The sequence below is a fragment of the Eschrichtius robustus genome, chromosome 2, assembly GCF_028021215.1.
Source record: "Eschrichtius robustus isolate mEscRob2 chromosome 2, mEscRob2.pri, whole genome shotgun sequence".
Classification (NCBI taxonomy): domain Eukaryota; kingdom Metazoa; phylum Chordata; class Mammalia; order Artiodactyla; family Eschrichtiidae; genus Eschrichtius; species Eschrichtius robustus.
Window position 1 is genome coordinate 171,263,294 of NC_090825.1, and position 136,286 is coordinate 171,399,579.

General features: G+C 53.1%; 9 protein-coding genes, 1 long non-coding RNA gene and 1 other non-coding gene across 24 annotated transcripts in view; 8 read left to right on the forward strand and 3 right to left on the reverse strand.

Moving 5' to 3' along the window:
• The first annotated feature begins 19,643 nt into the window (after nt 1–19,643).
• ACP5 (acid phosphatase 5, tartrate resistant) lies at nt 19,644–23,047 on the forward strand. The gene is made up of 6 exons (XM_068534840.1): nt 19,644–19,709; nt 20,617–20,704; nt 20,935–21,231; nt 21,440–21,567; nt 21,696–22,041; nt 22,435–23,047. Exons 3-6 carry the CDS (start codon nt 20,935–20,937, stop codon nt 22,711–22,713), a joined length of 1,050 nt encoding a protein of 349 aa, XP_068390941.1. The 5' UTR covers nt 19,644–19,709; nt 20,617–20,704; the 3' UTR covers nt 22,714–23,047.
• Nucleotides 23,048–29,084: 6,037 nt separating this feature from the next.
• On the forward strand, nt 29,085–34,049 carry ELOF1 (elongation factor 1). 3 transcript variants are annotated; one of them, XM_068536920.1, is made up of 5 exons: nt 29,085–29,141; nt 31,623–31,756; nt 31,943–32,013; nt 32,276–32,381; nt 33,310–34,049. In XM_068536920.1, exons 2-4 carry the CDS (start codon nt 31,641–31,643, stop codon nt 32,338–32,340), a joined length of 252 nt encoding a protein of 83 aa, XP_068393021.1. In that variant the 5' UTR covers nt 29,085–29,141; nt 31,623–31,640; the 3' UTR covers nt 32,341–32,381; nt 33,310–34,049. The 3 variants fall into 3 exon arrangements, with proteins under 3 accessions (XP_068393021.1, XP_068393020.1, XP_068393022.1); XM_068536919.1 differs by lacking the exon at nt 33,310–34,049 and having other exon boundaries at nt 32,276–32,929; XM_068536921.1 differs by lacking the exon at nt 33,310–34,049 and having other exon boundaries at nt 29,093–29,151; nt 32,276–32,929.
• A 2,033-nt stretch (nt 34,050–36,082) lies between these two features.
• On the reverse strand, nt 36,083–45,069 carry CNN1 (calponin 1). 2 transcript variants are annotated; one of them, XM_068534843.1, is made up of 8 exons: nt 44,980–45,069; nt 43,019–43,114; nt 40,909–41,030; nt 38,066–38,132; nt 37,818–37,955; nt 37,512–37,622; nt 36,882–37,028; nt 36,083–36,801 (listed from the first exon to the last, which is right to left on the reverse strand). In XM_068534843.1, exons 2-8 carry the CDS (start codon nt 43,079–43,081, stop codon nt 36,556–36,558), a joined length of 894 nt encoding a protein of 297 aa, XP_068390944.1. In that variant the 5' UTR covers nt 43,082–43,114; nt 44,980–45,069; the 3' UTR covers nt 36,083–36,555. The 2 variants fall into 2 exon arrangements, with proteins under 2 accessions (XP_068390944.1, XP_068390943.1); XM_068534842.1 differs by lacking the exon at nt 44,980–45,069 and having other exon boundaries at nt 43,019–43,157.
• A 10,630-nt stretch (nt 45,070–55,699) lies between these two features.
• ECSIT (ECSIT signaling integrator) lies at nt 55,700–74,960 on the forward strand. 2 transcript variants are annotated; one of them, XM_068536925.1, is made up of 8 exons: nt 55,700–55,783; nt 61,139–61,257; nt 65,188–65,605; nt 65,821–66,044; nt 73,471–73,528; nt 73,657–73,805; nt 73,988–74,093; nt 74,615–74,960. In XM_068536925.1, exons 2-8 carry the CDS (start codon nt 61,162–61,164, stop codon nt 74,863–74,865), a joined length of 1,302 nt encoding a protein of 433 aa, XP_068393026.1. In that variant the 5' UTR covers nt 55,700–55,783; nt 61,139–61,161; the 3' UTR covers nt 74,866–74,960. The 2 variants fall into 2 exon arrangements, with proteins under 2 accessions (XP_068393026.1, XP_068393028.1); XM_068536927.1 differs by lacking the exons at nt 65,188–65,605; nt 65,821–66,044.
• Nucleotides 62,471–62,543, forward strand: TRNAG-CCC (transfer RNA glycine (anticodon CCC)). Its single transcript has one exon. It is a non-coding gene; the product is annotated as a tRNA-Gly (tRNA).
• Nucleotides 64,914–75,370, reverse strand: LOC137760043 (uncharacterized). Of its 2 annotated transcripts, none has more exons than XR_011073228.1 (4): nt 74,921–75,370; nt 74,265–74,418; nt 73,306–73,536; nt 64,914–65,583 (listed from the first exon to the last, which is right to left on the reverse strand). It is a non-coding gene; the product is annotated as an uncharacterized lncRNA (long non-coding RNA). The 2 variants fall into 2 exon arrangements; XR_011073229.1 differs by lacking the exon at nt 64,914–65,583 and adding an exon at nt 67,720–67,914.
• An 81-nt stretch (nt 75,371–75,451) lies between these two features.
• Nucleotides 75,452–90,353, forward strand: ZNF653 (zinc finger protein 653). Of its 3 annotated transcripts, none has more exons than XM_068536922.1 (9): nt 75,452–75,750; nt 79,062–79,105; nt 81,042–81,257; nt 86,269–86,880; nt 87,020–87,200; nt 87,305–87,416; nt 88,550–88,664; nt 89,544–89,643; nt 89,927–90,353. In XM_068536922.1, the coding sequence occupies exons 1-9, from the start codon at nt 75,452–75,454 to the stop codon at nt 90,102–90,104; spliced, it is 1,857 nt and encodes a 618-aa protein (XP_068393023.1). In that variant the 3' UTR covers nt 90,105–90,353. The 3 variants fall into 3 exon arrangements, with proteins under 3 accessions (XP_068393023.1, XP_068393024.1, XP_068393025.1); XM_068536923.1 differs by having other exon boundaries at nt 89,527–89,643; nt 89,927–90,100; XM_068536924.1 differs by lacking the exon at nt 88,550–88,664 and having other exon boundaries at nt 89,927–90,100.
• A 9,943-nt stretch (nt 90,354–100,296) lies between these two features.
• On the forward strand, nt 100,297–107,850 carry ELAVL3 (ELAV like RNA binding protein 3). Of its 2 annotated transcripts, none has more exons than XM_068534846.1 (6): nt 100,297–100,510; nt 100,796–100,899; nt 104,412–104,565; nt 104,723–104,948; nt 105,704–105,742; nt 107,499–107,850. In XM_068534846.1, the coding sequence occupies exons 1-6, from the start codon at nt 100,306–100,308 to the stop codon at nt 107,848–107,850; spliced, it is 1,080 nt and encodes a 359-aa protein (XP_068390947.1). In that variant the 5' UTR covers nt 100,297–100,305. The 2 variants fall into 2 exon arrangements, with proteins under 2 accessions (XP_068390947.1, XP_068390948.1); XM_068534847.1 differs by having other exon boundaries at nt 107,520–107,850.
• A 3,724-nt stretch (nt 107,851–111,574) lies between these two features.
• PRKCSH (PRKCSH beta subunit of glucosidase II) lies at nt 111,575–125,280 on the reverse strand. 3 transcript variants are annotated; one of them, XM_068536930.1, is made up of 18 exons: nt 125,174–125,280; nt 124,693–124,848; nt 124,380–124,496; nt 123,863–123,958; nt 123,709–123,766; nt 122,674–122,791; nt 121,038–121,167; nt 116,092–116,176; nt 115,110–115,188; nt 114,298–114,384; nt 113,861–114,022; nt 113,667–113,763; nt 113,118–113,187; nt 112,754–112,843; nt 112,484–112,558; nt 112,296–112,395; nt 112,027–112,210; nt 111,575–111,901 (listed from the first exon to the last, which is right to left on the reverse strand). In XM_068536930.1, the coding sequence occupies exons 2-17, from the start codon at nt 124,769–124,771 to the stop codon at nt 112,064–112,066; spliced, it is 1,590 nt and encodes a 529-aa protein (XP_068393031.1). In that variant the 5' UTR covers nt 124,772–124,848; nt 125,174–125,280; the 3' UTR covers nt 111,575–111,901; nt 112,027–112,063. The 3 variants fall into 3 exon arrangements, with proteins under 3 accessions (XP_068393031.1, XP_068393029.1, XP_068393030.1); XM_068536928.1 differs by having other exon boundaries at nt 113,840–114,022; XM_068536929.1 differs by having other exon boundaries at nt 112,015–112,210; nt 113,840–114,022.
• A 434-nt stretch (nt 125,281–125,714) lies between these two features.
• On the forward strand, nt 125,715–133,855 carry ODAD3 (outer dynein arm docking complex subunit 3). Of its 3 annotated transcripts, none has more exons than XM_068534848.1 (13): nt 125,715–126,086; nt 127,063–127,184; nt 127,295–127,372; nt 129,055–129,225; nt 129,313–129,414; nt 129,513–129,638; nt 129,866–129,988; nt 130,507–130,662; nt 131,576–131,736; nt 131,819–132,032; nt 132,641–132,796; nt 133,256–133,340; nt 133,505–133,855. In XM_068534848.1, the coding sequence occupies exons 1-13, from the start codon at nt 125,846–125,848 to the stop codon at nt 133,621–133,623; spliced, it is 1,854 nt and encodes a 617-aa protein (XP_068390949.1). In that variant the 5' UTR covers nt 125,715–125,845; the 3' UTR covers nt 133,624–133,855. The 3 variants fall into 3 exon arrangements, with proteins under 3 accessions (XP_068390949.1, XP_068390950.1, XP_068390951.1); XM_068534849.1 differs by having other exon boundaries at nt 130,510–130,662; XM_068534850.1 differs by having other exon boundaries at nt 126,005–126,086; nt 127,010–127,184.
• A 562-nt stretch (nt 133,856–134,417) lies between these two features.
• Nucleotides 134,418–136,286, forward strand: part of RGL3 (ral guanine nucleotide dissociation stimulator like 3) — a 13,029-nt gene continuing 11,160 nt past the window's right edge. For both annotated transcript variants that reach the window (XM_068534852.1, XM_068534851.1), the window contains exons 1-5: nt 134,418–134,450; nt 134,932–135,045; nt 135,663–135,886; nt 136,061–136,114; nt 136,232–136,286. The exon at nt 136,232–136,286 is cut by the window's right edge and continues 160 nt beyond it. In XM_068534852.1, coding sequence (XP_068390953.1) covers nt 134,418–134,450; nt 134,932–135,045; nt 135,663–135,886; nt 136,061–136,114; nt 136,232–136,286 — 480 coding nt within the window. The remainder of the gene's footprint in view (nt 134,451–134,931; nt 135,046–135,662; nt 135,887–136,060; nt 136,115–136,231) is intronic.

Sequence of the window (136,286 nt, forward strand, 5' to 3'; positions counted from 1 at the left end):
ATGCACCCCAAGGTTCATAGCAGCATTATTTACAATTGCCAAGATATGGAAGCAACCTAAATGTGTCCATCAACAGATGAATGGATGAAGAGGATAAAGAAGGTGTGATATATATATCACATGGATGGACTTGGAGGGTATTATGCTAAGTTAAATAAGTCAGACAGAGAAAGACAAATACAGTATAATATCACTTATATGTGGAATCTAAAAAATAAAACTAAGTAGTGAATATAACAAAAAAGAAACAGAATCACAGATATACAGAACAAGTTAATGGTTACCAGTGGGGAGAGGGAAATGGGGAGGGACAACATAGGGGTAGGGGATTAAGAGGTACAAACTATTCTGTATAAAATAAGCTACAAGAATATATTGAACAACACAGGGAATATAGCCAATATTTTATAATAACTATAAATGGAATATAGTCTTAAAAATTGTAAGTCACTATACTGTATACTTGTTAACTAATATAATATTGTATATCAACCATACTTCAATTTAAAAAAAGAAAAAAAAGAAATTCTGATTACAATTTTCATTTGTCAGTTATACCTTCATTTGTCAATGAAGATGGGAAAAAATAAACCTAGGGGGAAAAAAGAAATTCTCGAGCTGAAAAGTACAAAAACTGCAATAGAGATTTTCTGAGAGAGATCCAAAGGCATAATTGAACAGACGGAAGAGAGAATCAGCAAACTTGAAGGTAGAAAAATGAAAATTACTGAATCTGAAGAACAGAAAAAAATAAAATTGAATTAAAGTGAACAGAGACTGGACTTCCCTGGTGGTGCAGTGGTTAAGAATCCGCCTGCCAATGCAGGAGACACAGGTTCGATCCCTGGTCCTGGAAGATCTCACATGTTGCGGAGCAACTAAGCCATTGCGCCACAACCACTGAGCCTGTGCTCTAGAGCCCGCAAGCCACAACTACTGAGCCCAAATGGCACAACTACTGAAGCCCACGTGCCTAGAGCCCGTGCTCCGTAACAAGAGAAGCCACCACAATGAGAAGCCTGTGCACCGCAACGAGGAGTAGCCCCCACTCGCAGCAACGAAGACCCAAGATAGCCAAAAATTAATTAATTAATTTTTAAAAAGTGAACAAAGCCTAAGGAACCTGTGGGACACCATCAAATGGACAAATATACACATTGTGGGAGACCCATAAGGAGAAGAGAAAAAAGGGGAAGGAAGACTATTTGAAGAAATAATGACTGAAAACTTCCCAAATGCAATAAAAGACATGAATATGAACATCAAGAAACTTCAAGTAAGATGAACTCAAAGAGACTCACACCATGACACATTATAATCAAACTGTCAAAAACCAAAGACAGAGAATTTGGAAAGCAGCAAGTGAGAAGTGATTCATCACCTACAAGGGATCCTCAGTAAGATTATCAGCAGATTTTTCATCAGAAACTTTGGAGGCCAGAAGGCAGAGGACTGATACATTCAAAATACTAAAACAAAAAAACTGTTCACCAAGAATTCTTTATCCAGCAAAACTGTCCTTCAAAAGTGAGCAAGAAATTAAGACATTCTCAGATAAACAAAAACTGAGGGAGTTCATTACCACTAGTCCAGCCTTGCAAGAAATTCTAAGGAGAGTCCTGTAGGGTGAAATGAAAGGATACCAGATAGTAATTTGAAGCTGCATGAAGAGATAAAGATCTCAGTAAAAGTAAATACATGGGTGATTATAAATGCTAGCTTTATTGTTAACATTGGCTTGTAACTCCACTTTTTGTTTTCTACATGATTTGCAGAACCGACACAAAAAGACAACATGTGTTGGCAAGGGTGTAGAGAAACTGGAACACTTGCATGCTGTTGGTGGGAACACAGAATGGTGTCGCCACTATGGAAAATAGTATGGGAGTTCCTCAAAAATTAAAAGTAGAACTACCACGTATAGCACAGGGAATATAGCCAATATTTTATAATAACTTTAAATGGAGTATAATCTATAAAATTTTTGAATCACTATGTTGTACACCTGAAGCTAATACAATATAGTAGATCAACTACACGTCAAATTTTAAAAATGATTGGGAAATAAATAAATAATAAGAGCTGGAGCAAAGGGGAAAAACCACAAGGAAGACACAAACCTAATATAGTAGTACTACTTAGGGCAAAATGTGTTGGTAATTACTGGTCAATGAAAACAACAATAATAATATCTAACATTCACTATGTGCTTCCTACTTACCAGGCATTAAGTTAACTAAGTACTTAGCACAGTCATTAATCCTTCAACAGCCCTGTGAAATACATACTGCTATTAGGATAGAATAAAAAGCAGTCCCGAGGAGGCTGAGGAACGTGCCAAGTTCACATAGCTTGTAAATGGCATTCCTGAAATTTGGGCTTTAAATTCGTATCTGTCAGATTTCAAAAGCCTAGCCATTTTCTTACATTTTATTCTGCCTCCTATCAACATAGCACTTTATGCAAGGGCTATGGTCCTATCTCTCCAGCTGCTTCCCCATCCAGCCCTATCTTTAATAAAACAAATACACATTTTTCCATAATAAAACACCATAAATAAGTAAAATGTATCCTACAAATGCATTAATGTCTCAACATTAGGAAACCCAATAATATACAATTTTATTACTTGTGCTTAAAATCTATTTAAAAGAAACCATGTAACCATTTTTTTTTCTTTTCTTGTGTATTAAGAGCTTTTCAGTTCCAGCCACTACAGCTTACTTCAAGAATGAAAATGAAAGTCCTGAGATTTGAGAAAATACTAAGCTCTTTTGCATGTTTATGAAACGGCTTCCTGAATATTATGTTGCAATGTAACTTTACTAAGACAGCTTTCCCTCTATGTTTGTTTGTTTGTTTATTGAAGCATAGTTGATTTACAATGCTATGCTGATTTCTGCTGTACAGCAAAGTGACTCAGTTATACACATATACACATTCTTTTTTTTATATTCTTTTCCATTATGGTTTATCCTCTATGTTTCATAAAATAGATCTATGAGTGCCTATGTTTAGATAAATTGAAGGAAAACAGAAGTTTCTGAAAATAAAGAAAAATTTTGTTCAGATATTTCAACACACTTTTCTTATATAAAAATTATATGAGTGTGATAATAAAATTTTTTAAAAATAAAACTACAAGCTCACTTCTGGGTATTTATCCAAAAGTATTGAAATCAGGATCTCAAGGAGATAGAGCTCCCATGTTCACTGTGGCACTATTCACAATAACCAAGATGTCAAAACAAACTAAATGCCCATCAACAGGTGAATGGATAAAAACACTGTGGCATATACATAAAATGCAACATTGCTTAGCCATAAAAAAGAAAGAAATCCTGCAATATACAGCAATATGGCTGAACCTTGAGGACGTTAGGCTAAGAGAAATAAGCCAGTCACAGAAGGACAAATACTGCAAGATTCCACTTATATGAGATATTTAAAATAGTCAAACATGGGCTTCCCTGGTGGCGCAGTGGTTGAGAATCTGCCTGCCAATGCAGGGGACATGGGTTCGAGCCCTGGTCTGGGAAGATCCCACATGCCGCGGAGCAACTGGGTCCGTGAGCCACAACTACTGAGCCTGCGTGTCTGGAGCCTGTGCTCCGCAACAACAGAGGCCGCGATAGTGAGAGGCCCGTGCACCATGATGAAGAGTGGCCCCAGCTCGCCTCAACTAGAGAAAGCCCTCGCACAGAAACGAAGACCCAACACAGCAAAAATAAACAAATAAATAAATTTTAAAAAATAAAAAATAAAATAAAATAGTCAAACATATAGAAACAAGGAATAGAATAGTGGCTGCTGGGGGCTGGAGGGGAGGGGGGAAGGGGGTTGCTAATCAAAGGGTTTAAAATTTCAGTTATGCAAGATGAATGAGTTCTAGAGATCTGTAGTACAACATTGTGCCTACCAATAAGAAGACTGTATCATAACTTAAAAACCTGTTAAGAGGGTAGATCTCATGGTAAGTGTTTTACCACAATAAAATAAAATTTTAAAAATATTTATAAGATGAGACAATGGTAAATAATGTGAAGGTAATTCTAAAACAACAACAAAAAACAAAAACTGAGGTTTGGGACTTCCCTGGTGGCGCAGTGATTAAGGCTCTGCACTCTCAATGCAGGGGGCCCGGTCAGGGAACTAAATCCCACGTGCATGCCGCAACTACAAGTTCACACGACGCAGCTAAGGAGCCCACCTGCTGCAACTAAGACCCAGCACAACCAAATAAATAAATTTTTTTTTTTAAACCTGAGGTTTGAGAAATGCTGCCCTAAATAAAGAAAATGCAAAAGTTGACCATCCTTTATCAAGGACATGTCTTTCTCCACACATCAATAGTTAAAGAGAATCAAGTTTATTTTTTCAAAATTAAAAAAACACAGACAAAAGAAACTAATACATTTTACAAAGTGAGTATTAGTCTAAAAGCTACTGTTATTGTAACATTAGTTTGTAACTCTGCATTTTGTTTTTTACATAATTTAAGAGGCTAATGCATTTTTTTATATAAATTTATTTATTTATTTTTGGCTGCGTTGGGTCTTCGTTGCTGCACGGGCTTTCTCTAGTTGCGGAGAGCAGGGGCTACTCTTCGTTGCGGTGCATGGGCTTCTCACTGCAGTGGCTTATTTTGTTGCGGAGCAGGGGCTCTAGGCACGTGGGCTTCAGTAGTTGTGGCAGGCGGGTTCAGTAGTTGTGGCTCCCGGGCTCTAGAGCGCAGGCTCAGTAGTTGTGGTGCACGGGCTTTGTTGCTCCGTGGCACATGCAATCTTCCCGGACCAGGGCTCGAACCCGTGTCCCCTGCATTGGCAGGCGGATTCTTAACCACTGCACCACCAAGGAAGTCCAAAGGGGTTAACGCATTTTTTAATTATTAATTTATATTTTTGACATACAATGTATAAAGATGTAATTTTGTGACATCTACAACTGAAAGGGGTGGGGAATGAAGCTGTAAAAAAGCAGAGTTTTGTATGTTATTGAAATCAAGCTGGCATAAATTCAGATTGGAGTGTTATAACTTCAGGATGATAAATGTAACCCCCATGGTAACCAAAAAGAAAATAGCTATAAAATATGCACAAAAGGGAATAAGAAAGAAACTTAAACATTATATTACGAAAAAAATCAACTAAACACCAAGAATACAGTAAGGCAGGAAATGAGGGATAAAAAACAATGATAAGGCATATAGAGGACAAATAGCAATGTGACAGAAGTTAAGTCCCTCCTTATTTAAAGTAAAATGTTTACTTTAAATGTTCATAGATTCAATGCTCCAATCAAAAGACAGATTTTGGACTTTGAACTGTGAAAATATTAGGGTTTCCCTACCATTTATTAATTAAAGTACCAGACATTAAACCATCATGAGCTGGATGCTGAAACCCACGGTTAAAATAAAGGAGTCAAAACATCAGACGGTCATTAATTAAAACACCTTTAATCCACTCGTAAAAGCTGTAGCATTTTCCATCAGAGAAAATGGACATGTTTGGAAAATAAGACAAGATGAATGAGTATAACAAATGAGTAAATGATCCTGTTTCTTTTGAAAATTAAACACACACACACTCACACACAATAATATCAGAGGACACTTCGCCATACCCAAAGGATAAAATACCACACTGTAAGATGCACTTCTCCTCACTCCTCACATTAACTGCCCCAGGAATAATGTTGTGTTTATTTGTTCCCAGAGAGGTATTTAGAGAAAAGACAGTGTATCCAACTATGTCGAGGGAGGATGTTTATTTACGGCTTTTGTATATGTCTACAGATTGCAGCAATTAAATAGTTGACTATTGTGTTGATTTAAATGTTTATAAAAGATTTCATACAAAAATAAATGTTCATATTACCATGATGGGAAAAAAAGTCAGGAATGATCATTTCTGTAAGAAATTATCAAACAAATCCAGGGAAGAGGTAAGAAACCTGTAGGTGTAGAGCTGGAGGTAAGATCTGAGGAACCACATTTTGGTGGGGAATTTGGGGACTGCAAAAGGCACATGCACCAAAATTTGTGTGTAGCAGTTCAAACACATGGTAGAGAACATATGGGTTGGGTTCTTCACAGTGGCTCTATGACAGCATCAGGGGGTTTTGCATTAGGATGTTTCTTTTTCATCTTTAAACACACACACACACACACACACACAAATTCCTTCTCCACCCCTCAGTCACAAAGATATTCTCCTACGTCTGCTACTAAATTTATATTTTTACTTTTCAACATTTCAGCATGAGTTAATTTTAATGTATGGTGTGAGGTAGGGAGTCTCAGTTCATCTTTTTACCAGTCCATATACAACTGTCCCCAGCACCATGTGGAATAGACTTCCTTTCTTTTTTTTTTTTAATATTTATTTATTTATTTTTGGCTGCATCAGGTCTTAGTTGCAGCACACGGGATCTTTCATTGCAGCCTGTAGGCTCTTCATTGCCATTCACAGGCTTCTCTCTAGTTGTGGTACATGGGCTTAGCTGGCATGTGGGATCTTAGTTCCCCGACCAGGGATCAAACGCATGTCCCCTGCATTGGAAGGCAGATTCTCAACCACTGGGCCACCAGGGAAGTCCCTCCCCATGGAATTTTCTTGGGCCATTTGTTGAAAATCAATTGACCGTAAATGTAGGGGATTATTTCTAGACTCTCAATTCTGTCCCATTGATCCATATGTCTAAACTTATGCCAGTACCACACTGTCCTGGTTATTGTAGCTTTGTACTACTTTTAAAAACGTACTACAGTTAACTTGTTCCTGTTCTAGATCCCATTCATCTTCTCTGAAACCCAGTGGCTCTCCTCTTCCCTACTACTCTATCCAATTGGGACCCTGCTCTTCCACCCTACATAACTCCTCCCACTCTGGTCTTCCAGCCCCCACACCACAGGACCCAGCTATTCCTCCTTCTGGAGCCCTAGCCTTTGTCTCTCTGGAAACCTACTCTCTGCTTCAACATTCTGCCTCCTCACTCTTATTTCCAGGATCTCCTTTACCCCCAGGATGCTTGGACTCCTCTTCCTGAAACGATTCCTCTTCTGTGGGCAGAACTCTACCCTAGTTTCATCTCCTTGCAGTGTTCCTTATTTTCACAGAGCCCTCACTGGGATGGGCATGACAAGCACTGGCCCCAGGTGTGCATGGCTCACAAACATCTCTGGGGAGATCTTGGCCTCAACTCCTACTTCCTTTCTCTTACCTGTCATCTGGTATCCTGGGGCTAACTCAGGGATAGCCATGAGAGTTTAGGAGAGGGGACCTTTTACCAGGGAAAGGAAAGGGGCTAAAAAGATCAGATGGATGCCCCTCTTAAAAAAACAGTACACATACGAGTTTTTACTGAATTGAGCAGGTCATTTGTAACACAAATTTTCAGCAGCACCTGAAAATCTGTGCTTTACCACCTCCTCGGGGGGTTGTATCCTTCAAGCAGAGTGGGAATCACTTATTAAGCTACTGTCTCTCAGCTTCAATCTCATCCCTACAGATTTTTGTGTGTGTTGCTGGAACTGGGTCTCAGCAAACCATGTTTCTGCCTTGGTGCAGGCTCCCTTTTAGAGGCTACCAATAGAGGGTGATAGAGAGCCTGAAATGCTGTAGGCGGGAGAAGGGACTTGATTCTTCCAGTTTCTGGTCAAACCAGCTTCTTCACCCTGGCAGAGGCACGTCCTCCTAGCATCAGCTGCTAACTCCAGCTGGTAGTTTTCTCATCACTCGCAGAACCAGCCTCGTTGAGGCTCCTCAGAGAAACAAGCACCAGTCAAGCTGCACCCCTCTCTCCCTCTCTCAGGATTCTGTGTTCCAACCCCACAGGACCCATCTTCCACGTTTCTAAAATTGAAACTATATATAGATAGACAGATATAAGATACTACTACTATACTATACATAAGATTGGTAACCAACAAGGACCTACTGTATAGCGCAGGGAACTCTACTCAATATTTTGTGATAGCCTATATGAGAAAAGAATCTAAAAAAGAATGGATATATGTATATGTATAACTGAATAACTTTGCTGTACACCTGAAACTAACACAACATTGTAAATCAACTATACTCCAATAAAACTAAAATTTTTTTTAAAACTGGCCAATAATTTTTTTTTAAAATTTTACTTATTTATTTATGGCTGTGTTGGGTCTTCGTTTCTGTGCGAGGGCTTTCTCTAGTTGCGGCAAGCGGGGGCCACTCTTCATCGCGGTGCGCGGGCCTCTCACTATCGCAGCCTCTCTTGTTGCGGAGCACAGGCTCCAGACGCGCAGGCTCAGTAGTTGTGGCTCACGGGCCCAGTTGCTCCGCGGCATGTGGGATCCTCCCAGACCAGGGCTCGAACCCATGTCCCCTGCACTGGCAGGCGGATTCTCAACCACTGCACCACCAGGGAAGTCCCTGGCCAATAATTTTTATATCAAATCCCTTTTTTTTTTTTTTTTTTGGCTGCATTGGGTCTTCGTTGCAGTGCATGGGCTTCTCATTACGGTTGCTTCTCTTGTTGCAGAGCATAGGCTCTAGGCCCATGGGCTTCAGTAGGTGCAGCACTCAGGCTCAGTAGTTGTGGTGCACGGGCTTAGTTGCTCCATGGCATATGGGATCTTCCCAGACCAGGGATCAAACCCGTGTCCCCTGCATTGGCAGGAAGATTCTTAACCACTGCGCCACCAGGGAAGTCTAAATCCTCCTCATTAATATAACAAAGATGGCTTGTCTCTTCTGACTGGACTGCTATATGCTATAACACCATCCTCAGATAAACAACAAGGTCCTACTATATAGCACAGGGAACTATATTCAATATCCTGTGATAAACCACAATGGAAGAGAATATGAAAAAGAATGTGTGTGTGTGTGTGTGTGTGTGTGTATATATATATATATAGCTGAATCACTTTGCTGTACACCAGAAATTAACACAACATTGTAAATGAACTATATTTGAACAAAATAATTTTTTTTTACAAAGCCCATCCTCCAACTCCCTTAAGTCTAGACATTTTTTGCCAGTCTTAGGTGCCAAGGGAGTTTGAATTCAGACAGACCTCACCTCTACTGGACCAGTCTCTTGATGGGGTCTTTGATCCCTTGTGTTGGCCAGTTCTGTCTCTGAGAGACATCTTCCCTCTCTACTGTGGTCTCTGCCTCTCTTCCCTTTGGGCTGTGACAGTAGCCCATTGCCCAGTTTTAGGAACCTGGCCCTTGAACTGTAGGGAGCAAAGCAGACCTTACCCACTAATTGTTGTGTAAGTCTGTTCTAACCTGTTTGGGAGATGCTTGGAGGACAGGTGCAAGGCGCTGGTCTCTCTTGAGCCTAACTCAGCTCTCAGGTAGGAAAAGCAGCAGGCACTGCTCGTAAAGCTGCACAGCAGACTAGAGACCCACAAATATCTGGGGCAAGAGGTTATGGAGTTTAGACATACCATAGACTGCCCAAATTCTGGAGGAGACGCTGGAGTGGAGATTCTTTGAGATATTGAGACATTCAAAGCAGCTGTGTAGGGAATTCCTTGGCCGTCCAGTAGTTAGGACTCCCGTGCTTCCACGGCAGGGGGCCCGGGTTCGATCCCTGGTCCTGGTCGTGGAACTAAGATCCCGAAAGCCGAGTGGCAGGCCAAAGGAAAAGAAAAAGCAGCTGTGTAGAAAATGATGTCAGGGATGATGGTGGAGAAGGAAGCACCAGGTACCTGATTCCCCACGTAGACAACAACTGTACTGCCACAAACTCTCTGAAGTTAACTCTTTTGAAACGATGGAGTCTTATTTGAATTCGTGGCTTCCATGGGAAATCTTGGCTACTCCACTGCAGCAATTTCAGTCAATTTCAGCCTTTAGTGCAAGAGTGACTACCCATCCCCCACCACTCAGTCCATGGCAGACAGCTTTGGAGACAGTGGCACCTATGCCAGGTGTGGCTTCTAGACCCAGGGTGGGACAAAAAGACCTTGTCCTCCAATTATCTGAGTTCTATGTTCTGATGGCTGATTACTGCTTTTGATCACTGAGGTGCAGATACTGAGGCTGGCTAGCATTGTTTCAACCCCTACCAGCCGAAGTGGCTTCCAGGAGATTTTAAGGAACAGTATCTGTGTTTTTTGTTTGTTTCTTTCTTTTTCCCTTTTTCACCTTTTTGATTTAAGGATTACAATACTCACAGGCAACCAGATATATGACGGAATTTAGAAAGTGACTGCAGATGCCCAAGGAAAAATTAAGAGATACAAACTATTATGTATAAAATATACTACAAGGTGGGAGTTTCCTGGTGGCCTAGTGGTTAGGATTCTGGGCTTTCACTGCTATGGCCCAGGTTCAATCCCTGGTTGGGGAACTGAGATCCCGCAAGCCACGCAGCACAGCCAAAAAATAATAATAAATAAATAAAATAAAATATACTACAAAGACACATCGTACAACAGAGGGGACATAGCCAATATTTTATAATAACTATAAATGGAATATAACCTTTAAAAAATGTGAATCACTATGCTGTACACCTGTAACTTACATAATGTTGTACATCAACTATACTTCAATTTTAAAATATTTTTTTAAATTTAAGTGAGCCAATGGAATCCAAAATTTAAAACAGAATACCATTAACAATTGCAACAAAGAAGATTAAATACTTAGGTGTAAATCTAACAAAACATGTACAGGATATGTATCCTGAAAATTGCAAAATGCTGACGAAATCAAAGATCTAAATAAATGAAGAGACATACCATGTCCATGGATTAGAAGACTCAACATAGTAAACATGACAATTCTCCCCTTGATAGATAAGTTTAAAGTAATTTCTGTCAAAATTCCAGCAAGATTTTGCATAGACATAGACAAACTTGTTCTAAGATTTATATGGAATGGCACAGGTCACAGAATAGCTGAAAACAATTTCGGAAAAAGTATAAAATGGAAGGGATCACTCTGCCCAATGTTGAGGCTTACTGTACAGCTACAGAAATCAAGATATGGTGGTACTGGTAAAAGGATAGATACCTAAAACAATGGAGTAGAATAGGGAACCCAGAAATAGACCCACAAAAATATGCCCAACTGATTTTTTTTTAAGACGCAATAACAGTCAATGGAGAAAGGATAGACTTTTCCCATTTCTGAGACGCAGGCTGCTCATCAGATTATCCTGCAAACATCTGAATCCCCGTGTAGCTCACTCATCCCTCCCCCTGGGAGCTTCTGCGGGGGCGAGGGGGGGCAGACCTCGGCTGGATCCATTGCCCGACCCTCCACACCCCGCACAAGTGGGCCTTTGCGCACCAAAAATAAAGACGGTTTGCAGGACGTTGCTGCAGTTCAGGATTTGCCCACGCGGAAGCAGCAGTGGACAGGTCAAGAGTCTGAGAAAGGCGCCCGGCATTCTGGCCCCTGCTGGGGATCCCGGGGAGCTTCTGAGGTCAAGATTTTAAGACTTTGTTTACCGGGTTTGGGGGAAACCAACAGGATCCGGTTTTTCCCACCGGCAGCACCCACCAAGTAGCTGTGGTCCACAGCCCAACAGCTGGTGGAAATTATGCAAAACCTGTTGATTAGTCCCACCTCTGCTCAGAATTCTCCGCGGCGCCCACCTCCCTGGGGATAAAAACCCTCTTCCCTGCAGCCCCCAAAGCACTCGCACGCACCCCTTACCTCCCTGCCTTCGTTTCCTCCCACTTTTCCCCTCCCTCCCTCTGCTCCAGCCACACTGGTCTTTGCGTTCCTCTAATCAAACTCACGACGGTGTCTGTATTTGGGGCAGCTTTGGTGCCTAGAAAAATCCATCTTTGTGATTACTTTGCAAGTACACAGTCAATTTAAATTATACCTTGAAAAACAGAGTTTCTCTTAAATCTTCGGTTCCAATTACAGCTATTATGTTACTTACACACCTGGCAAAGTGGACCATCACTTTCAGAGAGGTCATTGGATACATATTTGGGTCCATTTAGAAATGTAGTGGGTTGAAATCTCTTAAATATTGCAGATGGCATTTATAGAAGTGTTATATTTGATTCTTTACTCTTAAATCCCTCCACCAAGCAAATGCTTCTGAAGTCCTTAGCGTTGTTACAAATCTAAAAATTAAACGTATAAATAGGAGTTTGAAATATGTTCTTTTAAACATTCTGATACTGCTTCTTAATTCAGCCAAATTATCATATGACTTTTCAACTTAAAGTTAGCAGCCCAGGGCTTCCCTGGTGGCGCAGTGGTTAAGAATCTGCCTGCTAACGCAGGGGACACGGGTTCGAGCCCTGGTCCCAGAAGATCCCACATGCCGCTGAGCAACTAAGTCCCTACGCCGCAACTACTGGGCCTGCGCTCTAGAGCCCGCGAGCCACGTTACTGAGCCCGCACGCCTAGAGCCTGTGCTCCGCAACAAAGAGAAGCCACCGCAACAAAGAGAAGCCACCGCAATGAGAAGCCCGCGTACCTCAATGAAGAGTAGCCCCCGCTCGCGGCAACTAGAGAAAGCCTGCGCGCAGCAACAAAGACCCAACGCAGGCAAAAATTAAAAGTAAATAAATTAAGAAAGAAAAAAAAAGTTACCATCCTGAAATCAATTAACCAGCTCTGGAAAGGAGACACAAAAATCTGGTAACTTTTGTTCCCTCCAAAGCAGAGGACCAGAATGGGAAGGAGACTTATTTAGGATTTTTTGAATTGAAATTACAAGCGGGAAAGGACTTCAACTTTATCTCTACTGGGTTTTTTGTTCTTTCATAAAAAGGAAAATGTATATCTGAAGCAATTACACCATTTGCTTTTTCATGTGATGGTACAGGGGTGTTTTAGGATTATCTTCTGTGCTTTTCTGGGGTTTTTTTCAACTTTGGTAAAATACAAATAACATAAAATTTACCATCGTCACCATTTTTCAGTGTACAGTTCAGTGGCATTAAATACATTCACATTGTTGTGTAACCATCACCACCATCCATCTCCAGAACTCTTTTCATCTTGCAAAACTGAAACTGTCTTCATTAAACACCACCCCATTCCCCCTCCCCCAGCCCCAGGCACCCACCATCCTACTTTCTGTCCCTATGAATCTGACCACCCTAGGGACCTTGTAGAAGTGGAATCATACAGACCTTTGCTGGCTGGCTTATTTCACTGAGTATAATAATGTCTTCAAGGTTCATCCATTTGGAGCAGGTGTCAGAATCCTGTCTATGTTTTTCAAATTACAGTTAAATTAAAATACAAAAGCACGTTAAAAAAAATACAAAAGCACATGCACATGATTAAAACAAATGAGACCTTTTGCAGGGCATGAATTCTTAGCTTTCTCTCTGGGCATCTCCACGATTCTGAATACTGAATACACTCCTCTCCCTCTAATCACCCACAGGTGAAGGGAGCTCTCATCTGCTGATTTTCTGCAGCAGTGGATCAGGATTTAGCTCACAGCCGCCCTTTCCTTCCACCTGCCTTCCACACCAGTGTAGATCCCATGCTTAGGTTCCTCTGTTGGCCATCTTTGAAATTTTTCAGCAATATACTTACCTCTTTATTTCTTCTTCCACCAAGAGTAATTCTTTTCACTGTTCCAACTGGGTAATATTATAAGTGAGTGTTTTCAAGGCACTTTTTAAATTTCTTTTTAATATTTATTTATTCATTTATTTTGGCTGCGTCGGGTCTTAGTTGCGGCACACAGGATCTTCGCTGAGGCATGCAGGATCTTTAGTTGCAGCATGTATACTCTTAGTTGCAGCATGCAGACTTCTTAGTTGTGGCACACCTGCGGGATCTAGTTCCCCGACCAGGGATCAAACCCGGGCTCCCTGCATTGGGAGCATGGGAGTCTTACCCACTGGGCCACCAGGGAAGTCCCTCAAGGCACTCCTTACATGCCAGGCACTCCTCAGTATTTCTACACGAATTCACGTGTTCAGTAACCACGACAACCACAATCAGATCTCAGACAGGCACCCTTACTCTTCCCATTTTAGAGATGAGAAGCTGAAGCCCAAAAAGGTTAAGACACTCACTCCAGGTCACAGAGCTTTGCAAGTAGCAGAACCAGAGCTGCCTCCATTTACTTCTATTTTTTGTTTTGAATCTCATGGGGGTTGAGTAAGTCATTTCTTTCATGACTGTAGCTGAGGTTTATCAGAACTTGCCCAGTGTACACTTAAGGCCTGTACATATCATTGTATGTAAATTTCACATCAGAGAAAAGAACTGTAAACAAATATCGAATTCTAGTTAATGGTATAAGCACTGAAGCCTTGGCAGGGAAGTGTGCAGATGTCCACAACATATTAATATAGGTAAAGAGTAAGATGGATGAGTGAACGGATGGATAGATATTAAAGCAAATATATGCAAATCTTAATTGCAGTATCTAGGAGCAAGTGTGTGGGTGTTCGCTGGACAATTCTTTCAACTTCGCCATGTGTTCGAAATATTTCAGAATAAGATACTGGGACCTCTGTCCCGTGATCCCCACAGGGAAACCCATCTTCTCCCACCCAGACAAGCAAGAGGCCCCTCAAATTCAATGTACCCACACTCAGGTTTGTCCACTTCCCCAAAAATGGTTCATCTCCCTGAGTTTCTTCCTTGGGTCTAGGTTCTCATTCTCCAGACCTGAAAGCTGGAAGTTGCCAGAGATTCCTCCCTCTAACCACTGGGTCCCAAGATTTATCTTAGGGTGACCAACTATCCTTCTGGTTTACCCAAGACTGAGAGGGTTCCTGGGATGTGGGACTTCCTATGCTAAAATCAGGAAAGTCCCAAGCAAACTGGAATGAGTTGGTCCCCCAACTTCCTATTTCTGCCTCTTAAACATGTTCAGTTTATCCAAATTGCCACTGCCCTAGTCTATAATAATAATACACATAATAGTGATGTAATAATAACAAGCAGTGGCAGCTAGCTTATAGGGGGTGCTGGCTATGAACAAGGTCCTCTTCTGCACGTTCCATCTGTGGCAGGACTTTTGGTGCACACGACACTCTGTACTGAATAACTGTAACATCACCCATGTTAAAGATGAAGAAATAAGGCACAGAGAGGTAAAGCTCCTAGCCCACAGTCACACAGCTAAATAACAACAGAGGAGCTGGAATTTGAACTCAGGCAGATGGCTGCAGAGCCCCCTGGCTCAACCACCTTTAAACAGCCATCCTGGAGGGCTGACCCGACCATACCAGCCACTGGGGGGGGGGGGGGGCGGTGTCCCCCTCAATGTAGGCTAACCCTCCATCAACAATCATCCATGCCTTCATCAGAATGGTTATTTAGGTAAATACTGTTTTCCTGATTACAAACTCTTTACTAGCTTTTAATTTTTAAAGATGAATTCAGTAAAGTAGAAGTTAATAATTTCCCAGGGCAACCATCCCCGGAAGATACCATTCTTAAGTTTGTTCCTGTGGGTGCCAGAATTATTTCTTCTTGGTGAGTAGCAACCAAAAGCACTTGTAGTTTTGTATCAAGATATAGTGTGATAGATAGATTGATTGATAAAAATTAATGGATGGATAGAGATACAGATAGATGGATACATAGAGATAAATGGATAGATATACAGATAGGTAGATAGACAGATAGATAAAAATAAATGAATAGCTAGAGATACAGATAAATAGATGGATAGATGTAGTTAAATGGATATACAGATAGATAGATATAAATAGATATAGAAATGAGACTTCCCTGGCGGTCCAATGGTTAAGACTCTGCACTTCCACTGCAGGTGGCGTGGGGTCGATCCCTGGTCTGGAAACTAAGATTCCCACATGCCGTGCAGCCAAAATAATAATAATAATAATAGATATAGAGAGACAGACAATATAGATCTGTCTGTGACTTGCTTTTTTCCAGAGTGATCTTGTAAAAACACAGCTTGGACCCTATCCTCCAAACCTGTCAACCTCCAGATCGAGTCCACACTCCATAGCTCCAGGCCATTAGCTCCTGATCCCCACCTCCTGATGCCTCCCACCTCAGGCTCTCCTCACGGCATGTACCAATCTGCTGCACACCTCCCTTCACTGACCGTGCTTGTCAGAAGTAATGCTAACCGCCTGCCCCCCTCCTGACCCCATCGAGTGGACATTTGTTGTCCACCCAGACCTGTTTTCGTGGGAATTCCTTGGCGGGTAGGGCAGGGACTTGACAACAGTAGAGACAGGGGAGTAGGTGTTGGGTGTGTGTGCTAACTGAGTCAGGGTGTCAGGATAGTCTGAGGAAGTGGCATTGAAGCCAAGTGCTCAAGGATAAGAAGGTGGGGGAGAGTGGGCCAGTGGAGGGCACAGCAAATGCAAAGGCCCTGAGGTCAGAATACACTGTCCTTAGTGTGACTTGTGTGCAGTGGCCCCAACACAAAGGAGATGCAGACATTGACATATCTCCAAGAGTCCTGGACAGATTATCAAAAACAACAACAACATTTGGGACTTCCCTGGTGGTCCAGTGGTTAAGACTCCCTGCTTCCAATGCAGGGGGCACAGGTTCAATCCCTGGTGGGGGCACTAAGATCCCACATGCCACGCAGCTTGGCCAAAAAACAAACAAAGAAAACAACAACAACAAAACAACAACATTTAGATCTGAAGCAAGCTGTAAAGGAGTTAGTGGTATCCACTCAAGGGATGAAGCCGAGAGGGTGGGGGGAAGCTGCACATTCAGAGTGGAGGGAAGAGTGTGTCGTGCAAGGGAGCCCCTTCATTCCATCCTTCCCCAGATAATTCTTGAGCAGCTGCCTTTGTGGGCCCCAAATTCTAAATGCCAGAGGAACAGCAGCAAACACCACCGACTGCAGACACTTCTTGTTGCCTCAGACCTCATTCGGGTGGGGAGACAGACTGAAAACAAGATAAGCAGAGTTTGGTTCATCAGGCAGTGATAAGGGCTACTGAGAAAACTACAGCAAGTTAAGAGGGAGTCAGGATGGGGGTGGGAGGGATGCTTTTTAGATAAGTTAAAGGAACTGAAATACAGTGGGAGGGAGCCACGGGGGTAGCTGGAGAAGGAAGAGCCTTCTAGGAAAATGGAACAGCAAGTGCCAAGGCCCTGAAGTCAGAGCAAGGGCTCCAATTCCAGGAAGGGTGAGAAGGCCAGAGGAGTGGTGAGAGCTGGGGCAGAGAGGGGAGGGGAGGGCAGGGAGGAACTCAGCCATGGGATTGACGTTGGTGTTGGGAAGCAAGGCAGGAGTGGAGGGGGAGGGAGGCTCAGAGCCAAATCCAGATCCACCTCCACAGAAAATCAGCAGAAGCAGGCTCCCCTGGGTGAATGGAGGGAAAAGAGTTTACTCAGAACCCCAGAGGTGACCAGAGAGATATAGCCAAGGAGTCACAAGTTTCATTACCCACTCCGCAAGAAGTCTGATTTCTTTTCACGTGCATGTGCTTTTGTACTTTTTAATTTAAAAGATATAGAAAATGTTAACATTGGACAAACTTAAAAAATGGTATCAGTAGGGAATTCCCTGGTGGTCTAGTGGTTAAGACTCCACGCTTCCACTGCAGCGGGCTATGGGTTTGATCCCTGGTCGGGGAACTAAGATCCCTGCGTGATGCACGGCATGGCCAAAAAAAAAAAAAAAAAAAAAAAAATGGTGTCAATAGCATCCCATTCTTCAGAAGACACATGTAGGCATAGAAAAATTAATGGAAAAAATTACTGAATAGTCACTCTCTAGGCAGACGAGTGTAATCATTTTCCTTGTGCTTTTCAGTATTTTCCAACGTTTCTTTAAAGACCAGGTAATACGATATGACAGTAAATATTATAATTTTGTGTGATCTCAAAAAAATACAGAAAGCGTAGAAGATAATCCCTCAAACACCCCCAGACCTGCCACATGAAGAAGCAAATGTTAACATTTGGTCCTAATTGCTTCAGATAATTTTTTTTTTTTCCTTTTCTGTGAAAGGAAACAGTAGGGATAAAGTTGAAGCTCCCTTCCTGACACTCCCTTGTCCCTGAGCCCCAATTCCATTCCTCTTCCTGTCTCCCCAGAAAACAATCACTGCCCTGGATCTGTGATGAGGCATTTGTTTCCCATGTTTACATTCAGACCACAGATATGTTAGGAGGAAGTGTGCATTTATTCTGCTGGCAAAATAACAGTGCTTTTCAAGCAAAAATCCAAACAATACATAAAGTATAAAATGGAAAGAGAATGCCCCACCCCACCCCCAAAGAATGGAAAGTAATTAACAGCTAGAATACAAATTTCGCCAGCACGTGGGGCCCCAGCAGAGCAGGTGTTTCCTATCTGTCTTGTTCCCTGCTGGGTCTGCCAGTACTGGGCATACAGCAGGTGCTCAGTGCATGTCGAATCCATGTTTAAGTTTCTTGGATCATGCCTATTTTCAAAGTAAACTGTTTTATTTTGGAGTAATTTAGATTTACAGGAAAATTGCAACAAAAAAAAAAATGCGAAGAGTTCCAACATACACCTCACTGTTGGCCTCTATGGCCAGCATCATCTGGAACCATGATATACCTGGAACCTACCTATACGTGATTCTGTTTCTTAGTTGTGTTACTATTCACAGAACTCCAGGCTTTGTTTGGATGTCACCAGTTTTTCCACAAGTGCCCCTTTTCTGTGACAGCCCCTCAAAAGTTGCTTTTTCATGACTGGGCCATTTTTGCAGAGTTCTAGGCAGGTATTCTGTAGAATATCCCTGGATTTGGGTGTATCTGGTATTTTTCGCATCATAAGCCTGTGGTTACAGGTGACTGGGGAGAAACCCAGGAGGTGAGGGGCCCTTCTCATGACATTATGTCAGGGCCACGTGATATCAATAAGACATCACTATGCTGTTCACCTGGATCATCTGTTAGGGCGGTGTCTGCCAGGTGTCTCCACCAGAAAGTTCTCATCTTTTGCTTTCCCATACTTTACTCTTCAGATGAGACTAACTCTTTTGCCTCCCGCCCACCTTCAAAAGGAAGCGGGAAGGGTTGCAGCCCCAGCTCCTGGAGGGGTGTTTCAACTTAATTATTTGCAATTCTAAGTAAGCTTGGACTCTTCGGCCTCACACCTAAAGACCAGGAAACTGAGGTTGAAGATGACAGACTTCCTCACTAGAGGGTGGCGCAGCCCGAGGCTGAGGCCCCACCCAGCGCTGCGATGGTCGGGGCCGTGGGCGCCCCAAGTGCGCAGGCAGGTGGAGACTCTGCCTGCGTGGGGACAGGGGGAGGAAATCGGGTCCCCGAGCCACCTTGCCCGGCCGAGCTGCAGCCCAATCGGCAGGTCTGGGCCGCCCTCCAGGGAGCGTTACCTCCTGTTACAGAAGTGCGCCCCGCAGGCGTGGTGGCGCGCGCAGTGGCCCAGCAGCATCCCAGGGCGCGCCGGCCTGGCCAGGAGGCCCAGAAGCCCGCGTTTGCCGCCGGGGATCACCTGGGCCGCCCCCTGCCCGCCGGCAGGGCTGGCTAGCTGCCGCCTCCTTAAAGCCGGGGCAGCCCCGACGGCTATCACCCCGCACTCCTGCAGGTCGGCAGGCGCGGCAGCGCCTGGCCTTGACCCCTAGCCCAGCCTTTGCCAGGTGAGACCGCCCGGCGGCTGGAGGTCTCCACCCGGAGGAGGGGTCTCCGCCGGCCCTCGTGACCCACTTCCTGTTTGTCGGGGCTGCGGGGGCGGGAGGAGCGAACAGCCAGCCTGTGTCTTCAAGCCGTGAATGAGGGGCCCCCATCCACTCTCGCAAGAGACTATAGGGAACCAGCGTGAGTGTGCAGGGGGCAATCAGGGCCGGGAGGAGGGAGACAGGGAGGGGAGGGGCAGGTCAGACCGGCCTCAAGTGCAGGGGCCCCGCTGCCCCATAGCCTGCCCCCCTGCCCTCGGGGTCTGAGGGTGTGAGGGTCAAAAGTCTGTGGTCACACGGCTTGTCACCAGCTGCCTCCTGCCTGGGTTCCTCCTGCAGGAATGGGGGGTGGGGCAGAGAGGAAGGTGTGGGCAGGACTTCCTGGAAAAGGGAGCCCCTGCTGTTTGGGGGAGGGGGGGGTGACCCTGGGACTCGCGCGCAGATGTTGTCAAACACACCTCACACACTGGACCTACAACTCAGCTGAGAGACACGACACATAGACACACAACTCGGCTTGGGCACAAGACAGGGACACACAAGTCCTCGTCCCACACACACAGTTCCACTTGAGGACGCAGGCGCGCGTCACAGGCTTGCCACACAGGCCTTGCCAGCTCAGTGTCCACAGCCACGGGGACATGGGACTCCCAGGCACACAGCAGACATGTGACCGAGGCAGGCACGCTTGGCTACACGCAGAAAACAGCTCAGACACACCCAGGCACTGGCAGACAAACACGTCCGCGGAGGACACGGACACACACACGGGAGGTGCCTGGCTGGGGCGCACAGATAGAGCTGCGCACACAGCACACACGAGGCCCACGACACAAATGTGCTCCCGTGGGCAGACGCAGAGCCTGTGGGGCAGGCGCGGCTGCACTCATAGGCCAGACCCCCCCCCCCCCCCCCCCCCCCCGCCTTGAATCCCGTGTCGGGCCTCCGGGGAACTAACTCCAAGGCTCACATGACCCAAGGGGAGGGCTTCTGGAACAGTTGGCGGAGAAACTGCATCATCCTCTCTAATGATCCATTTCCGCCCCCAGGGAATAAAGGCTCAGTGACGGCCAGTTCTGCTCTGGAGCTCACCTGCCTCTCTGAGCCCCCAGCCGACTGGCTTGTGCCTCCCCCAGGGTGAGTGCTGGGCCCCGCATACCTACCCTTCCCCGCCCCACTGGCTGGACCCTGCTCGCCCCCTGACCCTCCCAGCCTGTTCTTGCACTCAAGTCCCGGGAACTAGGGAGCCAGGCCATCCCTGCAGGGAGCCGTCTCCTCCTTTCTCAGAACAGGGCAAGTGGGGATCTCGGGGCGGGGTCGGGGGGGCATGCGGCCCATGCCCCAGACGCTTGTCTCTCCCCTCCCAGATGGACACGTGGACGGTGCTGCTCGTCCTGCAAGCCTCGCTGGTGCTCCCCCTGGTGCTCCCCTGGGCTGCCGGCATCAGTACCAACACCCGCACCGCCCCCGCCCCTGTCCTGCGCTTTGTTGCCGTGGGTGACTGGGGAGGGGTCCCCAATGCCCCATTCTACACAGCCCGGGAAATGGCCAATGCCAAGGAGATTGCCAGGACCGTGCAGATCCTGGGCGCAGACTTCATCCTGTCCCTGGGGGACAATTTCTACTTCACTGGCGTGCACGATGCCAACGACAAGAGGTTCCAGGTGTGCGCCACTGGAGTAGGTGTGGAGGCGGGGGGACGCGTGGAGAAGCCAGTCGACCTTTTGACTCTGGAGAGGGCAGAGGGAAGCTGACACTTGTAGACACCTAGCACACTCATTATCTCCCTTGTACATAGCGCCTGACTTGGTGGGAGCATCCGATGGCTGCTTGAACCTGGGGGGGCGGGGCTCCCTTCTCTGTCTGCTGCAGGAGACCTTTGAGGACGTGTTCTCTGCCTCCTCACTCCGCAACGTGCCCTGGTACGTGCTGGCTGGCAACCACGACCATCTGGGGAACGTCTCGGCACAGATAGCCTACTCCAGGATCTCTAAGCGCTGGTGAGTCTGCCCCTCCTTCTATCCCTCCGCCAGCCTCGCTCAGGTGGGCAAAGAGATCCATCAGCCAGAGCTGAGCCTGGGGCTTCTCTGCCCAAGACGGGCGCCCACCACCTCCATCCCATCCACAGGAACTTCCCCAGCCCTTACTACCGCCTGCGCTTCAAGATCCCACGGTCCAACGTGTCCGTGGCCATCTTCATGCTGGACACAGTGACACTGTGTGGCAACTCAGACGACTTTGCCAGCCAGCAGCCCGAGAGGCCCCGCAACCTGGCGATGGCCCGCACGCAGCTGGCCTGGATCAAGAAGCAGCTGGCGGCGGCCAAGGAGGACTACGTGCTGGTGGCCGGCCACTACCCCGTGTGGTCCATCGCCGAGCACGGGCCCACCCACTGCCTGGTCAAGCAACTGCTGCCGCTGCTGACCACACACAAGGTCACCGCCTACCTGTGCGGCCACGATCACAACCTACAGGTGAGGAAACTGAGGGTGGAGCGAGAGCCTGGTAAGGGATCCCCAGCCCAGCCACTGTGCCACATGGCATATTGGGGTCCTCCTCCTGTTTGGGAGCCCCCTGAATGTCACTCTCTCTCAAACTCTATGCTCGCTCACCAGAAAACAGCCCAAAGTTCCCTAAAAGCCGTCTCACGGGTCCCAGTTGACTATTGGTTGCTCAGATCAATACACTCTCACAGGTGGGAAAACTGAGGCCCAGGACAAGAGGGGGTGGGGTATGTCCCTTGCTCAAGGTGACCCTGTGGTCCATCACAGGCCTGACCCTGGACTCAAGACAGGTAGACACCAAGCCCATGGTCAACCTCACTGAGGGGCTGGGGGCTCCACTGACCCTGCTTCCTCTGTCCACAGTACCTTCAGGATGAGAATGGCGTGGGCTTCGTGCTGAGCGGGGCCGGGAACTTCATGGACCCCTCGAAGAAGCACCTGCGCAAGGTCCCCAACGGCTACCTGCGCTTCCACTACGGGGCCGAGAACTCACTGGGTGGCTTCGCCTACGTTGAGATCAGCCCCAAAGAGATGAGCGTCACTTACATCGAGGCCTCGGGCAAGTCCCTCTTCAAGACCAAGTTGCCAAGGCAAGCCAGGTCTGAGCACCAGCACCGACGGGGGCTCCATGCTGGGGCCTGAGTTAGGGGCGCCTCCCTGCTGGTGGGTGAGTGGGCCCCGCTGGGACCCCCTGCCCATGGGCAGGCTTTCTCAAGGGCCGGTGGTGCTACGGCAGAGCAGGAAGGAGAAGGACAGATGAGAAACTGTGGTGCCACATGGCCTTTGTGACAAGGATGCCCACATACATGAAAGAAGTATGGACACGTGTTCCGGCCAGAGTGCCAGGCCCCTTGGCCAGGCTCGCCCAGCCTGAGTTCTGGGCATTGGGGGACAGGGAGGGAAAGCCCTCCCCTGGATCAGACATCCTTCTGTCACTGCCAAATAGTCAATAAAAAAAATAGTTGCAAAGGCTGAACGTGTATCACGAGCGTCCCTTTCCTCACCTCACTGGCGAGATGCATCACCTGGGTTTGAAAGGGTCGGGGCTCCCCCACTTGCTGTTCTGCATCTCCATCTCTAAGTCTCATCCATAACCAACTGGCCTCATACATGGATGCGATTTTAAGTAAAGACCAAACAGAAAGAAGCGTCCATCGTGAAGCAAGCCTTCCTCCCCCATGCTCACCTCCCTAAGGACAAACATCATCATGTTCTTTCCTTCCATAATAAAAGCATCCTCCTTTTTTCACACAAAGCATCACAATGTATACGCAGTTCTGCATGTGTTTTTTCTTTTTTTCTTTTTTTTTTTTTGGCGGGATCTTAGTGCCCAGGGATCGAACCCATGCCCCTCACAGTGGAAGCACGGAGTCTCAACCACCGGACTGACAGGGAGGTTCTTTTTTTTCTTCTGGGGTGGGGGGGGTTCTATTTAACCACAAGTGAACTGATCATATCAGAACATTCATTTTTGTACATTTCACTGTGGCATCGGTGCTATTCATATGGTTCGAAAATCTAAACTGTAGAAAGGTAAAATATCTCACCCCCTTCCCATCTGTCCCTCCACCTTTCCGGAAAGGAAATAGCTTTTTGTAAATGCCTTGGGCTTCCTTTCAGGATTTCTGTGCGCAAATGAAAGCAAACCTGAACGGTTTTTTCCTCCCCTTTCCCACTGATCTGCACCTTGCTGTTTTGGTTTTGGTTTTGTTTTCTTTTTCAAACCAACTTCATTGTGGTCTAATGGACACATTTTGAAAGTCTGCTGTTCAGTTAAGTTTTGACAAAGGCACACACCCACAAACCCACCACCACAATCAAGATACAAGCATTTCCTGCACCCCCAAAGGTTCTCTTCTGCAATTTGCTGTTTCTGCCTGTTGTACCTGGAGATCTGCCCATCAGCCCTCTGGGGGAGCTTCTTTCTGCAGCTACAGAGGCCCCACTGTGTGCCAGTCCCCAACTGTCTATCTAAACAGCCATCTACTGAGGGTCGCCTGGATTGCTTCCAATAATTTTGCTATCCCCAAGCAATGCTGCCATAAATGACCCACACATTCATTTCCTACATATGCAGATATGCTTGTAGGATAAACCAGATACATTCCCAAGAGCAGGATTGCCCTGCTTTGTGACAGCCATGGAGTTTCTGCCTTATGTCACCAGCTCCTTGCTGGGGCCTGCGGAAATCTTTTCCAATCATTCCCTCTTACCAACATAGTTGCAGTGGACACGCCTGGACCCATGCTTTTGCACATCTGTGCAAGTACGTACAGAGGAAAACTTCCAGAAGCAGAATTATTTCAGGGCCTGTTGCTGCCAAGGAACGCTGAAAGCAGCATGCTCACCCTGAACTGAAAGCTGCAGAGAAACCCAGTTCCCCTCGGGGCTTGAGTTGACTAACACCCACCACAAACAGCCTGAGCCAGCCAGTCACAGGAACTGCTCTCTTGGCCTGCCCTCAACGGCCACTTCAGCTGCTACGGGGCCAGGGACCCAATTGTTTGGGTCCAGCTGCCTGCCCACCTAAATAGAATGAAATAGCACCCTGGGTAAAATAAGTGAGGTTACTGAGTTCTGGGCAATGGGGGTGCAGCTGTCTCCTGAATCAAGCATCCTTTGGTCACTGCCAAATAGTCAATAAAAGAATACCTGCAAAGCCTGAAGGTGTGTCACGAGCATCCCTCGCCTCACCTCTCTGGGGAAAGGGACTTGATGGAAGTGGCACCTTCTGTTTGCTACTTTGTAGCAGTCAACACTGCTGAATTTGTTACAAGGTAACATGTGTTACTATTAAAGTTAAGCAAAGCTGTCTTACCAGAATGCCAGCCCTGAGTTCCTTCCAGCTGACATTACCACCCACCAAGCTCTATGCCAAAAACACCCGCCATCCCTTCTAATCCTGACCCCGGAGGAAAGGGCCAGTGTCATCCTGGCTTCTCAGAGGACAGAAACTCGACAGATTAAGTCAGGTGCCCAAGGTCATATCCAGGAAGCGTCAGACCCTCAATCTTAACCACGACAGTCAAGGCAGCTCACGGCCACCCTGCCTCTTCCCACTGACTCAGAGGCTCCAGGCAGGCAGGGGTCTGAATCAGAAGTCAGCCCAGTGTCCCTGTTTGCAGGGCCCAGAGTGTGGAATTAGCCCAACATCCCAGTTCACAGGGCCCAGAGGGTGGAAAGGAGAAGTGACACATCCAAGCTGACACAGGGAACTAGTGGCAGGGAGGGGGATTGGTCCCCCCTCCTCCACAATGGTCAAGCACGTCTACCAAGCACCAAGGACCAAGTCCTGTGCCAACTCAAGGAGCACCCAAAGGAATAAGGCAGGGTAGACACATGCCCTCCTAGAGGGCTTCCTTCCAGCTCAGGGGACAATGTCAGCCAGCACACAGCTATGGGTAGAAAGATGCCTTGTAGGAAGCAACCTAAGTGTCCATCGACAGGTGAATGGATAAAGAAGATGTGGCACATATATACAATGGAATATTACTCATCCATAAAAAGAAATGAAATTGAGTTAATTGTAATGAGGTGGATGGACCTAGAGTCTGTCATACAGAGTGAAGTAAGTCAGAAAGAGAACGTAGGGAATGGACTTGAGGACATGGGGAGGGGGAAGGGTAAGCTGGGACGAAGTGAGAGAGTAGCATTGACATATATACACTACCAAGTGTAAAACAGATAGCTAGTGGGAAGCAGCCGCATAGCACAGGGAGATCAGCTCAGTGCTTTGTGACCACCTAGAGGGGTGGGATAGGGAGGGTGGGAGGGAGTCGCAAGAGGGAGGGGATATTTGGATATATGTATGCATATAGCTGATTCACTTTGTTATACCGCAGAAACTAACACAACACTGTAAAGCAATTACACTCCAATAAAGATGTTTTTTAAAAAAAAGATGCCTTGTAAATTACAGGAAATAAGATGGCAGAATTCCTGAAGACCAGTCACAGAGTCTCATCTCTTCCCGCTTTTCCCGAGCAACTGCATCTGATTCAACCGTCATGGATATTAACATCTCCCGACTCCCCTCCTCACACCAGGTGCTGGGCCTGACACCGGCACCGTCACTCAGCCAGGAGGTTGTCACTGGAGAGTCAGGCCACATCCACCCCCTCAACAGCCTCCAAGGCCAAGACTCATGAATAGCAAGGTGAGAAAGCTGCCTTGCCAAACAGCAAAACGCACTGTCATCAAAACAGCATGACCCTGGCTCCGGGAAAACATCCAGAGGGAATCCAGAAACAAATTCAAGAACACATGAGAACGTGATGTAGGTTAAGGTGGCATTACAACTTCCCAGGAGAGATGTTATCTGCCTTGTCGGTTAGCCCAGAACAAAACACAACCTGAACCCTACTTCAGACCGTATGCAAAAATGAATTCCAGAGGAATCACATGTTTTAGTGTAGAAATAAAATACAGTAGAGTCAATCAACTACCCTCCAAAATAAAATAAAAATTAAATTTAAAAAAATACAGTAGAAAACGAACATCCACACAAAGATCTGAATGAGACAGTACATAGTAGCTTTATTCATAATTGTCCCAAAATGGAAACAACCCAAATGTCCATCAGTAGGTGAAAGGATAAACAAACTGTATCCATCCATACAACGGAATACAACTCAATGATAAAAAGGAGCAACTACTGATAAACACAACATGGACATAGGGAATTCCTTGGCGGTCCAGTGGTTAGGATTCCACGCTTTCCGAGGACATGGGTTCAATCCCTGATGGGGAACTAAGATCCCACAAGCAGTGTGGCCAAAAAAAAAAAAAAAAAAGGACACATCACAAACGTACTGAGCTGAGTAGAAGAAGCCAAATTCAAAAGGCTACATTTTGTATGATTCTGTTTATGTGACTTCCTCAAAAACACAAAGCTATAGGAACTGAAAACAGATTAGTTGGTGTCAAGGGCTGGGGGTGGGGTAGGGATTGACTACAAAGAGACATAAGGAAACTTCTTGGGGGGATGGAAACAGTCACTATCATGATTGTGGTGATGGTTTCACAGGTGTATGTATATGTCAAAACGTGCAGTTTATTGTCTGTCAATTATATCTCAATAAAGATGTGAAGGAAGGGAGGGAGCGAGGAAGGAAGGGAGGGAGGGAAGGAGAGACAGAGAAAGAAAGAGAGGAGAGAAAGGAAGGAAGGAAGGAAGGAAAGGGAGAGAGAGAGAAGAAAGGAAAAGGGAAAGAAAAGACACAAAAAACCTATGAACCTGGCAATCATGAGTGAATATAGGATTGTCCATATATACTACGGCAGAGTCACACAATAATTATCTGTATGTGTATTGACCATTAAGCGGAAATAGCAAGGTGCAAGTAACATGTATGGTATGATCCCATCCTGTGTGTATCCAGGTTTGTACAAGCACAGAGAAGGGGTCTTCCAGAGAGGCACTGCCAAGGGTTAAGCTTGGCAGTTCCGAGAGTAACACTGCCCTCTAGAGGACTTCTTGGAGATAGGTCTATTGGAAATACATCGATAGCTCTCTTGACAAGTTACTTTCCTAAACACTCCAATGAAAGAGCTCTTATCAAGATTGCCAGGGACCAAACACTTGCCATAGTCAACGGCCAATTCTCTTTCCTCATCTTACTCAACCTCGCAGCCACATGTGACACAGCTGATCACTCTCCTCGTCTTGAAATACCTGCCTCTGGAGGCTTCTGGGAGAGGGCAACCCACGTCTTTCTCCTCCTACCTCACTGTTCTGCCCAGTCTCTTGCTGGCTCCTCCTCCTCCTAACCTCTAAGGCTGGGGAGCCCTGGTGTCCTTCTTAGCCCTCTTCTTTTGCTACACTTTGCCCCTTACCCCTGAAACCATGTGACCTCCTCTGGCCCCAAGACTTTAAATAACCTCCATATGCAAATGACTCTCAAAATCACATCCAGATCCTTCTCCTGAGCTCCTGGCTTCCCTACCAAAGGCCCCTTCCAGAGCCCCTCTTGCTTGTCTCAGATTAATCACAGCCAAACACAACCCCTGACCACTCCTCCAAATCATCTCTCTTGAGCCTTCCTCATCTGAGTAAGAGGCAGTGCCCAGGGTCTCCACCCTTGACACTCCTCTCTCCTTCACTCCCTCTTAAGTTCTATAGGTGCTACTTCTGTCTGTGTGACTTCCACTCAGGCTTTGGGTTCCATCCTGAGCATCGGCCTCCCAGGGAAGCCTTCTCTAACCTCTCGTACTAGTTTGGCAGCCCCCTCCACCATCACATGCTCTGAGATCCACACACTCCCCTCTGCTGCGCTGAACAGTGTAGCAACTGATCCTTTATATTTCTGTCCAGCCTCTTCACTACATCGTGGGAATTGTGGAGCTTGGTTTTCCCCTCCCCCAGCCCCTACCTGCCTGTCCAATCTCATGTATTATAACTTCGGCACTCAAAGTGTGGTACCGCAGACCAACAGCACGTATGGCACTGGGGAGCTAGTTAGAAAGTCAGACTTCCAGGCCCCACTCCTGACCTAATGAACCAGAACCTGAATTATAGTAAGATCCACAGGTTCTTGTTAAAGTTTGAGAAGAGCTTCTTACAAGCTTCCCCCGTTAACTCTGATTCAGCCATACTGGTATCTGCCGTTTCTTAGCACTGAGATATTTGAATGTGCCCGACATCGGGGAGACCCAGGTGAGCTGCGAGGAGCTGGGGCTTGAAGTGGGAGAGAAGGCACGTGAAGATGCTGCAGCCAAGGGAGAGGCTGCCTTTCCAGTGCTGCTATGGCCCGGTCCACCGCTCCTGAAACGCGGGAACTGCCACCGCGGAAGCTCACTACAAGTAGCGGCCACTTGCACACCAACTGTGAAATGCGGTCCAGCCCTCGCGCACGCGCACCGCTATCCCGCCTCCGGGCCCGGAATGAGAGTACAGATAAGACTTACTTTCTGTGCGTGCGCACAAAAACGCTAGAGGAGGCGGGGCTTACTCGCTGGGAGGTCCCGGCCTCGGGTGGGTGAGACTGAAGGGAAGGGGAGGGATTTCCGCTTCCGCCGGGAGCCGGAAGTCACTGTCTCCCGGGTGAACGAGGCAGTCGCAAAGAGCGTCGGTGAGTGCAGGTGAAGGTTCGCGCGGGCGGGCTATGGGGCCGGGTGGGACTGGGCGCTCTGCGACTCCGGGGCGCTGACGGGGTCCTGGAGGAGGCACCGAGGGCCCAGGGCTTGGGGGGCGGCCCATCGGGGGACTTGACTCCCCCGGGTCCCAGCGGGTCCCAGCCCGCTGCTCGGAGGCCTGGCTTCTACCGGCGGCCGGCGGGAGGCGACGCTGAAGCCTCGGTGAGCCTGGAGGGACGGCCCACCCGCCTCCTCTTGAGTCCCGGCAGGGTCGGTGGCTGAGCCCTTTTCCAGCCCCCACCTTGGCGCGCTTTGGACTTAGATCGCCACAGAAGTACAGTCCGAGGTCCCTGGAGATTCATGTGCAGGCCAGACTCCCTTTTCTGGAGTGTGGTTGGCGGGTGCTGTAGTCACCGGGGAAAATGAGATTCTGGGGTCCACCTGTAGCTTCTGATTCAGGAGACTTGTTTATATTCAACAGTTATTGAGCTCTTAATGCATACCAGGTACTGTGGGTGCTGGGGATTCAGCAGTGGGCAAATCATGCTCCCACCCGAACCCGCAGAACTGACATTCTAGTGCGGGGAGATCTGGGGTTAGGTTCAGAAATCTGCATTTTTTGAGCACCCCCAGGTGATTCTGGTGCAGGTGGTAACCAGGGCCAGGCTTTGGGGAAAAAAATTCAACAGAACACTACTGCTGTACGCCCGAAGGTGAGAGCCTGGGCTGCAGAACTGGCTATGCCTTACTAAAGCCTACTGGGTCTTGTAGGGTCTGGCTGCTTCTCTTCTGTTGCATCTCACACCCATCTCCCCATTGCTCGCTGGGCTTCAGCTGTACCAGTCTTCTTTCTCTTTCTCAAGAAAAGCTTCTTCTGCCTTGGAGCCTTTGCGGTTGTTATTCCCTCTGCCTGGGCTACCATGCATGGTCACCTTCTCTTATTCAGGCCTCAGCTTAAATGACTCTTACCCAAGGATTCTTCCAGCTCCACCCTTAAGTAGCCCCGTCCCAGAAGTGTTCACTTAGCCCTGTTTCATTAACCTCATAGCACTTACCAATATTGGAAATTATCTCCCTTATTAGTTAGCTGAAGGGTCTGTCTTCCTCCGCTACAATATCAGTTGCACAAGAGCAGATACCTTGCCTGCCTTGATTGCAGCAGTGGTGTGGTTTACTGTAGGCCTGGCATTGGTCATTCATTCATTCAGTAAATCTTTGTTGAGAGCCACCTCTGTGCCACGAGCTGTCGTAGGCGCTGGGGATACAAAGAAAAGACAGAAATCCCTGCCCTCGAGGAATTCACATTTGGAGGGTGCTGGGCAGAGTTAGAGATGCAGGGAGACCAGTGAGGATGCTGTTGTGATAATACAGGCCAGAGATGACTGGGACTCAAGACTCAGACCACGGAGCTGGCCCTGGGAGTGGTGATAAGTGGCCAGATGCTGGATGTCTTTTAAAGGTAGAACAGTAGGATCAGGATGGGACAAGGGGTGTGAGAGAGGGCAAAAGGAACTGAGGCTGAGTCTAAGGTTTTTGGAAAGATGGACTTTGCTGCCTGTGGGACAACACATTGAGGTGTTCGGAGCTCGGTTGTGGACAGGTTCTGTTTAAACGTTTGGTAGCACCGGGTAGGAGTGTGGCTGAGGCAGGTGGCCAGGGGAGCCTGCAGTTCAGAGAAGACATCGGTGTAGAGGGGGCATTTGAAGCCCTGACGCTGGGTGAGATCTCCATGGAAATGAATGGCGATGGAGAGGGGAGGGGTCCAAAGACTGAGCTTATGGACTCACCATCATTAGCGAATTGACAGGGTAAGGATGGGGTTGCAGCAGCAGCAGAGACTGCAGGAAGCTGCCACTGAGGAGGGTGGGAGAGCCCTGTGAGAACGGTGGCAGGAGGAACCGGTGTGTCCAGTACCCTGAGGAGTGAGGACTGCCCCTTGGGGTGGACAGCATGGAAGGGGCTGGGGAGAGAGGGTAAGAGGGAATGCAGACAGCTGTACTAGGAAAGCTCACAGAGAACAAAGAGGTGATTTTTAATGATGGGAGAGGTCATAACAAGTGTGTTTGTTAATGATCCAGTAGAGAGAGAAAATGTGATGTTGGGATCCAAGGCACAAGGTAACAAATTGTTTTTGTGGGGAGCGTGGACGTTCTTCCATAGCAAAGGAGAGAAGGTCGAGGGGGTGGTCCTGGGGACTTGTGGATTGTGGATGTTGTCTGACTGCTTCTGTTTACTCAGTGAATTGGAAGCACCCTTAGTTAAGAACAAGGATGTTGCATAGAGAGTGGTGTTAAGTATAAATGAAACTCTGGTCCTTATCTGGCAGGCTGCTGACCTCCTCTGCCACGGAAGAATGATGCCAGAATCAGGGTGGGGCAGGGTTGGGGGGAGGACCACTTGACCGCTTCCTAGAGCGTCGAGCCGGAGGGACGCGTGGGTCCCACGAGTCGCTGACTTCTGCCCCCATCCTCCCACAGGTTTGCCCTCCTGCAGACATGGGGCGCAGAAAATCAAAACGGAAGCCACCCCCCAAGAAGAAGATGACAGGCACCCTAGAGACCCAGTTCACCTGCCCCTTCTGCAACCACGAGAAGTCTTGTGACGTGAAAATGTGAGCGGGGCCCGGGATCCTGCCTCACGGGTCCTGCCCTCTCCTTCCTCAGTCGGGAGGTGGCTTCCCCCCACCCCCACCCCCACTGTCCTCCATTCTGTCCCCAGCCTTCCTGGTTAGGGGGATCGTCACCCACAGACACAGGCCCCTTCGTGCACTAAGTCCCTGCATCTCCTCCCGTTCCAGGGACCGGGCCCGCAACACCGGAGTCATCTCTTGTACCGTGTGCCTGGAAGAATTCCAGACGCCCATCACTTGTATCCTTGGGAACCCGGGCTTTTCCCAGGGGATGAGGGCGGGGCGTCAGGGCTGCTCTGCCCAGAGTGGGCTGCTCAAGGGCACCCAGCCCTGCTGTGTGCCCTGGTGGTGTGGCCACCGAGAGGAGCCAGTGCCACGTGCTGACTTACATGGGGTAACAGGCTTCAGGGCAGGGGTCTGGCTAACAGTAGCATGAGCAACAGAAGTGTGTATAGGAAAGGGGTCCAATGCTACCAGTTGCCCTTGACCTCAGTGGCTCAGATCTGTCGGAACCAGTGGACGTGTACAGCGATTGGATAGATGCCTGCGAGGCAGCCAATCAGTAGCAACGCAGAGGACCCACTCCCTTGGCAGCCTCACCCGCTGGGTACCAATCCAGAGACATTCCAGGGTCCAGGGTGTGGGTCCAGGGCCTCTGCAGCCCTGTGTGTGTGTGTGGAGTGGGTGTGGGCATGGGTGTGAGTGTGTGTGTGGCTGCAGGTGTGCCTGGGGGTGTGTCCTCGTGGGCATGGGGTAGAGTTGAAGGGTTGCTGGGTCCCAGGGGCCTGAACTGCCTCCCTTGGCTCCGAAAGCCTTTGACTTGCTCCCTCCTCTGGCACCTGGCCCCCTGGCTTTGGGGCCCTGGCCCCTCCAGGGACCTGTGTCCTGATATCGTAGGTGAGGGCAAGCCCAGCAGAGGCTGCCTTGGGACTCTCCAGCGTCTTCCCCCACCTCACCAGCACTTGTCCATTTGAACTGGACCGACTGCCCATCCTCCTTCCCTGCCTTCCAAGGCCTGTGGCCTGGGATTCAAGCCACAGGCCTTCTGGCAGGGCAGCCTGTTTTCACGTTTGGCCACTTTTGTAGGAGGAGGGAGGGGCTGGGTTGGGGATAGCTGTCAGTCACCAGCCCTTAAATAAAGCAGCCAACGCAAAACTCCCAGCTCTCTGGTTTCCTGGGCTCTGGGTCAGACCCAGGGGCTCAACGAGGGAACGGGGGCGACAGGCATTCAGAGGTGGCCTGGCGGGCCATTGGAAGTGGTCAGTCCTTCAAACTGTCCAGCGTTTTATCTACTCTACAAGCATTCAAGGTGAAACCAGGGCAGTGCTGGGCTCAGGGGACAGGGATGAACCCACAGACATCTGGCAAGGCGTTTACAGTCACAGCAGAAACCGGGGCCAGCAGAGCCCAGGGTGGGGATTGGGGGGGTCAGAGAAGGCTTCCTGGGGGACAGCCTGAAGGAGCTAAGGCTCAGGGGCCACACTGTGCCAGAGGCCAATGTCAGGTTTACCTGCCTTGCCCCCATGTCGCGACAGCCGCCCTGAGGAAGATGCTCGCAGATGAGGAAACAGGCCCGAGACAGGAGGTCACCGGCCAAAGGTCCCACAGCCAGAAGACTGCACGGCCGGGCCTTGAACCCAGGAGGCCTGGTTTCACAGCCCAGCATCTTACTTCCTCCTGAGTCCAGGGTCCAGGCTAAGGGAACAGCTCCTGGCTTCCTGGGGGCTGGGGGGCGGCGGGGAGCACTGGAGAAGAGTAAGGGACCCTTGTCCTAGGGTCGCGAGGAGTCTCTCGGAAGGCTGGAGGTGGAGCCAGACGCACGTGTAGGGTGTAAGAAGAAATGTTTGGGCTTTGTCCCTGGCTCCTGGCAGGAAGCTTCTAAAACCCTTGGAATTTCCTGAGCAACTGGAGTACTTTTTGTCATCCATAAAGAGCCCCTTTTGATCACAGGTGAGATTATGCTAATGAAGTGACTTAGAGTGGGGCCCTAGATAGTCTCAGGAAGGGGCAGGATGCAGAGTAGGAACTCAGTCAGCCACACCCACCAACCTTCAGGAAGGGGAAGGGACCTACAGATGAAGCGGTTATGAGGACAAGATTTGGTGAGCTTCCACCCTTGGTGAACACAGGGAGGTGCTGGGACACTCGGGAGAGGGCACGGAAGCTTCACCCTCCTTCCCCATACCTTGCCCATGGCATCTCTTCCATCTGGCTCCTCCCGAGTTATATCCTTTTATAATAAACCAGTGATGTAATAAGTAAAATGTTTCTCCGAGTTCTGTGAGCCACTCTAGTAAATTAACCAAATCTGAGAAGGGGGTGGGGGGAACCCCCGATCTCCAGCTGGTTGCTCAGAAGCACAGGTAACAACCTGCACTTGTGATTGGCAGCTTCAGTGGGGGAGGGGCAGTCTTGGACAGAACCCTTATCCCGTGGGATCTGATGCTTTCTCCAGGTAGAGAGTGTCAGAACTGAGTTAATTGCTTGGTGGTATTGTAAAAAACACACCTTCACAAGGCTGATGGTGAGACCCCAGATGGTCTCATGGTGTGGAGGTCCTGACGCTCCAGCAGTGTGGGGCAGGTCCATCTCCACCTGGCCTTGTGAGCCTGGGCAGCAAGTGACTTGTGCTTTGGCTTCCTCGTTGGTACAGTGGGAAGGATGATGGAACCTTCCTCCCAGGGCCACGCTGAGGATGGATGCACCTATCATGATTCCTGGCACGGTTCGAACAGACTCGGACCCACCAGGGCAGCGAGGGATATGAACGGCCGAGAAGATGCTGACCAGGCCAGAAGCCCTGGCCACCAGACCCAGCCACTGGGTCTGGCATGTGTCCCCAGGGCCCTCTCTACACTGACATACCCCTCCTTGGTGCTCCCACCTCCCCCTCCAAGGCCCCAGGTGGGGTCCCCTGGCCGAGGCAGGACCCAGTGGACACAGAGTGGTGGACAGGCACCGGGGGTGATGCCCTCTGGGGTCCAGGGAAAGGGGGCTCCTGCCAACCAGGGCCCGCCCACCCCAGTCTTACAGACCAAGTGCTAATATGGTGCTGTTTTCCCAAGAAGGCAGGGCCCTAGGCCAGGCGTGTATCCTCCTCAGCATAGCTTCCCCGAGCTGGCCCCGTGGTAGCAGGACTTAGGGTAGCCAGGCCAAGAGCGCCTGGAATCCAGTTTACGAGGCCCCAGGGGCCGTGTGCGTCTGTGCGAGCGGGTCTTCTGATGTCTGTCTCTGCAGGTCCCCACATTCCAGCCTCGCCCCCTGCCCTGGGGAGGGAAGGGGAGAAGACCGCTGTGCCCCCAGCATGGCCGCATCCTCTCGTTGGAACTCTGGCAGTTGATAGCTTCCGAGCAGGATAGCTGGGGCCCACATCACTGGGAGAGCAGGGTCCCCTCTGAAATGTGGGGAGGTTGGGACCTTGTCCAGACTTCTGGGATCCTGGGCTGGCAGGCCAGGCGCCTGGGCCAGCTGCATCCTGCAGTCAGCTACTTAACTGCTCTGTGCCAGGTGGTAAAGGGCCATTGCCAAAGTGCCTCCACTGTGCCCATCCAAAGTGGGCACATCTTTCCAAAGTGCCCATCTTTCCCCACTGCCCTGTCCCCTCCCACCTTCCCACGGTCTACTTCAGGGCTAAAGGGTTCTCCCTGCCCACAGGGGCCTCCAGGACCTGGCTGGTTGTCCATTCTCACGGTCAGTACCAAATGTCATCCCCTGTCTGGAGGCATCATTTCATTTAAGCTCCCTGTGACCCCACAAGGTTCCATGTCCTCATTTTCCTAATGGGAAAACAGGCCTAGGGAAGGGAAGTGACTTGCCCAAGGTCACCTAGCTGGCAAGCTGCAGAACTGTGATTTACATCCCATTTAGCCCGTCCCGGCGCTTGGCCTCAACGCAACACACAGGCCCCCAGGGAAGGTACGTGGGTGCTGAGCATGTGTGTGTGTGTGTGTATATTGTGTACCTGTGTGAGGGTTTATGTTTTATGTGCCTCGAGTAGGAGTGTGTACTGCATGTGTATCTGTGTGTGAAAGGGTGTGTGCACTAAGGCTGTAGAGAGCATGTGAACACCATACACACGAAGTGTGCATGCGTGTGGATTTTGTGAGTGGGGGGGGGCCCGTCCTGGGTCCAGCGAGCTCTGTGAGCTCTGTGTGTGTATCTTAGGGTGCATGTGAGTGTGTGTGCCTGTGCAGATGTGTGTGTGGGAGATGGGGTATATCTGAGCAAGGCCACTTATGCGTGTGCTAGAGCCACACAGCCTCTGTGACAGAGCAGCCCTGAGTCCTCAGATGACTTTACAGCCATTTATTGTGCTCCAGTGAAGTAGAAAAAGAAAGTGCTCGCGTTACAAACACCGCTGTCACATCCCTTAACGCCAGCTGCAAACCAAACCGCGTGTGTCCGCTGGGGGTCTGGGCATGCAGTTTGCTCCCACTGTGGGAATGGGGGGGGAGGCGAGCCTGGGCTCTGGGGGCTTCGCTTGGGGGGGCTTCTTGTCCTGGGGGGACCCACCTGTGGGGAGTGGGGGACAGCGGGGTAGCTTTGCTCAGTGCGTCCTTTGGGTGCTGCTGGGAACACCCAGCTCTATGTTGGACCCGGGGAGGAGCCCCCTTTCCCCCCCACAGGCCCCCCCCCCAGTCTGCTCCCCCCAAACGCTAACCCTGTAGGCAGGTGCCAGCGGGCTGGAGGAACCATGCAGGGGGAGGGGGTCGGCGGGCCGGGCTGGGCCCTGCCAAGAGCAGCAGCCGGCCTCCCCGGGGGAAGGCGGGAGGCCCAGGGCCCTAGGCGGAGTTGTAGTAGTTGTGCGTGTGGTGGTTGTGGGCAGGCTCGCCCAGCTCCGGGTACTCGGGCGTCAGGCAGTACTTGGGGTCGTAGACCTGGCGGGGCAGCCCATACACCGTCATGCCCCGCTGCGAGGCCCCCTTGTTGCTGCCCATCTGCAGGCTGACATTGAGCGTGTCGCAGTGCTCCATGCCCAGCCCCGGCTCGAAGATCTGCCGCTTGGTCCCAGGAGCGGTCATGCCGGCCTGCGGAGGGCAGTGCAGTCAGGCCGAGGGGACGGCGAGGGGCACAGCCCCACCAGCCCGCCCAATGGCCCCCCACACACCTGGCTGGCTCCCTTGTTGGTGCCCATCTGCAGGCTGATGGTGGCCTGGTCCAGGGGCTGGTCTGTGCCCAGCTTGGGGTCGTAGAGGTGGCGCCGGGTGCCGTAGGCTGTCATGCCCTGCTGGCTGGCAAATTTGTTGGTGCCCATCTAGGGAGCCAGAAGGAGAATCACCCTGAGGCTTACAAATCTCACGGTGGGCCACGAGATGTAACTCATGTCAGCAGACACTTAACATGGCCCTCTAATGAGGCACTGTTTCCACCCTCAGGCTACAGACTGGAAACTGAGGCCCAGAGAAGGTGGGTCACATGACTGATAGGTGGCCTGACTTCCAGGGTTCAAGTTCCAGCCTGGCCGCTCATCACGTGGGCAATCCTGGCAAGTAAGCTATCTTCTCCAGGCCTCAGTTTTCCCATCTGTATAAAGGGTATGCTGATAACAGTACCCACCCCCTAGAGCTGTCGGAGGAGTTAGGGTATGGGAAAATGCCAAGCATATAGTAAAGGCCAAATATCCTGCCACTCCCCCCCGGCCAAAGCCTGAAGGGACCAGGGCGCCCTCCCGGCCTCCTCCACTCCCTGACCCTCTGCTCAGCTCAGCAGTGAGACCCGGGTGAAGAAGGGGCAGTACCTGCAGCCCGATGATGTTCCGCCCTTCTCTTAGCTTCTCTGGCTCAAATTTCCGTTCCTGCTTCTCTGCGTATTTCACTCCCACGTTCACCTTGTTCCCTTTCGTCTTGGCCTGGGGAGGGCGAGGGGGGGCAGGGACTGACAAGGAAGCCCCTGGGCCACACTGTCCCCTCGGAGACCCTGAGCAGCACCTGCTTTCCCCCTCCCACCCACGCGGGGCTCAGAGGGCACAAGGGGCCCCACCCGCATCCCAGCCCCGAGCGCCTGCGGCCCCCCGGCCCCATGCCCACCCTTCAGCCACGCTCACCATGCTGGCCAGGGCCAGGAGGGTGGACTGCACTTGGGTGTAGTTGGTGTTCTCGAACAGGTCGTTGGCCTCAAAGATGTCGTGGGGCTTCACCCCGTACTTGGTGATGGCCTTGATGAAGTTGCCGATATTCTCCAGCTGGAGGGGAGCCGGTGGCAGTCAGGGATGGGAGGGGAGTTGGGGGTCTGGGTGGAGCTCTGAGGGGCTATGGGCCAGGGGTCGAAAGAGTTAAGAGAGTCTGGGCTCACCTGGTGCCAGTTCTGGGTGGACTCATTGACCTTCTTCACAGAGCCTGGCTGGAGCTTATTGATGAACCTGCAAGGTGCAGGGGAGGGCACTGAGGAAGGGGACCCCTACTGCCCCCACCCAAGCCCAGCCCAGCGGGACAAGGGGTCAGGATGACAGTCAGTGGGCGCTATGCTTTTTTCTGTTTCCCACTGCAGTCAGCCCCCAGCTGCAGCCCCACACAGATCATCCGCACACACAGGCAGGACCCAGATGGGAAACCAACCCCGGGGAGCTAGACTCCTTCAGGTCGGAAAGTCTCCCAGTGGAGGGTGTAGGGGAGTCTCCTGGGTGCACCTGCCTTGCTCGTGACCATGTTTCAATCTCCTTTTCTTTTGCGAACCGCTATACCTCGGAGAGCCCGCGGCTCAGGACTGGGGCCTCTTCTCTGGCTACACTCACCCCCTTGATCTCATCCAGTCTCTTGGCATTTTATTTTTTTTTTTGGCCATGCTGCGCGACATGTGGGATCTTAGTTCCCCGACCAGGGATCAAACCTGTGCCCCCTGTAGTGGAAGCACAGAGTCTGAACCACTGGACGGCCAGGGAAGTCCTCTCTTGACTTTAAATGCCATTCATATGCCAACAACTCCCCAACATCTTCCTGCAGCCCACCTCTTACTCTCCATTCCAGCTCCCCACATGGGTGTCTCAAATCAAATGAACCGTACCTGGACTCCTGACACCCACTTCCCCCCACAGAACTCCCTCCATCCTCCCCAGCTCAGTAAACCCAGCCTTCCAGGTCTCAGAATCTAAGGAAAAAAAAAAAAGGTCATGAAGAACCTAGTGGCAAGACGGGAATAAAGACACAGACCTACTAGAGAATGGACTTGAGGATATGCGGAGGGGGAAGGGTAAGATGTGACAAAGTGAGAGAGTGGCATGGACATATATACACTACCAAACGTAAAATAGATAGCTAGTGGGAAGCAACCGCATAACACAGGGAGATCAGCTCTGTGCTTTGTGACCACCTAGAGGGGTGGAATAGGGAGGCTGGGAGGGAGGGAGATGCAAGAGGGAAGAGATATGGGAACATATGTATATGTATAACTGATTCACTTTGTTATAAAGCAGAAACTAACACACCATTGTAAAGCAATTACACTCCAATAAAGATGTTAAAAATAAATAAATAAAAATTAAAAAAAAAAAAAAAGCCCTCCGCCGCCCTTGACTCTCCTCTCCCTCTCTCTCACCCCCACATTCCATCCCTCAGCAATTCCTTTTACTCTGCCTCCTGAAGACTTCCAGAAGCCCACCTCCGCCCTGCTCTGAGCCATCAGTGTCTCTTTCCTGGGCTCTTGCCTTGACTTCCCCTTGGGCTCCCAGCTTCCACCTCATCCCCTCCAGATGCTTGTCATCCCATGGCTAAAATGGCCTTCTTAAAACAATTCCGTTATGGTTTATCATAGGATATTAAATATAGTTCTCTGTGCTATACAGTAGGACCTTGTATAACTTTGCTGTACAGCAGAAATTAACACAACTGTAAATCAACTATACTTCAATTTAAAAAAAAAATTTCCAGTTACTCCCCAGTTCAAAGCACTCCCATGGTTTCCTATTGCCTTGAGAATAAAAGCCTAACTCCATAGCATGAAGGACGAAGAGGCCCTGTACCATCTGGCCCCCAGCTAACTCCCTCCACTTTCCCTGATCACTGAGGCATGCTCCCACCCCAGGGCCTTTGCACTGGCTGTCCCCGCTGCCTGGCCCACTCTTCCCTAAGATGTCCTGCCGGCAACTTCCCTCACTTCATCTAAGATTCTGCTTCAATATTACCTCTTCAGAAAGACCTCCCAGACCATTCTGTACAAAGCAGCAACCCTTCGCCCCCTGCCCCCCGCCCCCCATTCTTCCCAGCTTGACTCTTCCTCATGGCACTTCCCACCGCAAGCAAGTATGTGATTATTTCATCAATTATTTGTTCAATCACCCCCACCAGGACTAAAGGTCTGTAAGCGCCCCAAGTTGAGTCTGTTTTGTTCACTATCCCCAGCGCCTAGACCTGGCTGGCACACAGCAGGTGCTCCATAAATGCACCTCCTCCATAAATGGGTGGGTGGCCCTGCACTCTTTAAGGCCTGGGACACCAGACCGTCCCCCCATTCCTTGGATATGGTAGAACAACATCCCCCAGCCCCTCTCTTTCCAGCAGCTAGGGCTTGGTAACGCTGTGCCTTCGGGAAGCTTCCCTAGCACAAGCTCTGGCTCTTAGGGTCACCCTGCCCTGGGTCAGACTCAGAGAAAAAGACAGGACCCCAGCTGGGCTCAGGGCCCCGCCCAGAAATAGGGCTGCAGTGAAATCTAGGAGGTGGAATCTGGAATCGGGGCTTGGGAGCTGTTGAGGGTTTTCCTCTCCCTCAGTGATTAGGTTCTGAGAGGGGGAGAAAATCAGGGCCCACTTAAATTACTGTGGCGCATCCCTCAGGTCACCAAGCCAGCAGTGGACAGCTGATGTGGCCCAGTGCCTTTTCGCCATGACCTCCCTTTCTTGGGACTCTAGCGACCATACATGTGGCTGCCCCGTATGCGTGGCGGTTCAGACTCTAGATTCGGAAGTCATTTCTGTTGGAACAGCGTGGGACTTTGGGCGATGTGTTTTACCTGAGGCTCAGTTTTCTTTACTGTTAAATGGGCACAGTGATTATCTTTATATCTGATACCTCAAAACAAAGGTATCAGATATAAAGTGCCCAATCCAGCTCTGAGCTCTTGGTCATTTGAGGGGCTCAGGTAGTAGAGATGAGGGGTTGGGGGCAGCCCAAGGCAGAGTCTGGGCCATGAGCACCCCACTCACTCGCAAAGAATGATGCCATCTTTGAGGCCGTCCATGAAGTTGTTGCCAATGCGGCGCCCTGTCACCCCCTCGATCCACTCTCGAAGCTCCTGCTCCCGCTGGTGGTCGTACTTCTGGGCCAGCTGGCAGTGGGGGACACAGAGAAGGTGGTGAGGACGCAGTGGGGAGCAGGGTTGGCTCCCAGGCCCAATCCAAGATTCCCTAGGTCTGATCTCTTCCCTCGTCCCTTCCCAACTAAGGCAATTCTGTCCCAACGTCCAGTTGGGGGCGGGGGGGTTGCTGAGGGCCAGTGTTGAGGTGGCACCTGCCCAGGGGGCCATTCCAGGCATTCTGAGGTTTGGCACCACAGAATGTGGATTAAGGGGTGGAGAACGAGATACTCAGAGCTGGGGGACGGCGCCTGGCCTCTTGGTTCCCCCTCCAGACCAAACTTGGGGTTTAGCTTCCCCTGGCCCTGCCCCCGTCCTGGGAGCTTCAGGCAGGGGAGGAGGAGCCCTAAGGAGGTGCCCCCGGATGCCGCCTTGCAGGGGACTGCTCTGTCTTACATCTCTGTCTCAGTGTCTCTCCAGGTCCTCATCCCTGGGGCCCCCTCTCTGGCTCAGGGCGAGGGCCTGTCTTTGCCTTAACTCCTGGCCCCATGCATGTCTGTATTTCTCTGTCTCTCTCCCCATGGCACGATGTCCTTGGTCTCTCTCCCAGCTCTGTCTGTCTTTCCTAGGCCCTGTCATCCTGTCCCCATCTCTTCGTGTCCGGCTGGGGGTGGGGCTCATAGCTCGTCCATCTCTGCTTTCATAGGTCTCTCTCCATCTCTCCGACTCCAGGTTCCCTGCCTCGGGTGAGGATGGGGCTCAGCCGTCTCTCCGCCTCTCCATCCCTGTCTCAGTCTTATCTTGCTCCAGGCTCGCCCTCCCCCATCCGTCCCTCTCAAGTCTCAGGCTTCCAGTATCTCTGCGTCTCTCCCCCACCTCTCCTCTCCCACTTTGCCCCCCTCCGTTTCCCCAGAACTCTCTACCCCAGCCCAGACAGGCTCCGGGCCCCTGGGAGACCCGGTCGCCCCTTCTCCTGGGGGAGGGGATGGCCCCCTCACCTGGCCCCGGCCTTGCCGCCCCCCTCCCCATCAGCCCGGCTTTATAAAGCAAACCGGCCCTTATATAGCGCGGCCCCGCGGGCCGGGCTCCCGAGGCCGCCTTATATGGCGCGGCGGCTCCGCTCGGCTCCTGGGCCGGCGCTGGGGGGAGGGGGGGCGACGCTGGGATCTGTCTCCTGCCCGAGCACCCGCCCCCTCCTCCAGCCCCGAGGATCCCCCCGACTCAGGTTCCCAATCCCAGCTCCCAATTTCCTGCCTGTGGAACCCTGGGAAAAGCCACCCTGAGCCTCAGTGTTGCCCTCTGTCAAATGGGGCTGGGACTCCTCCCCGGGCAGCGCTCAAGGGATTGTTCCAGTGGGTTGGGGACTTCAAGCTCGCTGCCCTGGAGAAGCTGATCCCATGGGGGGCGTGGGCCGCAAGTTCAGGGGCCCAGTTCTGAATCTCTCTTATATAGGACCAGAGCTACTTGCCTCTTCTTTCTGAACCTCAGTTTACCCATACATAGCATGAAGGCGATGTCCCCATGTCCTCCCACCCCCAGAATTAGGAGACCCCTGCTTTGTCCCTAATGCCCACTCTCTGCCCATCCTCAGCCTCTCCGTTTCCTTCACGATCTCCAACACCTTGGGGCCTCACCTCCCAGGAACCCCAGCTCTGGAGCACACCGCAAATTCTTTGTCAGGCTAGGGGGTGTGGGCAAAATCAAGTCCTTCCTCAGACCCCCAGAAACAAAAAGGGCTAACAGGGGACTCTAATCAAGTGGGGTTTCACAATGGACCAACCGCCTCAGTTTACCTGTGACTGCCTGCATGCCCCCCCATTTCACACCCCAACAGGAGCTGAGGGCTCTGGGATGCTCAGGCCGGGGAGGGAGGCAGCCCCTTCCCCATACTCGTCCTTTTTCTCTCTCAGGTTCCAAGTCATATGGGATAGGCAGGAAGGGGGTCCAGGGAACCCCAAGTGTGGGGCCTCTGGCCTGGCAGGGCAAGTGGGCCAGGTCGGGGGGAGGCCCTCCAGCCCTACCTTGTTCTTGACCTCAGCTGACAGCCCGTAGGCGGGGCCTCGGTTGAAGTGAGCAGAGGACATGCTGGCTGACGGTGGACAGCGGTGGCAGCAGCGCTGAAGAAGGCGGCAGCAGCTGAAGCTCCGTCTGCACCCTCTTCCCTCCTCACACGTTTTTGAAGCTCGGGAGGTGGCCCGGGCCTCTTCCAAGGCCGTCCCATTGGCCATAGAGGCCTGCCAAGGGGCGGGGCGCCCCCCACCTTGGCCAGCCCCCCTTCGTGATGTCAGGGCCTTGGTATTGGGAGCTGATTGTGTCATTGTTTCCACCTAGGGGGGCGGCCTGGGTTATTCTTTTTTGGGGCGGCGGGCAGCTTGGCCAGACAGAGACCAACCTTTCCCCACTCCCCACTGTTCATTAGGCCTCTGGCTGGGTCTCCTAGTCTCTTTGTGTCTGTCTCTGAGGCCATCTCCCCACACCTCTAAGGTCATCTTTCTTCGTTTCTCTCCTGTCTTGAGGCAGGACTACCACCTGTGGTAGTTTATGGAGTGCCACCCTGGTTTTAAGTCCAGACACCAATAGCCTATAAATGTAGGCCAGCCCCTTCCCCTCTCTGAGCCTCTGTTGCCACATCTGTAAAATAGACTAATGATAGTGCCTGTTCATGAGGGTGTTGTGAGGATCAGAAGAAATAAGGCCTGGGACTTCCCTGGTGGTCCAATGGTTAAGACTCTGTGCTTCCACTGCAGGAAGCACGGGTTCGGTCCCTGGTCAGGGAACTAAGATTCCGCAAACCAGGTGGCACAGCCAAAAAAATAATGCCTCCAATATGCCCAGGGCAGTGCCTGGTGCAGGGAAAGACAGGGAATAGCAGTATTTCGGCTGAGAATCTGACACCCCACTTCTGTCCCCTCCATCCCCTCATAAGGACCTGGGGGAGCAGAGACCCTGGATCTCACCCTCCCCATCCACCTGTGGGTTGCCTGAACCACGGAGTGGCTGTGTTAGTGGGTTCCAGGCCATGGACACCCCCATATATTCCTGTCCCAGCCAGGCCGGCCTGGAGGGAACACCTGCAAGCAGCCCTACCTGTCCAGATCTCACCCTTGTACCACAGGGGTGGATGACATGCCCACGTCATGCCATGTATGTTCAGGCCATGTTAGTGACACTTGGATAACATGTCAGCAACCATATCATACACTAATGATACGTCAAGGACATGCAATTTGCTGGCCACATGCTAAGGGTACAGCCGTGATGTACTGATAATGACAACAGCCCTTATGTTAGGCCCTGGTCCAAATGCTGTACACGTATCCACTCAAACCTCACAACACCCTCAGAAGTGGGTGCTGCTATTATATCCACTTTACAGATGGGGAAACTGAGGCACGGGGGCGTGGAATCCCTTTCCCAGTGTCACACAGCTCACTAGTGACAGAGCAGAATTTGAACCCGGGCCTCTGCCCCTAATGCTATGAGGCTAAGGCAGGGTTTCTCAATCTTGCTACTGTTGACATCCCGGCTGGATAATTCATCGTGGGGGCGGGGGTCTGTCCTGGGCATTGCAGAACTTTAAGCAGCATCCCCAGCCTCTACCTACTCAGTGCCAGAAGCAACGCCCCCCCCCCCTCACCTTAGTCTTTATTGTTTTGTTTTGGCCGCACCGCATGGCATGCGGGATCTTAGTTCCCAGACCAGGGATCGAACCCGAACCCCCTGGGGGGGTCTTAACCACTGGACCGCCAGAGAAGTCGTTCCTCCCTTCACCTCCCCCCACCTTAGCCTTGACAAACAGGAAAGTCTCCAGAGGTTGCCAAATGTCCCTGGGAAAGCTATGGGGGGGGAGGGGTCGCCAGCAGATCGCTCCCATTTGAGAACGACTGGGCTAAGGCAACTACCAAGTTGATAGCGTCTAATGGTATATTGAAGATACGCTAAAATACATAAAATGAGCAAACAATTAGCTCCTACTACGTACTGAGTGCTTTGGATCTGTTAACTCATTCCTCACAGCAGCCTTATGATGTGGGGTCTAAATGTTGCACAGAGAGGTGAAGCCGACTGCCCGGAGTCACGCAGCTCCAGGGTGGCGGAGCCAGGATTCAAACGCGTAGATTGCTGGATCCTGCCCACGCTGAGCGGCCCGCAGCGAGCCACAGGTCGCTACTGCGCATGAGAAGACCCGCGCCTCGGCTGGCTCTCGGCCGGCGCCCCCTGGCGGCCCAGGAGGGCGGGGGCGGGGCCTGGAGGCATCCAGGCGGCGATGACGCAACGCGCTGACTCATTCGGCCCCGCCCCCCGGCCCGCTGTCGCTTGGCCATTTATAGAATCCGCGCTGGCTCTGAAGTCACTGCCCAGGCACGACGGGGGCGGAGTGGGGGAGCACTTGGCTTGCCCCCAGACGGGGCAGCCCGGGGTCTCCCTAGGGAGCAGCCCTTTTTGGGTCCGTTTGTCCCTCCAATTCTGGGTCGGTGTCTCTGTATCTCTTGCAATGTCTTTTGGTCGTTCTGTGCCCGTCCCTCAGCGTCGCCTAGCCTTTTTCTGTCTCAGCCTTTGTCTCTCTCTGCGTCTCTATGAATCTGCCCATCTCACTGTCTCTGTCTTTCTCTCTGTCCCCATGTCTCCTCTGTCTTTATCTCGCCGTCTCTGCGTCTCATTTTCTGTTCCGCGCCTCTTGGTCACCATTTTTCTCGGTGTCTCTGTATTGTCTCTGTTTCTGTCTGATGGATGGGGGTAGAGGCGGAGAGAGGGGACTGATCCCATCCCGAGGCCCCAGCCCCAGGGGACTCCCCCATCACTGGCTGCCCGGTGTGCAGACTCCCCACTCAGCTCCTATTTGGCGCTTCCCAGGCCGCAGCCCCTCTGTGCCTCAGTTTGCCATCTGAATGAGAAGGATGGGCTTTAGTAAGGAATAGAGTTTCTTTTCTCGAAGAGTCCAGGACAGTCATGAAAGAAAAGCTCTGCCTTTCCTCAATCTTAGGAGATCCCCCAGAAACTTTCTGACTCTCAGAACTAACACACACACACACACACACACACACACACACACACACACCTCTGCGCCTGTGTCCGGGAGAGTCTCACCCCCTTCACTTGCCTATCTTGGCAGACCACGTCTGCCAGCACCCCCAAACCCACCCCCTACCTAGCTCTCCCTTCCCCGGATGGCTTCTGTTTCTGGAGGGCTCACTCCATGCCAGGCACCGTGCCAGGCACAATCTCGCTTAATCCTCACCACCACCCTCTTGAGGGGGAAAGTCTTAGACCCCTTTTTTGGGGGGAGGGGGGCGGGGCGGTGGGGCATGTGGAATCTTAGTTGCCCCACCAGGGATCAACCGGAGCCCCTTGCTTTGGAAGCACAGAGTCTTAACCACTGGACTGCCAGGGAAGTCCCTTAGACCCTTTTATAGATAAAGAAAAGGTTCAGAGAAACCAAGTCACTCCCCCAGGGTCACGCTGCTCCTGGTGCTCCCACATCCTTCCACGTGTATTTCTTGAGTGCCCAAGCACGCTCTCATCTTTGTAGTCCCTTCCGCCTCGACACATGTCCACAAGATGCCTGTGAGCCCTTTCCCTCATTTCCTCTGCTCAGATGTCCCCTCTTCAGAGAGGCCCTCCCTGACCACCTGCTCTAAAATAATGTATCCCACACCCCCAGACAGTGAGAGGATGGGCAGGAGGGAGCTATTCATTTAAGTGTTTGCACCTGACAGTGGATACGTACGTCTGCCTCCATAAAAACTTCCATTTGAATAAGTGATTTTAAAAAGCCCCCTCGGACTTCCCCTGTGGCGCAGTGGTTAAGAATCCACCTGCCAATGCAGGGGACACGGGTTTGATCCCTAGTACGGGAAGATCCCACATGCCGCGGAGCAACTAAGCCCGTGCACCACAACAACTGAGCCTGCGCTCTAGAGCCTGCGAGCCACAACTACTGAGCCCGCGTGCCACAACTACTGAAGCCTGCGTGCCCCAGAGCCCGTGCTCTGCAACAAGAGAAGCGACTGCAATGAGAAGCTCGTGCACCACAACGAAGAGTAGCCCCCGCTCGCTGCAACCAGAGAAAGCCCACGTGCAGCAAGGAAGACCCAACGCAGCCAAAAATAAATAAATTTTTTAAAATAATAATAAAATTTAAAAAATAAAAAGCCCCCTCCACAGGACTTCCCTGGTGGTCCAGTGGTTAAAAGTCCGCGCTTCCACTGCAGGAGGCGCGGGTTTGATCCCTGGTCGGGGGACTAAGATCCTGCATGCCGCATGGTGTGGCCAAAAAAATGAAAAAAATAAAAATAAAAGAGTGGCCCGGATTGGCAAAAATCAGAACACCTCATAACAACAAATGCTGGGGAGGCTTAGGGAACATCGTTGATGGGCATGGGCAGTTTGTTGATAGCTTTCAAAATGATAAGTGTCCTTCCTTTTTCTGGTGGTTACTTTTACGTGTCAAGTCAACTGGGCCAGGGGGTGCCCAGATACTTGGTCAAACATTATTCTGGGTATGTCTTCAAGGGTGTTTTTGGATGAGATTAATATTTGAATTTGCAGTCTGAGTAAAACAGATTGCCCTCCCCAATATGGATGGGCTTCATCAGATCAGTTGGAGGCTTGAATAGAACAAAAAGGCTGATTCCCCCGTGCAGTAAGAAGGAACTCCTCCTGCCTGACTGCCTTGAGCTGGGACATGGGTCTTTTCCTGCCCTCAGACTGGAACTGAAACACCAGCTTTTCTTTGGTCTCAAGCCTGCCAGCTCTTGGACTGGAACTTATACCATTGATGCTCCTGGTTTTCAGATCTTTGTTCTTGGACTGGAACTACATCATCTACTCTCCTGGGTCCCCAGCTTGCCAACTGCAGATCTTGGACTTGGACTTCTCGGCCTCCATAATCACATAAGTCAATTCCTTATAATAAATCGTCTCTCTCATATATATCAATATATATATATGTATATGTGCATACATTTTTTTTTGGTTTTTCTGGAGAACCCTACCTATGTAATACACCTTCTGAACCAGCAAATCTCTTTTTTAGAATATTCCTAAGAAATACAAGTGTAGGTATGAAGAATCACATTTATTGCAGTGGCCTTTTAATAACAAGTCACCCTGTAGATCTATCAACAGGGAACACGTGAGACAGGCAAAGATGACAGCAGAATATGCAGCACTTTGTTTCAATTAAATAAAGGCACTGTGGTGCTGTGGTTAAGAGTGTGGTGGGGGGTGCCTCTGGATCCATATTCCATGGGTTTGGGGCATACCCTGGTGCTTCCTGGCTGTGTGATCTCGGGCAGGTATCTTAACATCTCTGTGGTTGAGTTTCCTCCTCTGGAAAATGGGCATACTAATAGTGTCCACTTCAGTAGGCTTGTTTCTTTTTAACTTTTTGTTTGGAGATAATTTTAGGCTTACAGAAAAGTTGCAAAAAAAATAGCACAGAGAGTTCCCAAATACCCTTCACCCTCCTGCCCCTACTGTTGACATCTTACATAACCATAGTACACTTATCAAAGCTAAGAAATTAACCTTGGCACAATACTATTAATAAACTACAGACTCCAGTTTTTTAACTCATGTCCTTTTTCTGTTCCAGGACCCAATCCAAGATCCCTCATGGCATTTAGTTGTCATGCTTTCTTAGACTCCTTGGTCTGTGACAGTCCCTTAGTCTTTCACGACCTTGACACTTTTGAAGAGCACTGGTTAGTAATTTTATAGCCTGTCTCTCAATTTGGTTTGTCTTGATTAGAGTGGGGATTTTGCTTTAGTGAGAAGGATACCAGAAAGGTGATGTTCCCTTCCCATACCAAGGGCTTATGATGTCACTATGACTTATTGCTGATGATGTTAACCTTGGCCCCTTGGTTAAAGTGATGTCTGCCAGGATCCTCCACTGTGAAGCTGCTATTTTCTTTGAGTTGTTTTGAGGACTGCGTGTTAAAGGGTCTACATCAGGGCTTCACACATACTATTGTGCTCTGTGTTTAAAAAAAAAAAAAATCACCCCCCCCAAAAAAAAATGCATGTCTGTGTTTGAATCAACTACTTCTGGAAGGATAAATTAGAAAATGAGAGCCGCAACTGCCTCACTAGGAAGAGGAACAATGGGAGCTCTAAAGGCTGCGGCCAGGTTGGTGAGCCCACCACCGCCCACGCGTGCCTTCACCCAGACCCAGCTGAGCAGATCGAACTGCGCCTACTCATAGCTGGGCACGCCCAGCAGAGGGCAGTAGCACTCCCAGCAGCTGCCCACGTGGCTGTCAACGTGCTGGGGAGGGTGCGCAAGCCCTTCTGGACCGGCAGTTGATTGGCTGTAGTGCCTCTTAGATCGGCCAATCACAGGAATCTCGATGGCAGATGTGCTGCGGCTGCGCAGAGTCCTGGAGGCATCCTAAGGGTGGCTGTATCTTTCCGTCCCCCTGCCAGCACCCTGTGTCATGGAGGCCAAGGGATTGCAGAAGTGGCTTTATGGGAGCGGAGAAACGTCATCGCCTGGAGCCTCTGCCACTGCCAACCCCCCATTTTATGTGCTAATCTGTTGGGGTAACTAATAGCCTAAAACCAGGGCTTTCTGGGGGAGCCCAGGAGCCCCCCCCACTCCACTCTGACCTCCTCGTATTTCCCTCAGTTCACTCCACTCCAAAGGCCTTTGCAGTCGCTCCTTATGCCCAAAGTGTTCCCCAAATCTTCAGATGGTTCACTCACCTCCTTCAGGTCTTTACTCAAAGATCACCTGCTCAGTGACACCTTCTCCTAACCAGCCAGTTTCAAACTGCAAACCCCTCTTGCACCTCCTCCCTTCTTCTGCTTCACTATTCTCTGTATCACTTATCATTTTTAAGTAGATTTTTTCAAAATTGTGGTAAAATATATAACATAAAATGTACTATTTTTAAGTGTACAGTTCTGTGATATTAAGTACATTCATGTTTTTGTGCAGCCATCACCACCATCCATCTCCAGAACTTTTTTCATCTTCCAGGACTGAAACTCTGCCCCCATTAAACAGTGATTCCCCACTCTCCCCCTCCCCCAACTCCTGGCAACCATCATTCTACTTTCTGTCTCCAAGATAATTTGATTACTCTCTAGGTACCTCATATAAGTGGAATCATACAGTATTTGTCCCTTTGTGATTGGTTTATTTCATTTAGCATAAAGTCCTTAAGGTTTATCTATTTGTAGTATGTGTCAGAATTTCTTTCCTTCTTAAGGCTGAATAATATTCCATTGTATGTATATACTACATTTTGTTTATCCATTCATCTGCTGATGGACACTTGAGTTGCTTTGGCTATTGCGAATCATGCTGCTATGAACATGGGTGTGTGACTATCTGTTCAAGTCCCTGCTTTCAGTCCTTTGGGGTATATACCCAGAAGTGGAATTACTGAATCATATGGTAATTCCATTTTTAATTTTTTTAAGGCACTGCCATACTGTTTTCCATGGTGGCTGAACCAGTTTACATTCCCACCAGGAGTGTACAAGAGTTTCACTTTCTTCACTTGTTAGATTCTATTTTTTTGATAATGGCCACCCTAATGGTTGTGAAGTGTTTACATAGACTTTACAAGTATATCATACATATAGAAAAGTGTACAAATTATAGCTCAATGAATCAATTATCACTTTATCACTTTTAAAGTATTTTTAATTGAGATATTACTTAAAGTAAAATGCACACATCTTAATCGAGGGCTCAGTGAATTTTTATATACATATACACCCATGTAATCACCATGCACAGCTCAAGCTATAAAATATTTCTTTTTAAACAATTCTTAATCTGTTTATTAATATTAGCCCTTTTGTTAATTACACGTAGCATTTTACATTTTTACTTCATGAAAATATACCCTTTCTTGGAAACAGACTCTAAGTACTTGGAGAACTTAAATTTCTTTTCCTTTTTCAAATTAATTTCATATTTCCTTCTGGATCTAGCACACAACACGTATTTGTTTTAAGTAATTAATTTGTTGAATTAATGAAAGTATTCTGATGCTTTGTTTGAGATGGCAGAATGACGGAAGGCATAAATCTAAATACCTAAATTAATACACAAAACACAAAGAATCAAGCTCTACACACAAGCAAAAAAGGGACTAAAAATTGCTGTTAATTACAAAAGGTTACATGTTCTATGTTCAAAATCACTGAAGATTCACAAGATGATAGACAAAATCATATCCTAAACAGTTCTGAAGTTGCACTTAATATTTTTTCAAGCTGCATATAGTTATGAAAATATTTCTATAGAATATGGGTCTTTCGGACTTCTCTGGTGGCGCAGTGGTTAAGAATCCGCCTGCCAATGCAGGGGACAAGGGTTCGAGCCCTGGTCCGGGAAGATCCCACATGCCGCGGAGCAACGAAGCCCGTGTGCCACGCACAGCTACTGAACTTGCACTCTAGAGCCCGCGACCATGTGCCGCAACTACTGAAGCCTGCGTGCCTAGAGCCCGTGCTCTGCAACAAGAGAAGCCACCACAATGAGAAGCCTGCGCACCGCAACGAAGAGTAGCCCCCGCTCGCCGAAAGCCCGCGTGCAGTAACGAAGACCCAACACAGCCAAAAATAAAAACAAACAAACAAATAAATATTTATTTATTTTAAAAAAAGAAAAGAAAAGAACATGGGTCTTTTTTCTGTCTCCTCCACGAGAATGCCAGCTCCCCCAGGTCAGGAATCTTTTTTTTTTTGCTTACTGCTTTTCCTCAACACTTAGAACGGTGCCTGCTACAAAGGAGGCTCTCAATAAATGTTTGTGTTTTGTGTGTGTGGGGGGGTTTGTTTGTTTGCTTGTTTTGTTTTGTTTTTTGCCTCACCACTCAGCTTACAGAATCTAAGTTCCCCGACCAAGGATTGAGCCTGGGCCCTTGGCAGTGAAAGCGTGGAGTCCTAACCACTGGACAGCCAGGGAATTCCCTCAATAAGTGCTTGTTGAGTGACTCTGAGCCTTCTCGTGATGGGGTGGGCACAGCCTCAGGATCCTATGCACAGCTTCCCCTATTTTGGCCCTGGGTCTGAGGCTGCAGCAGGATTGAGGGAAGCTCTTCCAGATTGCTTCAATCCCTTCCCACACTCTGCTCTGGGGTACTCTGAGATGGCTCCCCTGCCTCAGGCCCCAGACAGGATGCGGTATATCCGTAGAATGTTAAGGATGTCCAGGACCAGCAATAGCCACGGTCATCACCCCTCGAATTTTAGAACCGTATCACAGTGGTTTCAGCTATATAGACTCCAGCCATGGCCACACCAGCAAGGCCACTGGTGAGTTTTGGGGGCAGCTCACCATACTCAGGAACCAGCTGTGGACAGGAGAAGGGGGGGAGGGGTCAGGAGTGAAGGAGAGGAAGGTGAATGCAAGAGAGGAGCAGGAAGGCCCTCACATGCCCCCCCAGACTCAAGTGCCCAAAATTGACAAAAGGCTGTGAAAGACACAGATGGGCATAGAATTCTACAAGGTAATGCAGCCTGTCCCGGGGCTGGAGAAAGAGGGGCGAAGGCAGTGGCAGGGTAATTAGTCGGGCATGCCGAAGGCAGTCACATGGGGCTGTCACAAGGGACCGTTTGCAGGCTTTAAAGGTTCGGGTGAGCTTCAGGAACATTCACCCATTCGTTTACTCATTTTTGTAGCCAACATCTATTAAGCACTTCCCATGTTCCAGGCCCCGTCCCTAATGCTGGGGACACCGCACCAAACAAACAACCAAAATCTCCCTATCCTCTTGGAGCTTATGGTAACCAAGCCCACAGGAGATGTTCAACGCATGCGGGCAGGGTAATGGGAGAGGTGGTGTCTCCAAGGGTCTTTATAGAAGCAGGAGAAGCCAAAGAGAGAAACTGCATGGTAACACGGGAACAACCGATTCCTGTTGTGGAGAATCACCACCAGGTCTGAAGGGAGCAGGGTTCAGAAGTGGGCAGGGGATTGAGGGAATGTGACCCCCAGTCGCACGCAGCTGGATCCCATCTACCACAGACCAGGTCACCAGAGTCATCAGCCACAGTCCATGGGATGGGAGGAATGGGGGTACCACTGGACCCCCACTCTGGATATCTCTGGACAGGGCAGCTGGGGGTCTGGCATGGAGGGGTCAAGGCCCAGGTCTGGGCTCTGCCTGGGCTGAGGTAGAGACAGAGAGTGGGCTGGCCCATGAGGCCCCTTAGCTGGGCCAGCCTCACTCAGAGAACCTTCCTGGAGGGATCTCTCCCTCCTCTGGACATCCTCAGCAGCGTCCACCCCCTTTCTCCATGTTGCCGACTCCCCACCCCTACAGGAGCATAGAATAGGGGTGGAGTGAAGTGGAGAATGTCCACTTGGGCCCAGCTGACCCTTACAGAGTGAGGTTGATGTTAATTGTCTCCACAGAGAGCAGGTTGTACCAGCAAAGGGTACTGATGGCCAGGGAGAGGAGGATGGCTACACATCTGGGGAGGGGGCAAGGCAAATTAGGCCCCGCCCCTCTTCCGCGTGGCCCCGCCCCCTCAAGCCCCTCCCCCGCACCATCTGGAGTCCCACTGGAGGAGTTTGCGTGAGTCCAAACGCGCTCCCAGGCTGGCGGGAGGCTGCTGAACGCGCGCTGGCTGAGCGCCTAGGAGCTCCTTTGGTGCAAGACGAAGCCAGGAGGCTGAACCACGGTGGGTGGAGGGGGGGCCTGCCATAGAGACGGGTAGGGGTGGTTATTGAGCGGTGGCTGTGGCCACGTCCACGCCTCGGGCACCTCCTCTGCCCGGGGGCCCAGCTCCTACAGCCAACGGGGCAGATGCCAGCTGCACCATCTCCAGTGTTGCCATACCCTGAGGCAAGGGAATTATCCAGGGATCACAGTCCTGCCACACACAGGGGAGGAGAAGTAAAATCCGGGGACCCAGACACTGCGTCTCTCACACACACTCGTGGGTACAACCAGCGTGAGTAGACCCTGGGAATCAGACACACAGCCACACACAGATGCACTCGGGGAGCTACAAATACAGCGACAGCCCCCACTATGGTTGGGTAGACAGTCATACACAGAGGCATAGGGACACACCATTGTCACACACACAGATCAACACAGTCATAATCGACCAATATTGAGGCACAGTCACAGACACACACAGTGTCATATACTGTCACTGACACATCGATGGTGGGGGCCACCCATACAAGTCACCCATACAAGTCAGAGACACACAGTGTTACAAACACATACCAATGGTTGGACACAACTACACAATGGAGTCCCACAACGTCAGAGACCATCCCCCGACTTGGCATGGTCAGACCTTTATACCATTGCTGGGACACAGAGTCACACACAGTCAGAGACACACAGGGTGCCATGAGCACAGCCATGTACACATGAAGTCAGAGATTCATACAGTCACAGACACACACTGGTAGACACAATCACGCGCAGACCGATATGGGGTGTAACAGTCACATGCATTTTCACAGTGGGACACAATCATTTATCCACAAGTTGGGAACACATGAGGTGTCACAAACACAGTCATCAACCCACTGGTGTTCAGACATGCAATCACACTTGCCTTATTGCATGGAACATCAAAGAAATGTGACACACCTACTCCCAGCCCTCAGAATTGTGGGACAAATTCCACAGCCTTACACACACACAGACGCCCAGAAGCTGGTACAATCACAGATGCACATGCAGCTAATGTCACGTGAACACACAAAGACACCCACACACCAATGTCCCAACTGGCCTGGCTCACACTGACACACACAAACCTACACACCTTTGCTTGAGTTCTGAGACACTACAAAGACACATGAAAACCTCCACACTCTATCACCCCAACATCACAGTCACACACACAAAATCATGAATATGCACACAACACTACAGGACCCTCACCTCTCCATGAGGGTGGCCCAAGGTGTCAAACCAGCCTCCATGCCCTTCCAGTGAGGGAGGTGGAGGGAGGTGTTAGGGTGAGTCCCCCATACTAACAATAGCATAGGGAATTCCCTGGCGGTCCAGTGGTTAGGATTCCTCGCTTCCACTGCAGGGTGCACAGGTTCCATCCCGGGGGGGGCGGCGGGGGGGGGGGGGCGTGTGGAACTAAGATACCACAAGCCGTGTGGTAAGGCCAAAACAAAAAAACAAAGATACAAACAAAAAATCCCCAGCATACACTTATATGGCTGTTCTGCATAAACTCAATTAAATCTCAAAAACAAAAAACAAGAAAACCCATGAGGTTATTATAATTGGCCCATTTCAGGGTTGAGACAATCGATGCACAAATGGGTTAAGCACTAGCCCAGACCCATGAAGCTAGATTAGCAGAGCCTGCCACCTTCCCTAATGTTAGTGTCCAATCCTCAGCGCCTGGCTCAAATGTTTCTTGAACAAATGAAGGAATCCACATCACTTCCACCTTTAATATTTCATTCCCACATTTCAGGTGGGAAAACTGGGGCTGCCAGTTTGATTCACAGGCCCCCCCACCCCCCACCCCCCAAGTCCAGCCTCCCAGCCCGGGAATGGGGCAGTCACTCCTTCCCGGACCAAAACTCCTTAATTCCTAGGTAGGAGGCGCCGCTTGCCTCATTGAGGGCGGGGCCTGGCACATTACGAGGCGGGACCATAGCCTTTCCGCCTTCCTATTGGTGCTCCTCTCTTGGGGGCGGGACCTCTCCAAACCGGTGTTCTTGATTTGCTGTCTCCTTGGCGGCCCGTGACCCGGATAGTGCAACATGGCGGCGCCCAGCGGCAAGGTAGAACCGGCCGGGATTCTGCGGCCAGCCGCGTGAGTAGGTAGGTCGCGCGTGGGGAGGCAAGCGCGAACATTTGGGCCCCGGGGCGGCCCGTTCTGTGCTGGCAGTGCGGAAGAGCGGCCCCGGAGGACCGCGGCTGCAGGGCCAGGGCACCGTGACCTTTCCGGGTACGGGGCGGGGATGTGCCGGAAAAAGCCGCCCTCTCTGTACTCGCCTCCCCACATCCCTAATCTCTAATTTTGCAGATGAGACAGCTGAGGCTCAGAGAGGTTAAAGCCCTCTCCCAAGGTCACGCCGCAAGTCAGCAGCTAGGCTGGAATTCGATCCCGCGTCTGTCCCTTTCTCCGAAAGGACTCAAATTCCTGGCAGCCAGCCTCAGAGCTGCTGTAGGTACACCCTGCCTAGGGGTTCAGATTTTTAGAAATTTTGTAGAAATTTAGCTCTTCCCATTCAACTGATACTTGCTGGGTACCTACCATATACCAGGCTCTGTCCCAGGTCCTGGAGACGCAGCAATAAGGCACACAAAAATCCCCGAGCTCCCTGGGAAGCCAGACATTGAACAAATCAGAAGTAAATGAAACATATGATTTCAGATGCTAATAATTGCTAAAAATGCATTCATCAGGGTGATGGGACTTTAGATTGGGAGTGGGGCGGTGGTCAGGGAAGGCTTCTTATTTGACTATAGACCTGAATGACTAGAGACAGCTCTGGACTGATGGGGGCGGCGGGGGGGGGGCGAGAAATTTACAGAAGGAGAAGCAAGTTCAAAGGCTCTGAGACTAGAATAAAGTCAGCTTAAGAAACGGTGTAGCTGGAGCTGCCAGTACTAAGAGTTGAGTTTGGAGGGGCGGACCCTGTCTGATTTTATCTTGTGTGATATATCATTAGTGATTTTAGGCAGAGAACACTGAACTTAGTTTACATTTAAAAAGCTCCCTCTGACCTGGGGGGGAGAACTGAGTGGAGGCAGGTAAGGAAAGAAGTGTGAGGCTGGGTAGGTGGAAAGAGGTCATGGACTGGAGTGGTGGCCTGCAGATGGAGAGAAATAGATGCATATGAGGTGGATTTGGAAGCAGTCAACAGGAGCAGCTGATGGATTGGATGGGAGAGTGAGGGACACAGTGAACTCAGAATTCCCAGGTTTGTGGTCTGAATGACTAGGAATGGTGATGTCATTGGCTAGCATGAGGAGGAACAAGTTTAAGCAGGGATATAATTTGGAGCAACGTAAGTTTGAGATGGCTGGGGAATACACCAAAGTGGCAGTTAGGTATGGAGGCTGGAGTTCAGGGCATAGATCATCATTTCTCAGACTTTAACACACAGAGGAGAAACCTGGACTTTTGTTAAAATGCAGATTCTGATTCAGCACGTCTGGGTTAGGGCTGAGATTTTGCATTTCTAATAAGCTCCCAGATGATAATACCAATGCAGCTGGTCCCTGGGACACACTTTGAATAGCAAAGGTTTAGATTAAAGTCTTAATCTCAGCTGCATGTTAGAGTCATTGGAGTCCTTTAAAATACTGATACCTGGGCCATGCCTCTAGATATTTTGATTCAGTATATCTGGGGTATGGCCTGGACAAGGGGATTTTTAAAGCTCCCTAGATAATTCCAATATGAACAAAGTTTAAGAACCATTAGAGCTGCCTACAGGAATACAGAGAGGAGAGGAATCTCTCTTGGAAACTGAATGATGCCTTAGGGTAGCAGACATATAAATTCAGAATGTGGGACTCTTTGCAGCCTTATTACTCAAAATGTGGTCTCCAGACTAGCAGCATCAGCATCACTTGGAAGTTTGTTAGAGGTATGGTCTTTGCTTCCACCCCAGACCCACTGAATCAGAATCTGCATTTTAACAAGATATTTGATGATTCATCTGCAAACTCAAGTTTGCAAACATTTCAAACTTTAGAGAAGGAAGCAGGTCTTACTGAATGGTTGAGAAATAGACGTGGGTGCTAGGAAGAAAATCAAGAGTGTCAAGGTGGGAGGAGGACCTCACCTATGCCAAACCCTTCTAAGAAACTGAGCAAAATGAGCCAAAGAAATAACCACTGGCTTTGTTAAATGTAGAAGACACAAGGGGTCTTTACAGGAGTGGTGTTAGTGGAGTGGTTGGGGCAGCAGCCAAGTTGGAGAGAGTGAGGAGGGAACACAGCATGTAGACACCTCTTGGGAGAAGCTGTGCTATAAATGAAGCAGAGATGTGGAGCAGAGGCAGAAGAAGATGCTAGAGAAAGTTTAAACGGTGATAAGAGTGATCCAGATACTTCCCAACTCATTTTATGAGGCCAGCATTACCCTGAAACTAAACCAAACAGACACGACAAGAAACGAAAACTACTGACCAATATCTCTTATGAACATGGATACAAAAATCCTCAACAAAATGCTAGCAAACCAATTTTAGCAACATATAAAACGAATTATACACCATGACCAAGTGGAATTTATCCGAGGAATGCAATATGAGTTTAACATTTGAAAATCAGTTAATGTAATACAGCATATTAATAGACTAAAGGACAAAAAACACATGATTAGTTTGATAGAGGCAAAAAAAAAAAAGCATTTGACAAAATCTGATGTCCTTTCTGATAAAAATACTCAGCATCTAGCAATGGAAAGGAATTTCCTCAACCTGATAGGTCATCTGGGAAAAACCTACAGCTGACGTCATATTTAATGATGAAAGACTGGATGCTTTCCCCACTAAGATCAGGAACAAGACAAGGATGTGCACCCTGGCCACTTCTATTCAACACTGTACTGGAGGTCCAGCAAGGACACTTGGGCAAAAAAAAGAAATAAAAGGCATCCAGATTAGACAGGAAGAGGTAAAACTATCTCTGTTTGCAGATGACATGATCTTATATGTAGACAATCTCAGGGAATCCAATTTTTTAAAAAAACTATTAGGACTAATGCAAGTTCAGCAGGGTTGCAAGATACAAGATCAACACATAAAAATAAATTGTGTTTCTGTACACTAGCAATGAACAATGTGAAAATGAAATTATATAATAGCTTCATAAAGAATAAGATACTTACAAATAAATTTAACAAAAGAAGTAAAGGACTTCTACACTGAAAACTGTAAAACATCGTTGAGAGAAATTAAAGAAGATCTAAATTAATGGAGAGGTATCCCATGTTCATGGATCAGAAGACAATATTATTAAGATACCAATATTTCCCAAACTGTTCTACAGATTCAACACAATCCCTATCAGAATCCCAGCTGGATTTTCTCCAGAAATTGACAGCTGATTCTAAAATTTATATGTAATAGTGAGGTATCCAGAATAGCCAAATAATATTGTAAAAGAAGAACAAAATAGGAAGACTTAACACTTCCCAATTTCAGAACCTACAAAGCTACAATAATCACAATAATATTGTAAAAGAAGAACAAAATAGGAGGACTTAACACTTCCCAATTTCAGAACCTACAAAGCTACAATAATCACAACAGTGTGGTATTGGCATAAGGCTCAACCTATAGATCAATAGAATTAAATTGAGAGCCCAAAAGTAAACCCTTACATTTACGGTCAATTGATTTTCAACAAGAGTGACAAGGAGAAAAAATAGTCTCTTCAACAAATAGTACTAGGACAACTGGATATCTACATGAAATGAACCCCTTCCTCACACCATTCACAAAGATTAATTCAAAATGGATCAGAGGGGAATTCCCTGGCGATCCAGTGATAAGGACTTTGAGCTTCCACTGCAGGGGGCACGGATTCCACACCTGGTGGGGGAACTAAGATCCCCACAAGCCACTAGGTGTGGCCAAAACAAACAAACAAAACTTCTAGAAGAAACATAGGAGTAAATCTTCATGACATGACCTTGGGCCAGGCAATGGTTTTTTTTAGATAAAACATCAAAAGCACAGCTACAGAAGTAAAACAGAAATTGGATTTCGTTGGAATTAAACATTTGTGCTGCAAACGATAACATCAAGAAAGTGAAAGACAATTCAAAGAATGGGAGAAAGTATTTGTAAATCATAAGCTTCTTGTATCCAGGATATATAAACAACTCGATAATAAAAAGATAAATAACCTAATTTTAAAATGGACAAAGGATCTAAATAGACATTTCTCTGAAGAAGATACACAATGGCCAATAAGCCCATGAAAAGATGCTCATCATCATTAACTTTTAGGGAAATGCAAATCGGAACCACAATGAGATACCACTTCACACCCATTAGGATGTCTGTAATCAAAAAGAAAGACAACAGCAAGTATTGGCAAGAATGCAGAGAAATTGGAACTTTATACATTGCTGGTGGGGATGTAAAGTGGTGCAGCCACTTTGGAAAACACTTTGGCAGTTTCTCAAATGATTAAACATAGAGTTACTATATGTCCCAGCAGTTTGATTTCTAAGTATATACCCAAGAGAAGTGGAAACGTGTTCACACAAAAGCTACACAAGTGTTCATAGCAGCAATAGTCATATAGTCAAAAAGTGGGAAGAACTGCAAGTGTTCATCAATTGAATGGGTAAATAAAATATGGTTAAATCCATATAATGAAAAATTTGGGGCAATTAAAAGGAATGAAGTCTGATACATATTACAACGTGGATAAACCTTGAAAATATGTTAAGTGAAAGAAGGCAGTCACAAAAGAGCCCATATTATATGATTCCATTTATATGAAATTCCCAGAGTAGGCAAATTTATAGACAGTAGATTAGGGATTGCCTAGGGTTGAGGGTGAGGGGAAATGAGAGGGACTGCTAATGGGTATAGGTATTCTTTTGGGGGGGTGGGTGACAAAACTGTTCTAAAATTAGATGTAGTGATGGTTGCACAATTCTGTGAATATACAGTTGACCCTCGAACAATGTAGGGGTTAGGGGTGCCGACCCTCCTCACAGTTGAAAATCCAAATATAACTTTATAGTCCGCCCTCATATCCACGGTTCCACATCCTTAGATTCAACCAACCACAGATCATGTAGTACTGTAGTACATATTTACTGAAAAAAATCAGCATGTAAGTGGACCCATGCAGCTCAAACCAGTGTTGTTCAAGGGTCAACTACTGAAAACACATTGAATTTTATACTTAGGGTCAACTGTATGGTACACAAATAAAGCTGTTAAACAAAACAGAATGATCTGGTAGGGAGGGGGACGAATGCAGGAGCAAATTTCTCAAGATAGTGAAGGGTTTGGCCCAGAAGAACGGGGACCCTTGATTGTAACAGTCACTTCTGCTTCACCTTGTGCATGAGGAGACCAGTGGAGCTGGTGAGTTAGCCGTGCAGTCTGGGACGTGACCTCTGCCCAAGAGAGGGCTCTCATTGCCTTTAGCAGGTGGGGTACCAGGCTGATGCTCTTTCTTCTCTCTTCCTAGGTGGTTGTCCGACAAGCAAAGGCATGAGCTGGGCCCAAGGCATCCTGCTGGCCCGGGGCCTCTCTCGGGGCTGGGGAGGTATCTGCAGCACCGCCCTCACCGGAGCCCCCTTCTCTCAGGTAACTGCCAGTCATGGGGTGGAGAGAGGCAGGCAGGCCTGGGATTTGCTTACAAGCCCTCCCAGTGAAGCCAGCTCAGGGTGGCGGGGGTGGGGGTGGGGGGGTGGGGTCTGGGCTGGCCTGTCTGCTCTGAGGGCCAGTTGAATGTCTCTTCTCATTTTAAGAAGTGTTGGTGCCCCCATGAGTGAGGGGCTTGAATTTGAAATCAAGAAGGTCTGAGCTAAGTAGATTTGGGTGGTGACTCTGGGTGACTCCTGTATTCACTTGTAAAGATGTGAATTGAATTTCGTTCCCTTACCCTAAGTGACCAGGCTGATCAACGTCCATAAATTATAACAAGGATGGTGATGATGGTGAAAATATTAATAGCTCCCTTACTGAGCACTTCCTCTGGGCCAGGCCCTGTGCTATGCATTTCATTTGCATTATCTCATTTGTGGTGTCTCCCCTTCTTTGGAGCATTCTAGAGCTTCTTTTCTGCTTTCTGCCCTATGCACATACCACCTGTAGTATTAGTTGCCTACACTTTCACTTTATTTATTTATTTTTAATGTAAATTTATTTATTTATTTATTTATTTATTTATTTATTTATTTTTGGCTGCGTTGGGTCTTTGTTGCTGCACGCAGGCTTTCTCTACTTGCAGCAAGTGGGGGCTACTCTTCGTTGCAGTGCGCAGGATTCTCATTGCAGTGGCTGCTCTTGTTGCAGAGCATGGGCTCTAGGAGCTGGGGCTTCAGTAGTTGTGGCACACAGGCTCAGTAGTTGTGGCTCGCGGGCTCTAGAGTGCAGGCTCAGTAGTTGTGTCGCACGGGCTTAGTTGCTCTGCAGCATGTGGGATCTTCCCGGACCAGGGCTCAACCCGTGTCCCCTGCATTGGCAGGCGGATTCTTAACCACTGTGCCACCAGGGAAGTTCCACACTTTCACTTTAAATGAATGCCTTTTTTTAAAAAAACATCTCCTTACCTAGGCAGGATATTGGGATGGCTATTGGGTGCAGCAGAACAGAGGGCTCCAATCTCAGCTCTGCTGCTTTGCTGCTGTGTGGCACCAGGCATCTTGTTTCATCTCCCAGGGCCTCAGTTTCCTCATCTGTAAAGTGGGTACACAAAGAGGCACTCCTTCAATGGACAGTTGAAAAGAGTAAATGAGCCTCACTCTCAGAAAGTGCTCAACAATGCCTGGAACATAAGAATATTCCGTAAGGGACTTCCCTGGTGGTCCAGTGGTTAGGACTCTGTGCTCCCACTGCAGGGGGCCCAGGTTCGATCCCTGGTCGGGGAATTGAGATCCCTCAAGCCACACAGCCCAGCCAAAAAAAAAAAAAAGAATATTCTGTAAATGTTAGCTCTTATTAGCCATATATTTGAAAAGATGCCTTATGTATAACCATTCTAGTTTAAACATTCAATTTAAATGAAAATAAATCTATTAGGGTACCATCTAGAGGAGGGGTTGGCAAACTTTTTCGTAAGGGGTAAGACAGTAAATGCTTTTGGCTTTGTAGGCCATGTGGTGTCTGTCACAACTACTCAACTCTGCCACTGCAGCACAAAGCAGCCCCAGACCAGACATAATGAAGGCATATGGCTGTGTTCCAATAAAACTTTACTGACAAAGGCAGGCAGCTGATTGGATTTGCCCCACAGACTGTAGTTTGCCAACTTCTGTTCTAGAGGGATCTGACCTGCTCCCAGCATCATGCACTCCCCAATCTGGGGAACAAGATCTCCTTGACCCAAGGGAGGTACCATCATAATAGATGGGGAGAGAGGCCTGAGCAGTGTAGTGGGATGTGGGTATCACCGGGTGGAGGACAGTCAAGCCGAGGCTCCTGCTGACTCCAAAATCTGCATTTTCTTTTTTCAACTCAATTTTTTTTTTTTTTTTTTTTGGCCATGCCACGCGGCTTGTGGGATCTTAGTTCCCTGACCAGGGATTGAACCCAGGCCCTCAGCACTGAAAGCATGGAGTCCTAACCACTGAACTGCAAGGGAATTCCCTCAACTCAGTTTTCAAAATCTATCTTTTAAATAGGTAATTACAGCAGACAATATAGTTCAAAATTCAAAAAGTTCTGAGGCTGTACCGTGACAAGGATCTCTCTCTCTCTTGCCTGGCCACTGCTTAGCTCCCTTCTCTAGAGGCAAGATGTTTCCCGCTTATTGTATTTCCTTCCAGAGATATTTTTCACAAAAGCAAAAACTATGTATCCATACAGTCGATTCTCATTATTCACAGTAACATTCTAGAAAGTCACTGCATATGCTGAATTAGCGAATACCAAACCATTGCTGCCAGGGGAGATACGGGATAGGGTTCCTGTGAGCCTCAGGTCATAACATTTTCATCAACCAATCAATCATAACCTTGTTGTATGTGTGTTTCTGTTTAAAGACATCCTATTTAATATAGGTTTTTGATTCATTAACATTGAACTCACGGCCAACAGCACTATAACTCATGCCTGAGCTTACCTATCACATGTATCTTCTCTAAGGAACAGCAGGGCCTTCTTGCACGTAGGAACACTAGGCAGGCTTAGGAGTCCTTTTCAACCACAAATCAACAAAAAAGATGCAGAAAACATGCACTAAATAAACCTCTAGGAACTTTCCTGGTGGCTCAGTGGTTGAGAATCCACCTGCCAATGCAGGGGACACGGGTTTGAGCCCTGGTCTGGGAAGATCCCACATGCCACGCAGCAGCTAAGCCCATGCACCACAACTACTGGGCCTGCGCTCTAGAGCCCGCAAGCCACAACTACTGAGCCCGTGTGCCACAACTACTGAGCCTGCACTCTAGAGCCCGTGAGCCACAACTACTGAAGCCCGCATGCCTAGAGCCTGTGCTCTGCAACAAGAGAAGCCACCGCAATGAGAAGCCCGCGCACCTCAACGAAGAGTAGCCCCCGCTCACCACAACTAGAGAAAGCCCGCGCACAGCAACGAAGACCCAACACAGCCAAAAATAAAATAAATAAATTTTTTAAAATAATAATAAATAAACCTCTAAAAGGACACTTGTTGGGAATTCCCTGGTGGTCGAGCGGTTAGGACTCCGTGCTTTCACTGCCGGGAACCCAGGTTCGATCCCTGGTTGGGGAACTAGTTCCTGCAAGACATGCAGCACGGCCAAAAAATTTAAAAAAATAATATAAAATAAAAGGACACTTGTTGACAGCATGGGAGCCAATACAAGAAGGGCGAGCATTGCCTTGTTCCATCTCAGCTGGGAATATAGGCGCTGGGCAACTCAACTTTCCAGCCCCCTGCACGTGTCTGCAAATGGCCAGAAAGTGCCAAGAGTATTGGCTTTGGGAGCATAAATGAATTTTAGCAAGTAGGCAAATTTGCAAACATGGAATTCGCAAATAATGAGGACCAACTATGTATAAGCTGTTGTTGTTTTCTTTTTTTTTTTACACAAATGGGAAGCTACTGTACACACCGTTTCACACCTTGCTTTTTTTTCATTTAATGATATACCTTGGAGCTCACTCCAGGTCACACAAGACCTCCTCAGTGTGCCTTACAGCGGTAGGTGCTCCTTTTCCAGGTTCTTGGCCATTTGCTAAATTATTTCCTTGCCGATGCATATATGCGCCATTTCCACTGACGCAGCAGACGCACAAAAGTCATTTGGTGCAGTTGCTTTTAGAGCTATCCGATTTAAATACCAGATGCAGGATTGCTGCGTCAGAGGGTGTGCGTTTGTCATCGTGGTGGACATTGCGTCCGTCGGGGCGTTACCATTGCTCTCTCACACTTTGTGATGGTGCCTGATCATGGGTCTGTAGCCAGCGCACCACACTTCTTCAGAGGCCCTTAGGGATGCCTGCTGGCACCTTTCCCAGCAGAGACCCAGCACGGCAGTCCCCCAGGGGCACTGGGAGACCCACATTCCAGCAGTGGTTCTCTATCCGCAGGGGCCGCCCCAGGCCCCGCGGGGCCTCCACTGCAGCACAGCCGCCCACAACCCTGATTCGTCGCTGGTCCCACGCCCACCCGGACCCCCGAGGGGGCCGGTCAAGGCCCTGGCACCCCACGTGGAGCTGTTTAGGCAGGCGCCAGATGGGGTGCGGGACAAGGCAAGCTTCGTGCAGGCGGTGCAGAACTTTACGCAGTACAACGTGCACAAGCGGGGCCACGTTGACTTCATCTACCTGGCCCTGCGCAAGATGCGGGAGTACGGCGTCGAGCGGGACCTGGCCGTCTACAACCTGCTGCTCGACATCTTCCCCAAGGAGGTCTTCCGGCCTCGCAACATCTTCCACAGCATCTTCCTCCACTACCCACGGCAGCAGGAGTGCGGGATCGCTGTCCTGGAGCAGATGGAGAACCACGGTGAGGCCAGCAGGCCAGCTCAGGCGGGGGCGGGGCCACCTCCCTCTCCAGGGTCCCGGGGCCCTCCGTGGCTCCTTGGCTCTGACTCCTCTCCTGTCTCTGTCTGGCTTCCTCCTCTGCCCGCCCACCCCCATCTCCTTCTCATCTCTCTCTCCCGTCATCCCTTCCCTCGTCTGCTCCCTCCCTGAGGCTCAGCCTTCATCTGCCTGGCACAGGGGTGATGCCCAACAAGGAGACAGAGTTCCTGCTCATTCAGATATTTGGACGCAAAAGCCACCCCATGCTCAAGTTCGTGCGCATGAAGCTGTGGTTCACCCGCTTCAAGAATATCGACCCCTTCCCCATGCCCCGGGACCTGCCCCAGGACCCAGTGGACCTGGCCAGTTTGGCCCTGCGGCACATGGAGCCCGACCTCAGCGCCAGGGTCACCGTCTATCAGGTATCCTCCCCGTCCACATCCTCGGCCGCCTCTGGGGCAGGGCCCCCTTCAGTAACCCCAAGTGATTGTGGTGAGACAGGCCGTGATTCGCTGGCAGAGCCTCCGCTAGAGTCCAGGGCCCTTGGCACAGCTTGACCTCTGACCTTGGCCCCTCTCCCCACATTCACTGTATTCCGGGCATGGCTTTCTGTTCCTTGAGCAGTCTGTGGCAGCTCCCTCCTGAGGCCTTTGTGCTTGCTGTTCCCTCTGCCAGGAACACCCTTCCTCCGGGACTTCACTTCCTTCAGGTCTGAGTTCCACCGACCTTTCGTCAGGACCCATTTCCTGACTACCCTGGCTGAGCCTGGTTCCCCGTAACTCAGTTTCCCCTGTGTCTCCCAAGGCCCAGCACAGGTTCTGGCACAAAGCAGACGTTCCACAGCTGTTTGTCGAATGACTAAATGAAATATTCCCCATATCCTGGGGGTCCCACTCATGCCAGGCCACACGGGGGACCAGAAGAGAGCCCCTCACAGCACTTGTCGTCTGGTCCTGGAGGCAGACCCTCAGAACTGCTGGTTTGGAGATGGAGAAGCCCTGGGGGCCGTGGGAGCCCACAAGGGAGCAGGGAAGGCTTCCTGGAGGAGATGAGGGTGAGCTGGGCACAGGCAGAACAGAAGAGGTGAGGAGAGCATTCCAGGCAGAGGGAGCAGCATAGGCCAGGGCTCGAGGGCAGCTGGGAGTGGCTGGAGATGCTGAAAGGGCTTCCTTTGGCCGGAGCAGGGAGTTGGGATGAGAGAGGAGACGCATATAGGACAACGGGTTAGTGATGAGAGGGCCACGGGGAGGTTTTAAGAAGAGGAGGGTTGGGGTGCAAGTCAAGTTTCTGGAAGGATTTGTGCTTTTGAAGCGCCCCCTGGCGGCCGTGTGGATGGTGTTGGATTGGGGGCAAGGCAAAGAGGACAGAGGGGCTAGGAGAGTGGTGATGTGGTGTCCCAGTGAGAGAACATACTGCAGAGGAAGTGCAGTTTTTAACTCATTTCTTCGTTTTTTAAAGTAATGCATTAAAAGGAATTCCCTGGTGGTCCAGTGGTTAGGACTCTGCGCTTTCACTACTGAGGACCTGGTTTCCATCCCTGGCCAGGGAACTAAGGTTTCACAAGCCGGGCGGCAGGCCGCCCCCAACCAAAAAAAAGTAATGCATTAAAAAGCCAAACAGGGAACTGCACGGTTTCGATCCCTGGTCGGGGAACTAAGATCCTGCAAGCCCACGTGGCGCAGTGGAAAGAAAAAAAAAAAAAAGCCAAACGGTACACAAGAACACACAGTGAAGAGTTCCCCTCTCCTACCCTGACCCTTTAGCCCCCAGGCTACTTCCCCAGAGGTGACCACTTCCATGTCTCCTTCCCAAGAGATCTATGCATTTGCATGCAGATGTATACTTTTTTTTTTTGCATATATATCCTTTGTATTTAAATATCCCTTCCCCCCCCCCCGTTTCATTATTAAAAGTGCATACAGAAGGGTTGAAAACATGGTAAAATGATCACCTGCACCACCTAGGTTTTTTTAAAAACTTTTTCTTTATTGAAGTATAGTTGATTCACAATGTTGTGTTAGTTTCTGGTGTACAGCAAAGTGATTCAATTATATATATATATGTATACATATATATTTTTTCAGATTCTTTTGCATTATACTTTATTACAAGATCTTGAATATAGTTCCCTGTGCTATACAGTAGGACCTTGTTTGACACCACCTAGATTTAGAATGGGAACAATCCAGGTATCCATCAAGAGGGACTTGTCCATGTCCACTGTGGCACCTTAGTCAAAGACTGGTGAAAAAAGTGAAAGGGTGAGGCATGCACAGTGGTGCAGTAAGCCACCTAAAGTGTGAGAAGGGAGGAGAAATAAAAAGGCATATAGCTATTTGTTTATTTTCACAAGAATAAATAATGCAGGGAATTCCCTGGCGGTCCAGTGGTTAGGACTCAGAGCTCTCACTGACAAGGGCCCGGGTTCAATCCCTGGTCAGGGAACTAAGATCACGCAAACCACGCGGCGTGCCCAAAAAATAAAAAAATTAAAAAAATAAGTAATGCAAAGATAAGTCAGATATGGGTAAAAATGGTCGTCTCTGGGCGGGCAGAGGAGATGGGGGTAGAGAGAAAAGGAATGGGAGGGAGACACCTATTTAATATGGGTTGGCTTCTAACCTATGGAAATGTGTTTAGACTATCAAAAATATATATAATCAAAAAAGAGGGGAGCCTCAACCACCAGAGGGCAGACAACAGAAGCAAGAAAAACTACAATCCTGCAGCCTGTGGACCAAAAACCACAGTTACAGAAAGATAGAGAAGATGAAAAGGCAGAGGGCTATGTACCAGATGAAGGAACAAGAAAAAACCCCAGAAAAACAACTAAATGAAGTGGAGATAGGCAACCTTCCAGAAAAAGAATTCAGAATAATGATAGTGAAGATGATCCAGGACCTCGGAATAAGAATGGAGGCAAAGATTGAGAAGATGCAAGAAATGATTAACAAAGACCTAGAAGAATTAAAGAACAAACAAACAGAGATGACCAATACAATAACTGAAATGAAAACTACACTAGAAGGAATCAATAGCAGAATAACTGAGGCAGAAGAACGGATAAGTGACCTGGAAGACAGAATGGTAGAATTCACTGCTGCGGAACAGACTAAAGAAAAAAGAATGAAAAGAAATGAAGACAGCCTAAGAGACCTCTGGGACAACATTAAACGCAACAACATTCGCATTATAGGGGTCCCAGAAGGAGAAGAGAGAGAGGAAGGACCAGAGAAAATATTTGAAGAGATTATAGTCGAAAACTTCGCTAACATGGGAAAGGAAATAGCCACCCAAGTCCAGGAAGCGCAGAGAGTCCCATACAGAATAAACCCAAGGAGAAACACGCCGAGACACATAGTAATCAAAGTGGCAAAAATTAAAGACAAAGAAAAATTATTGAAAGCAGCAAGGGAAAAATGACAAATAACATACAAAGGAACTCCCATAAGGTTAACAGCTGATTTCTCAGCAGAAACTCTGCAAGCCAGAAGGGAGTGGCATGATATACTTAAAGTGATGAACGGGAAGAACCTACAACCAAGATTACTCTACCCGGCAAGGATCTCATTTAGATTTGATGGAGAAATCAAAAGCTTTACAGACAAGCAAAAGCTAAGAGAATTCAGCACCACCAAACCAGCTCTACAACAAATGCTAAAGGAACTTCTCTAAGTGGGAAACACAAGAGAAGAAAAGGACCTACAAAAACAAACCCAAAACAATTAAGAAAATGGTCATAGGAACATACATATCGATAATTACCTTAAACGTGAATGGATTAAATGCCCCAACCAAAAGACATAGACTGGCTGAATGGATACAAAAACAAGACCAATATATATGCTGTCTACAAGAGACCCACTTTAGACCTAGGGACACATACAGACTGAAAGTGAGGGGATGGAAAAAGATATTCCATGCAAATGGAAATCAAAAGAAAGCTGGAGTAGCTATACTCATATCAGATAAAATAGACTTTAAAATAAAGAATGTTACAAGAGACAAGGAAGGACACTACATAATGATCCAGGGATCAATCCAAGAAGAAGATATAACAATTATAAATATATATGCACCCAACATAGGAGCACCTCAATACATAAGGCAACTGCTAACAGCTATAAAAGAGGAAATCGACAGTAACACAATAATAGTGGGGGACTTTAACACTTCACTTACACCAATGGACAGATCATCCAAAATGAAAATAAATAAGGAAACAGAAGCTTTAAATGACACAATAGACCAGATAGATTTAATTGATATATATAGGACATTCCATCCAAAAACAGCAGATTACACGTTCTTCTCAAGTGCGCACGGAACATTCTCCAGGATAGATCACATCTTGGGTCACAAATCAAGCCTCAGTAAATTTAAGAAAATTGAAATCATATCAAGCATCTTTTCTGACCACAACGCTATGAGATTAGAAATGAATTACAGGGAAAAAAACGTAAAAAAGACAAACACATGGAGGCTAAACAATACGTTACTAAATAACCAAGAGATCACTGAAGAAATCAAAGAGGAAATAAAAAAATACCTAGAGACAAATGACAATGAAAACACGACGACCCAAAACCTATGGGATGCAGCAAAAGCGGTTCTAAGAGGGAAGTTTATAGCTATACAAGCCTACCTAAAGAAACAAGAAAAATCTCAAGTAAACAATCTAACCTTACACCTAAAGAAACTAGAGAAAGAAGAACAAACAAAACCCAAAGTTAGCAGAAGGAAAGAAATCATAAAGATCAGAGCAGAAATAAATGAAATAGAAACAAAGAAAACAATAGCAAAGATCAATAAAACTAAAAGTTGGTTCTTTGAGAAGATAAACAAAATTGATAAGCCATTAACCAGACTCATCAAGAAAAAGAGGGAGAGGACTCAAATCAATAAAATCAGAAATGAAAAAGGAGAGGTTACAACAGACACCGCAGAAATACAAAGCATCCTAAGAGACTACTACAAGCAACTTTATGCCAATAAAATGGACAACCTGGAAGAAATGGACAAATTCTTAGAAAGGTATAACCTTCCAAGACTGAATCAGGAAGAAACAGAAAATATGAACAGACCAATCACAAGTAAGGAAATTGAAACTGTGGTTAAAAATCTTCCAACAAACAAAAGTCCAGGACCAGATGGCTTCACAGGTGAATTCTATCAAACATTTAGAGAAGAGCTAACACCCATCCTTCTCAAACTCTTCCAAAAAATTGCAGAGGAAGGAACACTCCCAAACTCATTCTATGAGGCCACCATCACCCTGATACCAAAACCAGACAAAGACACTACAAAAAAAGAAAATTACAGACCAATATCACTGATGAATATAGATGCAAAAATCCTCAACAAAATACTAGCAAACAGAATCCAACAACACATTAAAAGGATCATACACCACGATCAAGTGGGATTTATCCCAGGGATGCAAGGATTCTTCAATATACGCAAATCAATCAATGTGATACACCATATTAACAAATTCAAGAATAAAAACCATATGATCATCTCAATAGATGCAGAAAAAGCTTTTGACAAAATTCAACACCCATTTCTGATAAAAACTCTCCAGAAAGTGGGCATAGAGGGAACCTACCTCAACATAATAAAGGCCATATATGACAAACCCACAGCAAACATCATTCTCAATGGTGAAAAACTGAAAGCATTTCCTCTAAGATCAGGAACGAGACAAGGATGTCCACTCTCACCACTATTATTCAACATAGTTCTGGAAGTCCTAGCCACGGCAATCAGAGAAGAAAAAGAAAAGGAATACAAATTGGAAAAGAAGAAGTAAAACTGTCACTGTTTGCAGATGACATGATACTATACATAGAGAATCCTAAAACTGCCACCAGAAAACTGCTAGAGCTAATTAATGAATATGGTAAAGTTGCAGGATACAAAATTAATGCACAGAAATCTCTTGCATTCCTATACACTAATGATGAAAAATCTGAAAGAGAAATTATGGAAACACTCCCATTTACCATTGCAACAAAAAGAATAAAATACCTAGGAATAAACCTACCTAGGGAGACAAAAGACCTGTATGCAGAAAACTATAAGACACTGATGAAAGAAATTAAAGATGATACCAACAGATGGAGAGATAAAAAAAAAAAAAAGAGGGGAAAGAACCCACCAAAGTTGAAAACAAACATATGTGGCTAAATATCCAATTGACAGCATAACCAGTGAGAGAAAAAAATTCTAAGTCACTGTTGTCTGACATCCTTAGTGGCCTGCATTCTGAGAATCCTGAACTTAATCCCCTAGCGTTATGGTCAGCTGTAATATCAGAATCATTTATGTATATTGATGGATAAGTCAAATAAGCATGTGTATTACTTGTAACAGGAACCAAGATTTTGAGTGTGAGAGAAAAAGATATACAATCGAGATGTTAAAAAAAAAAATCCATAGTGTTAAATTTGAAATGAAAAATCGGTATAAATATATTGTCCAGTAAAAGGGCCCAGGAGAAAAACCTACACTTTTAAAGATGTTTCTCCAGTGGCAGCACATTATACATACACATATTCTGCGCCTCGCCTTTTGCTGTTCTCACTTAATAATATGGCTGGGAGCCCCCTTTTTTTTGTTTTTAATTAAGTATTTTTGGATTTTTTTTTTTTTTTTTTTTTTGCTGTGGACCATTTTTAAAGTCTTTATTGAATTTCTTACAGTATCGCTTTTGTTTTATGTTTCGGTTTTTTGGCCACAAGGCATGTGGGATTTTAGTTCCCCGACCAGGGATCGAACCCGTACCCCCTGCATTGGAAGGCGAAGTCTGAACCACTGGACCGCCAGGGAAGTCCCAAAGGAGTCCATTCTTTTTAACCTGAAAGGGTGGAGGATATGTGTGCCAACAGTTGTCCACTCACGGGTATTTCAGTCAGAGTATGTGCATTTTTTCACAAATGAATTTCATTTAGTTTTGGTTTTTGTTTTTTGGCTACGCTGCTTGGCTTGCAGGATCTTGGTTCCCCGACCAGGGATTGAATCTGGGCCACTGCAGTGAAAATGTCGAGTCCTAACCACTGGACCACCAGGGAATTCCCTCATTTCGTTTTTTGTTTTTTTTTTTAAAGACTTTTTTTTTTGATGTATACCAATTTTTTTTTTAACCTTTATTAAATTTGTTACAATACTGCTTCTGTTTTATGTTTTGATTCTTTGGCCGCAAGGCATGTGGGATCTTAGCTCCCCAACCAGGGATCGACCCACACCCCCTGCACTGGAAGGCGAAGTCTTAACCACTGGACCGCCAGGGAAGTCCCTCATTTAGTTTTTAAAATCACATTTCAGAGTGTAAAATTAGAAAGCTACAAAAGGCTATTCTTTCCCTCCCTGCCCTCCACAGAGGCAAACGCTGTGACTTGCTTCTTGTGTCTCCTTCCTGGCATATTCTGTTTGCATGAAATTCTTTTCCTTTTTAAAATTTCACATGCACTGAGCACTTAGCACGTGCCAGGCATCGTTCTCGGCATTTTAGAACCATCTCAACTAAGTGCTGTTATTGCCCCCATTTTGAATTGGGGAAACTGAGGCATACAGTGACTTAGCCAAGGTCATGCAGACAGTGGCAGAGCCGGGATTTTAACGCAGGTGGGCCAGCTCCAGGGTTCCCTCCATGTGAGTATCTCCAGGGTCAGTGGCTCTTACCCAGTTAGATAGAAGCAAGAAGGCGGTGGGCTCGAGTGATTGTGGGAGGCCCAGTAGACAGACCCAAGAGGGGCCCTGAATTCACTGGAATCCCCATTTCTCTCTCCCGGGCTCCTCCGTAGGGGCTGTGGGGGCCGCAAGCTTCCACTCCGACTTTCCTTGCAGATGCCTTTGTCCAAAGACTCCACAGATGCCACGGATCCCACGGAGCCCCACATCATAGGTAAGGTCCTGCGGAGGGAGGGAGGGAGCGAGTGCCGGGTTCTCAGCAGGCCTGATGGGTGGGCTCCCTGGGCCTCTGGGCACAGCTTCTCAGCCAGGACGCCCCGGGAATGTGTGTCTCCACACCAGGAATCCAGAGTCCTGATCAGCAGGCCGCCCTGGCCCACCACGACCCAGCCCGCCCGATCTTCGTTGAGGGTCCCTTCTCCCTGTGGCTTCGAGACAAATGCGTCTATTACCACATCCTCAGAGCTGACTTGCTGCCTCCTGAGGAAAGGGTGAGGGCCCAAAGCGGGAGTCGGGGGGTGGGGGTGGTAAGAGTGAGTTGGCTCAAAGGTGGGGAGGGGGGTGGGGGGATGGGAGGGCAGGGGCCGGGGGAGAGGCGGCAGGTGGCTGCAACATCCTGGGCCTCTGACTCTGCCTGCACCTCCCCTCCCCCCCCCCCCGCCCCCCGGGTTAGGAAGTGGAGGAGATTCCAGAGGAGTGGAACCTCTACTACCCAATGCAGCTAGACCTGGCCTACGGGAGGAGCAGCTGGGATGACTACGAGTTTAACATCGATGAAGGTAAAAACTGGGATGGGTAGGATTCTGAACACTGCACGGGATGGGGTGCCACCTCTGGAGTCGAGGGATGGGGCCCAGGCCGAGACCTAGTCCAGTTACACACACAGACCCTCTATACACACACACACACCACCCCAACACCACCTCCCCCCACGAAAGCACGAAACTCACCACTCAGGGGCTCCAGACCTGTCAGCCCTCAGTCATTTCCTCCTTCAAACACTTATGGAGCACCTCTGTGCTGGCTACTGGGCATGACCAGGACAGGCCCGGTCCCAGCGGAGGAGCACACAACTCAGCCTCAGGTGGGAGTCAGAAGGATTTCCTGGTGGAAACAGGAGGTGTCACCTAGGTGAAGCGTGGGACAGGCAGGCTAGGCAGAGCATGTGCAAAGGCTTGGACACACACAAAAGGCAAAAGGGAGCTTAAAGCCCCCATCCTTGGCCTGGAAGGGGTGTGGGCTTGGGGGGGGGCTGCTCCAGTCCCTACTGCACAAACTGAGGGCCTGTCTCTCCCGACAGTGGAGGAAGGCCCTGTCTTCGCCATATGCATGGCGGGTGCCCATGACCAGGCCACGCTGGCCAAGTGGATCCAGGGCCTGCAGGAGACCAACCCAGCCCTGGACCGCATCCCGGTGGTCTTCCGCTTGTCAGGGTCCTCCCGGGAGCTGCTGGCATCCTCCTCAGGGCTGGAGGAGCCACCCCTGACCCCACCCGAGGGCCAGGAAGAAGAGGAAAACAATCAGCAGCGACAGCAGCAGAGCCAGAGCTGAGCCTGAGCAGTCACAGGAGCACAGGCTGTGGACTGGTGTGAAAGCATGAGATGACCTTTTAGTGTACAGCAAATAAAAGTTTTCCGGCTTGGGGCTGTCTTGCCTCCTCTCTGGCAGTGTAGCGTCCCTGCCCCTTTAACGCCTGGTGTCACGTCTTTTCAAGTGATGGAGACATCATCCAGAACTGACGGGTCGAGCCGCAGGCCTTCCGTCTGCCTTTCCTAGACAGCTCCCACCCTTCCCTTGTCATCCCCACAATGCATTCAGGATAAAGGTGCGGAGGAAGAAGCCCCCATCACCCCAGGGTCTACGGGCTCTCCTGGCTCTTTCTTCCCGGATCAGCCTCAAACCTTCAGCTACCCCTTCCGTCTCTGCCTACTCAGAAAGTTTAACAGAGAAGGGAGTAAGGGGAGAGTGGGTTGTTGCTGGCGCTTATTGCGCGCATGCGCAGCTTCCGCTCTCGAGCTTCTTTTGGCGCCGCGAGGCAGCGAGAGTCCATGAGAAATTTCCCGTCGGCGCGGAACATGCGCGCCACTTCCGGTCGGGCTCCTAACAACGGGGGAGGCTGGTAACCAGGGAGGGGGGGATGGCGGAGCGGGCGCCGGAGCCCGAGGCGGAGGCGGAGGCTGAGGCGGGAGCGGGCGGGGAGGTAGCCGCCGAGGAGGGCGCGGCGGGCCGCAAGGCGCGGGGCCGCCCGCGGCTCACGGAGTCGGACCGGGCCCGGCGGCGGCTCGAGTCCCGGAAGAAGTACGACGTGCGGCGCGTGTACCTGGGCGAGGCGCACGGGCCCTGGGTGGACCTGCGGCGCCGCAGCGGCTGGAGCGACGCCAAGCTCGCCGCCTACCTCATCTCGCTGGAGCGCGGCCAACGTAGCAGCCGCCACGGGTGAGGGGGCCCAGCCCGACGGAGGGAGGGAGCGAGGGAGGAGACGCCCCCATCCCCCGCTGAGCCTGGTCCCGCCCACTCCGCCCCCAGGGCCCCGCCCCCAGGGCCCCGCCCCTGGCACCTGTGAACCCCGCCCAGCGCCCCGACTGCCGGCCTGGGTCTCCGACTGCTGGTCCTGGGACGCGCCTGCCTCGCGGCCCCGCCTTCCGTAGCTCCGACTGCCCAATCCTAGGATACGCCCAGCCTCTCGACCCGCCTCCTGGGCGCTTGGCCCTGCCCCCTAGAGCTCTGGCTGCCCAATCCTGGTACGGGCCCCACCTCCAAGCATTCTAAAGGCCCAGTCCCTGGAGGGGCGGCCCCGCCTCCTGAGGCCTGAGGGGCCCGAGGTCCCTGCTGGTCCCCGGAATCTCACATGCCTCATTCCCTAAAACTCCCACAATGTAGCCTGGGGCTGTGACTGGACACCCCGGGCCACCCAGCCCTACCCCTCATGAGGTTCCAGTGACCCACCTGGGACTGCGTGTGGCCCCATTCCCACACTGGAATGGGGCCACTGGGGAGGCCCCACACTCCCAGAGCACCCCTCACAATCCAGATCTCACTCCCCTAAATCTCTTGGCTCTTGGGGAACACCTCTGTCCGGGGAGACTCAGGTGAAGAGGAAACCCCAAGTTAGCTGCTCAGGTGGAGGGCAGAGGCCTTTGCATAATCTCAATCTCGAGAACGAGCAGTATGGAAGGAATTTTTCTCTTCTTGCCTTATAGGTTGGTGTGATGATTGAATGAGTTAAAATACAGCAGAGGGCTTCGAACAGTGCCTGGCACATAGTGAGCAGTCCAGACATTAGCTCTTATGATGATGTTTGTTTCCTGTCACAAACAGTGCTGCAACAAAACCCTTGTTCTGCCCTGGTTTTCACTTGTACACATTCACATGTTTCTCTCAGGGGAGATTCTGAGGGCCAAGAATCAACCAGAACCTGCTGAATTGTACCCACCCCCTCCCCAGGGTGGCAGGCTGGTTTATATGCCCAAAAGCAGGGCAGGAAATGCTGGGAGCTTATAAAACTTCAAGCCAGTGTCCCAGCTATTGGAGTTTCTGATTCAGTCAGTCTGGGTGGAGTTGCAGACCCTGTATTTTTTTCTGAAGAGCTTCCAGGGAGACTTGATGCACAGCTGGAGTTGAGAACCACTGACCAGAGGGAGCCCCTGGAGGTTCCGAAGCTGAAAGTGGTATTTACAGAAGCTTGTCTGGCTGAGCTGGAGGTGTGTGGGAGCTGTGCAGGACTGGGGCAGGGGCACTGAGACAACCCAGGCAGTGTGTGGCAAAACCTGACCCCGGGGCACATGAGTAGTCGGGAAAATACACTAAGGGGTATTTATTCCTTCAAACCGCATGGCAGTTCTGTGTGGGAGGCACTGTGGTTATCCCCACTTCACAGATGGGAAAACTGAGGCCCAGAGGGGACCAATCCTGCTTGAGGTCACACAGCCAGTAGGTAGCAGAGATAAGACTTGAACTCGGATCTGACTGACGCCAAGTCTGTCTCCACCACGATGTGGCGTTCCCCGCACCCCAGCCGTGGCGAGGCTATGAATGGGTGGAGATGGTCATGGGTGTTTGGATTTGGGTTTGGGTGAGGATCTAGGCAGCCAGTCTGGCCCCTTGGAGGGGAGGTGGAGCCTTGGGAGGGGACAGAGGCTCCTGGGATGATACAAGGGGACATGGATTCCTGGGCAGAGGGCAGAGCCTGGGCAGGAGCCCCGAGGAGCTGTCCTGGGCTAGACATGGGGTGTGGGGGCTGAGGATTGCTATCAGGCTGGACAAGAGTCAGTTAGGGTGGGCGGTGGAGCTGAGGAGAGACCCTGGACCGGCTGTCAGGACATTGGTGACAAGAGCGTGGGCCTAGCCACAGCGAGGAGACCCATGTTCCAGTGCCTGGCTCTGTGATAATATTGAGAATCATAATGGTCATCGTTACCATTTGCTGAGTGATTCTTAATTACCAGGCTCTTTACAATGCATATGACCCCACGCCAACCCCATGAGGAAGGTACTGTTATGAGCCCACACTACACATGGGGAAACTGAGGCACAGGGGGCAGGGTTACTCACCCAGGGTCACAGAGCCTGCTGCTGTGGTTTAGAAGAGGAAGAGCAGGGAAGCAGTCTGAGTCAGGTGGGCAGACCCTGAAGCATGGTGGCAGGAAGGCAAAGGGAGGCCCTAGCAGGTCCAGGAGAGATGGCTCCAAAGCACCTGCCTGGAGCCTGTGCTGGGCCACAGCTGAGTGGGCCACGTAGGGTCAGGAACCTGCTTGGCAGATCTGTTGGCCATCCTGGTGTGGGAGGCCATGGGGGCCCCTGGCCTTAGGGTCCGGCCCTGCCCTGGGCTCCCCAAGGCCATGGCTCACTGGGACACACAGTCAGGGTATTGGGACCCAGGCAGAGCAGGGACGGCCCTAGAGGTAGGCGGACATGATGGCGTGGCCTTTGGGCCTGAGCTGGCTGCAGGGTCAGGACCCTCATAGAGCAGGCAGTTAGGGCCCAACCATCTCCCCAGGGCTCTGGGCCAGCCTCAGGGCCAGGATCTGCAGGTCCTTGGAGGGGGTAGTCCGAAGTCAACTCCATGACTGTTCTACTGGGTAACAAATGACCACAGACTTAGTGGCTTTAAAACCCCACAGATTTATCATCTCACATTTCTGCAGGTCAGGAGTCTGGCACATTTTAGCTGGCTCCTCAGGTCAGGGTCTCAGGAGGCTGAAATCAAGGTATCAGCGTGCCACAACATCACCTAGAGGCTCGCCCAGGGAAAGATCTGCTTCTAGACTTGTTCAGAGCATTGGCAGAATCCATTTCCTCCGGGCTATACGGCTGGGGTGCCTGCAGTCTTGCTGACCATCAGCTGGGACTGCTCTCAGCTCCGCAAGGTCGTTCTCAGGTCCTGGTCCCTCACAGGCCCCCTCATGCTCTCAGCCCCCAGTCTCTGACTTCAGCAGGGCCCTTTTGAAGGCTCCCTTGATTAGGTCAGGCTCCCCAAATAAGCTCCCTCTTGATAATCCACTCCCCAGCCACGGGACCCTGGGCAGGCAGCTTCACCCTCAGGGCCTCAGTTTCCCACTACGTGAGGTGGGTGATGATAGTAGACCCCTGCTAGGGCTGCTGTTGGTGCAGGAGAGCCCAAGTGAAGGGGCAAGGGAAGTAGACCTGGCCCGGGAAGCAGAAGCCCACATTCTACCCCAGCAGGATTGGCATCTCATCATCCATCAGGCCCCAGGTTCACTCCCCACTGCCCCCTCTCTCTGTTACAGGAAGCCTTGGGAGCAAGTCCCCAAAAAGCCAAAGCGGAAGAAAAGTAAGTGGGGCTGCAGCCAGGGTGGAGGTGGCGTTGGGAGTAAGTGGCTTTGTGGTTGGTTCCCTCCCTCCCTCAGGGACCACTTGTGGAGGGTCCACGTGTGCCAGGAGCTGTGCAGGCTGGGACAGACCCAGCCCTGCCCTCCCAGAGCCCGCAGTCTCATAGGAAAGACGGGGGACAGGCTGAGCAGGGCTGTGGTGGGGAAGTGGAGGCACCGGGGGGCCCAGAGGAGGGGTCTGACCCAGCCTGGGTCGGGGGTGGGGATGGGATAGGAAGGGTTGGAGGGGACCCGAACCTGTGCTGTGCCCACCGGGGGTGCTCTCATCATCCCCATCTGACACAAAAAGTCTGAGTCACTGCCCCAGGCTGCACAGCCAGAAAGTGGCCGGGCCAGACTGCAAACCCAGGACCATGTGTCGCCCGAGGGGTCCCCTTTGCTCCTCTGCTCTCCTGCCCGGTGCGTGGGAGTCAGCCGGGGAAGAGCCAGGCAGAGCAGAGGGAACAGCTTGTGGCCAGGCCTAAAGGGCGTGTGGTGTGCCAGGCTCAAGGGGAGCCAGGCGTGGGCAGTCGGAGCAGAGGCTGGAGTGCGTATTCCCACCCCATGACCACGACCCCTGAGCCCTGGGCTGTGGGTCCCAGGCCATGTCCAGCAGGGTGAGGGCCGGTGGTCCAGGGACGGCCATCTGATGGCAGTGAGCCCCTCTACTTATCACGGTGCTCAGAGGCAGAAGCTGAGCTAAGACTGAGACCCCCAGTCCGAGAGGTGTGGGGAGGGAGATGAGGGGGCCGGAGAGTGGCTGCTGGTGTCCCTGTGGTCGTCACTGGGTTGGCGGCCCCAGGCACCATCCCTAGACCCAAGGACCTTTCCTGGGCCCCCTCGTCATCTCCCAGCCCGGAAGGTCAGGGGCACACCTTCAGAGCTGAGTGAAGGGCGAGGGGCAAGGCAGGTGTCTAGAGGAAGAGGGCACAGCCCTTGCAGAGGTCCTGGGGCAGGGCCATACTTCCCTAGTTGAGGAACAGGGAGGAGGCCCTGAGGCTAGAGTGGAGTGATCCAGGGGAGCAGTAGGAGGAGGTGAGCGCAGGAGGTGACAGGGCAGAACACACAGGGCCTGGTGAACCTCAGGGAGGACTTGGGCTCTTACCCCCATTGAGGTGGGAGTCCTGGTGGATTTTTTCTTTTTTTCTTTTGGCTGCGTTGGGTCTTCATTGCTGCACGCGGGCTTTCTCTAGTTGTGGTGAGCGGGGGTTACTCTTTGTAGCAGTGCGCGGGCTTCTCATTGCGGTGGCTTCTCTTGTTGCGGAGCACGGGCTCTAGGCGCACGGACTTCAGTAGTTGCGGTGCGTGGGCTCAGTAGTTGTGGCACGTGGGCTTAGTTGCTCCGCGGCACGTGGGATCTTCCCGGACCAGGGCTCGAACCCGTGTCCCCTGCATCGGCAGGCAGATTCTCAACCACTGCGCCACCAGGGAAGTCCGCCCTGGTGGATTCTGAGTAAGAAGGGATGTGGCCCGACTCAAGTGTTCAGAGGCGCCCTCTGTCAGCTGCCGGGGGCAAGGGTGAGAGCTGGGAGCGTAGGGCCGAGGGACTGAGCTGGTGCAGGCGGGAGACGCTGAGTTGATGAGGACGAGTATAACCGTAACTGGCAACTGACAGTCGTTGCGTGAGCACCTGCCATACGCCAGGCTTTACTATGTATACGAATTGACTCGAACAGTGAGGACATTCCCTGCCAGTCTCTGTTGTCTCCAGGGCGGGTCTCACATCTCTGACCCTCAGTTTCTTCATCTGCAAACTGGGGACAGACCTGGATAATACTCAGGAGGGTGTCTCAACCCCCAGAGCTATAAGACCCATGTGGTTCTGGGGGCCATGCTGCCCGGAGAGGGGGGTAGGGGTGAGCCCTGCCCCTCATGCCTGCCCGTGCCCCGTATGCGCAGGGCGGCGACGCAACGTGAACTGCCTGAAGAACGTGGTGATCTGGTACGAGGACCACAAGCACCGCTGCCCCTACGAGCCGCACCTCGCCGAGCTGGACCCCACCTTTGGCCTGTACACCACGGCTGTGTGGCAGTGCGAGGCTGGGCACCGCTACTTCCAAGACCTGCACTCGCCCCTGAAGCCGCTCAGCGACTCAGACCCTGAGAGTGACAAAGGTGGGTCTGCGGGGGGAGGGCTCACAGTAGCCTCCGGTGTTTGGGGCTCTACAGCCCCTCCTGGGCCCTGCCAGCCTCAGGCCAGCGTCGCGGACCTCACAGCAGCTGACATGGCCCTGGTGCTGGATGGCCTTGCAGTCTTTGAGTCCTTGCAGAGCCCAAGAGCTGGTCCCCATTTTGTGGAGGGACAGCCAAGGTGTGGTGCGGTTTGCCCATCTGGGCCTGAGGTCAGTCGCAGGCAGGGCTGAGGTCCAGGAACCTGGCTCAGCGGCTGGAGGGACAGGCAGGTGCTGGGCCTCTCCTGGCCTCTTTGTCCTCCTTTACTTCCTCCGGCTCTCTCTCAGGTTCTGGACTGTCTCTGCAACCTCATCCTCTTTCCCTCCCTCCAGCCTGGTCTCCTTCTCCCTACACCCCATTCTCTGCTCTTGAGCTTTCTCTTGTTCCTGAGCCTCCCCTTTCATCTGTCTGTGTTTCATCCTCTCTCTCTCTCTCTCTCTCTCTCTCTCTCTCTGTCTCGCATCTCCTTTCCTTTTCTCTCTTCTTCCCACTGTCTCTCCTCCATCTCACTCTCTCACTCCCATTTTCATCCCTTTCTCTCTCCTCCACACCATGGCCCCACCCTTGCCATCTCTCACTGCCCCAGCCCCTCCCCTGCCATCCCACATTGCTCACACACACACGTGAGCTGGAGTCCTTCTCAGGACTGGGAGGGACTCATTTATGAAGGTCCAGTTGGCCCTGGTAGGGGAGCAGAGGAGATGCCATGGGTGGTGAGGGGCTGCCCGCCTGCCTCGGGGGCTTGGCATCAGGGGGAGCATGGGGCCCTCTGCCAGGCACCCTGCCGGAGCTGAGGGTGGGGTCAGTCACCAGGGCTGAGCCCGCGCTGGCAGGCATCTCTGAGCAGGTGGCATCCCAGCTGGCCGAGGGGAAGCCGTGGGCGAGAGGTGTTCCAGGTGGGCACCCCAGCCAACGGCTGTCCCGTTGTGTGTCCGCCGGGCTTCCAGTGTGCAGCCAGCCCCTCGGCCATCTTGTCCTCCCGACTCCAGGCCCTGCCCCAAACCACCCTGAATCCTCCTCACAGCCCTGTCATTAGCAGTCGAGGAAACCAAGGCCCTGGGAGTAATGGGACTGGCCCTTCTGGCACTGGGTCTGGCTGGGATGGGGGTGGCACCCAGAGGAGTCTCCTGACAGCCCAACCCAACTCTGATACCAGTGGCCTCTGGATCTGGGCTCTCAGGAATGAATGCTGGGATCAATTAGCCAGATCTGCTTTGGGCACTGGCGGGGGGGTTGCTGTGAGGGAGTGGCTGTGTCCCTGTCCCAGCCTGGTCCCTCAGCAGCTCCCTTATCAGCTCTCTGCCGAGGGCGGCCCTGCCACCTCGCACTCAGTAAGAAGACCTCGCACCAGGACTGTGGGAGGCCGGTGGGTGCCCTGCCAATTCTGTCATTAATGTCATTATCAACTGGCAAGAAGTCCAGTGTCGGCTTAACAGCTGGACACTGTAACTGGGGATCCAGGCACAGGCCCTGGCCATGCCCCCAACTCACTAGGCAACTGCCCCCTCCTTCAGGGTGGAGCCACGGGGCTCAATCCACCCTGCAGATTACAGGGTGTTAGAAGGAGGGGCAATCCCCCTACCCTGCCCCTGCTGCTGCCCCAGGGCTGAGTCAGGGATGGGGCGTTAGGATAATAACGATAATGGGAAACATTGATAGGGTGCTTACTGTAAGTCCTACTGTCCTATTTACTCATTAAATACCCCAAACACCCCTTGAGTAGGTACCAAGTTATCCCCAGGCCCAGAGAGGTTATAAGGCACCCCCCCTTCACACAGCCGGAGGAGTGGGCACCAGGATCCCACCCTGACAGTCAGGCTCCAGAGCCTGCACTCTCCATGTGACCCTCTGGGAGTGTAGAACACGTACTACCCAGACAGCATACCCCAACTGTGTCACGAGTGTGTAACTTAAGGGACAGTCATTCACTTTTCCCGTCCCCAGTTTCTCCCTGCTTGCGGACATTAGCACCAAACACCTGGGTAAGATGCCAGCCCTCTTGGCCTTCATCACAGCCTTGGTCATGGGTTCATGCATTTTTATAAACATGCACTCAATGTGTACCAAGCAGCACTGTGTACCTGGGCACTGGGGCCTGTGCACAGGGACCCCCATCCTTGTGGAGTTTACAGTATAAAGGGGAAGCAGACAGTAAACAAGATAAACAAGTAAAATCTAGAGTGCAGTGGAAGGCGGTAAGTATTGGGGGGAAAATAAAGGAGAGAAAAGGGTGCTATTTGAGACCAAGTGGTCAGAGGCCTCCCTGAAAAAATACCATTTGAGGAAGGGTCTGATGGAGGTGAAAGAGGGAGCCCACGCAGGTGTCTGAGAAAAGAGGGTTCAGGCAGAGAGAGTGGCGAGTGCAAAGGCCCTGAGGCAGAAACCTGCCTAGTGTCCCTGGGCACAGAAGGGAGGTCAGTGGGGCTGGAGAGGAGGTGACAAGGGCACATGTTCAGGCTGTGTGGCCATGGTGAGGGCTTTGGCTGCTACGCCAAGTGAGTTGGGAAGGGCATTAACTGAGGTAAGGCCAGCTGCCGAGATAGACGCACCCCAGCTCCTGTGACCTAACGCAGCTCACTTCCCCCCACATTCTGGTGAGACTCAGCTGTATCGCACACCTAATGGCAAAGGGTGCTGGGACATGTAGTCCACCAGGTGTCAGGAGGAAGAGACAGGGGTTTGGTGAGCAGCTGGCCTATCTCTTCCACAGGAAGCGATGAGCAGATTCTCAAAGAGGGACGTGACCTGAGCAGGTGTTCACAGGCTCCCCCTGGCCAATGAGGGGAGGACAGACTTGGGGGTGGGCAAGGATGGGAGCGGGGGCACCCAGGAGAAGGAACTGCACGGTCCTGGCAGAGGGCTGGCGGGGCCGTGACCAGGGTGTGCGGGGGAGGTAGGAGAAGCCGTCAGCCTGGGGATGTATTTTGGAAGCAACGCCAACAGGTTTTGCTGACAGATTGGAAGTGGGTGTGAGAGAATGGGAGAAGTAAGGAGAGCCCCAGGACTTTGGCCTGAGCAACTGGAAGGGCAGAGCTGCCGCCCGCTGAGACGGGGATGTCTGTGAGCCATGCAGCCTTTCTCTGAGGGAAGATTCGGAGCCCAGAGTCTGAGATGCCTGTAAGACCCCTCAGAGGGAGCAGTGGGGCGTGACGGGCTGCAGCTCCGCGGGAGGTCCAGGCGAGAACTGTCCACTGGAGACACCGGGGTATGGGTGGTGACAGTATAATAAAAATAGATGCAGGCAGACCTAGGCGATATTGCAGGTTTGATTCCAGACCACCGCAATAAAGTGAATGTCGAAATAAAAGGAGTCTCACGAACTTTTTGGTTTCCCAGTGCATATAAAAGTTATGTTTACACTATACTGTGGTCTATTAAGTGTGCAATAGCATTGTGGAAAAAAAAAAAAAGGTACATTCCTTAATTTAAAAATACTTTGTTGCTGGGGAATTCCCTGGCTGTCCAGTGGTTAGGACTCTGCACTCCCACTGCAGGGGGCACGGGTTCGATCCCTGGTCAGGGAACTAAGATCCTGCATGCCGAGTATGCTGCTCAGCCAATGATTGATAGATAGATAATAAAATTTTTAAAAATAAATAAATAAAAATACTTTATTGCTAAAAAAATGCCACCATCATCTGAGCCTTCAGTGAGTGGCAATCTTTTTGCACTATTAACATCAAAGATCATTGATCACAAGTCACCATAACAAATATAATAATAATGAAAAAATTTCAAGAATTACCAAAATGTGACCCAGAGACACAGAGTGATCAAATGCTGTTGGAAGAATGGCGCCAATAGACTTGCCCGAGGCAGGGTTGCCACAGACCTTCAGTTTGTAAACAGTGTATGTAATGAGCCCCTTTCGCAAGATGCCCCTTGGGAACACACCTGAGTCTAATGAAGTGACTCAGGGAGGGGCCTCTAGATAGCTTTACGATGGGGGCTGGTCCGCAGAAAGCAAACCCAGGGTTAGAGGGTGGCAGCTCTCAGCCCCACCCCCAGCCCCCAGGAGCAGATGGGGGCTAGTAACTGGGTTATAAAAACTCTTTTTTTTATTTATTTATTTATTTTTTTTGGCCACGTCGTGCGGCATGCAGGATCTTAGTTCCCCGACCAGGGATCGAACCCGTGCCCCCTGTTTTGGGAGCGTGCAGTCTTAACCACTGGACCGCCAGGGAAGTCCCTATAAAAACTCTTAAACAGTGACCCGAGAGCTTCCAGGTCGGTGGACACATTGAGGTGCTGGGAGATTGACGTGTCTGTAGAGAGCATGGCAGCTCCGTGGCAACCCCCAACCTCCCCCCGCCCCCCCACCAATTACCTTCCCTTGTGTATCTCTTCATCCGGCCATTGCTGAGTTGTATCCTTTATAATAAAACTGTAATCAGAAGTAGAGCACTTTCTTGAGTTCTGTGAGTTGTTCTAGCAAACTACCAAAGCTGAGGAGGGCGCTGTGGGAACCTCCACTTCATAGCCAGAAGTATGGGTGACCCGGGACTTGTGACTGGCATCTGAAGTGGGGGCAGTCTTGTGGGACTGAGCTCTTTCACCCTCAGGGTCTGACACTGTCTCCGGACAGATAGTGTCAGAACTGAATCGAATTGTTGGACACCCAGCTGGTGTCAAGGATGAGGGTGGTATGAGCCTGGTGGATACCCTGGGATGAGTGGAGCGCTGAGGAGAGGCCCCAGTGAGAGCCTCCCAGGCCTGTAAGAACAGAAGAGGCTGAGAAGGGGCCACCAGGGAGGAGCCAGGGACCTGAGTGCGGGTCTAGAGGCTGAGTCAGGAGAGCATCTCAAGGAGCAGGGGCAGCTGTGGAGGATATGGACCGAGCTGACCGCTCTTATGGGGGTAGGGGAGTCACGGTGCTCAGCCCCTGGGGAGCCTTCAAGAAATACCAGCTGCTGCCGCCACTGTCATAACTGTCCCCTCTCCTCTGTCACCACAGTGGGCAATGGCCTGGTGGCCGGCAGCTCTGACTCGTCCAGTTCCAGCTCCGGCTCCGACTCTGAGGAGCCCCCCGAGGGCCAGCAGGCCAAGGCGACAGTGGCAATGGCGGCAGTTACCCCCACCAGCCCAGCGGGCAGCAGCGGGCTCATCACACAGGAGGGCATGCACATCCCCTTCGATGTCCACCACGTGGAGAGCCTGGCTGAGCAGGGCACCCCACTGTGCCCCAACCCGGCCAGCAGCGGGCCCGAAGCCCTGGAGACAGTGGTGTGCGTGCCAGTGCCCGTGCAAGTGGGCCCGGGCCCTAGCACCCTCTTTGAGAACGTGCCCCAGGAGGCACTGGGTGAGGTGGTGGCCAGCTGTCCCATGCCAGGCATGGTGCCCGGTTCGCAGGTGATCATCATTGCCGGCCCCGGCTATGATGCCCTCACGGCCGAGGGCATCCACCTCAACGTGGCAGCAGGCAACGGCGCCCCCGGAGGGGGCCTGGGTGACGAGGTGCCCTGCGCCATGATGGAGGGTGTGGCCGCCTACACCCAGACAGAGCCAGAGGGCAGCCAGCCCAGCACCATGGACCCCGCCGCCATGACAGGCATTGAGACCAAGAAAGGTCTGGGGGGCCGTGCCAGTCTGGGGGGTTGGGGGGGCCATGATGGGACCTGGGAAGGGGAGGGCGAGTAATGGCCCCAGAGGAAGCTCCTCAACAGCCTTAGTCCCCACGGACACCCACCCTGTGTCCACCCCCGTAGAGAAGGAGGACCTGTACGTGCTCAAGAAGGAGGAGAAGGAGGAACCGGTGGCCCCAGAACTGACAGAGCTGGCTGCGACGGTGCCTGAGAGCGCAGAGCCCGAGGCAGAGGCAGACGGGGAGGAGCTGGACGGCAGTGACATGTCAGCCATCATCTATGAGATCCCCAAGGAGCCCGAGAAGTGGGTGCCGGGGCAGGCGGGGGAGAGGAGGGACGAGGAGCGGCCCTTGGGCCCGCAGCCCTCCTGGTGTCAGAGCCCCGACGCCATGGGCCCTTCCCCTCCAGGAGGCGGCGAAGCAAGCGATCGCGGGTGATGGACGCCGATGGCCTGCTTGAGATGTTCCACTGCCCTTACGAGGGCTGCAGCCAGGTCTACGTGGCCCTCAGCAGCTTCCAGGTGAGGCCGCCATCCAAGTGGGCCGGGCGGGACTGCTTCTGTGTCGGGCTGCCTGCGCGCTGGGTCTGGGCAGTGCGGCTCGTGGAGGGCCCCACCAGGCCCCTCCAGGTGCCACTGGCCTGCCTGCCGTGCACCCACCCAGCCCCAGCTGATCTCAGCCTCAGCCACAGAGAGGCAGCCGTCACCTCTGTGCCCTCCCCTCCTGCTCTCCAGCCCCAGCCACCCTGCCTCCTCAACCAGCCACGGCCTCTCTCTGCACACCCCGGGGGCCTGCCTGGTCCTGGTGGCTCCCCATAAACTACCCCTCTTCCAGCCGCCTGAACTCTTCCTGCCTTTGCCCAGGCCGCCCTGTCAGCTCACGATGCTTCCTCTCCAAGCTCAACTGAGGACACCCCTCTGCCAGGAAGCCCACCCTAGTCCCCCCAGCCCCGGGTCACTGCACTACCAGGACATACCTGCCGTTTGCCCGGTGAGGTTTGGACAGGGTGCCCTGAGAGCAGAGACAGGGTCCCGTCACATCCCCACTCCTGGCGCAGGATGTGGCACCAGGAGAACTTTGAATTTGCCAAGTCATGTTTTCATTAAGCACATGTTGAGCACCTACTGGGTGCCAGGCCTGGTGCTGGGTGCTGGAGCAGTTGTGCTAGTGAGTTAAAGAATGAAAGAACAAAAGAATGAATGACTCGAGGGCTGCCTGCTCCAGGCGCTAGGGGCAGCTTAGCACTATGCAAAGTGCCGCTGTGGGGCTGACAGCCCTGGACTCCGGTCCTAGCCCTGCTACTGCTCACCTGTGAGACACAGGCCAAACCACTAAGCCTCCAGAGCCTTAGTTTCCCCATCCACAAACTGGGCTCATGGCTGAGCCCCTTCCCATGGTTTTGACAAGGCTGGCTGATGCCCCAGCCCAGAGCCTGGCTGAAGTAGGTGCTCAGTAAGCTGCTCTTGGATCCCAGTTGTGCCCCTGACCCCCAGCTCGGATCTGGGAGTCCCTGCCCAAGGGCAAGGGCACCCCTCTTCCTCTTCCTCTTCCAGGGAGGCCGGCCCTAGCTGGCCCTCATCTGTCCCCACCCTGGGGAGCTCCAGAGGCGGGCCCATGGCACCCGCAGCCCCACTCCTGCCCCTCTTGCCCCCAGAACCACGTCAACCTTGTGCATCGCAAAGGGAAGACCAAGGTGTGCCCTCACCCCGGCTGTGGCAAGAAGTTCTATTTATCCAACCACCTTCGGCGGCACATGATCATCCACTCAGGTCAGGCCGGGGAGGGGCTGGCAGCTTGAGCCAGAGGCACGGTGGCCTGGGCCTGGGAGCTGGGGCCGGGGCTGGGGCAGGCAGGGGGTGAAACCCAAACACGGGCTGCCCCTCCCTGAGCCTCCTCCATGCCCACCACAAGGGCTGGTGTGAGATGGTGGAAGTAAAGTGGTTGACTTAGTGCCCACTGGGCACCTCCCAAGTAGACAGTAAGCTGTCTACACGGGTCACAGGGACATCTGCTATTCTCAGTCATGTGGAGCTGGGCAGGGGTTGGCTGTCTCTTCCCCAACTTGGCCCTTGGCCTCCCCACTTCAATGAGCAATTCTCATGTGGGACTCAGTTCCAGGACTGAGGGGGGGACAGTGAACCACCCCAGGTGGGCAGTAGGGGGAAGTGAACTTGGGACAGGATTTCTGTTCCGTCTGCTCCAGGCGCCTCCTTAACCCAAGACACAGGGTGCAGGCCTCACGGGGAGCGCTGGTGCCTATGCCCAGCAGGAGGGCACGGCTTCAGATTTTTCGAGAGGCCAGAACTTTGGATTTTTATGTGAGATCGCCCCAATACGTGAAACATTAGAGTCAAATTCAGGCCCACTTTAGCTTGGCAGTTTGCACCCTGTGCACCTCAGGGATCCGAGTTCGCATTCCTGCTCTGCCCAGCCACGTTCCTGGGCAGCCTCCGAGCCTCGTGCGAGGCCGTAGCTGTCCTTCGTTCTAGCTGCCTTAGTTATTATAGTCGGCATTCGCGCCCAGAGGATGTGGGCTTTAGTCTGCCTGCGCCCAGAGGCCTTGCGCACTACTGAGTCTCGGCAGTGCCGCAGTGACCCCACAAACCCCTCTCTCGACGGCGGCCTGCTCAGCCCCGCGTCTCCCCCAGGTGTCCGTGAATTCACCTGTGAAACCTGCGGCAAGTCCTTTAAGAGGAAAAACCACCTGGAGGTGCACCGGCGCACGCACACAGGCGAGACGCCTCTGCAGTGAGTGATGGGCTTCCCGCCAGGGACTGGGAGGGAGGGCATCCGGGCCTGGACTCTCACAGGGCAGCTCCCAAGAGCGGGCGACGCCCCCAGCGTTGCATCCGTGGGGTTTCCAGAGTGCTCCCACCCCAGACGGTGCCCCCCCTTTCAGGGGTCTGCCCAGCCTTAGTGGTTGGGCCCCGCCCCCGAGGCGGCCCCTCCCCGGTGCTGCTCCCTTTTGCCCCGCCCTCTCTGACCCCGCCCCCCACCCCCTACCCCGTGCCTCCCGCGTGCTCCCTGGCAGGTGCGAGATCTGTGGCTACCAGTGCCGACAGCGCGCGTCGCTCAACTGGCACATGAAGAAGCACACGGCCGAGGTGCAGTACAACTTCACGTGCGAGCGCTGCGGGAAGCGCTTTGAGAAGCTGGACAGTGTCAAGTTCCACACGCTCAAAAGCCACCCGGACCACAAGCCCGCCTGATCCACCCAACCACTGAACGCCCCTATTTATTCATCCGATCGGACACCATGCCCGAGTCTGCCAGGGCCGGGACAGCCGCGGCCAGCCGCCAGGACCTCGGGCCAGAAGGAGGCGCCCCTGCCCCGCTCCAGGGCTGGGCCCTCAGGGCAGGTCCCCCCCAACCCCGCCCGAGTTTTGGAGCTGGCACTTGGGGCTGCACTGCTGGGACTGTGTCAAGAGAGCAGAACGAGATTAAAGAGCGAGAAAGGAGCTGCTCTTCCCCTAGGCCTGGATGATTGGGGGAAGGTGGGCCCCTCTCTGTCTCCAACCTGCTTCCTTCCCGAGCAAGGCGGGGGCAGGGGCAGATGCCCCTACACACCAGGCAGCGCTCCTGCCCTTTCCTGTCAACCTCCGCTCTGCCTCGGCTACCTGGGCCTGGCAACCCTAAACACCCCCTCCTCTGACAGGGTCAGTTGTGGAAGGTTGGGGGCCCTGGAGGCTACTGAACATCTCCCAGGTATCAGGATCCTGACTCCCTCTCCTAATCCCTCATAGAACAGTCATTCCTCATCCTCAGAGAGCTCAGGAAGCAGTTGGGGAGATGTCCAGTAAACCCCTAAGTAAAACATCTACAGCTATGACAAGCGCCGTGCAGAAAATAGAGTGATATGCTAGTTCCTGGGAGTGCTGTTTAGGTTGGTGGTCAGGGAGGGCCTATCTGGGGAGGCCTTTGAGCATAGACCAGAATGACAAAGAGGTTCCATCCCTGAAGAAAGACGGGGGCGGAAAATCCCAGGTCGAAGGAGCAGCCAGTGCCAAAGCCCCGAGGTGGAACGGGCTCGGCGTGTTCCTGGAACAAGAAGAAAGACGGGGGAGGGGATTTGGCAGCGGCGGGGCGACTGCCCTGGCCCCATTTCCCGGAGGATGATGCCGAGGCCGCCTCCTCCTCCTTATGCGGGCCTCCTGGGAGAGGGACGGGGAGCGATTCCAGGCCACGCGGCCGCCAGATGGCGCGCAAACCTCGTGGGCCCTGGTGGCCGCAGCCACGTGACTCCGGGGACCGCAGCCGCGAGCCAGGGCACGTGCCCTGGGGAGCTCTATGGCGCCACGCGCAGAATGGCCCCGCCGGCCCCTCACCAGCTCGTGGGGGCGGGGCCGCAGCTAGGCCTCATTTTATTTTTCGGACTGGGAGCTACCCCAGCCGGGGACGGATGAGTTGGCGAGGATGAGCGAGTCCGGCTACTTGGGCCGCCCCCGCGAGCCTCCCCGCAAGGCTCAGTCCCCTTTCGCTATCCCCGCACAACCGGGAGCCAGCAGTTTCCATGGGAACTGCAGCCTGGTCTGCGCGCCCAGGAGTAGCTTCCTTCCGGGCACAAGCACAGTTTCCGATCCGACAGGAGCGGGATGGGGAACAAGCCATCGCTCGGGGTCCCCGGGGTCGGGAGCCAGGTCGCCCTGGCAAATCCAAGAAGGGCCAACGGGGGATCCGCATCGCCACCGCCCAGATTGCGCGGGCCATTATGATTGGCCTTCCCTTTCCATCGTCGTGGCAGCGCTGGCTGCTGCTCGCGCTCCCATTGGCTCAATCTCGAAGGTATCTTCCCTCAATTGGTCCTCTTGGGGGCCATTCCTGATTGGTCAAATTAGGCTTTCCTCGCCGGGTTTGATGGCACTCTCGGACAGTCTGGAGCTTAAAAGGGCGTGCACGGACGAGGATAGAGTTTGGATTGCGACTCTCGGGTTTGGGGACCCGGGCTACGCAGCCCGCAGCGCCCTGGACAGGGGCGTCGGACCGCTGTCTGTGGTGCTGAAGCCTCACTCAAAGGCTCCCCTAGTGTTCTAGTGAGAACACCTCCTCGCGCCTGGTGGCCGCCCCGACAAAACCGTGCACTCGCGCCCGCACACCAGAGGAGACTGCGCCACCCTCTATCGCCTGACAGAAAGGCCAGGTCCCGCTTAGCAGAGAGGGAGCGGGACTCCACAGGCGGACCAATCACCAGCCCGGGAAGCCAGGACATTTGCCCGGCAAAACCGTCCACCCGAAGTTTATGGGGTCCGAGATGGCCCGATGGTTTCCTGGGTCTGCAGGGCACCAAAGGAGTTTGCCTGGAACCCTGGGCCCCAAACTTCTTCACTCCCTTTGGAGCAGTGCCCCTGCACTGTGGGATGCCCATTCCCCACCCCCTTTAAACCTAGCCTGCTCAAAATCCACAGGGTCCCAATTCCTTCTGCAGGCTTACTAGGTCCCCAGCCACCCCCACCTTCCTCCCTTGGTCTTGGGACTACATATGGTCCTCCCAAATGTGGGGACCCAGGCATCTGCTCATTGAAGTCTAAGTTCCTCGTCCCTCTGCAGTGCTCTTGGTGGACAGCACCTCCTGAAGGTAGTACAATCGAGCCATCAGTACCTCCTCGCCCCTTTGCTCCTCCAGCTCTGGGTGCTGGACAGAGGGGAACCCTTCCTGTCTTCTGGGCAGAAAGCCCGCCCAAGAAAGGGCGCCAACGCAGGAAGTAGGATCCGTGAGGGCAAAAGGGCCCGAATCTGGCAACCCGAGCCCCCAGGATGTGCCTTCTGGGCGTGCGAAGTCCTGGCCAGCGCGCCCTCTCTTCCACCTGCCGCGCCGTCGGGCGCCGCGAGGAGGCGGGGCTCGGTTGCCGTAGCCAATAAGCGACGCCGGCGCTGGCAGCTGCTGCTATAAAGGGCTGGGGGCGGCGGCGGCGCGGCCCAGAGCGCGGAGCGCGCAGCGCGGGCCGGAGGGAGGGAGGGAGGGCGGGCGAGGGGAGAGGACTGAACACCGGGGACCAGACGGGCCGGGCCGAGGGGCGGCGGCGAAAGGCAGAGCGCAGCGATCTCTGTCGGGAAGCGCAACCTCCTCGGGCCCCGCGGGGCCGCGCAGGGGGCGTTCTCAATCCCGCGCCCGCTCCCTCTTTCCATCCCCTGCCGCCCGCAGGCCACCCCGGGGCCCGGTTATCCGCGCGCGCGTACCCGGGCTCGGGCCCGTCCCCGGCCCTCGAGGGAGTCGCTGCCCTCACCGAGACCTCTGCAGCGGCCGCACCAGAGGCCGCCCGGGCAGGACCCCGGCGTGAGCATCGAGCGCCCCCCAAGGAGTGCACGACCCCCGGAGCCACCCTCAACACGGACCGCGCCCGCCGGGCACACAAGAATGGTCACTGTAGGTATTCCCCTGTCACTGAGAGGGAACCTGGTCGGAGAGGGGTTAGGCACAGGCTCCGAAGAGATGGGAGGGGGGGTAGGACCAGGCCTAGCTAGACCCGGGTGGGGGGGTAGGACCGAGCCTCGGGGCCTGAGAGTGGACAGAGCCGCGCCCAGAGTGCTGGGGGCTCTTAGAGTCTGGCTTGAGAGGCCTTAGGGAATCGAGCTGCGATTCGGGGGACATCCTACGGCGCCCTGGGGGCGGGATTGCCCCCCCTTCAGCAGGCCTGATGGGGGAGGGGACGCCGCGGCGTAGGATGCCTCCTCCATCCAGGCCCGGACCCAGCAGGCCTCCCAGGCAAACGCAGGGCCCCAATCACTGGTGCTGGGCCAGGACAAGGCGGCAAGGAGTCCCCGAGAGCCCCAGGGAAGGGGTGGCGTCGGATCGCGCGCCCTGGGCCTCGACCGCGCCCTGGAGCCGAGCGTCTCGTCCTCAAGCCCGTCGACCTTGCGGCAAGCGGGGAGGGGAGAGGAGGGGGCGCGCCCGGCGGCCCCGCGGGCCCGCCGCCACCGCCGCCGCGTCCCTTTGTTTCTCGGCGCTTCTTCGCGGGCCGTAGCCTCGCGCGGGCGCCTCAGGCTGCGGGGAGGGGGAGGGGAGAAGAGGGCTCGTAGGGGGTGCTCCGCCGCTCCTGGGCCCCCGCCCCCAGGGGATGGGGTAAGGGGCTCAGGCAGGCCCCCTAGGCCAGGTTCAGGTGCCCCACCCCGCCAGAGCTCTGGGCCGCGGGATGACCTTGAGCGCGCCCGCCCGCCCGCGCCACTCGCCCCGCGCTCGGGGCTTTCAGCAGCCACAGAGCTGGTCAGCTCCCGAGCGCCCGGCCACGCCCGGCCACGCCCTTACTAACCACGCCCCTGCCCCGCCCATCTAGGCCCCGCCCCAGGGGCCCCAGGGGCCCTGCCTCTTCCGAGCCCTCGGATTTCCACTGGCAGCCCGGGCGTATCCCGGGGGCGGGGCTGGCCAATTCTAGACCCACCCCAGCTCCACCCCCGCCCCCGCCGCGCGACTCCGCTCCCCGCGCTGCCGAGCGTCCTTTGTCTGGTCCTGGCGCCGGGGCCTCCTTCTTCCGCTCTTTCTGTCTCTCGGGTCTCTGTGTGTGTGTCTCTGTACACTGTGTCTCTTTCTGGATCTCTTTTTCGAGTAGTAACGAGCATGGTGGGTGGGGGGATGCTCAGCACTCCCTCCACGCCTGGGCCTCTCCCCTACTAGACCCTGGGACCCACCCACCTGGCTCTGAGAAAGGCCTGAGAGAGACCACCCTTTTCTGCTGTGTGACCTCAGGGCAGCTCCTTCCCCTCTCTGTGCCTCACGCTGCTCACCCTGATCTAGGAACGTGAGCGAGGCCTCCTGAGGACCCTCAGCACCCCCATAGCAGTCCAGCATACATTGCTCCGATCTGTGCCCGCATTTGAGAAAGGGAAGCTGATGCACAAAGGGGAGAGGGTGTGGTCAGAGGTCACACAAGGGCCGTGAAGCCCTTGGAGTCCTGGTCACTCCAATGGAGAGTACTCAGGCAGAGACCCATCATGGGGACAGGCTGGGAGGAAGTGAGGGGATGAGTTGAGACAGTGAGGGCCCTGCATGGAGGGAGAAGGGCCCAGAAGTAGGAGGCTCACTTAGCACCACGTGGTGGCCCAGCCTTACCATGCATAGCCACTCAATGCCCTATTGTTGCCAGTACCCAGGCATCTGTCACTGTGACTAGGGCCAGGGGGCACAGCTGGGGGCCAAGGGGGTCTGACACAGCAAGTAACCTCAGGTGCGTTCATTGCAAAATCCATATGTCAGATGTTTGTATAATGGTGCAAAAGAGTTGGAGAAAGGGTGAGAGAGAGGGAGGGGGAGAAAGAGAAGCGTTCAGAGGGGAGAGATGGGGACAGAGGAGAAGAGAGAGAAACTGAGGGGAAAAAAGGGAAAGAGAAACAGAAAGAGGGAGAGACCCAGAGGAAGAGCTGGAGAGAGTGGGAGGGGAGGTTCCCTTGCTCCATCTTTGATCTGCCTTCCTCTCCTCTGAATTCACCTCTCTATCCCTGTTCTGGGACAGCCCTCGAAGGTCCCTGTGATCCCTGTGTCATCCCAGGCCACGCATTTGCTGTGGGCTGAGGCAGGGCGGGTGTGGCCTCCACCAATCCGATCCCCATTAGCAGCTCAGCCGGCTCAGCCTGGGAGGAAATGCGACACTGATCCCTCTAAGCTCTGGCACAGATGGGAGGGAGATGGGGTGGTGGTGAGATTAGCGGGCTGGGCCTCAAGATCCCGAGTGGGAACCCCCCAGTCACCTCTTAACCCCACGCAAGTTGAGGACAGCATTTCTGGGGGTGGAGGACCAGTAACCCTGTAGGCTCTAGGGTCATCAGATCAAGGGGTCAAACCCTAACACCATCACTACTACTTCCCTCTGTCATCCTGGGCAAGTCACAGGTCCCAGTTACCCTCAATTTCTCCATCTGAGAAATGGAGATGATCTCCAGCTTTCAGGGTGGTTGTAGAAAGGCAATGAAAACAGCACAGGCTCAGGGCCTGGCACATAGTAGGGCTTCCAAAGCTGGAATCTGATGTGTCCTGAAACAGTGGCTTATGTACTGCTGATTGCTTTTGGGGCTCCCATAATAGACATTATCAACCAATCACAGAATTCTAGCTCGCTGAGCCCAGACAGGAATTCAGACTCCATCTCCCCATACGTGGGGGACCTCTGTGCCATATCTTTAGTAGTGGGGCAGAGACCTAGAGAGGCAATATGAGTGTCAGAGGACACACAGGAGGGTGGAGCCAGCAGCTGGCATATGGTGGCACCTAGTAAATATTTGTTGAGTTGAATGAGCAGACTCGGCCAACAAAGTGGGTTTATTTTTGTTTGTTTGTTTGTTTATTCTTTTTGGTTTATTTATTTATTTATTTATTTTTGGCTGCGCTGGGTCTCCATTGCTGTGCACGGGCTTTCTCTAGTTGCAGCGAGCGGGGGCTGCTCTGCGTTGCAGTGTGCGGGCTTCTCATTGCGGTGGCTTCTCTTGTTGCAGAGCATGGACTCTAGGTGCACAGGCTCAGTAGTTGTGGTGCACGGGCTTCGTTGCTCCGCAGCATGAGGGATCTTCCCAGACCAGGGCTCGAACCTATGTCCCCTGCAATGGCAGGCAGATTCTTAACCACTGTGCCACCAGGGAAGCCCCCAAAGTGGGTTTAAATGTAGTGTTGCCCGGGGCTTGGCATAGAGTGCGTGCTCAGCTTTGCTTTGCTTTGTTATTATTATTATTTTTTTAATTGGCCTTTTCATTGAGAGTGGGCTCTAGAGTCTAAACCCTGGATTGGAATTCTTGGTCCACATTTTACATGCTACCCAAACTTGTACAAATCCCTCCTCCTTCAGTGAGACTCAGTTTTCTCATCTGTTAAATGAAGAAAAGAGTCCCATAACATTCAATTTTGGGAGAACTGCCTGGAAATTTTCACATAAAGAATTTTGGCTGGCACATAGCAGGCCCTCAATACATGGCCATGTGGTTCGTAAAGTATTAATGTTACAAGACCAGGATGCAGATGTGTGGAGGGTGCATTACTGCTATATTTCAGGCGCCTGTGGCAGACATTGCTAAGCAATCCAGTTTGTGTTCCTGGTGAGCCTGGTTGTGGCTTCAGGATAATCCTCCAGGGAATTCTCCTGGTGGTCCAGAGGTTAGGACTCCACACTCTCACTGCCGAGGGCCTGGGTTCAATCCCTGGTCTGGGAACTAAGATCCCATAAGCCACATGGCGTGGCCAAAAATGGAAGAAAAAAAGAAGAAGAAGAAGAAGAAGAATCCTCCAGGCAGCTCCCCAAGACAGCCACTCCCAGCCAAATGGAGCTGCAGGGGAGTTGACCCTCTGTACTATCCTTTAAATAAGAATAAATGACAAGGAAACAGAAGCCCAATGAAGAGCTAAGATTGTCCCTGAAGACATACAGCTATATGGTGGCAGAGCTGCCCTCAATGTATTGGCCAGTCATTAAAAACGGCTCTGAAGTCCAACATATCCAGGTTTGAAATCAATTTCCCCATTTATATCACCCAACGTCTCTGAGTTATTTCCCTGGTACCTGACACGGTAGGTGTCAATGGAGCGGGATGATTATTAACAGCAGCATTATGAGGCAGGGCTTGTCTTGCGGACAAGACAAGCCCGCTTCCACTTCTCATGACTGCCTGTGTCAGACATAGCTAACTGATCCCAGAATGCTTTCCAGCTGCACCCACAATTGGCTTTAGATGGGTCTCTGGTCACTATGCTGGTGATTTGGAGTTTTCAACAAAGTGGAGCAGAGGTCGTAGCATAAAGTGCGTTAAGTAGCATACCTGAGGACACACAGCTGGGAAGCGTTAGAGCCAGCACTAGTCTTGGTTGGCAGTGGAAGTTGGAAATACAGATGCCCAATCAGAAAAGCTCATGCGCAAATCCCTGTTTCACCATTTATGGGCTGCATGATCTTTGGTAATTTTTCAAACATCTCTGAACCTCACTTTCCACATCTGTTGTCTTACTCAGTTCAGGCTGACAAAAATATCATAAACTGGGTAGCTTAAACAACAGACACATATTTCTCATAGCTCTGGAGGCTGAGAAGTCCAAGATCAAGGTGTGGGCTGATTTGGCTCCTGGTGAGGGCCGGCTTCCTGGTTTGTAGACAGCTGTGTTATCACTGTCTTCATATGGTGGAGAGAGGGAGATCATCTCTCTCCCGTCCCTTTTTATAAGGCTCCACCCTCATGACCTAATAAACTTCCAAAGGCCCCACCTCCAAATACCACTGCACTGGAGAGCAGGGTTTCAAGATACGAATTTGGAGGGGCACAAGCATTTAGTCCATAGCGTCTGTTAAGCAGGGGTAATAAAACCCTCCTCCTTTCAGAGTGGTGAAAAAGAAAAGAAACATTGCCTGTAGAGGGCCTTGCACTGTGCCTGGCACATAGTATGCACAATATTTGGGAACAATTATGGTATTGAATTTTGGGGCAGGGATGGCTGAGATGATGTGTACCTGCTGGCTCTTTCTAATTCTGTGGCCACAACAGATATTGCTAATCAATCACAGTCATCTTTCCTGCTGAAACTGAATATAGCTTTAAATCCTTCTTAATTCATCCGTCTAGGAAGACTCTACCAATCTATTTGGGTTTCTAGGTAAGGGCAACCTATTCACCAACTCTGACATAGGAGAAGACCTAAGGAAATGCTGGCTACTTTCCCTTCCCATGCCCATGACAGACAATACCAATCAATCCCAGCACTCTTTCGTTCTGAGCCCAGATATGGCTTTAAAATTCTTCTCTACATGGCCCTTAAGATAGCCATTACTAATTGTTTTGAATTTTCGGCAAGTGAACCAGAGGCCCCAGGAGGATAAGGAACATATCGAAGGACACACAGCGAAGAGTTATCAGAGCTGGTACCTGCCTGGTTGACTGTCATAGAGAATGGTAGAGTGGTCTTCAGGTCTAGACAGGTCTGCATTTGCATTCCAGTGCCACCACTGATATGCTGTGTGACTTCAACAAGTTCCTTAACGTCTCTGAGCCTCAAATTCCTTATTTGTCATAGCATAATAAACTTCTACCTGAGCCTCTGTGTGAATTAAATTTTAAAAAAGCATATATTCCTGAATATAGAGGTTAAAAATCCTAAACAAAGAACCATAAAAAATTTGGCAAATCAAATCAAACAATGTATATAAACAAAACTGCAACATGACCAAGTTTAGTTTAGCTTAGGAAAGTTGACTTAATACTGGAAAATCAATTAATATAATTTATTACATTAACACAGTAAAGCAGACTTCCCTGGTGGTGCAATGGTTAAGAATCCGCCTGCCAATGCAGGGGACACAGGTTTGATCCCTGATCCGGGAAGATCCCACATGCCGTGGAGCAACTAAGCCCGTGCGCCACAACTACTGAGCCTGTGCTCTAGAGTCCGCAAGCCACAACTACTGAGCCCGCGTGCTGCAACTACTGAAGCCGCGCGCCTAGAGCCCGTGCTCCACAACAAGAGAAGCCACCACAATAAGAAGCCCGTGCACCGCAACCAAGAGTAGCCCCTACTCGCCACAACTAGAGAAAGCCGCACACAGCAACGAAGACTGAACGCAGCCATAAATTAATTAATTAATTAATTTTAAAAAATAAAAATAAAAAGGCCTCTTCCCTATCTGTTAAAAAAAATATTGAAGCAAAAAAATCATCTCAATAGATGCAGAAAAAGATATTCAATAAAATTCAATATCCGTTCCTTAAAAAAATATCTTGTTAGGATACTAGGAATAAAATTAAACATTCTTAACTTGATAAAGGCCATCTGCCAAAAAACCTGTAGTAAAGATCATATTTAGCTGTGCAATGTTTAAAGCATTTCCTTTAATGTCAAGAATAAAGAAGCCAATGTCACAATGTATCCCCTGCCATAAGACAAGAAAAATAAATAACAGGTATAGATTGGAGATAAAGAAATAAAACTGTCATTATATTTGCAGGTGTTATTATGATATACATAAAAAACCCAAAATGGCTCAGTGGAAAACCTGTGGGGGTAAATTATGCATGAAGCAAAAGAAATATTAACACATTTGGGATAGGAATTACATTTGGTGGGAAGGGCAAAGTACATGGTCAGGGTTGGGATTATGAGGGCTTCAAAGCTAATAAAAATGTTGTAATTCTTATTCCGAATACAAAGTATTAATTTCATTATTCTAAAAATGCAGATTGGCTTTAGACAAACAGGCAAGCATACGTGCAAATGGGCATACATGGCATTAATATATGGACTTTTTCAGAGTAAAATCACCTGTAAAGTACTTTGCCCAGTGCTCAAGAAGTGGAAGGGACTATAAGAATAATACCTTATCCCCTCTGTATGTTCAAGCCTATGCAGACCTGATTGATCTGTCACCACCAAGCCCCTCCTCACTCCCACTGGTCCCCGGTGTGGGAACTGGGCCGTGAGTGGGTGCGGCCTGTTGTCTCCAGCAGATACTCGGGGCCATGGAGTCTCAGGTGGCGGGGGGCCCGGCTGGCCCGGCCCTGCCCAACGGGCCACTCCTTGGTACAAACGGAGCCAGTGATGACAGCAAGACCAACCTCATCGTCAACTACCTGCCCCAGAACATGACCCAGGATGAGTTCAAGAGTCTCTTCGGCAGCATTGGTGACATTGAGTCCTGCAAGTTGGTTCGGGACAAGATCACAGGTGTGGCTGCTGGCAGGTGGGGGGTGGGGATAGGGGACAGAGGTGGTAGCCTCAGGAGTACAGGTGTGGTGTAGAGACAGGTGTGACCCCAGGTGGGAGGTGATGGGAGCAGGTGGGACCCTGGGGGGTCTGAGCTGTCCTCGGGATATGGTAGTACTCTGGGGGAACAAATAAGGGTGGAATCTTGGTTCTCATAACGTTGAGGGGGGTGGTCAGTCTCTCAGGCCTGGGTCTGGGAGGACACTGGCAGGTCCAGGGAGGTCATCGTCCTGGTCCTGCCTGCAGGGCAGAGCCTCGGCTACGGGTTTGTGAACTACTCTGACCCCAACGATGCAGACAAAGCCATCAACACCCTCAACGGCCTCAAACTGCAGACGAAGACCATCAAGGTCAGCGCCCTCGTTCCCCACTGCCACCCATCCCTGTGACTTCCCATCCTGGCTGTGCCCTTTTCCTCTTTATTACCGCCCACCTGGACTGACCCTTTCATGGCCACCCAGCCCCCCACGACCATACCCTCCCCATACATCCATTCCCCCCACTGCTGCCCATCCTCCCCCATGGCTCATCCCCTAAGGGGTTCAAATCAATCCCCAAAGGCTTTCTGGCTGGGGCCCTGGGGCCAATGGCTCTGCCTCTCTGAACCTCAGTTTCCTCACTTGTCAATGGGGAGATGATCAGCCCCACATTCTCTGGCAACTCAAGGAGTCAGCCAAGCCCTGGAGGTACCCACCCCCTCAGCAGTAGGAGAGAGTGACCAGGGTCTGGTGGGCAGCCCTCTCCTTGCCTTTGTCATGGAAATGGGGGAGAGGTGGGGGCCCATCTGCCATCTGGAGCCTAACTAGGGTCTGGGAGGGTGGGATTAGGGGTGGGCCCTTCCCCCACCTTTGTACAATGCCCCTCCCCCTATGACCTCCCCTCTCAGCAGCTGCAGCTGGGACCCTGCGAGCCCAGGTTCCCAGGGGGCCATGGGGGGGTGCAGGGAATCACCATGGAAACACCCTCTCTAGGTCTGCCTGGGGGTGTCTGGGCTCCGCCCCACAAATCTGCTCCTGAACCCTGGGGGAGGCTGGGCTGGGGAGGACGCCCATCTGGCCCCCAGTTCGCCATGGGAACAGTGGTGCCGGAATCTCTTGCTCTCCCTGGTGTGGAGGCTGACAAGGGCCTGATGGGTCCCTCCATGGCCAAGTAGACCCAGAAGCCCCCAGGTTGTGAGCGTGGACCTAGTGATGAACTGTATGACCCAGAGGGCCACTGTGTGCGTGTGATGTGGCGTGTGTGTGAGGGGTGGGGGGACCCTGAGCTATAAGACATGGTGTTTGTGGGACCCCGTGGCTATGTGAGTGGCTGTTATCACGTGGGTCTGGCTGTTACAGACAAGGGTGTGTCACCTTGTGTCTGTGAGACGTGTTTATTTGACAGGTGCTTTGTGATGCACTGCGACTCCAGCTGTGACCTGGTGGGGCTGCGTGGGTGTGTCTGGCTGTGACAGGGTGTTTGTGTGTTACGGTGAAGTTGTGTGGGTGTGTCTACTTGTGCCCCATTCAGGATGGAACGTGTGTGACATTGAGGGCTTGTGTGGTGGTGTGACAGGTGTGCGGTTCTGTGACTCTTACTGCAATTATCCCAGACCCCCAGAGTCACCGTGAATGTGGTGGTGGCCTTGTGTCACCCTCCTGCTGGTGTAGTCACCATAGCTGTGCAGTGAATACCACAGCGTGGCCCTCTGTGTGTGTGTGTGTGCGTGCGTGTGCATCTGCCTGGGTGGCTGTGGTGTGTGGTTGGTCCTGACTAGGTGTTCCCGCAGATTCTGCCCAAAATAGTTCCAGCCACTCATCGTGTGCCAGGCCCCATCCTAGTGAGGGGGTGTGGGAGGAGCCCATACCCAGGCGAGGGACCTGGGTCAGCCCATGTCATGGAAGGATGGGAAAGGCCCCTGAACACTTACTCTGTGCCTCAGATGACCCCTGACCCCAAAACCCACCCAGGAGCTGAGCCTCCCCCAGCTCCAATCCATCAACAAGTCCTCACCCCTCAAAACTCACAGCCCCATGGGGTAGGGGAGAGTGGAAACCATCAAATACATGGCCATGAGTTTTAATTATTATTACAGAAATAATAGCAGCTGTGGTGTCTGTCTTTTTTCTGGAGGACCCCAGGTGTGCACAGTTGCATCAATTAGAATCCCCCTGCCCCCATCCCATGATCACCCTGACCCCCATCTGCCCTTGGCCCAATTTATTCATTTTGTTCGTTTTTTAATTAGTTATTTCTAATGAAGTAATATGCCCTCACAACTCACCACCCCAAACAAAAGCCAGACCCTTTACAATGACGCCCATCTACCCAGAGGTTAATTTAGAAGAAACAGAAAATAGACATCAGCAGAAATAAGGGGGAATGGAGCTTATCCCACCTCGCCTCCCCCGTCAGCTCTAGGTCACCCTGTTAGCGTTTAGGGGTGGGCCCTCCAGACCATGTTTCCAGGACATTGATAAACACACAATGAGATGGGGTCACACAATACTCGCTGCTCTGTAAATGGACTTTTCTTTCCCCCACTTTACAATACTCACCACTGTTTCGGGGAAATAAATATACACGTCCACCATTTTTTAAACAGCTGCAGAGAGTTTCATTGTTGGGCTGGACCATAATTAATGACATGAACTGAAGGATCGTACTAAAACGTGTCTAATTCACAGCTGAGAGAAGGGCTTTGACAGAGAGTAACAGGGATAAGGGTGGAGGACCAAATTCAGATGGGAAAGGACAGGAAGGATATTTCAACTGAGACCTGGAGAAGAAAAACAAGGAAGAGAGTTGCAAGCACAGGGAACAGCAAGTGCAAAGGCCCTGAGGGTGAAGCACACCTAGTGTGTTTGGGGAATGTGGAGGAGGCCCATGTGCCTGGAATAGAGATGTTGAGGGGGACAGTGGGCAGAGATGAAGGAAGGGGGGTGATGGGGCAGGTCGTGCAGGGCCTTGTGGCCCTGGGAAGCACTTTAACTCAGGAAGGTGGGAGCCATGGAGGGTTTTAAGCAGAGGAGGGATGTGACCTGACTCAGATGCTCACAGGTGCCCCCTGGCTGCTGTGGGGGGAACAGCCTGTGGGGGGCGAGGGTGGAGCAGGGAACCAGGGCAGAGACTGCTGCACTGGTCTGGGTGAGCAATGGTAGAGCAGTGGAAATGGGGAGAAGTGTGTGAATTCTATCCAGATAATGAGGAAGGTGGAGCTGAGAGGATGGATGGTGGTTGGATGCGGGTGTGACAGACAGAGGCATCGAGGACAGCCCGAGGCTGGGGACCTGAGCACCCAGGAGGACAGAACTGTCATTACTGAGTTAGGGCAAGTTGGGGGTGCTGAGTGTGATCCCCCATGAGGCCTCCTCGTGGGGTACCTGAAGGTAGGTGTCACGCAGGTGTGCAGCTCAGGGGCCAGGCCCATGCTGGGCTCGGACATTTGGGAGTTGTCAGGTTTGAGCTGGGCGCTAAAGATCTGAGGGGCCCAGTGTAGTCGGGAAGAGAAGGGGCCAGCATGCCAGGTTCACTTTCCAAGGGAGTGGGACGTGTCAGTGTTGATGGAATATCCAGCCTGAGAACATTAGCTAGAGATGTGAGGGTCCCTGAGGCCCCCAGGGAGACATGTGGCCCCAAGGGTGCAGCTCCTTTGACCTCCTCGGATGACAGGTCCCTCTCACCGCTCTCCGCGGGCAGGGCCACATCCCCTCCCCCAAGCCCTGGTTGACCCCACCCACCACCCATGGTGACTACTCCCGGTATTTGTTGAATAAACGGATGAGGGGTTTCTGTTGCTCAGTGGCGGTTTGAATGTGGCCTCTCCTTCCCCATTTGAAATGGGTCTTGCCCTCACCCCTGTCCGCCCGACCCCCTCCCCCAGGTGTCCTATGCCAGGCCCAGCTCCGCCTCCATCCGGGATGCGAACCTGTACGTCAGCGGGCTCCCCAAGACCATGAGCCAGAAAGAGATGGAGCAGCTCTTCTCCCAGTACGGCCGCATCATCACTTCTCGCATCCTGGTGGACCAGGTCACAGGTCAGGCTGCCGGGGAGAGTGCACGTGTGGGGGGGGGGGGCGCTGGGCTAAGGCACCCAGGTGGGACCAGAGTGGAGAAACCGGAAATAGCAGCGAGGAGGGGGGCGGGGTCACGCAGGAGGGGGCGGGTCCCCATGACGCCCTCGCGTCCCGGCAGGTGTCTCTCGGGGTGTAGGATTCATCCGCTTTGACAAGAGGATCGAGGCCGAGGAGGCTATCAAAGGACTGAACGGGCAGAAGCCGCTGGGTGCGGCCGAGCCCATCACGGTCAAGTTTGCCAACAACCCGAGTCAGAAGACCGGGCAGGCCCTGCTCACTCACCTCTACCAGTCCTCCGCCAGGCGCTACGCAGGCCCACTGCACCATCAGACACAGCGCTTCCGGTGAGCCCCCTGCCGCTCCCTGCCCCCCAGACGTCCCAGACCCCCAGGGCCGGGTGCCCTAGGCTTGCAGGTGCCCTCGCCGAACCCCATTCCTGCAGGGCGGAGAGACACCAGGGCGAAAGGGGAAACGTGGGGGTCTGTCAGGTGCTGAGGCCAGACCCTTGTATACAGCAGGCGCTCAATGTGTGCAGGCCACTAAGAGTGGCATTATTGGCGTCAGTAGTTTTAGAATCACCTGACCAGGCCCAGCTCTGACTGCCAACCCACCCCCTCCCCAACCCCGCCAAGGGCACGTGGCTTCAGCTCCCTGCTGGCCAGGCACCCTTACTTTTTCTGCGCAGCGACCCCGTGAGGACAGAACTTGTCTTGTCCTCATTTTACGGACGGGGCCCCTGAGGCTCAGAGAGGCATTGTCACTTGCCTGGCCCAGGCATTTTGGAGAAGAGATTTCCCTTCTCGGGACCCAAGCCCCGGATTGGGGGGTGGGGGGCAGGCGAGCAGGACTGGGTGGGCGGGAGGGGGAGGACGAGGATGCCAGTGCAGGCTCGGCAGCAGCAGGGCAGGCAAGAGGCGGTGCCCGAGTGACCACGGTTCCGTGCCAGGCGGTGTCCAGCCTGGCGGGGAGCAGGCAGGCGGGGGCAGGGCTGGCACTGCTGGACTGCTGGGTGGGGGCGGGGAGGGCAGGCTGGCTGCCCGGCGTCACAGCCGGGGGTGTGCCCAGAAGCCACCAGTGACCACCCCTTCTGCCTCCACAGGCTGGACAATTTGCTCAACATGGCCTACGGAGTCAAGAGGTAACAGTGCCCCCGCCCCGCTGCCCCCAGCCCCTCGCCGTCCCCCCTTGGACCCTTTTGCCCTTATGGCCCCCCTCCCCCACCTCACCCCCCAGGACCGCCCCTGTCTGGGCATAGTGTGGTCATTAAGAGATCTGGGGGCTCTTGAGCCTACTAAATGCCTGGAAAGTGCTACTACAGAATCTGGACTTGGGGGCTTGTCTGTGGCCTTCTCCACCCCATTGAAAGGCAGGCAGTGTTGCCTGGGTCACAGCTGTGCCCCCACTGGCCACTGTTGATCATCTTTGCTGAGGGTCACAGAATGCCCCCTTCTGCCTCATAGCTGGGGGTGAACCTTGAGGCCCCCCACCCGCTCCATTGTCCACATCCCTGATCCTCTGAAGGTCCCCGCGTTTATAGCATCAAAAGCTATTGAGCACATGCTGAGTGCCAGGAGCTTGGCTCGGGGCTGGGGACCCAGCGTGGCCCGGCCAGACTTGGCCCCTGGTGGAGATGGAATGATACTGAGCACGGTGCTTGGCACGGAGTGCGGGCTCACTCAGTTTAAAAGGCAGTGTCTCTTACGATTATGGTTACTGTTATTACTTATTTCAGTCCACTGGGGAAGGAGACAGATGAACCGTGATCTGAGCTGTGAAGGGGGCAGGAGACGGGGTGATAAGGATCCAGCGGAGACATCACTCAGGAGACAGGGCCAGAGCAGAACTGGAGTTCCTGGCAGCAAGAACGGCTTGTGCAAAGGCCAGGAGGAGGGAGTGAGCCCAGTGATCAAATGAGCGGCTCAGGCCCTCGGGGTCCTGGGGTGCTGAGGAGTAAAGGAGACTCAGGAAAGCAGGGAGCCAATACCCCGTCACTCATTCGTTCACTCCACAAACCCCACCCCCACCCCCCGAGGGCCTACTGGTGCTGGGAGCTGTTCTGGGCAGGGACATCGAGGGAATAGAACCTTGCAGGGAAGATGGAGCCGAGAATAAATACATGATTTAAATAGAAAAAGGCCTGGGGACTTCCCAGGTGGTCCAATGGTTAAGGCTCTGAGCTTCCACTGCGGGTTCGATCCCTGGCCAGGCAACTAAGATCCCACATGCCGCGTGGTGAGGCAAAAAAATACATACATACATACATAGGAAAAGGCCAGAGAGGGCCAGAGGGAGGAGGTGGCCACTTTATGAGTCGAAGGAGGCCACCCCAGGGAAGTGACAGCTGAGCTGAGACCTGAATAACAAGAGGGGGCGCTTAAACGCCTCGCTCGCACCCTGGTTCCAGCGCTGCCCTTCCGGGTGGGCCTCCGCCTGGCAGGATGGCCAGTGGGGCAAAAGGGGCAGCATTGCCAAGGGCGGGATCAGGGTGGTGCCCAAGTCGGGGTGAGGGCAGGAGTTGGGTGGGAAGAGGCGTCAAGGGAAGGGTGGTGGCCAGGTGTGGGGAAGGGGTCAGGGTCAACAGGGCTGAGGACCAGGTAGGTAGGGTCCAAGGTCAGGGAGTCGGGGTGGATAGGGGCTCAGCGCAAGATTGCAGGTGAGGACCTAACGTTCAGGAAGGGTCAGAGGTCAGGACAGGGCTCCAGGTCAGGACGGAGATCGGGGGCTGGTGTATCAGAGTGGCTCAGAGTCTGGGGCTTAAGGCGGGGTCACAGATGGAGGTCACGGGGCCAAGGCAGGGGTCACATAGTCCCGAGGTCTCCGCACGGTCAGAGGTCATGACAGGGTCAGGGGGCATGCCGGGGGTAAGGGCAGAGCCCGCGTGACCCCCAAAGTAGTCCCCTGTCGCTCATCGCCAGGTTCTCACCCATCGCCATCGACGGCATGAGCGGCCTCGCGGGCGTGGGCCTGTCGGGGGGCGCGGCGGGCGCTGGCTGGTGCATCTTCGTGTACAACCTGTCTCCGGAGGCGGATGAGAGTGTGCTGTGGCAGCTGTTCGGGCCCTTCGGGGCAGTCACCAATGTCAAGGTCATCCGCGACTTTACCACCAACAAGTGCAAGGGCTTTGGCTTCGTCACCATGACCAACTATGACGAGGCGGCCATGGCCATCGCCAGCCTCAACGGCTACCGCCTGGGCGAGCGCGTGCTGCAGGTGTCCTTCAAGACCAGCAAACAGCACAAGGCCTGAGCCACCGCCGCCCTCCCCACCCTTCCCGGGCAGCAGAGAGAGAGAGAGAGAGAGAGAGAGAGATTGAGAGAGAGAGAGAGAGAGAGAGAGAGACAGGGGCCCGAGAGAGACAGCGCAGGCAGACCACGGACGGCACGAGGGCCCCGTGTCCCTGCAGAAGCCACAGGGTGAGCACTCGGTGGGAGGGTCTGCAGGGAATGGGAGGGCTCCTGGGGGTCCCCCACCCCGTCCTCCTGCCCCTCCCCCCCAGGCTGGGCTGTTCACTCTCTCGTCTTGGTTTTGTTCATGGTGAAGGTTTTTGTTTCCTTTTTCGGCTAAAGTGAAAGCAGAGATGTGCCCCCAGCCCACCCTCAACCACCCTCCGTGGATGGCTTGGGGAAGGGGTGCTGGGGGTGCCCTCCCAGGCCCCCTTGCCCAGGCCTCCCCAACACCTAGGTGAGCCTGAGAGGGGGGAACAGGTTTAAAAATCCCCAAAAAAGCGAAACGTGAGAGGGGTGTGGGCATCCCTGGCCCAGAGCCCCTTGGAGGAATGTGAGGAGCAGGGGGAGGGGCTGGAAACAGAAACACAATGAAAAAAAGGGGGGGGTGGGAGGGGAAGAAAAACTCTATTTTTGTAAAAAGGGAAAAAAGACCTCGTGGAGAATTTTTACTGGGGATTCTTGAACTTGAAAAAAAAAAAAACACAAAAAAAGACAAAAAAAAAAAAAGAAAATATTTTGGCAGGTTATGTTTACCAACTGGGGCAGGAACAGGGAGCAGGGCTTAGGAGCTGAGGGTCCACGGGGCCACACAGAGAAACACAGCCACGCAAAGACACACAGGGACACACACACACACACACATACACACACCCCAGGGATACACAGCAGCACAGACGGACCCAGAGACACGCCTCAGGAACTCCCTGGCCCAAGTCAGACACGTAGACAAACACATGTATAAACAACAGAAGACTGACGTATGGGGCTATGTAAATGTGGCCATGGTGGATGTGGGCAAATGCGGCCACAGGCAGATGTGGACAGTGGTGAATGTGGCCGGGGACAAATGTGGACACGTGCACACGTGGACATGGGAACATTTCCACACGTGCATGTGGCCACATGGAAGTGGAGACAGTTACATTTGGACACACAAATCTAGACACCCAGTCATGGAGAAACATAGTCACAATACCCAGAGACACACAGACATGCCCACAGCATCCCTCAGGCCCAGGCGAGAGGTCACAGCCCAGACCCCAGCCCAGTCCATAGCCCACTTCCTCCAGCGAGGCCGGCCCGCCCCTCCTCCTGGCACTCAGCCCCACTCGCCCCTGCCCCAGGTTCTCTGCAGAGCTCTCTCCTGGCTCCTCAATGGTCCCTGCCGCCCACGAACACAGGCGTGCACACACAGCGTCCATGCATCCAGACACACGATACCTCGTTGTCCTTTTGGCGTCATGGTGGGCTGGAGGCAGCCCACCCAACGCTTGAGGCCAAAGGACCCCCATCCCTGGGGCTGAGCCTCCCTGGGCCGAGGCCCTGGCCCACGAGGCCGAGGGGGAGGCCAGGCCCTGAGCCTCTCCACTCCAGGGCCTCCCCAGCAGCAAGTGCCCCGACACTCCCCGCCAGGCCCGGGGTGGATGGGCCCAGGGGCCCAGCCCCGCATTCCCTTTCCGTCCACTCGTCACCCCCTTTCAGTTTGTTGGGTTTTTCCGTCTTTCCAGATCAGTGAGGGCAGTGGACGCAGCCCCTATCCCAAGCCCCGGCCTCGGCTTCTGTCTGGACTTACCATCCCCCTAGTTTTCACTCTTTGTAAAAAAAAAAAAAAAAAAAAAATCCAACAGAAGCCAAAAGCCGGAGCCCCCCGGGAGCCCTTGAAGCCCCCACCCCCGCAGTGGGCCCAGTCAGAACTGAGAATGGCGAACCCCGATTTTAGCCTCAGTGCCCTTTCTGTGGTGTCCCTGCGTTTGGTGTCTGGCCATGGCCCCATCTGACTGCCCAGCTCTCTCTCCCCCACCCCTCCCGGTGTTGTTATTAAACGTCTGTGGAGCTTCTGCTGCAAGGAACAAAAAGAAAAAAAAAAAAATCAAAAAAGCGACAAAAAAACACAAACAGAAGAGAAAAAAAGCGACAAAAAAAGGAAGAGAAAAAAAAAACAAAACCACACACACAGAAGAGATTTAAAAAAAAAAAAAGGAAAAAAAAAAAAACAAAAACAAAACAGACATAAACTGGCACCAGTTAACTTTCTTGTACTTTTTTGCCGAATTGAGCTTCTTGTAGTTTTAACTTATTGCTATGTTAACTATTTATCCTCCTTGTTGCCCTGTAAGGACATTTGTGTATATTTCTGTTCCTTCATCCAGTTTGCAAGTTTAAAGGAACCACGATGTTCTCTTTGTTTCTTTAAGTTTTGCCGAGACGTGGTTATGCCTAATTTATTTATAAAAGGGGAAGTGGAATCATTAAAGTAATAATAATTATTAATAACAGTAATGGTAGCCGAGCGGCGCCCTGGGGGACCTGTGCTCTGCAGGGCGGTCCCCACGGCCAGCGACGTCCGGGGTCTTAATGGGATTATTTTTGCTCGTCTTGAGAATTTTTTCAGTCCTATTTAGCTGGTGAAACCCTAGCTTGTTCTTGATACACAAACCTATTTATTCTTGTGGTTTTTAAGTCCTCCCCAACCTCCCCACTCCCCTCCAGCAGGGCAGGCCCCGCAGCGGGTCCATCCCTCTCCCTCTGTTTTCTTGGGGCTTTCTCCCCTCTGCACTCTGCGCGCGGTGACACGTGTCCGCACGTGGGCAGCGTGGCGGAGGCATCTGTGAGCAATAAGGGCTGGGTTTGTCCCTCACCCTGGGGGGGGCCGGGCTCTGGAGAGGGGGCACCTCCCCACACCCCCTCACAGAGGCCTGAGCCCCTGCCACCCCCAAGACTGGGAGGGGACTCCTTTTCTAAAACACAGAACTCAGCCCAGCCAGCCAGGCCCCTTTCCTGGAGGCCAGCCCCTCACCCCAGGGGAGGGGGCCTGGGGTCTTCCACATCCCTGGGAGGCAGGGGCAGGGCCCATGGGGAAGGGGCTCAGCCCCTCCAGCCCTCCCTTCATCCTGTTATTTATTTGGATGGTTTCAAATCAAGACAGAGTCCATGTTGGAGGTGATAAAGAACTGTTTAAAAAAAAAAAAAAAAAAAAAAAGACAAAAAAAAAAACCAAACCCAAAACCCAACAACAAGAACACTTTGCGTTGAGTTTAGACACTATTTATTACCGGGATTACAGGCCTGGCCGCGGTAACAGACTTTTACATGGAATTGTTTAATTATTTGTACTTTTCATGCCAGAAAATAAAAGTTCAGAATCTTATGGCCTCAGATGTATGTACAACGGCGTGCGGGGAGTGTTGGAGCACGTGTCAACAGCCCCGCTGTGTGGTTGAGTGCAAGCTGCTGTCCCTCTCTGGGCCTGAATCTCATCTGGAGCCTCTTGGCCTTCCCACAGCACTCTTGTGATTAGCGGGTGGGAGACAAGTCCAGGCGGAAACCCAGACAGAAGTGGCCCAGGGGCCGTCTGTCCCGTGGCGCCAGGTCCACGGGGCATCTCAGGTGAGACCCCCAACTGTGGAGCCAGCCTGATGGGGAAGGAGGCCCGCGCAGGATCTGCACAGCTGCTTCCCCTGCATTTAGCCCTCTCGCACCCCTGGCTGATTCCACACCCGAACAAAGACAGACAGACAGATGAGTTGGGGAGATCACGTTTATTGTTTAGAGGTCACAGGTCAAGTCACTCTTCCACACCAGGAGGGGAGGCAGATGCCCTGGGTGGGGGGGGCCACCAGGGCGGGGGGGCCCAGGGAGGGCAGGCTCCTTTATTCCACCTCTGGAGGCACCCGGGGCCGGGGCCGGGGGAACGTGGCTCTGCCCCGCCTGCCCCCAGAGCAAGGGCGTGGAGCCCCACCCGGTTCCTGCCCGCTGGGGAGGGCAAGGAGACCCAGAGGGGCAAGTCTTGGTCTACAGACTGAGGGGCAGGCGGGCAGCACCGCTGGGGGCTGGTTCCACGTCTTGAGGTTCTGGGGACGCAGAGAAACCAAATGAGACAGAGACGGAGGGAGATGGGTGGGGGAGCATCAGTGCGACCTAGACCACCCCCTGCATCACCCAGCCGAGGCGGTAGGGGTCTCACCTCCCCACCCACCTCTGGGCCGGGCCGGGCCAGGCGGGGCAGGACAGGGCTAGAGCTCATCGTGGTTGCCCTCAGCAGGCGGTTCCGGTGGTGGCTCTGGGCAGGCGGCCGGTGTCATCAGCTCCATGAGGTACTCGCAGCGGCTGGGCTCCATAGTGCTAGTCACCACTGTCTCCTTCCCACACAGCAGGCGCACCTGGGGCGGGTGGCGGGCAGGCGGGGCTCGGGCAGGCTCGGCGGGCCTGGGTCCCCCGTACCGGCCCCACCCACCGGGCACTCACAGTGGTGGAGCGGTTGGGACCCTGCCAGCAGCCCGTGCCCTGCTCATACTTCATGGCGCTGAACTTGTCGTGGTCGGGGCCAGCCCACGAGCCCCAGGTGCTGCGGGAGAGTGGGGTGCTGAGGGGGGCCGGCCGGGCGGCCGGGGGGACCAGGGGCTGAGAGGGGGGCCCAGCCTGAGCCCACTCACCCGAGGCTGGTGGGGGAGCCACCGAGTTTGGGTTTCTGCGAGACGAGCTTGAAGGGGCAGAGCCGGTAGACGTACCTGTCACGGGATGGGGTGCGTGGGTGGGGGGGACCCGGCCCCAACCTCCATGACATTCCCCCCCCCGGCAGGGGGCACACAGGTACCTCAAACTCCAGTGACTGCTCCTAAGCCCACCCCCCTCACTCCCCCCATCCTTGCTCAGGCCCAGGACCTCCCAGCCCCCCCCACCCCGCCTGTCCGTGGGGGACGCACTCATTGGTGGTGAGCTCGTAGCACTGGCTGTACAGGTAGGCAAACTCGCCGTTGGGACCAAAATCAAAGGAAATCTCCTGCTCCAGGTTCCTAAAAGGCGAGGCCGGGAGCTTAAGGAGCAGCTGGGGACGCCCCAGCCCAACTCAGGACAACACAGGAAGGCCCGCTCCGGTGGCAGAGGGCCTCTTGGGGGCTGGGCTCTGCTCCCCATCACCTGGGGACCCTCCCAGCAGGAGCCACTGCCACCTTGCCCGAGGTTGCCCGGGCGACTCCCCATTACCACCTCCCCTGGGGAGCCCAGCAGCAGGCAGCTGTGGGGCCAGTGGAGACATGGCCTTGCTGCGGCCACACAGGCACCCCGTACCTGATGGACTCCTCCACGTCCTTCAGGGACCGCTCGGCCTCTTCAAACTTGTTGCGGGCCTCCTGGGCAGCTGGTGGGGGCAGGGAAGGAGGTCAGAGGTGCTCCTACTCCCAGCCAGGAAGAGAGGGAAGGGGATGCCGCAGACACGCCGGCTTCCCCCAGCCCCCCGGGCCTGCTCTGGGCGAGGACTGGGCCCAGGAGGACCCTGTGGGCCTCGCCAGCCCCAGGGCAGACCCCACCCCACTGCCTGGGCTCTCGGCTCCCGAGGGAGCAGGGCCGGGGCTCCCGGGGCCCAGCCCCGGCTCCTCACCTGCCAGGGGTGAAACAAACAAGCAACAGCCCGTGAGGAGGGAGAAGGGCCCCTGGGGCCAGTGGAGGTGGTGCTAGCCCTCCCCAGGCCCCAGAAGCCCCCTCCAGGCCACCCGAAGTCCCCTGGGCTTGCTCGAGGCCAGCCCCAGCCCGCCTCTGGGAGCAGGTAAGGCCTTTTCTTGGGCCCCTGCAGGTGCAGGTGATGCGGAGGCGTTCACCCCTCCCAGGCTCCACCCTCACCATTGATGAAGGCCTGTGTCTGCTCATCGTAGGGCGGCATTTTGTCCTCCTCTGTGGGGCTGGCTGTCTGGGGGGGCACGACTGGGGATGGGGTCTCCTGGGGGGTGGGGGGGACAGAGTCAGCGAGTGACCCCACCCCGGCCCCATCACTCCTTTCTCCCCTGAACACACACCTTGGGCTGCTCCCCCTGCACCTGGGAATCCTCTTCCTCCCCCTCCTCCCCCTCCTCCTCCTCCTCTGTCTCCTCTTCTTCCTCGTCCTCCTCCTCTGTGGGCTGTGAGGGCACCGGGGGCTGCTCCTCCTTGGGCTCCGTCAAGTCGGGTGCAGAAGGCGACGGCGGGTCGGTGGGCAGCACCTGGCAGACGTGTGGAGCAGTCAGTGCTGTGGACTCGGGAGTCCACCTCCCACCCCCAGGGCTTGGGTCCAGGCCTCGTGTCTCTAGCCCTTCCCAGGAGCCTGGCGGGAGGGAGGGACAGACAGCTGGGGGCGGGGCAGCCTCTGTGGAGGGGGTGGGGTTGCCCAGCTGGCCAGGGTGGCCCGACGCCAGAAACAGAGGCTGTTCCCTCTTGAGGCATCGAGGGGCGGGGGGAGGGGGGGCAGGACCACATCCCTTCCCCTCCCCCCACTGACCTCGGACCGGTACTTGTCCCGGATGGCAGCCCAGATGCGGTCAGAGAAGGAAGCAGCATCTGTCTGCGTGTCTCCACCGAGGAGGGTCTGTGTGCGTTATGTTGGGGTGGTGTCAGGAGCAGGACCTCCACGTGCCCCCCTGCACCCCAGGCACTCTCGGAGGGGGTGGGGGGGGCCCTCAGGCCGTGGTGCCAGGCACAGCACGCCCTGACCTCCCATGGCCAGGCCGGGGCCAGGCCGGGTGAGGCGCGGCGGCCAGAAGGGGGCAGCACAGGCCTGTGGGAAAGGAGGGGGGCCAGAGAGGTGTCGGGTGGGGACTGGAGAGACCAGGGAGGGAAACTGAGAGGCAGGGGCACCAGAGGTGCCCAGGCCCTCGGAGACAGAGGCAGAGGGGCAAGGGGGCGCAGTGGGGACCAGCAGGGCAGCGATGGACGGGGGACCAAACCAGCAAAGACAAAGAGCTACAGGCCCAGCCGTGAGGAAGGTGAATCAGGTACGGGCGCTTGGCGGAGCAGGTGGGGCACGCGTATGCGGAACCTGGCTCCATCCAGATCAGACAGCCCTGGGCACCTGCGTGACCCCACCAGGTCCCAAAGGGCAGGGAGAAGCGGCCCCGGGCGTCTGCCCTCCTGCTCGCTCACAGGGCCTGGCCGCGTCAGCCACGGTGGGCACCCCAGCGGCCCTGGCCTGCGGCCAGCGGGGCACCATCCATGGGAGTAGCCCACAGCCAGCCTGTCTTGGGCCCCCTGGCCCTGAGGTCACCGTGGGGCAATCCCCTCCAGGAGTCCCAAGTGAAGGGGCCGGTTGGGTACCTGGGCTTCCCCTTCTGACAATGCCCCGTCCCCATCTGTGTCCAGCTCCGGGTGGGTCTGCAGCTCGGCCACGGAGACCCTGCAGGGGCACAGGCAGAAGCCAATGGAGGGGTGAGCCCACTGGCTCCTGGCCAGCTGCCCGCCTCCCCCTGCCAGGGACCACCCCCCCGCGAGAACTTGCTTCAGGACCTTGGGGCAGGGAGGGGAGAGCAGCAGGAAGCTGAGAAAAGATGAAGTCTGGGGTTCGGCCCCCTCTGGCCCCCACCCCCAGGAGAAGCAGCTACCCAGTCCCCGCCCTCCTACCCCCTCCTAAGGCTCCACAACCCTGAGGGGCTCAAGGGAGGGAAGGACACAGGGGTGGGACTAGGAGATACCTGGACAACCCTGTGTCCCCCAAGACCCAGCTTCCACTTCCTTCCACCCTTAGAGCCCAGCACATCGAAACTGCCGTTGGCCTGGCGCCCTCCCCCCAGCCAAGCCCCAATACCCACAATGGCCCAGGCACCACATCCTGTCCCTCCACCCGCACCATCGCCAACCAGGGTGTGGACTGCCCCCGCCCATTCTGCCCCCTTGGTCCCTCCGAAGTCCCATGCCTCCCACCAGGGGGCTGCCCAGCCTCCTCGTTCCCGACAGCCCACCGTCCACCGAGCCCTTTGCCTGGGGTCAGCCGGCAAGTTCACGGGCACAGGCGGGATTCTGACTTTCACCAAAGTGTCCCAGGCCACAGAGTAGGCTTGTGAAAAGTAATGGGATCCCTAGTCCCCTCGCCCAGCTCCTTGAGGGGGTGGTTTCCCTCATCTCCTCCTCCCGGGGTTGCTCTAGACCCATCTTATACATGAGCAAGCAGAGGCTCCTTTAGAGAGGGCTTGGGACCAGCTCGGGCCCTGGGGGCCCCAGGGCGAGGAGGTGGGCTCTGGCTGGTTTCTAAGGCGGGGAGTGGGAGGAGGGAGCCCAGGGCAGGCAGCGCCGGCACACTCACGCCCCATCCATGTCATCGTCCAGCTCCTGGAAGGCACTGGTCGCCAGCTCCTGCTCCCGCTGGGCCTTGGAGGCGGCCAGCTGCTCTGTGGAGGGACCAGCTCCATTATCCTCTGCACCGCCTACAGCTCCCGCCACCCCAAAATCTGCCCTCCCCAACGCCCCAGGGGGGGCCACTGTATGCCCGGCCCTCCACTGGGTGCTGGGGCCCTGAGTCAGGCCGCTATGGGGGTGGGAGCAAGGAGATGACAAGGGCTGGCCGGTGCAGGGGCAAGGGGGCCAAGGAGGTAGGAAGTGCCAGATTTGGGGGAGATCCTGAGGGGCTCTGCAGATGGTTTGAACGATCGGTGACTGTGAGGGGCAGGCGGGGGACCATGCATTAGGCTTGCCATGGCCGGGAGGCCCCCACGGGAAGAGGCCAAGCAGGAAAAAGGTCAGGGGACGAAGACTGGGGTGGGGGGGCAGCCAGGCGAGGGAGATGTCCTGGGGGCCCAGGGGAGTGTCTCGGGAGAGGGGAGAGGCCACCTGCACGGAGAAGGGGAACTGGGTGTGGCCAGTGGACACAGGGCCTCAGCCCCATATCTGCTCTGATGGTCCCTCCTCTGCCTGTCTGTCTCATCACCAGCCGGCTCAGGTGGGGTTCAGGAAAGCAGCCACAAGGGCAGCTCCATTATGAAGCTCAGCCCTCTACATCAGGACAAGTGGCCTGTGTCCCAGGAGACCCCACAAGACCCCAGCAGACTCAGCCGACACCATCCTCACAGATGAGGGCCTGAGGCTCAGGTGGATGAAGGGACCTGCCCATGGGCACCCAGCTGGCGAGAGGCAGAGGCGGGGGCCCAAGCCGGGCCGTCTGCCTCCAGGGCCCGTGCTCATCCCCACCACCCTCTGGAAATCTGGGTCAAACCCTGGCATGTTACCCTTGAACCTGAGTCGGCAACTCCATGCTGAGAACTCGGGCTAAGGGAAACGGGGCACGAGTACACCCAGCCTTGTGTAAAAGGACGCTCGCCATGGTGCAAAACAGTGGAAACAGAAGCAAAGAAAGGACAAGAGTGAATTCACTTTTTTTCTTCTTTTTTTTTTTTTGGCTGCTCTGTGGCATGCAGGATCTTAGTTCCCCAACCAGGGATCGAACCCACGACCCCCTACAGTGGAAGCGCAGTTTTAACCACTGGGTCACCAGGGAAGTCCCTGAATTCACTTTCTAACACATGGCCCAGCAAGAAAACACCAGGAACCTGGCACCAAAGATGAATGATAAGAAAACACCAGCAACTTCAGTCACAAAGGGCCAACGCCCTAATACACAACAGGCGTTTACAAACAATGAAGACCAGCACTGTGAACCTGATAGAAAAAAATGGCACCTGGATTAAATAAATCCTGCCAGGGTCATACACTGGAATAGACACAACTGTTAAAAGGAAGTAGGAAAAATAAAAATAAAAAAAAATAAAAAAATAAAAAAAAGGAAGTAGGGTCCAGACACAAGGCTACAATGTGGGTGACCCTTGACAACACGATGTTCGGGGAAAGAAGTCAGTCACAAAGGCCACACACTGCCTGGTTCTGTTGATATGAAACGTCCAGAACTGGAAAATTCATAGAAACAGAAAGCAGATGAGTAGTTGCCAGTGGCTGGGGGGTTGGGGGATGGGGAGGGACTGCTTGATGGGCATGGGATTCCCTTTTGGGGTGATGGGAATGTTCTGGAACTAGATAGCAGAGATGGTTGCACATTGTGGATGTACTTGATGCCACTGAACTGTACTCTTCAAATTGGCTGAAATGGTAAATTGTACATTTTGTGGATTTTACCACAATAAAAAAAAAGTGAAGGGTCACAGTGAAAAAAAAGGAAGTGAGGTACACGTAGACATAGCACAACACCCATACACCATGTAGACCAGTGCTCTCCAAAAGAACGTTCTACAAAGATGGACATGGTCTACATCTGCTGGCCAAAACGACAACCACCAGCTACACGTGGCCATTGAGCACTTGAAGTGTGGCTTTGGGGTCGACACCCAGAGTTACTACCCTCTGAAGAATTGCATCTCTGCCTGGGATGGACAAGAAAGGTCTGGAAGGTTTCACATCTCCTGGTAGAGGTTAACCTGGAGGAAAACTCTCCCTTTCTACTTTACTACTTTCAGGATTGTTACCCCAAAAAATCTTTTTAACGGAGAATATGGAAGTCAGATGGAATATTTTAAATCACATGGAAACTAGGAAGAAATAGAGCAGGGAACTCCCAGCCTTCTTTCAAGGCCCCAGTCACATCCCACGTCTCTCACACACACTCACACACCCCACCTCCGATGATCTGGCCTTGGAACTCATACCACCCTTAAAAGTCCGAGCTGGGTGACCCCATGTTGTGCCTGGCCCTTGACAGGTCTGACTTGGTCACCAGCTACTCACTCCAAAACTCAAGAGGACAAAGAAAGTAGAAGCAATAAGACCCCAGCAAAGGAGGGTGATTCCAACCCTCTGCTTTACCTTCCCAGCAAACAACCCCACCTGCTTACAATACCCCTCCTCCATTTCCCTGTGAGCAACCACCCACCGACTCTCAGGCCTGACCAATCAGAACCTGTGCTGCACCTCCTGGCTCCAGGGATTGGTTCATGGGCAGCCACGTGACCTGGGACGAGCCAATAGGAGCTTGCCCTGGAATTTGTGTTGGGACTTGTGGGAAAGTGGTATTCTCTACTTGCTGGGGCTGCTGAGCCAGAAGGAAATAAACCTAGTGTTGCTTGTGGTTGTGCTGGCACAGGAGGGCAGAGCCTGCCTGGGAGGGAAGCCCACAGAGAAGGAGGCAGAGCCCAGAGGTGGAGGGAGGACTCGTGCCATCCAGGGAGCCTAGGGTCCCACTGGGCCTAAAGCTTCCACTTTTTATGAAGTGGGTTCAAGTTGGGTTTTTGTCACATGTGATCAGAAGGGCTGATCTCAGGAAGGAAGCTGGAAAGTCTTTGTGGAGGCAGTGCCATCTGAGGGCTTGGGGCACAGTGGGACAGACTCACTGATCTGCTGCTCCCATTTCAAGGTGAGCAGGGCTGCAGGACAGGGCCTCATGTGTCACTGCTGAGCACTGGGCCTACAGCCCTCTAGACACCTCTGTGTTTGCAGTGGGAATGGCTGGAGCAGAGGCCTGGGAGCAATAAAGGGCAGCAGATTCAGGGGAAAGGCAATCAGACCCATGTGGTGAGTGCACAGGGTGCAGCGCAGGGAGAAGTACTCGACTTCTCGACGCCGGGGGCATCGTAACCAGGCAGTGGTGGCCCAAATGCTGTCCCACCCAAGGCACTGGGGAGCCAGGAAGACTGCTGGGCAGAAGAATGGCTTGGCCTGATGGAAGGAGGCCATCAGGAGGCCAGGGCAATGCTGGGCCCTGAGCCAGGCAGGAACAGGCAGATGACTCAAGCCTGCAGTTAAGGGACAGGGTCTGCAATCAAAGAGATTTGGGCATCAACCTAGCCGGGCGAGGCCTCAGCTTCCTCATCTGTGAAACAGGGCTACGTCTGGGTGCAGTTCATAGGGAAGGGAGGCAAGAGCGACACGATGATCCTGATGAAACAAGCACTGGGTGCTCTGGTCCAGCTATCATCAGTGTGGGAGAGAATATCAGTGTCTTTATCAGGGGTCGGAAAACTTTACTGTAAAGAGCCCAATGCTAAATATTTTAGGTTTGGCAACCCGTAAGATCTCTGTTGGCAACCACTCGGCTCTGTAGCTGTTATCACAAAAGCAGGTGATGTTAGGTAAATAAAAGGGAGAGTCTCCTCTCACTCCCCCACATGGCCTCCTTGCTGCTCCTTAAAAACTAGACAAGATGCTGCCTCAGAACCTTTGCACCTGTTCCCTCTGCCAGCACTCCCTCCCTCCCTCTGCGAGCAGAGGGCTTTCTCTGTCTTGTTCAATCTTGTATTGCTGGCACCTGGGGTGTACCTGGCACATGACAGGTACACAGCAAATGCTTGTTAGATGAATGACTGAATTACTGATTACGAGAAATCAGAGCAGAGATAGGAAAGGAAAGGAGAACACAGCAGATGCTCAAAGAGATGGATGAGATCACAGAATGGCCTCAGAGAGAAGACTGCCAGTTCCTGGTCACCAGCCCGGTGACCAGCTGGAGCCACGCCTCCAAATCCTCCCAGCAATGCTTGCTCTTTTAACTGGCCTGGAATGGGTTTCTGTCCCCCGTCTCCCTTCTATCCTCCTTCCACCATGTGCCCCTGCACAGAGCAGACTGAGAACAAATGCCAAGGCTTCAGATTTCCCATAACGGCAGCACAATCTACCAACAGCAAGGAAATGCTGGACAAAACATAAGAAAATCATCTTAAAACCAACCAAGACAGTAGGAGTTTCCAGGGCCAACAGGAAATCAAGAAGGTAAGAGAATATGGAAGCCGCTTTCACCCTAAGGGATTTTGCCAATCCTGGCAAATGTGGATGTCCATTTTGATAACTTGTGAGGGAAGAGAAATGAAAATCAAAGTCCAAGGTGACCCCCCTCCAGCATAACTGTGACCCCACGGGGCTCCCCTCAGGGATAAGCTGGGCCAGAAATTACCCAGCCTATGCTCAGACCTCAGCTCACACTGCCTGAGAGACTGGAAGAATCTCCAGCCTTGAATTTGGATTCAAGGGATCCCTGAATGGTAGTGCTCAGAGATGGCAGAAAAAAAAGCCCCTCCTCTCTAGAGAAGGACCTCTCACCCTAGACTGCAAGTTACCCCTATTAATGACTTTTAAACACAGTGACCAACACACAGTCAAAGATAACTGGGCACGTGGGGAACTAAAGTGCCATGATTTAAAAAAAATCAGCAAAACCACAGACGAGAGATAACAAGCAAGAGGCTCCTGGGCCCAGACTCTTCCCAGCCAGGAGCCCAGGGCAAGTCACGGCCACCCTGGGACATAGTGATGTACCTTCCCACAGCTTCCGGTGCTGGTCCTTGGCCTCCTTCTCTGGCTTCTCAGCTTCTTCCTTCAGTGTCCGCAGCAACTCCACCTGGTCCTCCAGTGACTTCTTTCCAGCCTGCAGCTCAATGAGCTTTTTCTGGGTAGGCAGAAGACAGGGGCCAGCTCTCTTCCTGTTCCACCCTCTTCCTCACAGACTGCCATCTCCCTGCCTCTATTTCACAGGGTGGCCACAGAATCTTTTCAAAATACACACCCCTCTCTGGGTCTCCCCCTTGCTGTGGTTCCCTGCAGCCCACTGGAGAGAAACCCAAAGATGTCAATGTAGCCCCCGAGGCCCTGCATGACCAGGCCCCTGCTCACCTCTCCAGCCCCATCCACCCCATTGCTATCTTAAACTCTAAGATCCAACTGCCCTGACAACATTCAGAGCCCCACTCTCTGCCTCCAGTTCTTCACACATGGCTTTCCTTCTGTCTGGAACACTCTGCCTGGCTAACTCTGAATTACCCAACAGATTTCAGTTTAGATGGAGGCCTCCTCCTCCAAGAAGTCTTCCCTGCTTCCTACCCCCAAGACGGGTTCGGGGAACAGAGGGACCAGGCAAGAGTCTTCTCTATGCCTTACAGCCCCGAACATCCCTTCTCCCCTCAGCCCTGGCTATCACTTTGTCTGTGTGTCCCTCCCACTAGCTGATGCACTCTTGAGGCAGTTCCACCTCTAGTTCCACGTTTGCTTCTAGTCATGATGCACGAGCCCAGTGCATCCTGGGCTTCTGTGGCTATTTCAAAAAGGAGTGTGTGTGCTGGGTGGACTCCAGCCTAGGGATGGGGGTCCCAAGCTGTAGGGTCTTAGCCCAAGGCCGCACGGGATCACTTTCCTCCCAAGACCTCAGCCTGGTCTGCTGCCAGGATCCTCCCACCTGCCCAGGAGGGCAAAGATCACCTGGAGCCAACCTCACCATGTGGCTCCCCCAGTATCCCCTAAACTTGGGAAGTATCTCACTGGCCCTGAATTCACTGCCCCATGAACTCGGGAGGTACCGCACTAGCCAGGCCATGGGGGTGGGAGAGAAAAACCTGGAAGCTGCCCAGGGCAGAGAAACAGAGCTGGAGCCCTTACTCAGTGGGTCGGGCAAGAGCCCAGGAGTGTTGAGGACTCTGACCCATCAAACAGCCAAGGGGGTGGCAGACAGGGGAGGGAGAGCCACACCCCTGGGGGTACACCCTCTTCTGGCCCCCCCAGCACCCACCCTATTGAACTAACCTGACTGCGACTGACTGATCCCCATCTCGAGTCCTCCCCCAGACTGGCAAGCCATGTAGCCATTAGCCCTAACTTACAGATGAGAGAACCCCGGGACTGGGATGCAGAGGTGTCCCTCCTGTCCTAGGGGCAGCAGAGCTCCTCCGAGCCCACTTCAGTCTGCACCCAAGGCCCAGGTCGATGCCTGTACTGGCTGCCGCCCACTTGGTACCCGCTTAAGCGATGACTAAACACCAAGTGGACAAACGAGTGAATCAAGGCGCAGAGAGACAGTAACCGGCCCCAGGACACCACGAGTCGGGAGCAGACATCAACCCCAGCCGGCCTCCTCAGCCCACACCTCCAGGTTGTCCTGGGTCAGCCCCACCGGGCCCCTCACCTGCTTCTCCTCTCGGGCCTTCTTCCAGTCCTCAATTAGGATCTTCTTCAGGCGGAACCCCTCGCGGGTCACCTCCGCCATCTGCTGTAGAGTCTCTCTCTCCTTACGGCCCTTCTCTCTGCGGGGAGGGGACACACGGGCACGGTGGGGCCGGGGGCACTTAGCATCCACCAGGTCTGCTTCTTCCAAAAGGGTTCAACCCCCATGCCCTCACATGCCCTATGCGGGCAAAGACAGGAGAGCCAACCCTCCTCCCCCCACCTCCCCAGGCTCTCTTGGCCTTAGGGTCCCTCATCCCTGTCCTTGTGGGGAAGGACAACGCGCAGGGTTCGTCCACCCTCAGGGTCGGGGAGGGACTGGGTGGTGCTGGGATGTGGGGCTGGAAGGTGGCTCCCAAGAGAGGGAGGAGAGAAAAGCACAGAAGTCCTGCATGACCCTGCAGACCCCCAGACACAAAGGGCAATCTGGCCGGTAAGCACTGTTCTGCTTAATCCACTCTCTATTTAAAAGATTTTCCATCAAAAAAATTTACATGAGTATTGGGACTCTCAGCTTCTTTGAAAAACAAATCCAGCCCTGCCACCTGCCCTCAACTCACAGGAGTGGAGGGCAGCTGTGCCTTTAGATGTCACAATCCCACCACTCCCTACTGCCTTATACGCAGCCTGTTTAGATTACCTGCCTGTGGGCATTTCAGTTTTCAGGTCCTGCTACAGAGCGGAACAGTTATAAGCATGCAGTCTCAAGTTAGACCAACCTGGGTTCGAGTCTCAGCTCTGCTATCTCCTAGCTATGTGACCCTGAGGAAGCCATTCTCCTTTCTAAGCTTGAGCTTCCTCATCTGTTGTTAGGCAAACTGCACCTGCTTCCAGGCCAGAGAGGAAATTGCTGATGGAGCATTCACAAGGCACCTGACACAGGGTGAGCACTCAGTACACAAGAACAGAAAAGAGAGGGAACCTGATTCACCCAGTGGGGCAAGGCAAGGTCTGGGGGGGGGGGGATGGGGAGGTGGGGGGGGTGTCACCTACGTACTTGCAAGTGTTCTCACAGACGATCCCGCTGTTGTATTCGTCCGTCCCGTCGCAGCAGTCTGAGGGCAGAGGTGTGGGCACCATCGGACCCGGCAGTGCCTCTTCCCTCCCTCCACCCAGCACCCTGTTCCCAACCCCAGGGTGATCTCATTCACCACAAACTCCATCGTTGACCCATCTGGAAGAGATGTACAGGGGCTTGTAGCCAGTGTTGGTGCAGTGGAAGCTGCCGTTGGGACAGGCGGCTGTGCCTGGGGGGAAGAAGGGAGGGAGGGTTTGTGGGGTGTGCTCAGAATCCAGCGTGTCACATCCACCGCGTACACAGAAGGAACAAGGAATGTGAGAGTAACTGATCCCAAGTAAGAGGAGCAAAGAGAGCTGCACGCTCGGGGCCTGAAACAAAACTCTCCAGTGCTCCCTCCTGCCTCTCCTCCCTGAGGCCCTCAGAACAGGGCCCAGCCAACCCCCTCCCCCTCCCCCTCCGGGCTCCCACAGCACCTCCCGCTCTCCTCACCAAACCACTGACCACTCGCGTCTGTGCCCGCTTCCCCCCACTCAACAGGAAGTTGTCTGAGGACAGGACTGGGTCTGTTTTGCTCACCGCACAGGACCTGGCACTCACCAGCGGCTCAATAAATGCATGATGAATGAACGAATGAAGAAAGAGCTCACCTGGTTCATCTGAGCCATCCTTGCAGTCACAATAGTCGTCATTGACCTGATCAAAAGGGACACTGGCAGAGCCATCCAGGCAAGTGAAAGGCTTGGACTCGTCGTAGAAATGATGGTCTGGGGAGGGGGGCAAGGGGCTCAGCCCAGAGCAGGTGGAAAACCCAATGGCTCCTCTCCCCCCACCCACCAGTTGAGCATTGCCACCTTCCCTGCCCAGAGACCAGAACACTGAGACCGAAGGCTGTTAAGTGCCTCTCCCAGGAGCCTCCCACACCCCACCCCGACCTCTGGCCACCTCCAGTAGCCGACTCACTGGTGAGGGAGACGCCCCGGGGTCGCTTGACCTCCACGGCCCAACACATGGGCAGCAGCAGCAGCAGCACTAGTAACATCTCGCTGGAGCCTCGGAAGCCGGAAATGGGTTCTGTCAGAGGAAGGAGGCTGCTGGTAGATGCGCTGTGCCCTCACGCTGCAGCAAGAAAGGGGCGTCAGGTCAGTGGGAGAGGGCGACCTCCAGCCGAAGGAAGGCACCTCTCCCTCCAGCCAACTGGATTCCTCCATCGCTTCCGGGCAATGAGGGCTCACTTCGCTTCCCATACTGGGGACGGGGGGGGGGGTGGTCTCCCCAATCCTGCCCAGTGGAGGGGAATCTCACTTGGCCCAAATCAATGGTGGGGGGGATCTCAAAACCTCCGCTCCCCATGAGCAGGGGGTGGTTAGCTATCCAATTCCCGCCTTCGACTGCCCCCAAGAGGAAATGGGGGTGCCCTCCCGCCCACTAGTTCACCACCTACACGAGGCTGGGGCAAAGGTCAATATCCACCGCGCCCCCCGACCCAGCAGCCAACTGTTCCTCCTGCAGAAAGAAAGCGGAAATGTGTGGAAGCATCACTTCCGGTATCACGCTGCGCTCCCTGAACGGCGGTTCGTGGCCGCCATGTTGTGAGTGGCAAGTGGCGGGGCCGGAACCGAGACGGCCATCTTGGATAGGACTGTGAAGCCTTAAAGGGAATAGTTCTGAAGGTTAGCGCTTAATGGCGGCGCAAGGGGCCTCCATCTTGGGAGTGTCGGGTTCTGCAGCCGGAACAGAAAGTTCCTGAAAAACGCCCGCGAACCGCCTCGGCGGGGTTGGGGTAGAGGGGTGGGGAGGAAAAGGGATGAGCACGTGACTCCAAAGTACCCTCCCCCATCTTTCTGAGGAGCTGGTCCGCTCTGTCCCCTATTGGGACCGCCCCTCAACTCGGCGTCAGCCAATGAGAGCCGTAGATTGGAATGCAGGCGATTTCCTTGGGAGCGCTGGAGGGAGGCGGGGAAGGTTACCTAGCAACCGGAGATGCTGCGAGGCCCCGCCAAGCGGTAGACAAGTGCATTCCCAGAGCCCGAGGAACAGGAGCTGACGGATCCCGGACAGAGGCAATTCCTAGTGGATCCCCTAACCCCCAGGGATCCTTGGCCTCAACCCAATCATGACGTCTCCCCTGTGCTGGGCGGCCTCCGCCAACGCCACGCCTTCTCAGGACCAGATTTCAGCTCCCTCCAAAGTCAAGGGCAGTCAGGCTCAGATCAAGCCCTACCACCCTCGAGGCAAGGGCTCAGTGCAGGCCTGGCACTCACTCCATTCCAAGGCGGCACCTTTCCACGCCAGCGAGGGGAAGTCCGCTGTGCACACGCAGGTGGCTGAGTTACAAAGGAAGATACAACTGTTAGGTAAGATGGCTCCAGAGGGCACAGAAGGGTCAAGAGTCAACAGTCCTCCGACCTGGCAGGAGCGTTTCACTGGCGTTCATCCAGTGGCCAGTTTCTGGAGGCAAAAACTCATACTTGTTCATGGTTTTCTTCATCTTTCTTGTAAAATTTTTCCTGAGCTCAGAACTGACTGGACTGCATTTCATACTTTTATGTAATTTCAACTCTTCTATCATGCATGGAGTGGTAAAGAATATAGATTTCTAGAGCTGGATTTTCTGGGTTCAAATCCTGGCTCTACATATACTAATTGTTTGACTTTCAGGGACTAAGAGTAACCTAATTGCTCTCAGTCCAACCATGAAATGGGGATAATAACAGTACAACCTTATAGGTAGTTGAAATGTGTAAGGTGCTTAGAACAGTGCCTAGCACATAGTAACACTATAAAGTGTGAACCAGTAGTTCTCAATGGAATAGGGCTATTTTGCAATGTCTGGAGACATTTTGGTTTGTCACATTGCTGGGGGGGAGGGGGTTACTGGCATCTAGTGGGTAGAGGCCAGGAATGCTGCTCAACATCTGACAATGCACAGGACAGCTCGCCACAGCAAATAATTATCCATCTCAAACGTCAGTTGTGCCAAGGTTGGGAAATCCTGGTATAAACCATTATTGTTTTATTATCAGGAGGTAATTTTGCATAGTGGTTGAAGGTATGGGCTGGGGAGTCCAACTGCTTGTGACCTTGAACAATCTAAAAAGCCTGAGTCTCCTCATGCATAAAATGGGTATAATATGTCTATGGATATGTACCTATTGGCACACGCTGTTTGATACCTAGAAAATTATTAGTCCAGCATCCAACACATAACAAATGCTCAAAGTGAAATACTGTTACAATGTTAGGTTGACAATTACTAAAAGGTCTTCCCTCTGGGAAGTCCCCCCTTCCCATGATGCTCTGCTTCTGCCTGCCCACCTCACATGACCCCAGAGGGTGACCGGAAGGCTTTTTATGAGAGCACCCAGTGGAACATCAAAAAGAATCAGGAGACCATCAAGCAGCTCCATGAGGAGACCAGGGCGCTGCAGTTACAGTTGACAGACCTGCTCCAGGTGAGGTTGGAGAGGCTCCAGGGGACGGAAGCAGCATCCCCAGGGGCAGAGCACCACCCCAAGTAGAAGTGGCCTGAATCAGTAGTGTGACTGGGCTCTTCTCTCTGCAGGGAGATGAGGAAGTGATCCAGGCAGTGATTCGGGAATGGAAATCAGAGAAGCCATACCTGAAGAACAGGACAGGCCAGGTTTGCCCCACTCCCATTCCACTGACCATCTCCCTCCATTTCCAGCCTGGGTCCCCACCCGACGGGCCTCCCTGCTCACTATCTCGCCTCTCCAATCCCTTCTCCACGCCCGGCGCCACTCATTTATTTCTAAATCTTTATCACGCACCTACCACGTGCCTGGCGTGGTTTTAGGTGTTGGTCACCGTGAGGTGAAAAAAACAGACCATGTCCCCACTCCCCAAAATCTCATATCTTGGTGGAGAAAACAGACCGCCCCACCCACCCAAAAAAAAAAAAAAAAAAAAACAAGAACAACAAATATAGAAGCAAAGTAATTCCCAGTGGTGACAAGAGAAACAAATAAAATAAAACAGACTGACTTAACTAGAGATGGATGGGGGCAGGGGTTTGCATTTTAGACTGCAGGATGGGGGTCTTTGCTGTCTCTAAGAAGGTGATATTTGAGCTGAGAATGGGACAGGCAGGTAATGATCTGGGGAAAAGCATTCCAGGCAGATGGAATAGGAAGTGCAAAGTCCCTAGGGTAGGAACAAAAGTAGAGTGTTGGAGACACAAAGGAGGTAAGTGTGGCGGGATGGTAGTGAGTGAGGGGGGCTCTGTAGGAGGTGAGGTCAGGGAGGTCAGCAGGGGCAGAACTCTGCAGCAGCCTTCACTGCAAGAGTGCAGATTTTATACTAAGAATCAGAGAAATGGAAGATGGGCTGTGGGGAGGCAGGAATAGAAGCCAGGAGAAGGTCAACCGGGTGAAAGATGGGGTTGGCTGCACTAGGACAAAAGGGGTAGAAATAGGAAGAAAGAGATCTCTCTGGAGGAACCTTTGAAATAGAACAGAGAATTGCTAACAAACTGGATGCGGGTGGGAGAGAAAAAGAGAAGGTGAGGATGACATCAAGGTTTGGGACTTGAGCACCTGGAAGGGTGGAGCTGCCATGAGCTGAGATGGGGAAGATTCGAGAAGGGCAGGTTTGGGGAAAGATCAAGGACATAGTTTTGGACACGATGGTTTTCAGCTGCCTGTGGAAACATCTGGAAGGCAGTGTAGATATGGATATACGAGCCTGCAGTTCAGGAGGGAGGCTAAATTGGGGTGTCTTCAGTGTATATGTGACTTTTGAAACCCTGAGACTGGATAGGATCCCCAAGGGGCTAAGGTTCGTCAGAGGAGAGAAGAGCCTCTTCAAACGCAAAGGAGATGGAGAACGGGCAGCCAGGGAGGTGGGTGGAAAACCAAGGAGTGGGGGTCCTAGAAGCCACAAAAAAAGAGAATCTGCAGGAGGAGGGGGATCAACCAGGTCAGACGCTACTAAGAGTCAGGGGAGATGAGAACCAAGATATAGGAGAAGGGGGACTTCCCTGGTGGTGCAGTGGTTATGAATCTGCCTGGCAATGCAGGGGACATGGGTTCGATCCCTAGTCCAGGAAGATCGCACATGCCACGGAGCAACTAAGCCCACAAGCCACAACTACTGAGCCCGCGCACCACAACTACTGAAACCCACGTGCCTAGAGCACATGCTCCATAGCAAGAGAAGCCACCGCAATGAGAAGGCCACGCACCGCAACAAAGACCCAACACAGCCAAAAAATAAATAAAATTTTTAAAAAAGAGAAAGATATAGGAGAAGGAAGGAAGGACTAGGTGAGGGGTTCAGGCCCCTGCTCTTGCTCCCCTCCCTCAGCAGGCCCTGGAGCACCTGGACCGCCGGCTGAGTGAGAAGGTGAAGCAGCTGAATGCTCTTCGGTACCAGCTGGGGCTGCGACAGACGTGGCTGGAGGAGCTCCAGCTGCAGCACAGTCTGCGTGAGCTGGAGATGGCAGAGGCGAAAGATAGCAACACAGAGGTGGCCAAGGTGGGGCCAGTGAGGTCTGCAGAGGCCTTGATCCTGGGGGAGGAATTGAGGGGGGAAGGGACCCAGCCCAGCCTTGCTTCTCTCTAGACCATGCGGAACCTGGAGAACCGCCTGGAGAAGGCCCAGATGAAGGTGGAGGAGGCCGAACACATCACCAATGTGTACCTGCAGCTCAAGGCCTATCTACAGGTAGGGACCAGGGCGGCTGGGGGTGGGAGGTGGCAAGTGGGAGGGCCAGCCTTGTTAGGGACAGCGGTCACAGGCCTGCCTCATCCCTCACGCCCCAGGAGGAGAGCCTCCGCTTGGAGAACCGGCTGGACTTCATGGAGGCTGAGGTGGTGAGAACGAAACACGAGCTGGAGGAACTGAACCTAGTGAATCAGGAGGCGCTTAATGCGAGGGACATCGCCAAGGTGCCAGCCCGTTGGGTCCTGGGGCGGGGGGGTCCTGCCCCCCGACCCCCGATGCCGCCATGGTCTTCTGGCCCCAGCATCTGAACCTCAGCTGTCCCGGAACCCGTCCCATCTCTCTCCCAGGACCCCACAGCCTGACCCAGCTGTCTAGAGTTGGGCCTGCGGCTCTGGCCCAGAGCCCGGATAGGTGCCAGCAGGTCCTGCTGTCCCCCTTTCCCACCCTCTAGAACCAGCTGCAGCATCTGGAAGAGACAGTGTTCCGAGAGCGCAAAAAGCGCGAACGCCACCTAACAGAGTACAAGAAGCGCGCGGAGGAGAGGAAACTGCAGAACGAACGCATGGAGCGCAAGGTGGGCGCACCAGGGGTACGGGGCTGCGACGACCCCAGCCTGCTCCTGCTTAGATGTGGCCCTGCTGGGTCCGGGGCCGCGCCACTACGTTGGCCCAGGCCCTAGACCCTTCGGCAGTTCTGACGTTTCTCCTGACTCCGCCCCCATCTCCACTAGATGCCAGGGCTCGTCTCACATCCCTGACCCCGCCCTCCAGCCCTCCCCTTACTCTCAGGTCGATCCTCCTCCTTCCCCACAAGACTTGCCTGTGTCGGAAATTTGATCCTGCCTCTAACCCGCCCCTTACCCGCAGGCCCCGCCCCCGCCCCCTGGACCCCCGTCCCTCTGCGCTGCTCCTGAGGCCTCCCTTTCTCGACCAAGGCCCCGTCTAGCACTCCTGACCCCTGCCTGGGTGCCCTTACCCACGCCTGGGCCCCACCCCCTCCCGTACTCTAGTGCGGATACTTCCCCAACCCCCGCGGCCTCGGCCCTAAGCCCTTGTCTGCGAGTTGACGCCGGCCCTGACCTCAACCCACCAGCAGACCCAGCGCGAGCAGGTGCTGCTGCAGTCCGACGACAGGCTCCAGGACAGCGTGCGCTCCAAAGAGGAGGAGCTGCGGCGGCGCTGGGACATGTACCAGATGGACGTGCTCTTCGGCAAGGTCAAGGACGCCACCGGCGTGGCGGAAACGCACGTGAGTGCTGCCCTCGGCCCTCCCAGCTCCCAGACGCCCGAGCTGAGCCTGGGAAGCCAACACACCCAGCCTCGCCTTTTTGCCGGGTCAGTTCCTCAGCACACAAAAGACACCCCTTCTTCCTCCAGCTACTGCCTCATTTCTCCGCTACCTCTCTCAGCAAAACCCACACGAGTTATCTACACTGGCCATCGTCCTCTTCTGTTCCTGCTTACACTGGTGCTGACGTCTTTGACATATCAGCTCTAGGAGAACTATGAGTGTTTTCTCTCTGCTGTGTCTCCAGCACCCGTAGCAGGGTCTGGGCGCAGTAAGATGCTCAGTGCCAGCCTCAGTCCCAGAGAAACTGGGCCCTTGCTCTGGGGCCCACGCTTGGCAGCGTCTTCCTTGAAATTTTCTAAGACTTTATGTCCCCACCTGGTGAACACTAATTCCTCTGGATCCCTGTCGGGTTTCTCCACTTACGGCGCTCTCCAACCCACTCCTCCCCCTATGGGGTAGCCTCCGAGGAGTTCCAGGACTTGGACATATGGGGTCATCTGGAGCACTGTGGCCAGGCGCCTTTCCCGGCCGTATTTCCTCACGGGAGTGGGCAAGATTCACTGCCAGAACGTTGCTGGCATGTTGATTTTGGAAAGCAGCTGTGCTCACTATCACTGCCCCGCAATCCGATTTTGGCTGATTCAATTTCCTTATATAGACAAGGAAGGGCCCGCAAAAATCATTTCTTCGGGGTTGCACACCCTCGAGGCAGCCCTGGGTCGGACTCACAGAGCGTCTAAACACCATTATGCAGAAGCCATCATCTCAGCCACTTGTCCTGCGTGCCCGGGGGAAAGAAGGGGGGAAAGAAGGAGGAGTGCACCCCTGCCTGCCCCAGCCCTGGCTCTGACTCGGGCTGCGCGGCCCCCAGGCGGTGGTGCGGCAGTTCCTGGCACAGGGCGACACCTTCACGCAGTTGGAGACGCTCAAAAGCGAGAACGAGCAGACACTGATGCGACTGAAGCAAGAGAAGCAGCGGCTGCAGCGGGAGCTCGAAGACCTCAAGTACTCAGGGGAGACCGTGCTGGTGAGGTGAGGTCCTGGGTGCCCGAGGGCGAGAGTGGGGCCTGCGGGGTCGGTGGAGCTCCAGTGGCGGCCTCCCTGCCCCCCGCAGCGAGCAGAAGCTGCAAGTCGAGTTGCAGGGACGCATCAAGGCGGAGGAGCAGCGGCGGGCTGACACACAGGATCGGCTGGAGCTTGTCATGCGGGCAATGCAAATGACCAAAGAGGGCCTGGAACACCTGGCTGGCAAACTGAACCTCGTCCTAGTGGCAGGCCCCGCCCACGAGGAAGCCCCGCAAGACGTGAGAGGCGGTGCCAGCACGCAGGTTTGGGGTTCTGCCCCGTATCCCACTCAAGAGAACCCACCGCAGGCCCTATCCAGGACATGAGAGGCCTGGACACAGGGGAAACCTCAACCCACTCCTGAGTCTCCACCCCACGTCTCAGGGGGCACCCCCTTACTCCTCAAGAGGCCCAGGACTTTAGAGACCCTGTCCCACTTCAAGTCCCGCCCCCATGGGAAAGTCCCACTTAGCCCCCCCCCCCCACATACACACACCCACCCAAAACTTCAGAGACCCCGCTCCAATCCTGGAGCGACCACAGACAAGAGAAGCCCCACCCTGCCCGCAGCAGAATCCCATTTCTTAAGGTCATCCGGCAATGGCCTCTCTCCAGTTAGTATCCCTGCCCTCCCACTAAAAGACTCCTCCCCCCCCATCCCTTGGCCCGGGTCTCCGGAATTCAGAGGCAACTGCCTCATAAGCATGGCCCTTGACCACAGAGTCCCGACCCCACAGAGGATAGCACCACTCTGGTTGGCGGCCCCTAACTTCAAAGGCCTGGTTCCTGAGGAAAAGCCCCGCCCCTGGGTGGAACCTGCCCCAGAGGCCCCGCCCCCTCCCAACTCGCCTGGTTCCGCCCCCGGCTGCAGGAGGCCGGCCGCTTCGCAGGAAAGGAGCTGGATCCCAAGGCAGGTGACTATCTGCCCAACCTCCTGGGCCTCGTGGAGGAAAAACTGTTGAAGCTACAGGCGCAACTCCAGAACCACAACGTGCCAGAGATGCAGCGCCACATCGCCGACCGCGAGGTACCCCTTCAGCCAGGGGGTGGGGCTGAGGGTGCAGGGGCTGGGGCGGAATACCGGGGGGTCGGGGCATCCCCCTGGAGACCAGAGAGGAGGCCGAGGGGCCGGGAATGGGCCTTAGGGACAAGGCGTGAGGTTTAAGGAGCTAGGGATGAACCACGGGAGTTTCCAGAGGGCCCTGGCGGGCCAGAGGTCAAGGCTGGGGGGATCAAGGGTCGGGCCTCGAGAGGACAAGAGGTGGGACCTAGAGACCACGGGCGGGCCTGGGGGGGGAGGGGGGGTATCAGGATGCACGCTGAGAACAAATGACGCAGCAGCGACCAAAGAAAACTTTACAGGAGTGGGCAGAGGTGCTGAATGGAATCAGGTTATGTCTCGGAGTGGGGTGGGGAGGAGGGGGAACGGACTTCGCTGCAGCCTCTGCCCACTCACACTCTTCTTTCCCGCTCCCCCCTCCCCCAGTTCTACTCCACCCTAGAGGGAAAGCTGCCGATGTACAACACCCGCATCGCCCTGCCTGTTGCCGGTCGCAAGGACAGGTTCTTCGGTCAGTACGGGCAAGGAAAGGGGGCGGGGCCGGGGGCCCAAGCAGAGCATCGGGAGGTGGTCAGGGGCCGGACCTAGGGCCAAGGTGGTGGTGGGATGGTAAAGGCTGGGAAGGAACATCTGAGCCGGGAATGGGAACCTTGATCCCCTCATCGCCCTTTGCAGACGAAGAGGAGAGTGAGGACGAAGACAACGACGTGGTGACCCGCGCGGCGCTCAAGATGCGTTCCCAGAAATTAATCGAATCCCGCAGCAAGAGGCGCGGTCGTTCGCGGAAGTCCTAGACTCGCCCTCGCGCCCACCTGGCGTTTCCGGGCCCCTGCGGAGCCCCCAAACCCCTCTGGGCCCAGCGGCGGGCCCACAGGGCCCCTTCAAGGGCTGAACGCGGCCCGGACGAGGGAGCAGAGCGGGCGGGCGGGCGATGCCCGGAGTAGAGAAGGGGGCTGGGCTGCCGGACGTTCCCACAGTAAATCTCCCCATGCTGGTCCGCGCCGGCCTCGGAATCGCGCATTAAAGGTCAACCACCAGCCCCCTGAGTATTCGCCTCTCCTTGATCCTGCACCACCCCATAGATGGCTGCCGCTCAAACCAGGGCCACAGATTCAGCCCCCTCCGACCTGGGGAGTGATGACTCCCATAAGCTAGGGACACAGATTGAGCTCCCTCCGCCCCTCCAGAGAAATGAGAAATACCTCCACACCTGGGGAGGACCAGCCCTCCCCGTCTGAGCAAGCGGACTCTCCTTCTGAGGACGCAGACCTGTACCCCACTTAGCTATACACATTAGCTCCTCCACACCTGGGGACCCAAAAAAGAGCCCTCCCCTGGGAGAGAGAGAGGTGTCCTTTCTCTCGGGCTCAGATTGATACACATTTCTCCGGAGAGCTCGGACCTCTTCCCCAGGGCCCTGGGCCGGGCGCTGGGGTCTGGCAGGGGCAACCGCGAGCCGTGGGTCCACCCCGCCCCGCCCCCACGCTGCCCGGCCGCCCCGCCCCGCCGGCCCGACTCCCGGCCACTGCTCCCCGACCGGCCCTTCCGCCTCACTCAGCCGCGCGGCAGAGCGGGACGGGAGCGGACCATGGAGCGGACAACGAGCAAGGAGCTCGCCCTGGTAAGGGGACCTGGGGTCCCAGGACCCCACATCCCTGGCGACCCTCAAGTCCAGAAACTCCAGGTCCCCGACCGCCCCTTAGATCCTCTCTCCCCTCAAATCGGAGCCTTCGGAACAGCCTGGGGGTCCCTACCTCTGGCCTCCCGGCCCCTGACCCAGTGAAGTGGCTGGTTCCTTTTAGGGATGATTGGTGGGGGGAGTGTCTCTGAGCGCATCTGCGGGAGGGACTAGAGACAGACTCGGTAAGACTGGACCCTGGGACGTCCCCACATGCCACCCCATCCTCCCAATGACTAGGTAGGAGGGTACCCGCCACGCCGAGGGGACTTCCCGAGCCCGGACCCCTGCCCCGAGTCTCACTGACTCTGGCCGGCAAAGGGGGATAAAACCGGAGGGATCAGGCTTGAGTCCGCGGAAGAGGCGGGGCCCTGGTCCCGGGACCCTTCCCCCTGCGGCGTCCTGAGCCCGCCTCCGCGTCCAGGCGCCGCTGCAGGACTGGGGCGAGGAGACCGAGGACGGCGCGGTGTACAGTGTCTCCCTGCGGCGGCAGCGCAGTCAGCGCTTGAGTCCGGCAGCAGGGCCTCGGGGCACCCAGGTGAGGAAGGGGTAGGAGGCTGGGGCTGAGCGGAAGGCGACCAGGTGAGGGCGGGGCTGAGTGGAGGGGAGGAACTGGGGCCCGAAGGAGGGGCGGGGCTTAGAGCCGACCGGGTAAGGATGGAGTGGAGCCTGGGGGCGGCCAGGTGAGTGGGGTAGATGAGGAGGCGGGGCCAGGTGAGGTCGAGGTGACTAGCAGGACCTGGGGACGGAACTGGACGGCAGGGCCTAGGTAAGCCAGGTTTAGTGGGGCGGAGCTGGAGAAGGAGGAGTGGTCTTTAGAAGAGACCGGGCGAGAGCGAGGTGGGGCGGAGAGCCTGGGAACGGGCCAGTGAAGCGCGGCAGGAGAGCTGGGAGCAGCCTGGGGGCGGAGGTGGGGGTGAGGTAGGGGTGGCTTGTAAATGGGGCAGAGGGCAGGGCGGGGCCTGGGCGGATGAGGATATTCCAGGCGGGTTTCGGGGGTCGATTGTGCAATGGGGGAGAATAATGAACTCAGGGGGCAGGATGCAGAAGAATGGACAGGATCAGATGCAAGATCGGTGCTTCCCAAAGACATGATTGGAATGGGATGCTGGGGCCCACTCCTCTGTGTCTCATTGCGGTCACCCTGCCCCGCAGGCCCCCAGCCCCAGTGCCGACACCTTCCTCCATTACCGCACCAGCAAGGTGCGGGCGCTGAGGGCAGCGCGGCTGGAGCGGCTGGCGCGGGAGTTGGTGTCTGGAGACCGCGAGCAGGACCCAGGCTTCGTGCCTGCCTTCCTGGCCACCCACCGGGCCTTTGTGCCCACTGCCTGCGTGCTGGGCCTTCTCCTGCCACCGCCGCCGCCGCCCCTGCCGCCGGGGTCAGTACCAACGGGAGACTCTCATGTTCCCACCCCAGACCTTCACCTGGATACTCCCTCTGCTCCCTCCGGTTTAGAACTAGGACCCCACCCTCCAACCCCAGAATCTTCCTCCTGAGTCCCCTCCAGCCGCCCTCTTCTTCACCTGATGGCGGAGGGGGGATGTCTTTCCAGGGTAGAGATCAAGAAGACAGAGGGAAGAGATCTGACCTTCAACAAGAACCTGAGGTTTGTCTCCCGTCGGGTGTGGGCAGGGGGGCATAGAGGTCAAAAGGATCTGAAGTGTAGGGGCTCCAGAGGTCCAGAACTCCGGGCTGGGCTCTGAGGCCCCACCCCTCTGGCCAGGGCTGTGGTGTCAGTGCTGGGCTCCTGGCTTCGGGACTACCCTCAGGATTTCTGG

Coding starts and splice junctions, on each gene's coding strand:
- ODAD3 (XM_068534848.1), top strand. CDS start 125,846: ATGACGTCTCCCCTGTGCTGGGCGGCCTCCGCCAACGCCACGCCTTCT. Junction 132,033..132,640: donor GAGGCGGTGCCAGCACGCAG/GTTTGGGGTTCT, acceptor CCCCGGCTGCAG/GAGGCCGGCCGCTTCGCAGG. Junction 133,341..133,504: donor TCGCAAGGACAGGTTCTTCG/GTCAGTACGGGC, acceptor CGCCCTTTGCAG/ACGAAGAGGAGAGTGAGGAC.
- ECSIT (XM_068536925.1), top strand. CDS start 61,162: ATGAGCTGGGCCCAAGGCATCCTGCTGGCCCGGGGCCTCTCTCGGGGC. Junction 61,258..65,187: donor CCGGAGCCCCCTTCTCTCAG/GTAACTGCCAGT, acceptor CTCTATCCGCAG/GGGCCGCCCCAGGCCCCGCG. Junction 73,529..73,656: donor CACGGAGCCCCACATCATAG/GTAAGGTCCTGC, acceptor TCTCCACACCAG/GAATCCAGAGTCCTGATCAG.
- PRKCSH (XM_068536928.1), bottom strand. CDS start 124,771: ATGTTACTAGTGCTGCTGCTGCTGCTGCCCATGTGTTGGGCCGTGGAG. Junction 123,767..123,862: donor GGTCAACGATGGAGTTTGTG/GTGAATGAGATC, acceptor CTCTGCCCTCAG/ACTGCTGCGACGGGACGGAC. Junction 113,188..113,666: donor GACACAGGCCTTCATCAATG/GTGAGGGTGGAG, acceptor TGCCCCCACCAG/CTGCCCAGGAGGCCCGCAAC.
- ELAVL3 (XM_068534846.1), top strand. CDS start 100,306: ATGGAGTCTCAGGTGGCGGGGGGCCCGGCTGGCCCGGCCCTGCCCAAC. Junction 100,511..100,795: donor GGTTCGGGACAAGATCACAG/GTGTGGCTGCTG, acceptor TCCTGCCTGCAG/GGCAGAGCCTCGGCTACGGG. Junction 104,566..104,722: donor CCTGGTGGACCAGGTCACAG/GTCAGGCTGCCG, acceptor GCGTCCCGGCAG/GTGTCTCTCGGGGTGTAGGA.
- ELOF1 (XM_068536920.1), top strand. CDS start 31,641: ATGGGGCGCAGAAAATCAAAACGGAAGCCACCCCCCAAGAAGAAGATG. Junction 31,757..31,942: donor AAGTCTTGTGACGTGAAAAT/GTGAGCGGGGCC, acceptor CTCCCGTTCCAG/GGACCGGGCCCGCAACACCG. Junction 32,014..32,275: donor ATTCCAGACGCCCATCACTT/GTATCCTTGGGA, acceptor TCAGTGGCTCAG/ATCTGTCGGAACCAGTGGAC.
- CNN1 (XM_068534843.1), bottom strand. CDS start 43,081: ATGTCCTCTGCTCACTTCAACCGAGGCCCCGCCTACGGGCTGTCAGCT. Junction 37,956..38,065: donor CCACCCAGAACTGGCACCAG/GTGAGCCCAGAC, acceptor GCTCCCCTCCAG/CTGGAGAATATCGGCAACTT. Junction 36,802..36,881: donor CCAACAAGGGAGCCAGCCAG/GTGTGTGGGGGG, acceptor TGCCCTCCGCAG/GCCGGCATGACCGCTCCTGG.
- ACP5 (XM_068534840.1), top strand. CDS start 20,935: ATGGACACGTGGACGGTGCTGCTCGTCCTGCAAGCCTCGCTGGTGCTC. Junction 21,232..21,439: donor CCAACGACAAGAGGTTCCAG/GTGTGCGCCACT, acceptor TGTCTGCTGCAG/GAGACCTTTGAGGACGTGTT. Junction 21,568..21,695: donor TCCAGGATCTCTAAGCGCTG/GTGAGTCTGCCC, acceptor TCCCATCCACAG/GAACTTCCCCAGCCCTTACT.
- ZNF653 (XM_068536922.1), top strand. CDS start 75,452: ATGGCGGAGCGGGCGCCGGAGCCCGAGGCGGAGGCGGAGGCTGAGGCG. Junction 79,106..81,041: donor AAAGCCAAAGCGGAAGAAAA/GTAAGTGGGGCT, acceptor CCGTATGCGCAG/GGCGGCGACGCAACGTGAAC. Junction 87,417..88,549: donor TGGCCCTCAGCAGCTTCCAG/GTGAGGCCGCCA, acceptor TCTTGCCCCCAG/AACCACGTCAACCTTGTGCA.